Here is a 111,004-nt window from a genome sequence, read left to right as displayed (position 1 = left end):
ATATATAGCGGTTTGCTGCCTATTACCTAATGGCTGGGCCGGTCCTGTTCCTACAACTTAATTTATTTTTATTTTATTCTATAATTTTTCTTAAATTTTCTATTTTACATTTTAGAATATTCATTTAAACAACCTTAAAATATCAATGACTTCCCTTCTTCTCTTTCCATGGTTCACTTTGCAAAATATAAATCCCTGCATGTTAGTAGGAGCAGTCCAGCGCATTTTGCCGCCTGAAGCAAAAGATGTTGTTCAATGTCTGTATAAACAATTTGGATGAAGGAATTGAAGGGATACTCATCAAATTTGCAGATGACACCAAACTGGGAAGGGTAGCAGTGCATAGAAGACAGAATCAGAATTCAAAATGACCTTTCCAGATTGCAGAACTGGGCCCAAGCTAATAAAATGGTTTTCAATAGGGATAAATGTCAGGTTCCGCACTTAGGCAGGAAGAACCAGATGCACAAATATAAGATGGGGAACACCTGGCTTACTAGAAGCACATGTGAAAAGGGTCTCTAGGGGTTTTGGTGGACACACTGAAAGGAAATTTCCAAAAGGCAGTTTTTCTGCCTTTATCTATGGGTATTCTCATTGCCTCCATCACCACCCCGCAACTACTGGAAGGCTGTATCCAGGCTTCCTGAACCTCAGCCTTCCAGATGTTTTGAGACTACAATTCCCATCATCCCTGACCACTGGTCCTGCAAGCTAGGGATCATGGGAGTTGTAGGTCAAAAACATGGAAGGCCGAGGTTGAGGAAGCCTGCTGTAGTCCTCCTCTAGAAAGAAAATGTAATTGACTAGACATAAAAATGGTTAGCATTCAAGGGTGTGTACCAATGTTTCCACTTGACTAAATTAAAACATGATATACAGGCTGCTGGCAGGGTGGTAGAGGATATAAACATCACCTGTGATGTAACCCAACACAAAAAAGCCACTAGCATGTCACACGCTGTTTCTAACATGTAACATACTGAAGACTAGGAATCGTATCTAATGATGACTTTGGGCTAGCAGAAGCGTGTCTGCTTGCATAAGTTAAACATCCGGTTGCTACTAACCACAATTCCTCCTACCCCCCAAAAGCTTTCCCTGCAGGCTGGGTAGAAAATGGGTATGGCCCACAAATTGTAGGGAGGGTTGGTGAAAATGGGTTGTCTCACCTTGTTAGCAGAAGCACTTCTAGCACAAAGGTACCATTGACTGCAACCCAGTAACTCAAATTGACCTTATGTCTAAGGATCTATCCCTACTTAAATGGGAGTGAGCTCCAATGAATCCATTGGGACTAACTACTGAGGCGTGTATAGGATTGTGCAGCAAGTGTAATAATGTAAATGTTGACAACTTCCAGAGGGTTCACTGTTTGTAGGTGGAAAAGCTTCTTCATGAGGCTGGCAAATTCCCACTTAGTACCACTAAATCCAGTGTCTTCTGTGGTGACCACTTCCAGGACCGTCTGATTAACATTTCAGGAAGCTGCCTCATACACTGGTCCACCTAGGCCTGCATGTTTGGATGATGGGGGCTTTCAATAGTTTCATGTAGAAGCAGTTCCCAGCCCTATATCAGAGACTGAACCTAGGAAAATGTGCATGCAAAAAATCCATGTGCTCTACCATTGTGTTATGGCAGGCATGTCCAACAGGTACATCACAATCTACTGGTAGATCGCAGGGGTGTCCCATGTAGATCACAGAATGAAGTTTAGTGATCGCCTTTGGTCAACCCGCCCCTAACTCCTGCAATGGCAATGGGTAGATCACAGCTGGTCTTTTTATACTGTGAGTAAATCACAGTCTCTTGAGAGTTGGACGTGCCTGTGTTATGGCACTCCTATATAAGAATCACCTTTTCTTTCCAAACTTAAAAATTAAATCTTGGTCAAGGTATACCTGGAATCTTTGATCTCTTAGTCACAGTTGTGTCAACCCTGTGCTAACATAAATAAATAAAACTATTGGGTCACAGTAACCTGATTTCTGACCCATATACTGTATAAATTTATTCAGTTTGCATTAACAACAACAATAATCCCAGACACATATTGACATGCTGTAACCTTTTATTGTTAACTTTAATTATCTTTTAAATTGTTTTAATTTTTTGGTTTTAACTGGTTTTCATTGATAATTTTAATATTTCTTGTAAACTGTTTAAAGGTTTTTATGACAGTCAAGCAGTATACAAATCTTTAAACTGTGGGGAAATACAAAAGACCTATGTGGAGTATGGAAGCCCAACTACCACCTGTAACTAGATATTCTCTTCAGAGCTGCAGACGCCTTTTCTTCTGCACCTAATTTTTCACCAGGCACAATCACCTCAGTATAAAGGGCTAGATAGTATAAACTTCCTCTTTCAGAAACAAAAGCAGATATTTTTCAGGATATTGTGCCAAGTGCAATAGTTTATAAATGTATTGACATTTTTTTGAATATTCAGAAGGAACCTAGGTCACTATTTATATGACATTTCAATGCCAAAAAAAGTCTTATGCCATGCTTGTTGAATTAACATTTGTTAAGAATGCAATGGGAACATAGCTCAGCATTCTGAAACTGGCCAGAACTTTTATGATTCCCCAGCATTAAATGGTTAGTATAAATGCTTCTACCCCAAAGTGTGTTTTGGCAGGGGGGTATGTAACTCTATCAGTTCTAGATTTTAGATCCATGATTAAAGTTTACACTCCTTCAAACTTCTCCAAATTGAAGTTCTCTTGTTTCTGGCTTGCCATTGCTTTCATTAAAATATCTAGAGAAAGTAGTTTGCTCTTCCTTTCCTCTGGCTTTGGTTTGTGTTTCGCAGATTGCTCCTGCTGAACTTTGTACCTTTAGCAAGCTAATAATATAAACTACTAGCTTTGAGTCACATTGCTAGGAATGTTCTTGGCAGGCCAAAGTAGTACTGAAATTTGCTGTTTGAATTGCATCTTCATTGCACTTGTGTATTTCGATGAAAGGTTGTTATAGTGTACTTTTTTTGGAGCCTTGTATTAAATACTTCTTCACAAACCAAAAGCTTTAGTTCTGAACCTACTCTTAACCAGAATTTTATTGAAACAAGCCAGCTTCGTAAGTCAGTAAACAAAAGTTAAGACTAACCACAGTTTGTCTAGCTTCAGACAATTACAGTTTGCCAAAAATGGAAGGGAAAGTTTCTGACCTTGCAGCCATACTGGGTGCTGCAGGCTCTCATGTTACATCCAAATGCAGCTAGAACAGGGGTCAGCAACCTTTTTCAGCTGTGGGCCGGTCCACCGTCCCTCAGACCATGTGGTAGGAATATTTTTTTGGGGGGAAATGAACGAATTCCTATGCCCCACAAATAACTCAGAGATGCATTTTAAATAAAAGCACACATTCTACTCATGTAAAAACACCAGGCAGGCCCCACAAATAAACCAGAGGTGCATTTTAAATAACAGCACACATTCTACTCATGTAAAAACACACAGATTCCAGGACCATCCATGGGCTAGATTGAGAAGGCAATTGGGCCACATCCGGCCCACGGGCCTTAGGTTGCCTACCCCTGAGCAAGAATAAAGGCTTGTAAAATGAATCCTGCAGATTTTCCTCAGTATAGTATGCTACTCAGTTAAGTTTTCTTTATAGCAAAATGACATGACACACACACAGCTTTGACTCTTTAATTCTTCTCCCCTACTTTACACAAATACAGTTCTTTTTTTCTTTTTCTTTTACAAATTTTCACGCTAAAGAAATCCCTTATTTCCCGGAAGAAAATATATCACAGAACACTTTTCAAGTAATTTCATTCAGTAGTTTCTAGTGCTTGTGTGTTCAGAACTTGAGAACAACTCAGCATTAAAAGTTCACATTCTTTCATAAAAGACAAAATACATTTGACAAAAAAACCTCTATAAAATCCAAGATTAAAAAATGGAACACCCATTTTGTAGGTTTCGATCCAACTAAAGTTGGTTGTGACCAAGACCTATTAAAATTAATAGGGCAGACAGCTCCACTGTTTTCATTGGGTCAGTTATAATTAACATTAGCAGCATGGGAACAGATTATTTTTCACAAATTACTTCATTTTAAAATATATATATATATAGAAAAGATTAAGGGAATTTTTTTTCCTATTAATGTCAAATAGGCAAGTACAGACAAATAAATTAGAATCTTTTTCTATTCAAGTCAAATGTGAAAGTACAAATAAATTATTAAAAATCAAGTGGGAAACAACCCTTGCAGAGCCTCAAAGCAATTCCATAAGCCTAAAACACAGAAACAATGGTAAAAGTATTCATTAGTCATATTATTTAGTTCTGAAACAGTACAGAAGAAACAGGTTTGATAGTCAAATGCTCCGCACACTAAATGCAAATATTTCTCTTGTTCAGGCCAATAATACATATTAAGACACCTTTACTTCACAGAATGGCTATGTGTCTAAAACACTTGATTAGAGATCAAAAATAATTTTAAAAATTTATAGTGTTCTTGGATAATTGGGGGGCAGCGTGGTTTCATTGCTTTGGCAGATGGATTTGATGCACCCTAGAATTCCAACATGTAAACAACTTAACTTTGTCAGTTAAAACTTTAAGGGAGATATGCAACCAAGTAATCCTCAGAGTAGATCCAATGAGGTCAGTGTGCTTAATGTACACAGTAGTGGATCTAGTCTGAATAGGACTCGGTCGGATACCATCTATAGTTTTAAGGCACTTGAGAATCTGTTGTATAAATGGATTCAGATGCATCTAATTCACATTAAAGTAATCCTTAAACACTGAGATTAATAATCTGACATGCTATAATTGTTGGTAGAGGCAAAAGTAAACTCCACTGGAATCTGGGGTGAGCTGAGAGGCAGTTTGGGGGTCAATGCTGGAGCTGGTAGGAAGTGGCTGGTGAGTAAACAGCTGGATGGGTGCCACTTTTGCTGCTCAATACAAAAAGGACCTAAGTACGCAGACCTTGAAGGCAAAACTTGCCCACCAAAAGTCCATTTCCCTAAAGGAGACCAGACACAAGGAGTTTAATAAAGGCAGGCAATTTGGACTCATTGATGTCAATGCACAGGCATCAAGAAATGGTGAGCCTCCACTGCTGGAGGAGACAGGTGAAGGGTACTTACTAAGGAGCAGCACAAAATCAAGCCCAAAATCAAGTGTTTCAGCTAAGTCTCATGCCTTCCCTGCCTTCCTTTCAAAATCAACAAATATACTGGTGCTTAACAAGCCAAAGGAGATGGTAACAAAAGGAGCAAGTGTGGAAATGCAGTTAACAAGGTCAAAGATGAAGAACCAGTTGCAAGAATCAGTCAGACCACCAGCTAGACCACCGCATTCAGTGATGGTACCTAGCAAGGGCTCCACTCTGCAAACAGCTCAGCATAACCAGAGGCAGATCTACGTAGACAAACCCCCCAAAGAGAGGAAAGGGGCGCAGCCTACAACTTCCACCACTGCCGCTGGAAGAGTTACAGGAGCCACAGCTGCTGTATCCCGGCCTGCTGTGAATGCAGGTCTTCCGCTGCAGAAAAGCAAAACAAGTAACAGAAAACAGCAGCAGAGAGGGGTCAAAAATGCAAAGGCAGCAGTGTTGTGTGGCATGAAAGAGAACCATTCAGTGGAGCCTCTTAAAGAAGGTGTGATCACCCAAATCCCTTTGGATACAGCCACAGAGCTAGGAAAAGATAACCTTCCAGCCCCTATCATCCTGGCTCTTGCACCACAAAGGAGAGAGCGCTCATTTGCCCCTGAGAATTTTGTGTTCAAGCCTCCGGAGGGTTTGACCACCTACAAAGTCAAGCCAATGTCAGATGTGTTCCTGCCGCCCAATCTTTGCTGGAGCCCTGCAAAAGACCACTAGCAAAGTCCCTGGAGAAGGTGCTCTGGAAGTTTTGCCACAGGGCTGTGGGCTTAAACAGAAGGTCTCTAGCCCAGGAATGACAAAGGCAGTTCTTCAGGAACATCCACCTGTACTTGAATTTCCAGGTGCTTAACACAGAATGTGTAACTAAAGAAACAATGGATGCTACTCCCTTTGAAAAGCAGATCAATCCACAGAAAGTGGACCTGCCAGCAAGTGATTCATCTGACCCAGCAGGAGAGCCACAACAAAACTGAATCACTCAGGTCCTTCCCAGGTTCTCTTCTCGATGACTTCTCCTGCGATGGTGCAGTGCTTGAGTTCCAGCCCAGAATGGATGGCAGCCTTTTCATCACTCTGAGGAACCAGGCGGAGAAATTTGTGGCCAACCCAAGCAACGACCTCATTGTTTTCTCTCCCCTTACTTAATCAGAAGGGGCAAAATACGTTTGATTTTTATTTACAAACCGGGGTGGGGGGGGGAGTGGACAGAAAGAAAAATTACTGTGGTTTTTGTATGTTAAGTACTATTGAATGTTTAATAAAGCTTGGTCTGTGTCTTCTGGGGGGGGGGAGAGTAAGTGCCACTGTTTTAATGGGGCTTACTCCCAAGTAAGCACGCAGAGGATTGCTGTGTAAGGCTGAAAAATCTGAATATACTTACTAAGTGGTAAGCCTCAGTGAATAGTGAGACTTAATTGAACATACATAAGGTTCATTAATTAATTGAACACACACAGGACTGAACTACAGAAGCAGAAACTGAATATCTACTGAAGGGAATACTCCACTATAACAGCAGCATAAGATTGCAAACAAAACCCATACATTTTTAAGGCATTTCCCTTCTGTCCATAAAGTGGCTCTGAGGAGATGCCAAATGCTGGTAAGACCAAAGTTTGACCTACTTTTTACCCCATGCAATAGTTACGGGTGTTCACCTCTATCAGTTTAAGAGCAGCATCCACAATCCCCTCAAGAGGAAAAACTCACGTAGAGGTACCACTCCGAGGCCAGTTGCCAAAATTGCAATTTTCGCTTTCAAAGTTGTATGCAAAAGATCCTTAAAGATTAAGGATGCAAAGGTGACAGAGGGAAGAAGTGCTATATAAAAAATTAGTGTCTTCTACAGAAGTGTAGACCAGCTTGACGCTCCGACTGTATGCTTTGAACAGCTTTGTAACAACAAAAGGGCTCTCACAATACAGATGAACTGAACCAGGTCGAAAGCTTCTCTCTTAAAGGTCTGTCTTGTCTTCATACCGACACATACATGCTGCTCTTTGACTGTCAAGGTATGGCTTGCATCCTAAATGTATGACTGCGTCAAACACTAGTTGAACTGTTGATTCACACGCTGCAAGGAGGAAAAAGCAAATCAATTTTTAAATTCTTGTACTGAGGCCCAGTTGTCACTATAAAGAAACAAAGCATCCACGTAACCTAGACCCAACGCAAGGTATGCAGCTTATTCTGCTGATTGACATAAGATGAAATTTCAATTTATTGAACAACCAACTTATACTTGTCACTTCCATCACCATCATTGCTCAGAGTAAGACCACCACCATGGGAATTGAGTTGGATGTAGAAATACGATCCATGTAGAGGTACCAGCTCCACACGTGCTTGAGATAATGACATGTAGTCAGCTATAATGTGAGTGAGCCCTATATCTGGGCAAGTTTAAGGTTTGGTGGGCATCAGGTTCATAGCAATACACAGGCAATTCAGCTCCTGCAATAAGACAGAAGTTGCTTGTATTTTGCACTGCGCTGATCACAAATACAGCCTACAAGATTTGGCTAACTCATAAGTGTGTCTGTGGCCTGTCTACACTGTGTCAAAAGTAGAATTAGCCCCAGAAAAAGAAAATATTGTGACCTTCTTTGCACCAAACTTGCAGAAATCAAAACTGCAATGGAGGCTTAAAATTAAGAACTGGCAGATAATAAACCATCAAGAGAAGCTTTTTATTCATTCATCATATAGTAAATCTAATGTTCACTCTCCACACTGCTATAGCAATTCAGTGGAACTGATACATGCTAATGGCTTTGCTTAGGTAGAACATCTGCTAGGAGGACATGTCTTTTTCACATTCTACTGTAAGGGGAGGAATGTTCAGTGGTGACACAACATAGAACAGCATTTGCAAACAGGATACCCTCCAGAGGTTTCGGACCACAGTACAAAACCTATTCCAGTCCAGGACTACACTCCAAAACCTATTGACCCAGCCAAAACCTATCCCAAAACATCATCTTACAGAGCTGCAACAAGGAGAGAAGAATTCGCCCAAACTGGGCAGCATAATCATGCATTGCTCAATGCAACATTTCCAGTATCAGGCAAATCCTTCCACTTTTGTGCAATGATGAACACAATCCATATTTCATCATCTGTTAGAAAGTGCTCTTCTTTAGTAGCTGCACCCAGGCACTGGGAAAACTGAACAGAGTTAAGTCACGTTACTTTGTGCCTCCTGGTTTTATTATTTCTAATAAAACACTACCTACAGTTATATGTAAGCTCTGTAAATATCCGTTACAGCTGCGTTATTCCAGACAAGCTTACCTTGTACGCTCTCTGGTATTCCCAGTGTCTTCTGTACATCTCTACAGATCTTAGAGAGGCAATATTGAAACTCCTCGTCGCAATCGTGTTTTTTGTTGCCACAGGTATCGTAACACCTGTCATGTTGATTGCAGCATTTTGTCATTGAAGGAATGCCAATGTCAAACTGAGAAACAAGTTCTAATAGTTAGCATTCCTTGAGAACACTTGTGAGACTTGTTATTATTATTTTTCATGTACTAGAAGATGAAATTGTGTCTCCTGAGGGAAACTCATGTATTTTGTGGTTTTTATATTGTAATTTTATATTGTGAATCACCCTGAGATCTGCAGATGAAGGCTGGTATATAAATTTTAACAACAACTCAGAACCAGCTAGAAGAGGGATGAATTTATGCTCCAAAAATATATCAAGAAGTTAATAAAACAGATCAAGTCTTAAAGGAGAATTTTAATAAACTAAATAAAGAAAGGCCCACAGGAAATTTAAGATGGAAATTGGAAAAGGATTTTCATCAGAGAAACCAAATTATAAAAGTTTCTCTAAAGCAGTCATGGGAGCAAAGATATTGTTGGATTTGAGCTCCCATCAGCCTCAGCCAGCATGGCCAATGGTTAGTGATGGTGGCAGATGTAGTCTAAAACATCTGGAGGATCACACATCTTAAAGTAACTAGGAAAAGGGGACCCTAGTTACTCAGTCTGGAGAAACTAAACATGGCACTTTGTTGTTCTAGCTAAGCATATATTCCAGAGGAGCAGAAACCTAGAATTTGCACATTCAGAAACAAACTGATAATCACATAGGGGTCAGAGAGGACTTTTTGACCATATTGGCTGATAATCTTGTAATGTGGTTTCTTGTAGCAAAATTTACTAGCTTTTGCCATACAGGATAGTTCTATTATCAGATTCTAAATGCATCCTGCACCCCGCCTAATACCCTAAGCAAGAAAGAAAAGAAAAGAAAAGAAAGAAGAGTTGATCTCTCTACAGGACTAAGAGACAGCCTTTGCACAACAGGAGCATTTAGGCTGCCAGAGTAAGGGGTAGATGTCTTGACATGTGAGATGACAATGCAGGAGAAACAATTCCACAGTGCTTCTTCATGCAGTACATGGTTAAACTATGGAATTCGGATTCATGGGAGGCACTGATCCATGATCAACCTAGATGGCTTTAAAAGAGGACTGGACAAAGCCATGGAGGGGAACGCTACTGATGATGGCAGTAATGCTTCAGAATACCAGTTACTGGAAAACACAGCAGTGAAGAGTGCTGTTGCGTTCAAACCTTGCTTGTGCGTTTCCCACAAGCATCTGGTTGGGCCACTGTGAGAATAGGATGCTAAACTAAATGGGTCATTGGCAAGGCCCAGCAGGATGGGATTCAGCTGGTGGAGTTGGCTGAATGCGGACAAGGTGCTGGCAGCTTAGACGCCTAACTACCGGTACATTTTCTCTAGACTTCTGCGCCTCTTGGCTTACTGAATCTAGCAGAGAGGGTTTGACTAGTTGGCTGCAGAGTGTGGTTAATGTTTCAGTGCACAAACAGGTGGTCCCTGCAGCCTTGAAAGAGGCGGTGGTGTCACTACTTATAAGGAACCAGCTGTGGACCCCTTGGACTGGAATAACTACTGACCAATCACAAATAACCCCTTTCTGGGGAAGGTAGTGGAGAGAGTAGTGGTGGAACAGCTGAAAACCTTATTGTATAACATAATCCCAATGTGGGTTCGGGCCTGGCCATGTAACTTTTTGTGCTAAAGCACCTGCACAAAGCATTTTTGTTTATCAAAGCCTATCTAGACACAGATGTTGACTAGTTCAATCTTTTTCCTGTTAATTTTAATTATCTTTAAATGTTTAAAATAATAAATAATAATAATAATAAATTTTATTTATATCCCGCCCTCCCCAGCCGAAGCTGGGCTCAGGGCGGCTAACAACAATAAAACAATACAAAAGTACAACACAAACAACACTCTAAAATCATTCATTATAAATTAATTAATTTATAAATTAAAATCATTATAAACTGTTTTTATTGATATTATCTGTAAATCATTTAGAAGTTTTACTACAATCAAGTGGAATAAAATTTAATAAATAATAATAATAATAATAATAATAATAACAATAACTAGCCACGGTCTCAGAATGAAGGTTCTTATATTTTAGACCTATAGTTCTGAGGCTGCGAAGACTCCTCTTGGGATACTGAGATATTTAGTTTTTTAAATTTTACAAAAGCGATTTTGAGAGAATAATCACAACACTTTGTGCAAAAACAGTAGCCTACTATTTACATAAACTAGTTGCACATTTACTATTTATATATTACAGTCTCTCCATATAAATGTGAGTGTTTTCATAAATTTAATATAGGTTAATCCAGTTACATTGCCATTTAAGCATCTTTCCTTCTTTTCATCCAAACACAGATGTAGCTAGTGAGCAGGAGGAAGTACTTGATAAGAAGATACTTACGTGAACTCCAAAAAGAGGAGAACCGCAGCCGTTGGGTGGCGAAGGCTTATAGCCATAGCGAGGTAAAGGCTTATATCCTGTAAAATATAAAGAATTCTGAATACTCAACATGTTTCATTTCTACCTGATTAGATGCCTCAAGGCAAGAGCCCGCGAATAATATCCAACTGGTACAGAATTCAATAAAATAACCCAGTATAAGCTGTTATATACAGTTGTGTTTGGAGACTTTAGCGTAAGGAAAATTAATTTATTACTACATTTAGATTCCACCTTTCCTCCAAGGATTTCAAGGGGAGTCCACATTTTATCTTCACAAAAACCCAGTGTTGGTTAGGCTGAGATGTGGTGACTGACTCAAGGTCACCCAGGGAGGATCATGGCTGAGTGAGGAAGTGAATCCTCACCTTCCAGGTCCTAGCCCAACTCTAACCACTACACCATTAACTTGGAACTATTCTGTACTAAGGGGGCAATCCTATGTTCCCTGGGAGGGCAGCTGAGTGGGGTGGGGAGGGACAGGATGATGGAGATCTTTCTCCCTGTGGGTGGAGAGGGAGTTCTGCTGCTGCAACAGTTCCTAGGGCAACAGAAGAAAGCTCTGCTGCTCTTACTGGTCCACCACACCCAGACATACCATATTTTTCGCTCTATAGCACGCACCCGACCATAACACGCACGTAGTTTTTAGAGGAGGAAAATCCGTAGGCATGCCACCCGTAGGCATTCCCTCCATAACAGGAGGAAAAAAGTGAGTGTTATGGTGCAAAAAATATGGTAAGCTGTTTTATGGGGATGTCAGAGGCTGTGAATCATCAGGATCCTAATTCCCCTCATGTGGCCCTCAAGAGGTTGCCCAGAAGGGAATGTGGCCCTTGAGTTGAAAAAAGCTTTCTTGCTCCTCCAGAAGTGGCATCTCCTGCATCACAGAATCTCCCTTCCCTTAGGATTATTTAAAAAGATGCATTTCTCAAAACACATAGCATATCTAACAATTTAGGGAAAAGGTATACAACCATAGTTATGAAGTTATATTTTTCAGCAACAACATTTAAAAAGTAGCTAGTTTTCCACATAGCCACCTTCTCATCTTCTCAGAGATAACTAGGGGTAAACCTCAATCAAATCGGTTTTAAAAACTGGACTCCAACTGGTTAACCTGAACTTTCAGTGCTGATGAAGGAAGAATGGATTATTTTACACAATGATTTCCAAATACTTCAATCCACAGTTTATCAAAGTGGTGCCTAAACACAGAAGGATGTATTTATAAAAGCTTAGTCTTTCTGTAATATAATCATTTGGCACCATTACAAGTTAACCTCAGATCTGACAACACATATAAGCACTCTGCTGGATTTGATCAAAGGCCCATCTAGTCCAGCATCCAAAACAAAGAGAACTTTGAGGTCATGATAAAACAACCAACAATACTAACACAGGCTTATTAAGCATCCAGGAACCAAGACAACAATGCACTAATCTTTACCGTCAACATTTTAAAAGGTCACTGTTGTTGGCTAGCATCACAAGTGAGATCCTAAGGACGCATGTAAGTATGCAAAGCTTTAAGATTGAACTGCCATAAGGTTGGCAAGCGTATTTTAAGCTGCAGCTTTTACTCCTTTACATAGAATATGCCCCATTAAAGCTCAGTAGAACTTATAGGTCTGCATCTTTCAACCAAATGGACCCAGTGTGCACCTTCTGATCTAAAGAGAGTTTATTTATAACATTTATACGCCAGTGCGGCATGATAGTTACAATGTTGGACTAGGACCTGGGAGAGCAGGGTTCGAATCCCCACTCAGCCAAGAAGCTCAATGGGTTACCACGGGCCAGTCACCATCTCTTAGCCTAACCTACCTCACAGGGTTGTTGTGAGGATGAAATGGGAAGCAGAACAATGTTCTGCCTTGAGATCATTGGAAGATAAAGGTGGTATATAATTGTAATAAATAAAAAATACCTTGCCTTCTGGAACCCAAGGAGGTACATACAGGAGATCCCTTATCTGATGCACCTTCCAAACCGTTTAGACTTGAACCTAACACTTTCAAGATTTGGTAAAAAAAAGGTAAAGGTACCCCTTACCATTAAGTCCAGTCGCGAACGACTCTGGGGTTGTGGCGGTCATCTCGCTCTATAGGCCAAGGGAGCCAGCGTTTGCCCGCAGCTTCCGGGTCATGTGGCCAGCATGACTAAGCCGCTTCTGGTGCATGGAAGTGCCATTTACCTTCCTGCCACAGCGGTACCTATTTATCTACTTGCACTTTGATGTGCTTTCAAACTGCTAGGTGGGTAGGAGCAGGGACCGGTACCAACCGGGAATTGCCGCGTTACCCTCCACCCCGCTCTCCCCACTTCTTTAGGGCACTATCGGCATTACCATCGCTGCACTTATACTGACAGAGCCCATCCTCTCCTCCCAGGAGATCCAAAGCAGCATTCAGGTAAGTGTCGATCTTGTGGACGCCGTTCCTGATGGTCTTCAGCGTCATCCTCCAGTCCGGGGTCTGGGCCTCCTGGCACTGGGCGGGCAGGGGCCGCATCCCCAGCAAGCCGCAGGTCACGAGAAGCGGCAGCAGGGCCCGGCTCATCGTCTCTCCCGGGCGCGCAGGGGCCAGAGTGCTAGAACGCCGCCCACGCGCGGCGCAACGGAGCTCCACGGATTCGGAGGGCTCGGGAGGGAGGCGCGCACGCTGCCGGGCCGGCTAGTCTCCCGTTCCTCCCGCGGGCAGCTGCATTACGCACGCACAGTCGCCGCCGCAGGCAGCCGCCTCGCCTCCACGGCGCTTACCGCTCGGAGGCCACGGAAGCGCTACCATCCCGGACAAGCCCCTCCGGTCCCTGTTTGCAGGCGCGCCGTCCGCCTCCAGCAGCCCCGCCTCAGTCGCGTCGCGTCAGGGCGCTTCGGGCGCAGAGAAGGAAAGGGGGCGCGGCTAGCGCTCTCCCCGTAGGAAAAGAGGTCGTGGCGGTTGGAGGTAGGCGGTGCGCGGTGGGCAGGCGCTTGAAGCTCTTCCAGAGGCCTTAAAGGAAAAGCGCGCATTCTTTCCCTGGATCCCACGGCTTCCACTTCGGGGGTGGGTGGGTGACGGACCTGTATTATGGGGACAAAAGTCACCTTTCCCTCCCCACTGCGGGCGCAACCGCGCGCGATAGAGAGCGCACGGATGAGCGAATGTAGTTGTTCTGCCTCCACCGCCTTGCCTGAGCTTTTTTCACGCCACGCTGTTTCTATTTTTCTTTTGGGGCTAGCTACCACAATTGGTAGAGTCTCTGGCTGAGGGGAAAGACACAGAAAAATGGTTTGGGAGGAGCTAAATCCTTATTCTGGAGGTATACATTTAATGCGCGATAAATACAACTCTGGACAGAACAGGCTTTTGCTTTTCTTTTAAATGATTTTTTGCATTTTTAAAAAAATTAAATTTTTTATACGTGTGCGTATTTAAAGTTGTCAGCCCTAAACGATAGCATTTTTAAACTACATAGTCACTGTGAAACGATTCTAGAAACTGAACTATCCCTATTTAAGTGCAATAGATGAGTATTTCACTCTTTCCCTTCCAAGAAGCTGTTGGTGACTTAAACAGCCCAATTTCCTCCCCTGTTGTTGTCTATGTTCTTCCTAACATTTTATGTCCAAAGTACTATGAACCATAAACTTGCACACACAGTCTTGCCAGTTTCTGATTTCTTTAATTCCCCCGAGCCACACAATCCTCACCACTTTCTAGGCTGAAATTTCAGCAGCCTGGAACTCATTAGATATTGTCACCAGGCTTTACAATTTATTTTTCCCTTTAATTCACAAACTTCTTACTGCATGTGCTACCTTGATTGCAATGAGCTAGTAAGTTCTAATTACCTTCACTGAATCCCCAGCCGGACACTTTGCACTGATGGCTGCCTCTGAACATGTATTGTGACCAGGGAATTGACACAGAGTCCTACAGAGAACATGTTGGGCTGGTAGGCTTGTCCTTGGGCCTCATCTCCAGGAAAGCAATGCCATTTTCGTATGTCAAAGTTCTCATGGACTATTACTCTGTTTAAAGCAAATGGTTCTATTGGGGAGAGGCTTACCACTCCAGTCAAGATTTTATAAGTATGCACATTTTCCCCCGTGCAAAGAAGAAAATGGTTTTAAAAGTGCAAGCAAATGTGTAAACTTTGGCTTAGTATAAATCTGAAACATAGTCAAATATTTCATAAGCACAGGTGTCCACTTTTAGCAGTAGTATCCTGCCCAGTTTTCTGGGGCTTTCTGAAATTAATTAGATGAGGAAAGATTATACTCATCTGAGACACAGCAATAATAGTTGAGTCCTGACTGCATATGCTAATAGATCAGTGTGGGTGGCAGACTTAAAGCAAGATTTGCTTCTGTGCACTGGTATGCTTTCAAACTGCTAGGTTGGCAGGAGCTGGGACAGAGCAATGGGAGCTCACCCCATTGTGCAGATTTGAACTGCCAACCTTGTGATCGGCAAGCCCATGAGGCTCGGTGGTTTAGACCACAGCGCCACCCGCGTTCCTTTTACCTATGCTTCTGTGTCTATATTTGAGGTGGTATAGAGCCTATATTGTATAGCCCATGTTGTGCTTTGTTTGACAATGGAGAACTGGTAGAATGTGTAGTGTAGATGGAGCCATACAGCATCAAGGCCTAAAAGGCCACTTTGTTCTGTATCTTGATGCAAGGCAAGGCCACCTCCCCACCATTCCCATTTGAGAGTTGCCCAAGCCTAAAAGTGTGCAGATGTCAAAACCCAACAGCCCCCCCCAATATAAACCATAGCTGTCAACCGTCCCTTATTTGGCGGGAAACTCCCTTATCCCAGCGCCGTGTCCCACTGCTGTCCCTTATTGATGATGTCTTAAATTTCCCGGTTTTCATGCTCTCCTGGCTTGGGAGGGAAGCAGTGGCTCGGGGTCCTCCGCTGCGAGAGCGCGCGCACGAGCTGCCACATCTCCGTCTCTCCCTTTTCCCCCTCAGGGGCGTGTTGTGAGGAGACGGGTGGCAGTGGGCGGGCAGGCAGCCCCTCTCTTGCGAGACTTCCGCCGCGCTGCCGGGCGAAGCCGGAGGCGGCTGCGGCTGAGGAGGCAGCCTGAGGGAGGAGGAAGAGAGAGGGGATGGGGAGGGACGCAGAAGGGCGGTGCTTCAGTGGCTGCCACGGCGCCGCAACCGCCTCATGCCGGGCTCGCGGGCGGCGTGGGCGAGAGTCTCTCTCCCTCCCTCTCTCCCTCCCTCTCTCTTGGGCGGGGAAGGGCCAATGGAACTCCTCGCGCCAGGACGACAGCAGCCCCGACGTGCTGCTTAGCATACCCTCCAACCAGTGCAGCATCTTAACGTAGTGATTTCCCCCTCTGCATCCCTTTCATAACTCTTTCATAACTGCAAAACAGCATGGCTCCATCAGTGACGGATTTCTGTATAAGCTAAGCAAAATCCCTTATTTTGGCTGCTGATCCCTTATTTTCGAGGCTGCTGGTCCCTTATTTTCAAATCTGTAAGTTGACAGCTATGATATAAACTCAACTGCAGTTCACTGTGGTCCATTCACCTCTAGTGGCCTCAGCTGCTTTAGCTAGCTATATTAAAGGCTTGAATCATGTTCTGCATTTGCTGGCTTCTGAAGGTTAGAATAATGATAATCTAGTTGAGGAACATTCCCCAGAGCCTTCCTGCTCATTGGAGGAGTCTGAAGTCTACTCCTCTGAGTCTGGGTGGTGACGACAGTGTTCTTGTTTTGATACCACCCTGCCATCTGAGGATCACAGGGCAGTTTACAGTACTTCCCTGGGTTTTATCATGTTGGGTGCAGGATCCAAGCATAAGTCCTCCCCTTAAATCAGGCTCTGATTTTTCTTCTGAGCTACTGCTGCATAACTAAATCCCTGAAGTTTATTGGCCCAAGGCATTTTTATTGGTCCATGCATTTTTGGAACAATAGGGAAAATAGCACCTAAACAGGACTTCAGAGTTTTAAGGATTCTGCAACTGTTTGAAATGTTTGAAAATAGTCTGTACAGTAAGATACCTGAATATTCTTTGTCCATAGCTATTGTGCCATCTTGTGTACGGTGGAGCCTGCTTAGCAAATCTCAATACAAAACCCACAATAAAAACAAACATTTCCTTGGTGGTATGCATCACTTTTATTTGAATATACAATGAGTACAAAAGAAATGCAGTAACTATTTAAAGAAGCACACATACTTTAAAATTTATTAAATGCAAAATTTCACAACTCATAACTGATGATCTTTCGCAGCATAATCCAGCCAGAGCTGAGCACTTCTAACTTTCACAGATGAGAGATGGGAAATCAGTAGCCTTCCACATGTTAATGGACTACAAATCCCATCAGTCTTCGCTGCTGGCCATGCTGGCTGGGGCTAATGGGAACTGGAGCCTGAAACATCTGGAGGGCCAAAGGTTCCTTCCCCATCCCTGCCACAGTTTTCAGCAAGCTTAAAGCTACAACTGCACACATATTTACTTGGGAGTAAGTTACATCTTCTGAGTAAACTTGATCATGCCATGCATTTCTCTCATTGAAACCACTAGGACAATGCTTCACTTTGGCTGGATTGAGCCACAAGTTCTGCAGCCTATCTATAGTTATTGCCAAGGCAGAAAGAGGTAATATTTACATTCCAAATCACAAGTTATATCGCGAAATGAGATTCAGTCCAGTGTGACGGCCAATCCAACTGAAATAATGTGCCACTTTTGTATAAACCCCAGGGTGTCCTTTTTCGCCACAATTTTCACCCCAGCTCACAACACCCCAAACATACCCCACATTATTAGAGTCAAAACAAACTAAGGGTCCTCCTGAGTCACCTTTACAGGAATCCACAGAGCCATCATGCGTTCCTGAAAAGAGAAAAACAAAGCAAGTTGTTACAGATGCCCTCACCCACAACAAAGACAATTATGGGTGCATGTTCATTCCCAAAGTATTCTATTGATACTGGATACAGTCAAAATAGAGTAGAAAAACCAAAGTGTGTGTATGACTATGGCTTTGTGGTGTTGTTTTATCTTGTCTATAGCTCAGGCATTTGTTTTTTGCCCATTTGGGACAATTAATCAATTCCCCCATATCCAGAGCCTGAGTTCATTGAGCCTGATCCTTGTCAAAGACTGACATAATTATTCAGTGAACTGGTGTTATTCTGGATAATATCTTTAAATGCTGGAGATTTAGGGAGCAATCCAAACTCCTACTAGTCCAGTGGAGTCACATGGAGCAATGGGGCCATGGCTGCATCCACAGCCCTGCCATGCATGACAATCAAGGCAGAAGGGAGCAGGCAGATAAACATTCCCTCCTGTTAACTTCTTAGAAGAAGAAGAAGAAGAAGAAGAGGAGTTTGGATTTGATATCCCGCTTTATCACTACCCGAAGGAGTCTCAAAGCGGCTAACATTCTCCTTTCCCTTCCTCCCCCACAACAAACACTCTGTGAGGTGAGTGGGGCTGAGAGACTTCAAAGAAGTGTGACTAGCCCAAGGTCACCCAGCAGCTGCATGTGGAGAAGCGGGGAATCGAACCCAGTTCACCAGATTACGAGTCTAATACTCATGTGGGGAGCTATATGTGTGTTTGTTTTGTCTCAGGCACTGATATGTGTTGACCCGTCTCTGCTTACTTAATACAGTCTCATGAGTTTGCATCCAGATGGTTGTCAAAAATGATACAGTTCATATTCACCTGCGCATTCCATGCCTTCAAAGTACCGGTTCCCATAGATTTCAGAGCAGTTTTCCATTAGATAAATGTAGCCCCACTTAAGGCCAAATTGCCTTGAAAACTCTAAAGAAGAAATAAATAACAGTTGGTGTTTCATTTTACCATTTATTAATTGTTCACAATTCAGTACTTTCATTCACCGTCCATAAACTTATCCCATTTCAACCGTGGTCAGGTTAATCTGATTTTTTAAGTATCTGATGAGACTCTTATGCAGTGCAGGACAAAACAACTTGCATTTTTTTTAAAAAGTGAAAAATTTCACATAAATTTTAAAAAGTGAAAAAATTCACATAAATTTCATTCAAGTCACTGAATGAAGGAGTTGTGAAGACTTGGCCAACATGGACTGCTGAACCAGTTAGCAACAGTTATCTCTAAAGAGCTCACGCTGTGCTAGCTGAAACTTGAAGAGACTCCCAAATCCATCTGCGGATTTCACCCATGAGAATTTCACAGGCGTTTTCTTTCCCCTTTGATAATGTTGGAATGCAATTTCTTATGCCTTGATGGAGGATGGGGGGGGGGAGAAGAGGGGGAGACAAGTTCAGCAGTATACTAGCTGAGACCAACAGGAAATGCTAGTGAAACAGCTTTTAATGAGCTGTTATAAAGAAGAGTTGAAAGGAAGTGCTTTTGTAGCTTTGCAAATTATGAGGCCAGAAGAGATGAGGAAATTGTAACAATAATTTAAAAAAGTAATTAGCCTATTCCATTTACCTTCATTGAGTCCCCAGCCAGACACTTTGCACTGGTGGCCACCTTTGAACATGTATTTTGACCAAGGGACACAGACTGGCGCAGAGTCCACAGGGTAACATGTTGGGCTGCTCGTGTCCTTGGGTTTCATCTCCATCAAAGCGATGTCATTTTCATATGTTTTGGTGTTGTACTTCTCGTGAACTATTACTTTAACTACTTGAAAAGCTTCTACTACACCTTCCTGTAGTACTGTGTTCAGCATTCCAGTCCACACCTGATAAGTATGTGCACGGTTCTCTCTGCAAAGAAGAAACGTGTTTCAAAGAGTACAAGCAGAAACACAAACTTTGGATTATGAAAAATTTCCCAGCTAATTAATCAAGTAGTCAAATGGATTATATACACAAGCGCCCACTTTTAGCAATAGGCTCCTGCACAGTTTTCCGTGCCTTTATGAAATCCATTAGATGAGAAAAGCTGAGATGCATCTGAGATACAGCAAAAATAGCTGAGGCCTGGCTACATGTTTATTTATTTATTTATTATTGCATTCATTTTAAGATTTATTTTTTTAAAACCACTTAATTATTTGCATTTCTTAAAAAAAAATCCGCAGAAAATGGGACAATCAAACAATTAAAAAATCACAATAAAACCAAAATGCCAGCTGGAACAAGAAAGTCTTCAGTCATGAACCTGAGGTTCAACAGAGAGTGTGTCTCTCTAATTTCAGTTGCGAGGGAGTTCAACAGGCTTGAGCTCACTCTGCTGAATGTACAGCTTCTACTAGTTATGAGCTGTGTGTCTGAGCCATGGGGGACAACCAACAGAGATTCCCCCAAAGATCTCAAAGAATTTCGGGGGGGGCATATTTTTTATTATTTACATGATGGGGGGGACTGTCCCTCCTTCGCCCCCCCCCCCCCGGCTACACCTATGTCAATCAAGTCAATATAGAACTGCTAGATGGTTGTAACATAAGTGGAGCTGCAGACATCCAAGACCCTAAAAGTTCATTTTGTTCTGTCTCTTGCTGCAAGGCAGTTCCCACTTGAGAGTCGCCAAATCCACTTACCTAACACAGTGTGCAGCTGTCAAAACCCAACAGCCCCCAATATAAACGCCACCGCAGTTCACTGTTGTCCGTTCATCTTTAATGGCCACTTGCCAAGGAAATTCATCCTGCAAATACATGAGGGGTGATGTTACACTTTTCTAGACCAGTTCTACTACTAATATTACCTGTGTCTATGTATGTGGTCTCCAGATGGAACTGGAAGTAGGAGCAAAAATCAACGTTTGTTGACAAAGTAGATATTTATTTCAGAACCTACTGTTTCTACTCTACCTTCTTCAGGAAAAGTCAGAGAAACAAAGGTTCAGCATTTTGATGTGCTGCTTCTTCTTTTCCTGTTGGATAAAGAAGTAGCTCTTTCATCTATTCCAATTTTTTGGTTCGTATTTCTAGTTGGATTTTTAAAAATAATATTTGATGTACTAAAATGTCCTATAGCAAAAAAATCCAAGATAGGCCCTTTACTGGAATGTTTCACTTATTTCAACTGTACTGCCGATTCAGATTCCCTAGCTTATGATTGGAGGGAGGGAAGGTTGAGAAGTAGGAAAGGGGAGAAAATATATTGCTGTGCAATAATTTAAAAGACTGAAAATTAACTCTTCGATTTCCTACTTTATACTCAAAAAGCTTATGCTTCACCATAGATTTCTAGATTGTTTTATCCATTGTCACCGTTCCTGCAGGTCTAAAAAATGCATTAAAAACACAGACTTGATATTACTCAACAGACTCAACATTACAGTGCTACCTCGGGTTAAGTACTTAATTCGTTCCGCAAGTCCGTTCTTAACCTGAAACTGTTCTTAACCTGAAGCACCACTTTAGCTAATGGGGCCTCCTGCTGCTGCCGCACTGCCAGAGCACGATTTCTGTCCTCATCCTGAAGCAAAGTTCTTAACCTGAGGTACTATTTCTGGGTTAGCGGGTCTGTAACCTGAAGCGTATGTAACCCGAGGTACCACTGTATAGTGCCTGTATTGTTAGCTACACCTGATTTTCCTTTTACCTTTCCTGCAGTGTATCCACCTACGATTCGCTTCCGACGAGTAGCCGTGTGGTTTGCAATGCCGCACTGTAATTGGGGTAACAATGTTTTGATCTTTCTTCTTTCTTTAACAAAAGAGATAAGCAGTGTCATGCTTGCAACTCGCTCACTTGCATTCGTTGAAAGAAACTACTTTGTGGTTTGTTTTTTTATGACTTCTTTGGGCATTTAGATTACATACGTGCATTGATGATAATTGAACAAAGGAGTCGGGTGCACTGGCAAACCGCACCTCCTTCGGAACATCACATCCCCTGTTCTTCCAGTCCTTCACAAGATGGATTGTGAACTTCTGAACTGGGGAGCTGCCCCTTCTCGTGGAGGCCGCCTGTGCAATCTAGAACCCCCACATATTAGGGATAATTGCTTGCAAAAATGCACATTTTAGAGGAGGCGCACCCAAAAATGTGTATAAATGTTTATACCTACTTTTCCTTTGTTTTAAAAAATTGCAAACTATTGCAGAAATTGGGTGTACTGAAGATTGGAAAAATGAGAAACCAAAACTGGCAGATTCACCTAAGCCTACATAATACTTCTCTTTAAGCATATATCCTCCAACATCTTGGGGACCAGAACCAGGATGCTTTTTTTTTTGTCTCATGAGACCAAAAACCAAGCGGCTTTCATTCCGGCTCTCTGGCACAAGTCTACTGACTCTCGCCAGAGTGCCAGACCAAAGAATGGGACATTCCAGGATCCAATCAGAAGTCGGGATTGGCTGTTGTAATTCTGGGATATCCCGCTTAAATCAGGACTGTTGAGTGAATGTAAGCAACTTTTTAAAAGGTTTCCATTCAGGGAGTTGGTGCGTGGCACTTTCCTGAGAAAAGAATCAAGACTCAGGGGTTTCAAGGCCAGCTTTTTCATTTGATTGTTGTTTTCAAAGGTGGAAAGGGGGTTGTTAAGCACCGTACTCCTGTGTACCCTTGAAAGCTTCATCCTCTGTTCATATATTCATGTGCTTTACACAGCTGTTCATGTGAGCAGCTTCCAGTACATTTCTGACAGCGCACTGTCAAAAGTGCCCCAGAAGAGGTGATAAACCAGCATGGTGAAAATCATTAGAAGCTCAGCAAGAAGCATGATTTGACACAAGCAGCTTCCCCATGAAGTAGTTTCCCATTTTCAAGAGCGATTAGTGAATGCATGTAATAAGTTCCATTGAGCAAAGCAGACTTCACTTATGATTAAGCATGCATAGGACTCGACTGCTGAATCAGTCCAAGCAATTGTCATATTGTCTATTGATGATGATATAGTGTATTTACCTTCATCCATAGACTGTTCAGCGACTTCTGTTCCTTCTGAAATAAAATAACTACTTTAAATTATTGTAACTGAAAACCTAGTTTCAGATCCCTAAACCTATGAACATTTTGAACTGATCCCCGCAGCTGAGCCTTCACAGCTCTTTGATCTATACAGCAATTGCAAGTGAAAATGTTTATTTTCATGCTGCAAAGAACTTAGTGATGTCCATGAAATAATATCAAAACACAAAATGTTACCTCTTGCATTTTGTTGAGCTCTTCTATTGCCTATTTAAAACATACACACATATTATATATAAGTAGGGTGTACACAGGGAAAAAAAACATACACCAATGCACACTATGCTATGAATTTGCTGTATATTGGGGTTTGAGAATCTAGATGTTGGACGTCCAATAACGCCTGCATCAGACTTGACCATTGGCTATGCTAGTATAACCTTCCAGGTTTAGCCTTGCAGGGGTGAAGTTCTTGAAGAGTTCTTGAAGAGAGCTGGGAAGCCAAATAAGATTATAGGGTAGATCACCCTGTACAACTTAAATTGCATTTTCTTATATGCATGAGTAATTAGCATGGGGTTGCAGAGTCCGTTCTCGCAGAGCTGCAATTTGTAAGTTGCCAATTGCCGTTGTCCTCTCATTGTGGGACTAAAGCTGATTGCAGAGAGCAACTCGGAAGCCTTCTGCACCTTGGTAGACAAGAGCAGCCTCTACCAACCTTGGGTTTCCCGATGTTGTTAAACTACAACTCTCATCAGCCCCAGCCAACATGGCCTAATGGTCAAGGATGATGAGCACTGTAGTACAGCAACATTTGAGGACCCAAGTTTGAGAATAGACAGAGGAACATTTAAATGGGCTGATCACAAAATTTGCAAGCAATAATATATACATTTTCTCTTCTGACTCAGAGAGACCATTGGTTGCATTGTTCTTTTTTCAAATACTATAGTTTCAAATAGTGCGTTTATTTATTTGTGGGGAAACTGTTGTATTGCTCTGTATAACTGTGGTTCCATGAATGGGCTGTTTTTTTCTGGGCTATTGCTGCCCAATAAGCTGAATTATAAAGAACAGGTCACTCCTGAGAGAACCCTGGGAGAAACATAAGAAGAGAGTTATAAAATAATATATATATAATAATTACCCGTGTTTTCATTTTCTTCAGCTCTTTTCTTATCACCTATTTAAAACATGCACATATACATAAAATAAGTAAGGTGAACACAGAAAAAAACCAATCCACCAACAAGCAATGAATTAGACTGGCTTCCATTACATTAAGGGTCTATAGTCCTGCAGATGTTGTTAAACTCCACCTCTAAATTGGAAGGATTGCAGGGAGTGGCTCAAAACTACATATGAACCTTGCTCAGTAATACGGATGACTAAGGGCCAAAGTAGACATTGGGAATCCCTATTAGCTTTCCTCCTAAGGCTAATAGCAGTTGTGCTGATGGGGTGATTTCTTTCTCTTTGTCCTTCACTTGCTATTAATTTTTCTAGCATCATGTTTAATATGGACCTAGGCTCCATTCACTCCTTTTGCTCTGCAGGGTGAAGTGACTAGACAAGCATGATATGTAGACCAGAAACATGCTCACTTTTTGATGAATTTTAAATGAAATTGTTAATAGTTGGATGGATAGTGCTGCATTGCAGTGATCGTATAACTTCTATTGTGTTTTATATAGATATAGATATAGATATATACACACTTTTCTACCATGATACCCAAGGTGGTTTACATTTTTAAAAAATGTGATTAAATTATGATTCATTACGATTATCACATTATTATGATTATGTCCTATTGCTGTGGACTGCTTTGTGCACAAATCTATTTGTGGAAAATGCAGAATATTGAACGGGGATGATTGCCTTTGTTGAGAAAATGCATAGATATGCTTGCAAACTGCTTCTGCTTCTACTATGAGAATGAGAAGGGTTTGGTTTTCAATTACCGTAGTACAAATCAACCTGCGATATCCACCTGGGAAGGTGACATGTGTTTTTAGCTTACTGTTAATTTTAATTATATTTTGAACTTTTAAAAATAGCTGTTTTCAGCTGCCTTTTATTGACAATACCGCTATTTATGTTTCGTTTCGTTTTTGTAAATTGTTTAGGGGTTCTTTTTACAATAGAGAGGTATATATTTTTGTTAAATAAACAGAAAGCTTTGCCTTTATGAGCCCCATTGAAATGAATGATGCTCATTTTCTTAAGCTGTTTTCTGTGTTTTTAGCTACAACAACCTCTTTGGATGGGGCAGGCTGTACATCTAAGATGAACAAAAATGCAGCTGCAAATTATATATCAGTAAGTGGAGCACAAACTTCAAATCAAGTAAGCTACTAGGTTACAGAAAGCATCCCTCCCCCCTTTCAAGCTGCAATGTTGTACTGTGAGTTGTGCGGGAGCACTCCGTTTAGGTTTTGATATTGCTCGTCTGTTAATGAGGGACAAGTGGACATGAAGGATGGGCTGTGTAATGGTCTCAGATATCACCACAATTTGAGCTAGCTAGAATGTTCTAAGCTTATCCAAACCCATTACATAGTATGTGGGTGGGGGGGGGATTATTGTCCAAATGCAGCCACAAATAAATAGAAAGGTATACTCTTACACTGTGAGTGAGTCTCATCTTCTCCTGTTAAACAGTCCACTTCGTTGTTACAGACGTATTTTCTTGGAATACACACATCTGAATGACAGTGGAAGCTTTTCCCCCTACATGCTATCGGAAAGAGATCAGTCAGAATATAAAACACAAAATGGTACATCAATAGCACAGTGGTTTAAGGCCTAAGCACAAAGAATTGTAGAGTTGGAAGGGACCATGAGGGCCATCTAATAACCCAACCCCCTGCAATGCAGGAATCTTTTTGCACAACCCTGAGATTAAGAGTCTCATGCTCTACCGATTGAACTATTCAGTTATTTTTAAAAATTCAGCAATGTAACTTTGAAATATTCCAGCTTTTCTAATCCTTTGTGTGTGTATAAAGTTGAATGCTATTCTCTCCTTTTTGGGAGCAATGAAAACACCCCCACCCCATATGTTCATAATACTGTTTTTACTTCTATCCATTGATTTACTTCTGATCCATTGATTTTGATTGGTGAAGCTTTAGTTTGCTTTGTTATAAGCCACCTTGGGGAATTTTGAGTTAAAGTTGGTATATAAATCTAACTGATACCTAACATGACTGAAGAAATATGACTTGAAACTTTTAACCTTTTGCTCTTAAGCAGAGTTTAGAGCAATGATATTTACAAGCATTTGTTTGACAAACATATAGCTTTAAAGCATCTTTCAGAACCATTTGTGTGTATATGACTGATAATACACACACACAAAAAGAATGATTACATAGTATAGAGCATACCTTTGCAACATACTTCATCACTTAAGTCTCCACAGTCATTGACGCCATTGCATGTCTTAAAGGGAGGGATGCATTTTCTATTGACACAACGGAATTCTTTTGGCAAACATTCTGTCAAGTGGGATGAGAAACAAATAATGTTTTGGTTAGATATTCTACAGCAGAAAAGGAAATACTGTATAGAAATCCATAGGATTGTTTTCTGGGATGGGTGCACAGTAGCTGAAGGCATGAAACTATTGTGTTCAGCATAATTATCTGCCTCTGGTTTAATTATTAAGAGCATTTCTATGTTTCCTTTCCATCAGTGACAAATCCAAGACAGCAAACAAAAAGATGAATTCAGCATAGCATTCACAAGGATTTAAAAAACAAAAAAGAGATTTAAAACTGTATGTTGTGGGGAGGGGAACAGGATCATAGCGGTCAACATTTCCCTTTTTTAAAGGTAAATTCCCTTATTCCAAATAGGATTTCCCTTTAAAAAGGGGAAAAGTTGACAGCTATGAACAGGATCTGGCTGGCCCTGGGGGACGGGGTTCACTTCGAAAGTTGAGTGGGACTTGTCACCTGACTTTATTCATGATGATTATTATTTAGTCACTTTCCTTGCAACAGTGACCCAAAGCAACTAACGTTAAAACTAGCTAAAACAAACACAACCAATAAGAACCTAAAAACACAGCAGCATGTCTTCAGGTAACCCAACTGACTGTGCACACTGACTGCATAGTCTCAAAGAATCCACAGTGTAGTTTGACTAAATATGCAGCAACAGCAGCAGTAATTAAGAGGCAACCTTTCTATCATACTGACTGAGTGACTGAATTATACAATGCCTTTCTGCCAAGGCTCCCAAGCTGGTTTACATTTTTTTTTTTAAGTAGAGCATGAGACTATTTCAGGGTTGCAGGTTCAAGCCCCACATTGTGCAAAAGATTCCTGCATTGCAGGGGGCTGGACTAGATGACCCTTGTGGTCCCTTGCAACACTATGGTTCTAAGATTCTATTCTATGAAATGGTGTAAGATATAAAGCAAAAGTGTCCTGCCATGCCAAAAGTCTCTTCTGGGCCTGATGGCATAGGATTCCTGGCCTGGGCTTTGTTGCCTCAGGGTGTTAGAATTCCTGCTCCATGATTGCAGTCATGGGATTTTTGTCTATCACATGACAGTATATGTTTTGACTCCACAAAGTGAGAAGTGATGGAGACAGGATGTTTGTGTTACTGTGTTCCGTGAAGTGGGACTATTGTCCTTTGTTCTTTTTCTCTTTGCTGTCTGATGCTAGAGAGAGAGGGAGCCATGTTGCAGTGATCCGTGTGTGTTTATATGTAAATAAAGTAGATTAGCCAAAATGCTGAGTTACTGAGGTCTGTCACGCACATGATGTGCAAACTCTGCGGATCCCTAAGTGTGCCGGTGTCGGTTGGCATCGGTCGCTGTGATGTTTGAGCTAAAGAAAGCTTATGAAGCTCCCGAGAGATCAGCCAGCAGGAAAAGAACATGCCAGTCGGGCATGTGTCTCTGCCAGGGTCCTACTCGAGTGTAGACTGAACTCCTGACACAGGGTACCCTAGTTTTTCTTAAGCCACCCCAGGGAAAGTGAGAGAGGGACTGCACCAACAGATCATTTAAAGCCATATACTAATACTGTAATAAACTCAGGTGCTGAGTTACAACAGCTATGTAGCCACAAGAGAGGTATCAACATGCTGAAACCCTGTGATATGTTCAGTGACCACAGAATGCGGAGCTATCTGTTGCAAGGGGAGTTAATGCCAGTGGAAGGGTGAGGAGAGGAGAAATGGAATGGAATGGAGTCTCCTGTAAGTGTAGCATGTCTAGCACACTGAACAGGAATATTTCATATTGCAGTGTTTTGTTCTAGATCCCACTTGTCATCTCTACCATCTAATTATCAAGCTAGAAATGGCTTACTACGGACAATTTCCCCCCCAATAAAACTTATTTTACCAACCTCTGTGTGCTGTATGACACACCACTTTTGCCACTTTCTCATTAGTTTTATTCACTCTAGTTAAAGTACATTCCGCTAGGCTGGTCTCTATTCCTCTGCATCTTGCCTTAAGGCACTCCAATGAATCGGAGTCTTCTTCTGGGTCAACGGTGTCTGTACGATCAGCCCCTCTGAGCAATGCAAGAAAGAAGAAGAGAAGTAATCATTGGCCCTGGACCACACATATTACTCATATAGGACTTACCCGATGGGAAAAAGAAAAAAACATATTTGCAACAGTCTTTAAACCAGCCCACCTTGTGTGCCAGGAGCCAAAACAACTCCAGAAAGGGAAGAGTAGAGATATAAAATGAAGTCATGGAAAAAACAGAACTTTGGGGAGAAACTGGAAAAGATTCAATCTCTTCCCCCCCACCCTTTAGAAATTGAAAGTCCCTTTGTTACTTTTGGAATATAAAATGCATTCTTTATAACTTCATTTGCTATAAAATTATCATGTTTTATATATTAAAAGTGTGTGTGTGTTTTACAAATAGAGCTGCTGAACTGTAAGGAGCCTAGCATCTCTTTGGTTTTGCCAGTTTATGGGGAGCAGCTCAAAACACTGCAAGACAGAAAAGACAACAGCAGGCTAGATGGGCAAATAATATGACCTTCCTTAAGGTTCAGTAGTGTTCAGTAGTGCTCTGTGTACTCTTCCCAAGTGCTGCTACTTCAAAGAAGAAGAAGAAGAAGAAGAAGAAGAAGAAGAAGAAGAAGAAGAAGAAGAGTTTGGATTTGATATCCTGCTTTATCACTACCCTAAGGAGTCTCAAAGCAGCTAACATTCTCCTTTCCCCTCCTCCCCCACAACAAACACTCTGTGAGGTGAGTGGGGCTGAGAGACTTCAGAGAAGTGTGACTAGCCCAAGGTCACCCAGCAGCTGCATGTGGAGGAGCGGGGAAGCGAACCCGGTTCACCAGATTACAAGTCTACCACTCTTAACCACTACACCACCACTACTTCAAACTGCATACTCTTGAGTACCTCCTGGGGGAAAAAGCACTGGCTGTATGAACTATGGCCCTGACCTCATAATCCACAGATGGGAATTAGGACCCTCTCAGATGTTGCTGGACTCCAGCTCCCATCAGCTTCAAACCACCATGCCCAGTGGTCAGGGAACCATGACCCAGGGCTCTGCCTCCCCATCCTCAGGGAAAATTGTTACGAATTCAGAGCTGGGAGAAGTATGTGCCCTCTGAGCCCACCTTGGGCATCCCTATCTCCTTGGGAATTCCAGCACCAGAGGAGCACCTGATGCCATCTTGAAGAAGCCACATTACCCTCTTCAGACTCTAGCTGAGAAAGCAAAACAGAACCATAGCCAAAGTAAACTAAGTAAACAGCCAGGGCCCCTTTAAGAGAAAGGACTCCATTAATCAGGGCTGAAAGGAGCTGCTCAAAAGAAGCTGCCATCCTATTTAACAAACATAGCCACAACGTAACTTGCTGTTTTTAACTATATTAATTCTTTATACATCATATAAACATAACTCTTTTCATATTATCTAATTGAGTAGAAGCAATTAAGGGCCAACGTTTAGAACAGGAAATACAAATGGATCAGTTCTTATATACGTAATGTCCAAATAGAAGCTTTTGTGTTCCACGTATGTACAAATGAATCAGTTTTTTAAAACGTAAAGTCCAAATAAAAGCTTTCTGTGTTCCACGTATGTCTTAGCGAATACAAGTGTCAAACGTAACAACTTTAATGAGCAGTACTTGCAAAAGATGAACTTTTCTTTGTAATGTTCCACATCTGCCTTTGCAAAGTATGGTTGTTGTATGCAGCTGCTGTATGCAGGTATCAGACAAAGGGTACAAAAGATCTTAACGTGCCTTTGCAAAATATAGTTGTTGTATGCCGGTGTCAGACGAAAGAACTTAAACATGACAAGGATTCGCGGAATAATACCTTGTTTCACCCTGCCGGGCATACTCATATTTTGTGTATCCGAGACATGGAACAAGTGACATGCCGGATACCGCATACGTAACTATCGGTTTGACAGTGTTGTGTAAGCCATCCTATTTAAGGCTTGGTCTGGATTTGCTCATTGCTGGAGCAACATCCAGCCTGCACTGGCTGACATCCCAGCTAGGTGCTGCTTGGAGCTATCCCCCTTGGCTGTTTGTTTTTTGGCCTTTGCTTTGCTGAACCTTCCTTATCTGGACTTACTGGCATTGCTTGACCTGACTTTGCTTCCTGGATTTGGAAATGGTGCTAGCAGCTAGCAATACACTACCTGGTGTCTCTGGGCTCTTTACTCAGCACATGCTAAAATCCTCCCTTGCACCCAGCTGAGCCCCTTGCATGGGAAAGAACACAGGCATGATGGGACTTCGAGTCCAACAACACCTGCAGAGCCACAGATTCCCCATCCCAGCTCAAATCCATCATAAAGATAGATCCCACTACAGTGGTACCTTGGGTTACATACGCTTCAGGTTACAGACTCTGCTAACCCAGAAATAGTGCTTCAGGTTAAGAACTTTGCTTCAGGGTAAGAACAGAAATCGGGCTCCGGCGGCGCAACAGCAGCAGGATGCCCCATTAGCTAAAGTGGTGCTTCAGGTTAAGAACAGTTTCAGGTTAAGAACGGACCTCCGGAACGAATTACCGTATTTTTTGCTCTATAAGACTCACTTTTTCCCTCCTAAAGAGTAAGGGGAAATGTGTGTGCGTCTTATGGAGCGAATGCAGGCTGTGCAGCTATCACAGAAGCCAGAACAGCAAGAGGGATTGCTGCTTTCACTGCGCAGCGATGCCTCTTGCTGTTCTGGCTTCTGAGATACAGAATATTTTTTTTCTTGTTTTCCTCTTCCAAAAACTAGGTGTGTCTTGTTGTCTGGTGCGTCTTATAGAGCGAAAAATACGGTAAGTACTTAACCTGAGGTACCACTGTAATGTAGAGTTTTTCTTAAGATTTATTTAAGTAACATTTTATACATATAAGCAGCTCTCCATTCCACCCCAGAATCTTACTCTGGAAAACCAAGATGTCTGCAGGCCACATTTGCTTCATTCATACCCCAAGGAGATCCACACACAGGTGTCTTTGGGGATTGATTCACTTCAACTTGGATAATTCCTGCTGATGTTGCATTTTCAGGCTTCAACGAAACTTGAAAAGTCTCTAGAAAGCAAAGCAAAATCTGCTAATGTTTAGGTCTGTAAGGTTTGCAAAAGACAGCAATGTGGACAAAACTCACTTTGTTGTATGCAAGGCGCCATGTGTATAGTTCAGCTGGCATTGTTTGTCTGAAGGGTGGAGTTAAAATAAGTGAAAGGATAAATTAACCTTGAATGGGAAGGCGGGTACCGTATTATTTAATCAAATGGCACATTCTTTGTCAATTTGGTTCCTCTCTGGGATGCCAAATTTGAATTTCTACAACAATTCACACAAACGCATACCATGAAATGGCTGGATGTTTTATAAAGAAACAAAAAGCCCAGGGTTTTTCCCCCATTTACAGGGCATTGTTTATTTTAAAAAGCCTGGAATGTCACTAAGCCAGTCTTTGAGCAGTGGACTCTGAGCGGAAAGCAAGCGAGACTCTCTGCCGCTTTTTGTGCATATGACTAGTAAATGCAGTGGAGGGAGAGTGATAAGGCATGACAGAAACAAAATACTCTGTGCTTTTGGAATGACAAATGTGCAACATTTTACAGGTAGGCCTAGAGTGTCAAGAGCTGTTATACGAATCTAGGATTGTTCTGCCTGTGTATTTGGCTGCATATACATAACACACATTTAAATTATTATATTGAAATTATTCATTGTTTTTCTTTTTTACAAAAATAACTCAAAAGACACTTAACAACAGTAAATAACTGTTGGGGTGGGGGTAGAAGGGGGCTAATGTGGTGGTGATTTGGTTAAAATCAGGTGCTCCAACTTTTGCAAGTGGAAGCACTATGTGCTAAGGCAAAGCCACAGTTGGAAAGCACCAAAACTGTGTAAGTATAACAGAATTACAGGCAGACATCAATGTCTGCACATGTCTGCACCCCACCCTTAAAGCTTGATCTTTCTCAGGATCAACAATCAATTCAGAAGAAGAAAATGAAACATATTACCTTGAGAGCTGCATCTTCCTCTGTTCATAAATCTGCTCTTTTTACGTTGACATTCCAAGCTCTTTAGCTGACAGTAATTTAAAGTCCTCTTCTCAGTAGAACATACCAAGGTTCCGTTTTTGGGGCATTGGTAAGGTAGCTTACAGAAACAGGAGCCATCCACACACCTCTGCCATGGCTGGCAAAACACTTTCTCGCAAGAATTCTGAGTGTAGCCATTGTTTACACATTCTTCTATCAGATATGTATTGTCCTAAAAAACAAATACTATTCAGTAACAGAAGTTGATTTGTTATTTTCACACTTCCTTCAGATGCATGCTAAGTACATAAAAATAAAATAAACACAAGCCTTAAAGTATTACCAATAAAACATGTTTCTTACAATGCCAACCATTAAAAAAAAAAAAATCCTTACCTTTTGTTGAAAAATTCCAAGTGGTAAGAATGAAATAAACACGAGAGTGGATAATGATTTCATGGTGAAGAGTTTCTGTCCGTATTTAGAATATTTTCTTTCCCTAAAATTTCCCCAGTCTCAGATTTTTGCTCTGTGTTTAATTTTTAACCATTAGCAAATATTTAAAAAGCTGGTTCTGAAATAACTACGAGAGCATCCATGTGCATGGATGGTTCTCAGCTCTTAGACAAGATCCTGCTTAAACCTCAGTGTTCACTGCAATGTTCACTGCAAAAACGATAAGAGAAGCAAACAGGTAAAAAGACTGGTAGATCCCTGAAGGAATGTGCTCTCCTGTGCATAACTCTCACACAACTTTCTTAATACTTTCACTTATTTATGTAGCTGCTTTATAGTTGCCTGCTTTCTGGAACAAAAGATAATGGATGATTTGCATATTTAACTGACAGGAGACTAAGATTTCAAGGTTGTGTTTGGCCAGTTGCTCAATGCCTTGGCAAACGGATGAAAAAAGTATTTGTGCACTAAGCTCTGGGAGTGCCAGTTTCCGGGAATGGCTAATCAACTAGCCCTTAAAAATCAACAAACAGTGGGGCTGTACAGTTCAAAAATCCTTCTATTTAATAATAGCAAGGGAAGGTTTGTGTTTTACCGTATTTTTCGACCTATAAGACGCACTTTTCCCCCTCCAAAAATGAAGGGAAAATGTGTGTGCGTCTTATGGGGCGAATGCAGGCTCCTTGGCTTCAGCGATAGCAACGCGAAGCCTCCGAAGCCTGCGCTCCGGAGGCTTTGCGTTGCTTCCGCTGTCGCCAGGAGAGTCTGCTCTTTGAGGCTGGCAGTGGGGGAAAGCAGCGCCTCCTCCATCGCCAGCCCCAGAGGATGGGGGGCAGCGGGAAGGCAAGCAACGCCTTCCGGCTACTCTCCGACCCGGCTTTGAGGCTGGCGGTGGGGAAAGCAGTGCTTCCCCCATCGCCAGCCCCAGAGATTGGGGGGCAGCGGGAAGGCGAGCAACGCCTTCCCGCTACTCTCCAACCCTCCTGTGGGCTTTTGCGTGAGATGGGGGAATTCCCCCACCTCCCGCAAAAGCAGGCAAAAGCCGTGCGCTCTTTAAAGGGGCTCCGCGGCTTCTGCTTGCTTTTCTAGGAGGTGGGGGAATTCCCCCACCTCGTAGAAAAGCCCGTAGGAGCCACGTAGCCTTTGAAGAGTGCGCCGCTCTTGGGGGCTTTTCCCTGAGGAGGGAGAAGGGACTGACTGGCCGAGTCCGTCCCTTCTCCCTCCTGTGGGCTTTTGCGGGAGATGGGGGAATTCCCCCACCTCCCGTAAAAGCCGTGCACTCTTTAAAGGGGCTCCGCGGCTTCTGCTGGCTTTTCTAGGAGGTGGGGGAATTCCCCCACCTCGTAGAAAAGCCCGCAGGAGCCGCACACCCTTTGAAGAGCGCGCCGCTCTTGGGGGCCGTTTCAGTCCCTTCTCCCTCCTGGTCGAAAAGCCCGTAGGAGTCGCGCACGGCTCCTGCGGGCTTTTGCGGGAGGTGGGGGAATTCCGCCACCTCCCGCAAAAGCAGGGAGAAGGTCTTGGAGTAGCGCACAGGCTGCGTGCAGCCTGCCCGCTGCTCCCAGAGCTGCGGGGGGGGGGGGAATCATATTTGTTTCCTTGATTTCCCCCCCCGAAAACTAGGTGCGTCCAATAGGGCGAAAAATACGGTAGTTTTTCTTCTTAGGAACATACCGTACTCAGTCCATTGGTCCATCTGCCTGTAGCGGCAACCTCTTCACACAAGCCTTCCCACCAGGGGCCACCTCCAACTTTAAGTTACAGCACACAGTTCCTGCCCCATCCCTTCATCTGTACTGATACTTGGGGGACCACACCATAAAACAGTTGTAGGGGGAGTAGAGCAACAAATGTTCTTTGTCAGGGCTTTTTTTCAGCTGGAACTCACCAGAACTGAGTTCCTGCACCTGAGGGTGGGCACCATTGCCATTTTAAGAGAACAAGGTTCATGGTGAGTTCCGGCACATTAAGACATACAAGAAAATGGCTTATCTCCAGGAATTTTGTCATGGGTTTAGGGACCCTGGAGGTCTGCATGTCTACATTCTGTAACTTCTCTTGGTGTACGCCAATAGTTATTTGGAAAGAACAGTTCTGTTTTGGCCATGCCTGCTTAGAAATAAGCACCACTCAGTTCAATAGGGATTAATCTCAAATCAGTGTACAGAAGACTTTGGGCTTTGTGTGATTAAAATACACATATTTCTTTCACTTTAAAAACACTGTAGCTGATTTCTCAGTAATTCTTATCACTGATGATTAGGAAACAAGGAAGTAAACAGAAAATTAGCCCTGCAGGTATTTCCCGCACTTTGCCTGATTTAGTAATGTATGCGACGTATAAAAACTTTTCTGTTGTTTCCGTCCAACAAATTCCCAGTAATCAAATGCAGTGTCAAGGAAGCTTCTTAATAACTAGCATTCAAAACGCTAGTTTGGCAACAATTTTTGCATGTAAAATTCAAAATAAAGTGAATAAGCATGTTTAGATATTTCCATAAGAATGCCCACAGCTACAATAGACATTTTTATTCTTACTGTTATAATAATTTGATTTATTATATGATACATACGTAAACACCAAAAGATTGAGGGAAAATTCTATCAAAAAAATTTTTTCCCCTGGAACCTGATTCATCAGATGTTTTGGACTACGACTCCTATCAGCCCCAACCGGCTCTGATCAAGGATACAGACATACATTTTGTCCGCAGCAGTTGACAAAAAACTTCACATTGGAAGTTTCGCGTCCCACCGTTGTAGCAACACAAACGTATTGCGACACCAGCTTCCATCAGGTGCATGCAAACAACACAGTAATGTGGAAACAAGCGAATTACGAAAACAGACACGGCCTTCATTTTTTCCGCAATATGATTTATTACAAGGTGCGGCTTCTGCTGCCGCCAGTGACGTCCGAACTGTGCAAAATACTGCAAATTTTATAAAATACTGCAATTTTCTCTGTGTGTGTGTGTTTCTGCTGCACACTAACACACACTCCGTGAGATAATCCGTAAGGTAATAATATTCCACGAGACAACCTGCGCCTTGCGGAGCTCCGGGCGCCCGTCAATTCGCCTGCCTCGCTTCGCCGATGGGCTCGCCGTTCCTCGGAGAAACAAAGCGTCTCTATGGTTGGCTACGCGTCGTAAAACGGAAGCGCGTGATTTTACGGCGGGCCTGCGATTGGCCGGATCGCCGGCAAGCGTGGAAGGAGAAGGAGGGCCGCCGGAAGTGGCATGAGAGCGTGAGTCCTTGCCGGAAGAGAGGTGCGGCCACGTGGGGAGGAAGAGCGGAGTGTGCTGCGCTTAGGTGGGAGATCCTGTTAGAGTCGGAAGGGACCCTGAGGGTCATCTAGCCCGACCCCCTGCAATGCTGCTTGCAGGGGCTTGCCTCGCCTTGCAGGCGCCTGGAGCCCGTGTGGGCTGGGAGGAGGGGGGCGGGGTCGTGGTTGCTGCTTCAGCCTTGCTGTGCTTCTCTGCAAAACCCCGGGTTGGGCGCCTGCTTCTGAACCTCCTGGCCGTTTATGCAGCGGGGCTGTGTTGGGAAATACGTGGCTCTTAGCTTGGGATGTGGAACGCACTTACTTGCGAGTAAACCCCATTGAACTCGGTGAGGCTTACTCCTAAGGCGATGCGTGCTATTAAAATGACCCACTTCCTCATATGCTGGTTTTTGCCGTTGAAGGCTGCTGCCGCGTCGCCGGAGCAAAATTTCTGTTCTCATCCTGAAGCAAAGTTCTTAACCTGAAGCACTATTTCTGGGTTAGCGGAGTCTGTAACCTGAAGCGTATGTAAGCGTATGTAACCTGAGGTACCACTGTACTGAAGAGTAAATAACACTTCAGTATAAGTGTAGTGTAATATTTAAGTTGAAAGCGGTGTAAGGAAGATAGTGGTGGGTGAAGAAATAGCTGTTCCCCTTCTCCCTTTCTTTTAAATAAAAAACAGTACTTGCTATATGTCCTTTCACAACACTGACAATTCTATGATGATTTGAGTATTTAGGTAAGGTTTTGGTTCACTTTCATGGGCCAAATGATAAAGTAGTACCATTTTAAATAACTATGGTTCAAATTAAAGGTTGCTTCACTCCTTGAATAGTACTTAATTTCTTAATTTCACCTTTTGTTGGAATAAAGTTGTGTTGTATAACGGAATTGAAATGTAGGGAGTCTTATTCATTTACCAGGTGTCTTAGACCAGGGGGTGGCAAAGTTTACCTTACCAGGGCCAGTTCACTCCAGCGGAGATCCCTCTGTGGGCTGGAGCACCCACGCCCACGATTTTCTGCATCTGCGCAGACACAATTTCCGGCACCACAGAAGTGAGTCCCTGTGCCGTGCTGCGCCGGTTTAGCGCAGCGTGCAGGGAATTAAGTGGGCTGCTTGGTTCAGGGGTGGCTCGTGGGACGGTTAAATGACCCCCATGGGCCACTTGTGGCCCATGGGCCTTAGGTTGCTGACCCCTGTCTTAGACTCATGGTTGCCCTTGGCAGACTGGTACCTTCCTACTCCCTCATTTAGCTCATGAATGTGGTAGACTTGCTGTCTAAAACTACCAGTACAGTGGTACCTTGGAAGTCGAACGGAATCTGTTCTGGAAGTCTTTTCAACATCCAAAACGTTCGGAAATCAAGGCACGGCTTCTGATTGTCTGCAGGAAGCTACTGCAGCCAATTAGACATTTGGGTTCCAAAGAACGTTCACAAACCGGAGCACTCACTTCTGGGTTTGCAGCATTCAGGAGTCAAAATGTTTGAGTTTCAAGGTGTTCATCAACCAAGGTACAACTATCTGTTTGATTCATATACTGTGGTACCTAGGTTTTTGAGCGTCGCAGAAGCCGAACGTTTCGGATGCCAAAAACCTGGAAGGAAATACTTTTGTTTTCGAACACGCCTTGGAAGTGGAATGGCTTCCGCTGTGTGTTTTTCAATTTTCTCCATTGAATTTGCAGCCAGCCCCTTTGTGCCTCAGCTTTTGAACATTTCGGAAGTCAAACTGTCTTCTGGAACGGATTACGTTCGAGAACCAAGGTACCACTGTATTACAACTGCTGTGTGGAAGAGCTAAGAAATCAAATATATCTGTGCATCTAGTTTTTGGATAGTTGGTGCAACTGAAATGTGAAAACAGAATGTTTTTTTATGGGAGAAAAGAATCTCTTGTTACAGGAATTTTATGATGATTAAGTGACTGTTTGATTTTGATAACCTAAAAAACCCAAACTCAAAACCTAACATCTTATGCCTTCAACGTAACTGATCTTTTGAAAAGTATTTTGGATGATGTAGATTCATGCATGATAGCGCTAGTGAATGCATGCAGTGAAATGATTGTCACAAGTCTAGAGTGATTCAAGCGCTACAGAGATATATAGGAGTGCTACTGATTTTCATGAATTCTTTACTGAACAGAAGAGAGTCATGTCGTATCGAGGAAGAGGCGGTGGTGGAAGCTTCAATCGTGGCGGTGGCAGCTTCAATAGAGGTGGCGGCAGCGGCGGCTTCAGTCGAGGTGGCGGTGGCTTCAATAGAGGTGGACGGGGTGGTGGAAGAGGTGGATTTGGCCGTGGAGGTGGTGGACGAGGAGGCTTCAACAGATCATATGACCAAGGACCTCCAGAAAGTGTAGTCAGTAAGTTACAGTCATTTCTTAATGTACATGAAACAAAACGTTTAGATCCCGATTTTGAATTCTTGATCTCAATATGTTTCCTTTTTTTATTTACAGTCCTGGGAGAGTTTATGCACCCCTGTGAAGATGACATTGTTTGCAAATGTGTGACTCAGGAGAGCAAAGTACCTTATTTCAATGCACCCGTCTATTTAGAAAATAAGGAACAGATTGGGAAAGTGGATGAAATCTTTGGGCAGCTCAGAGACTTTGTATCCTTTAGTTGTGTACTTTTGAATGTTTGCAGAAGATAAATTACTAGCATTTCCTCTCTCTTTAATTTTCTAGTGTTCCATAATCTAGAACCTAATTTCAGTATATCTTTTAAGATTAATCTCAGCCTTGTATTTTAACCATTTACCTGGTTTTCTGTAGTTCATTCAAGCAAATGGGCTGTTGGAGAAGGGGTGAAATGCAACCCCACACATTACCTTCGCACCCACAATAGAAACTTTTTTGTGTGGCTAGCCTGTGTTTTTACTCACGCAAGGGGCTTGTACAGAGATGGAATTGTATGTCTGCCATCACTTCCTATGAGTATAAAGCAGGCATAATTCTCTCAGCTGATTTACAAAGTTAGTTTGTTGGGATCCCCATTTGGTATCTCTCTCTGTGGGGGAAGACAAAGCTTAATGTCCACATAGGGATGTGTGTAAGAGCATCTCCACCCCCATCGTTCAGTTTGGACACTGAGATCCAGCTCCAAGGGTCTTCTGGCAGTTCCCTCACTGCAAAAAGCAAAGCTACAGGGAACCAGGCAGAGGACCTTCTCAGCAGTACTGCCCTTCCTGTGGAATGCTCTTCCATCAGATGTCAAAGAGATAATTTCTAATATAAATGACAAAAAAACCTGTAATAAGACTCAAACATTGCTTGGGCACTTTTCATCCATATGAAAAGAATTGGACATGCATTTAATGTAATCTTTCCTAAACAAGTCAAATAGTATTTTTCAGTCAAATTGTCGGAAAACATGAAAGCTGCTTCCTTCAAAAAGTTGCAAAAGGTAAAGTACCTATTACCCAGTGTTTCAAAATTCTGAACTTGGATAAGGTGCATGAAAGCTCTCATACCATGGGGTGTTATTTAAGCTTACCTTCTAAATGCATGTGCAGTAAGTATTAATGGTATGTAAGTAGTCATTGAGTGACACTCAAAATGATGTCACGCGCAGAAGCAGCGACCCGTGCAGACGCGGGTTGCGTTCTGCTCATGTTGCAAATGGGGCTCTGGAATGGATCCCGTTTGCAACCAGAGGTACCACTGTATTTATTTCTTTGGTTTTAAATAGAAGTAAAACTATATACGTATGTAATATCAGTGTTCAATTGCTATTTAATTATTGTTTTTTCCCTATGGTGTGACAGGTTCTTATTCTTATATGTAAGCTTCCTTGAGTCCTGTCAGAGAAAAAGGCAGGAAATAAATAAATATCATTGTGATGCTGTGAAACTTGATATGTCTAGCATTTGTTTCAGTGGGACTTGGTGATGACTTTACATGGATCAAGAAAGCAGTGAAACATAGGGTTACAGCAACACCTAGTTCTAATATTAGCTGTTAAATTTAAAGTAAACTTGTTTACTCTAACTTTTAAGTTATATACACATGTAAGAAAGGTTTTGGACAAAACCTAACCTCGGCCTTTCCCCCCCTCCCCCACAGTTTTATATCGATCCAGCAAAATTGCTCCCTCTTCAGAGATTTTTGCCAAGGCCTCCAGGTGAAAAAGGACCTCCGAGAGGTGGAAGAGGAGGCCGTGGTGGAAGAGGAGGTGGCAGAGGTGGTGGTGGCAGAGGGGGAGGTAGTTATTGTTGTCTGCATGCATGAAATAAGGTGGTAGACATCTCTCTCTCTCTCTCTCTCTCTCTCTCTCCCCCCCCCCCAAAAAAAGTTGGAAAATCCAGGTCTGGAAGCAAGATGTTCCTGATGGTTTTGGAAGTTGTACTACCTCATTGCTGTCATAAAATATACCTATGTTTTATTGTGCTTTTAATTATTTTTTATTGTGCTTTTAATATTCTTTTGGGAGCCGCCCAAAGTGGCTGGGGGAAACCCAGCCAGAAGGGCCGGGTATTAGTATTATTAATTAAGTAATTAATTAATTACCTTCTGCTTTTATTTTCCAGGTGGTTTCAGGGGTGGCAGAGGTGGTGGAGGGTTCAGAGGAGGACGAGGTGGTGGAGGTGGCCGAGGATTTAGAGGTAAGTATAATGGCAACATTACGGAGTTAATTACTGTTTCTGGTAATATATCCATGCAATATTCAGCTACCTTTCTTTTACTGTGACTTAAGTAATTGTTTTAAACCTGTTTCAGAAAATTTAGGGTTCCTTGGAAATTTATCAAGAGCTCCTGATCCTTACTGGATGATAGGTTTTCTTAATAGCTTGTTCACAAGTACCCATTCCCCCCCTGCAATGTGCAACCAAAGGAGAGCATTGGATGTGCTCTGTGGTGCATGTTCAATTCTTGCACAGGGCACTGGTGATGCTCCAAGGATCTGGTAAGGGGTCCAGTGAAATTCTGTACAACATACAGCATACCCCCTTAGTGAATGAACAGAGGAGTCCTCTGCAATGTGGACAGTGTTTGTTGATGGTAAAAAGCTTTAAAACTACCAGGAGTAGAGTCAAGGCCATCGGTATCATGCATTATTATTATTATATTATTGAATTGATATCCAGCTCTTCCTCCCCAAGGAGCCCAGGGTGGCAAACAATTCCAAAACAGAAGCAAAGCAAAAATGTTTTAAACCGATTACAGCATTCCAAAAACAATTACAATTGTAAATGTCTAAAAGCAGTTACACCTAGAAACATACTTGATCCAATGATCTTGAGGTTGGCAGCAACAGTATTCTTCAGCCACCAAATCCCCGGGTCAACAGAATGTTTTCAATTTTGCCCTGAAAGTTTATAATGATGGAGACAGGTGAGGTGCAGAAGTCCAGCTGCTCTAAGAGGACATGCTGTTGTTTGGGTAGGCACTCCAAGCTGAGCATATTCTCTCACCTGAATTTGTCAAGGCACTAACAGTTAAGTAATATTTAGGAAGATGCCCATTTTGATGTTCCCACATGTAGGATGTTTCTATGTTGGGGCATTGTAACAGCGATAGGAGTCTCACAAGTGTTTGCTGTGGATCACAACAGTGTTGTTACCACTGTTGGTAGTAATCCTGTGCAAAGGCACTTACAGTAGTGATGAGGAACACTTTGGAGCCCCATTTCATGTTACTTTTCTGGGAGATCCTCACATGTGAAGCTGGCCTTGGATAGAATACCCAGCCAAACTTCTACCAGTAAATGGTAGAATGTTATCTATAGTGCTTCAGTGGAATGTTAAAACCAGAAATGCAGATGTCTTTAATATTGCAGGCACTACAAAAACAACCTACCCGTTTGTTATGAAAACTTGTTGCATTTTTCCAGGCTAGATGGGAATGATGATCTGATTTGTGTTTTTCTTTCAAATTAGGCAGAGGACGTTAAGTGAAGATGTTCTGGGAAATTCTAAGTTAATGGTTTCATCTTCAGAATATAATGAGAGATCTTTTTTATGAACTTGAATGTCGTAAAATGGACTTTTAATACGTTATTGTCTAAAGGAACGAAGTACTCCCACATGTGTCCCTGGATTTCTACTGAGATGAACCAATTGCAGATCTACAAATACTTCTCTTGAAATCCCCTTGGACCTCTTGTGCTCTTGACATTAAACAGAATGTTGTTTTTAAACACTTTTTATGAGCTATATTTTTTTAGTCAAAAACTCATCTTGAAGTTGGGAAACCAGTGACTTCCTAAACAATAACTTAGAAGATGGTCTGCTCAATATATTTTTTATTTTTTATTATCCGTCTTTGTATTTTGGTTTTTGTCAATCTTCAAATAGTGTTTCATGGATTCATACAAAATTGTATCAAAACAACTTGAATATGCTTTCGCAGTTATATTTAACTTGGCTGTCTAATGAATGATATGTCTAAATGACAAAAGTTTTCTTGTTTTTTAAAAATAAAATTGGTAATAACTTAGGTTTGAGCTCAAAAGTATAATTGATGGGCATTTGTGCTAAATTCATTTTTCCATTCACACATCACAGTAAACCATAGGTAAGGTACCCCTGCCTGTACGGGCCAGTCGTGTCCGACTCTAGGGTTGTGCGCCCATCTCACTTAAGAGGCCAGGGGCCAGCGCTGTCCGGAGACACTTCCGGGTCACGTGGCCAGCGTGACGAAGCTGCTCTGGCGAGCCGGCACCAACGCAGCACACGGAAACGCCGTTTACCTTCCCACTACAAAGCGGTACCTATTTATCTACGTGCACGTAAGGGTGCTTTCGAACTGCTAGGTGGGCAGGAGCTGGGACCGAAAGACGGGAGCTCACCCCGCCGCGGGGATTCGAACCGCCGACCATGCGATTGGCAGGCCCTACGCGCTGAGGTTTTACCCACAGTGCCACCCGCGTCCATAGTTAATGGTTTATTGTGTACACATCTAAGATGGCCTTTTAGTTACGATCCCTTGCTTGGTGTTATGTCCAAACCAGGCATCATGGTTTGTTTCACTCCCAGCAAACCATAATATGTAGCCATGGTTTGTTCCTGGGTTACTGATTATGATTTGTTTGGGAGTGAAACAAACCAAGATATCTGGTTTGAATGTACCATAATAACATGGAACCAGCAGGGAGGAAAGAAACTGGCATTATTTCACTCATACACAGCTATCCAAAATATGTGGGTGGCCTCTTGGCTGCTTGTGCCATCAGGTCCCAGTCTGTGTGTGTCACATCAAGTGCTCTCACCTGGATGTTTTTATTAATGCCATTCCACCAATGAAACTTCGAAGAGTTTCAGCTAGGAGTCTTTTCCAGCCATACCTGGAGTTGCTGAGGATTGAATCTTGGGCCTCAACTCAGCCATTGAGCTACAGTCCTGATATAGATAATGGACTCCATGGACAAATAATCAAAGTTGATGTAAAGTTGATACTCTTAAAGCAGATACATTACAGGTATTTCGAGTTGGGATTTCAAATCAGGATGTGAATCTTCAACCTCTTCTTGCAAATACAGTGGTACCTCGGTTTAAGAACAGTCCTGTTTATGAACTATTTGGTTTACGAACACCGCAAAACCGGAAGTAGTGTCCTGATTTGCGAACTTTACCTCAGTCTAAGAATGGAATCCGAACGGTGGAAGGGCAGTGGCGGCGGGAGGCCTCATTAGGGAAAGTGCGCCTCCGTTTAAGAACGGTTTCGGTTTAAGAACAGACTTCTGAAATGGATTAAGTTCGTAAACCGAGATACCACTGTAGATTGAGATGTGTTTTGCCCTGTCTTTTGCAATAGGGTTTTTTTATAGTTACTGTTTTGCTTAATTGCTTTTTAAAACTTGGTTCAGAATTCTCAGATGCAAACATACACATGATGAACAATCAACTCCTGCCGGGTTTTTTGAAACATTAAAAGAAAGAAAATGTGAAGTCCAAAGTGTGGGGCCTATGTAGCCGCTAATCTCTTTAGTAATAAGGCCATGAACCGTAAGGATCTTGTTAAAAATGCACTTGCAGCTCTGTGCTGTTCTTTGTTGAGCTAACAAGCCTTCCCCTTTCATAGTTTGGGAATGTAAACCCCTTTGCTCTTGAGTGGAAATCCATTTGGGAGCTTTTCAGCAGGGAAAAACTTTTATAGTCAGTTTTGCAGGACGAGGATCTGCCTACAAAAGCTGGGGATGTGTGTTTGTTTCGAATGGCCATTTACAGGATAACCCTGGAGGGTGTTTTTCCAATTTTCTTTCCCCTGCAATGTTTTTGAATGATTCTGCTAACTTTTCGGAAGGTGAAAATGAACCTCATTCGGCCTTTTCACAGACTGAACACAACATAGTTGCAGCTTATTTGATAACAGCAGGTATGAATGTTGATGGAATTTGTGGCAGGGGGATGAAAAACCAGGATTTAAGACTTGGAATAGAGGCATTCTGTGTTATTCAAGTGCAAAAAAAAGCTGTTAATTGGTTTTTGTCCAGCATTTTCTAAAGATAGGGAAGATTTGGAACAATCAAATGTGAAATGATAAAACTGATCTTAAACAAGTATCAAACATGGACATTAAGGGTGCAATTCCCTATATGCATATATGTGGAGTGGATGTGACTCAGATGGTACATGTTAATTTGCAAAAGAAATGTAATTTATTTAGATTTGTAAAATGATGTGTTTGTCACTGTTTTGGGAGCCATTTATCATAAAGATAGAAGGTTGGACCTGGACGCAGTCTTGCTTAGAGTGGGCTAACTGAAACCATGGCTAACTTTAAGTCCCAATGGCCTCTGTTTGACTACTGAACATTAATGGCTTTGTCTCCAATCTGTCGCTTTGAGGAATAAAAAGTATGCAGGGATATTGGCTCTCAGCCCTATGTTTACCTACTTCTCCATATGAAGTTCTTTGTTTGCTAGTTCTAGGCTGGAATGGTCTGGGAGCTCAGAGAGTTCACCCATTTTGCATTCCTCTCTGCCTTGTTCTTGGTTTTGGGGTCCTCTGCTGCAGCCACAAGTGGCAGCCAGTGAATGATTAAGCAATACAGCCTCAAAACTATCCTCAAGAAGCAAGTGCTTGTTATTTCAAAAGCTCTAACTCCATTTCCCATAGCAGTGGTTATGGAATATATTTTAAAAACAACATTGTGCATGGATTGGTCATAATTGATTTCCACCTAATATAATCTTATGTACATTTTATGGGAGATGTTGAATTGCTCGTGAGGAAAAAAGCTCCAACTATAGGTCCTTGTTCCAGCTATATGTTTTGTTGAAGACTTGTATCTATATTGGATACTCAGAAATAATATTTGGTCCCTAGATGTGCTCTAGGTCAGTAAAGGAGGTGGCTAGTGTGAGCAAGAATTCTCTTTAAAGATTGAGTAGCTTATTATGACATATACAACAAGCATTGTCATGCTTCTAAAGGAGCCTGTTGCATAGTCTCAAAAAGGCTAGAGCATCTCTATTTTGGCTGAAGCAGTGGCTGTACTGGGAGATATGGAGAGCTATTTTATGCAGCAAAGCAACGGAGGAGGTCATAGATGCAAAGGCTGCCTTCTGTCATCAATATAAGATTCCACATTCTGTGAGTAGGTGGTGGTTTTACTGTAGGTCGGGTATATTGCACTTTTTTCAATTAAATAATTTTTTAGAAAAGTTTTTTTAAAAATTCAAATTCTTACAGTGCTATATTTTTTAATGGATGCAGTTGGATCATAAATGCTTTCACCCATTTTGCTTAAAGGTGTGACTGTCGGCCAGTCTTATCATGATAAATTGAGTCACAGTTTTCTTAGATGCAAATCTTTTCCTTCTAAGGGAAGACTCACTGAGCAGCATTGTCAATGTGACAGCGTATAACAAATGCGATACCACCTGAGAGTTAATCTTACTGCCAGAGTGCTCAAATTTTAGTCACTATTACTTTTATAGTCACAAACTGAACAAATGACAAAATTCTACAACTTTTCTGTTTAAATGCACTTTTTGCAATTGGAATGCTGAACATGTTCTGTTATCTTCTGGGCTTGTGTCTTATGTTACTTTGTGTAGGAGTAGAATATATATAGATACACTAAGTACCCACTGATGGTCTGACACCTTATAATAAATAGTAGCGTATATGCTGATGAAGAAGTAATGTTTTATTGTTGCTCTATTTGCTTCAGACTGTATTGCCTTAGACGAAAAAGCTTCAATAAAGCAAGGAGCTGTTTTCTGAAGTGCAGCTCTTTGATGCAAATTAGATGTCACCAACCTTTTTGGACCTGTGGGCACATAGTGATGCTTTGTTGATTCTTACTGCTGAAAACAGGGCTTGGTGATCATAGAATTGTTGAGACGGAAGGGACCTAAGAGTCATCTAGTCCAACCCCTGCAATGCAGGAATCTTTTTGCCCAACATAGGGCTCGAATCCACGACCCTGCGATCAAGCTTCTCATGCTCTACCGACTGAGCTATCCCACTGATGAACTTGTTAAACTCTTTGATTGTGTTCCTAAAGGGTATAGATTCAGTGATGGGATGGTTCCTGCTCATTGGTTTGTACACAGGACCATGATTTATTTTGACTGCTTTGGATAAGCTGCAGGATCCAAATGCTTTTTGAAGGCAGCCCTATATAGAACATACTACAGTAACCCAGTCTTGAGGAAAGCAGGACATATGTTGGGTACAATATTGCTGAATGCATGAATAATTCTGAGTTGGAAAGGGTTGAGGTAAAGAAAACTATCCATCCATTTTCAAAACAAACAAGAGCTTTGTATACAAGCATGCAACACAACATTATAAGACTATATTAACATTAGCATACATTTCCAAGTTTTATAGAAATGTTTTTAAAAAATGCCTTGCTGAGTTATGGATACCCTTAATAAATTAGCCATAATAGAGTTGTTGTTTTTCAGAATGCTAATGTTAATTATTTGCTATTGTTTAGTTTCCCTTTTTGGTCTTTTAACAGGAGTCGTAAGTCTTCTGAGTAACATAGTGGTCCTAGGCATCTTTGTTAAGTATAAGGAACTTCGAACAGCAACCAATGCCATTATTATTAACCTGGCTTTCACTGACATTGGAGTGAGTGGGATTGGCTACCCCATGTCCGCAGCTTCGGATCTGCATGGAAGCTGGAAATTCGGCTATGCAGGCTGCCAGGTACTTGGAAGTTAGAAATTAAAGACCAAAGCATGTTTGTGTTTATCCCTGTTCCAGCTGAAGTGCACATAAGGCCTTTGGTTGATTTGATTGACATCCTATGCCCTTTTAAAATGTGGGGTTTGGGGGGGAGGGGGTGACTGGGTTGTTTTTTCGATTATATATTTGGTGGTTTTATATTTTTATTTTGTTCTGTGAACTGCCCTGAGACCTCCAGGTATAAGAGGGCAGTATTGATTGATTGATTTGAATGCATGTAAACAAGTGAGATGCATCTAGGTCATTCCTACAATTGTTCATGTTCCATTCTGAGCACAAACAGTGATGCAGTCCTAACAGCCACTCCATATGTTACAGCAGAGGCACAGTTATTATGGAATAAGACATCCCTATTTTCAATGGAAAAATGTTGGAGGGTATGCATGCTCCCAAAGAGCGAATAGCTGATAAAATAGGCTCTAGAGAATTTAGTGAACAAAAGTTTATGTCACAATAAATCTGTTAGCTTTTCAGATAGCACAAAGCTGTTTGGTATCTGCTACCCACAGAGCCTAGGACTTGCCGATCAGAAGGTTGGCGGTTCGAATCCCCGTGACGGGGTGAGCTCCCATTGCTTGGTCCCTGCTCCTGCCAACCTAGCAGTTCGAAAGCACGTCAAAGTGCAAGTAGTTACGTAAATAGGTACCGCTCTGGCGGGAAGGTAAACGGCGTTTCCGTGCGCTGCTCTGGTTCACCAGAAGTGGCTTAGTCATGCTAAGTTAGGGGTCCCTTTACCTTTACCCCTTTGCAAGCTGGAAATGAGGCATTTCAGAATTGTAAATTAAAACACATACTAAATTGGGCTTGCCACTAGATGGCTGCCTAGAGTAGAACGTCTGACTCCTAGCACTGTCTAGCTATTCATAACATTTTTCAGCTGTGAAAACTATTAGGGGCGACAAATGGGCAGAAGACCTGGTGGATAAGGGACCCAGCACAGGGGCAAAACACTTCATTGCCACAGGCCCCACAGTGCCTCCAGCTAAAAGGATCAGGGAGTAGGTGAAAATAAAGAACTCTGTTGGAGAGCTACTGCCAGCTGGAACAGGAAACAGAGCTTGAGATGATGCCTTAGGCCAGAGGTTTTCAAACTTTTTGAGTCCACAGCTCTCTTGACCAAATATGTTCTTTCTGTAGCACCCCTGTGGAGCTCAGGAGCCCAGTCATGTCACCCCTTGCCTGCCGAACTGGCAGCCTCTCATCCTTTTTCAAACACCCTCCCTTGTGGAGTGTTCCCTTAGCCTCCTCTCCTCTCCCATCTCCTTGGGAGTCCTCCAGGCAGCCATTGCAGCCCCTGCCCCCCATCTCTGAAGCTCCTTTGCTCCTGGCAACCAGCATCCCCTGGCCAGCCACAGAGGCACCAATTGTCTGGGGAGCTTGTAACCAAGGCTGCTGCAACAAACAGCTGTGCAAGCCTTTGGGAGGCAGAGACGCAAGAGGGCAACAGAGGAGGGAAGCAAGGAAGGAAGGAAGGAAGGAAGGGGGGAAAAGAGGCCAGTGTTGCCTGTGGCACACTAGTTGTAAACCCACTGAGGCTGTGAAATATACTTGGAGTCGAGTGTGGATTTCATGCTCTTTATTCAGGTCATAGTAGTGAGGAATGAAAGTTTCCCCAAAATATCTGCTTTATATACATTATTTACACAATGGGTCACACGTGATTGGCTAATTCTGGGATTCTCCTGTAGGCCAATCAGGTTGCGGATTCACTTCCACCTGGACCTGGATTGGGTGGTTCCTGTGGACCAATCATACTGCTGCATTGTTCTAGGACCAATCAGACTGCTGCATTGTTCTAGGACCAATCAGACTGCTGCATTCTGAATCCTATTGTTCTAGGACCAATCAGACTGCTGCTTTTTTGGATCCTATTCAACTCAGTACATAACGGGCTGAGTCAGACCAGTATTCTTCTCAGTATTATCAGACCAGTATTCTTCTCAGTATTATCTATGCTGGAATTGTAACAGAGAAATGTTAGATTAGTAAAAATATATAGAGGAAATGGCAATTCATTTACCAGAAAAAATAAAACAGCAAAAAAAGTATATAGATAGCACCATCCACCTATAAAAAGTCACAGAATAAATCTTCAACCTAGTCTACTCTGTTGGAGAGGATGTCGGCAAATGGGGGCTTATCTCAATATGTGGTGGAGCTGCAAGAAGGTTCAATCCTTTGGGGAACTAATTATGAATGAAGTATATGTTGTTACAGGTCAAACAGTACCCTTTGGTCCCCAAATAGCATGGTTCAGCTTGTTTGCTGATGATTTAAAAGATCTAATGTAGACACTGGAAACTTGCTTGGAAAGTGTATGGAACATTTCCCTTATGGAAAAGTTATCAAAGCAACTTAAATCTCTAAAAAACATGAGACCCAAATACAATTTTTGAGGAAATTATATGTATTATATGTTTATGGCTCTCTCTGGAACAACTTGTTAAGATATGAACAGATAACAATGCTCAGCTAGCCAAAATCCAACACGGGAACTTCAGTGTTACATTTTTTAAAGCTAAACTTGATATTATTTGGGGTTGATATATGCAACAATGCATAATAACTGCAAAAATAACAGTAACAAGGATCAGAGTTCAAAACCTTTGAAAACAATGACGATTATTCCTTGAAAATGATTATATAATCTCTCCAATTTCAGATCTATGCTGCTTTAAATATCTTTTTTGGAATGGCAAGTATTGGTTTGCTTACTGTTGTTGCAATTGACCGTTACCTGACAATCTGCAAGCCACATATAGGTATGTTATATTCTTGCACAAACAAAAATATAGTCTGTTGCAACTATTGTATAAAACACAGTATAGGTTTAGGTTATATTTTATTGCCTAAACTCATGAACTGGTTTTTTCATGTAGACTTTTTGTTATAGATGCTTGAGTTGATTGTCGCTTACGCACAGCAGGACCAGTTGAGCAAATAAATGCTACAGAGTTTTGCCATTTAAAGCACCAGCAGTTCTGTTTGCTTTCTTAGTGCTCTTTGGAAACTTTGTTACCCACACAGAGTTAACCAAGTCATATTTTAATAAGGTTTATGAGATCCCGCACTTGAAAAATTGAAAGGGGTGAAGACGAAAGCAGACAATCTTGGTGACCAGTCTGCATGGGTGTGTGGGTGTTTGGGTGTGTGTAGAGGGAGATTCAACTGTCATAAAACAAGATATAGGTGTTGGTCTGCTGTAGTCAAAACAAAATAAAAAGAATCCTTCCAGTAGCACCTTAGAGACCAACTAAGTTTGTTATTGGTATGAGCTTTCGTGTGCATGCACACTATGTGTGTATCTGAAGAAGTGTGCATGCACACGAAAGCTCATACCAATAACAAACTTAGTTGGTCTCTAAGGTGCTACTGGAAGGATTTTTAAAAATTTTGTTTTGCCATAAAACAACATAGGCTGCAGTGCAGCCACAAGGCTCAGAGCACTGATAATCTGGGAGCAGGGGAACTAAACGATGGTTTTGTGGGCAAAAACACCATTTTAATATTTTACTTACGTATCTTGCATTGGAGATCCAGCACTGAGCAAGTTGGAATAGATTACCTTTCAGGTCTCTACTAACTCTAAAATCCTATGATTAGGCACATAATGAAGCTACCTTGCTGAACCTAATCCTATGCATGCTGCCCTGAATTCCATCATGGGAGAAAGGTGTGATATAAATGAAAATAAAGTACAGGGGTAATCCAGTTAGTGAAAGGTTCATGGTAGGTGTGGGGAACCTGTGACTCTCCAAATGCTGCTGGAGTGCATCTCCCATTATCCCTGAACATTGGCCATTCAGGCTGGGGCAGATGGGGCTTAGCAGACCAACAGCATCTTGTGGGCGGTGATAGGTTTCCTACCCCTGGTTTTGGGGGGTGGTGTTTTGTCATCTCTTGTCTTTTGGGGGCCAACTTTTGATTGTAAAAAGTGTGTTGATGGAGGGGAAAATAAATGCTTCCATTTCATTAACTATATGAAGCCAATATATAATTTGGGTATTAATATGTCTGAAGGCTTTCTTATGTAGATCTACAATAAGTGTAGATTGATTTTGTTTATACAGTTTTGTTATCATTCAAACACCGTGTTTACTTCAGTGTAAAATGTTATAAGTGACCAGGGAGAATAAACAGAGGTATCACTGTTTTGTCTCCATAGGTAGTAGACTTACTGCTAACAACTACACAGTTCTGATTCTTGCTGCCTGGATCAATGCAGTCTTTTGGGCCTCGATGCCGATTGTGGGCTGGGCAAGCTACGCCCCAGATCCAACTGGAGCTACCTGTACAGTGAACTGGAGGAAAAACGATGCGTATGTTTTGACTTGTCGGGTAGTACGTGTGTGTGTTTGTTCGTAAATTTGTACTGGGCTTGTGTCAGTGCAGCCTTACCATAAAAAGTGGCAACTATTGAGACGTTGGTGGGGAGGAAAGAGCTTCTAAAGAGGGCAAGAAAGGTTTCCAAACTATGTTTTCTCCTCCAAGAGTATAAAACATGGGTTTTTAAAAATATATTGTATTGATTTTATATTTAAATTATTTTTTATTATTTCTCTTTATATCTTATATAAAAGCAAGGGTTTTTTATTTTATTAAAAAGCCATATTTAAAGTCTTCATAGTGGACTGTGAATAGATTGGAGTTAGAGACTCAAGAGAGTCTGACTCCCTTACTGTTGACAAGTAAACAAACCTTTGTGGGCAGTTGTGAAGGTCACAATCCTTTTTTATATTTACTCAGAAGCAAGTGCTATTGGGTTCAATGGGAAATACTCCCTATTAAGTGGGTAATAGGCTGTGTGTCTAAACTCAGCCAAAATGGAGCCATTATTGATGGGTACAGTATAAAAAAACACTTTTAGAACATGTTGCACAGTACATAAAATGTTTCACTCTAATCTTACAGTTAAACCAGGATGAAAGGTGGTGTTTTCTAGTCATCTTCTTTGGGGTTTTTTCCACTTTCAGATCCTTTGTTTCTTTCACAATGTCTGTGATTGCTGTTAACTTTGTCATCCCGTTATCGGTCATGTTTTACTGCTACTTCAATGTTTCGCGAACTATGAAGCGGTACGCCAGAAGCAGTTGCCTAGAGAGCATCAACATAGATTGGTCTGATCAAGTAGATGTAACAAAGGTATGGTCATTCTGACAGAGCTCCCTTTTCTGTTTCAGTGGGGAGGAAATCAGTTTCTTTTGCCCGTTGAGGTGCTGAAACAAATCATCAGCTCATAAGATGCTGCCATAGACTGTATCAGACTATAGGTCCATCAAGTTCATTGGATTGGTTGGTTGTGGTTCCCCAGGGTTTTAGAAAGGGTGCTTCCCAGCCATACGTTCTGCATGAAAAGCAGTTACTCTACCACTGAGCTACATATGTTCATGCCAAACACAAAAACTAGGGCACTGTTACCCAAACTTGGGTCTCCTGCTGCTTTAGGGCTACAATTCCCACCATCCCTGACCATTGGTCTTGCTAGTTAGGGATGATAGTAGTCCAAAAACACTGCACTAGGGGTTGCCGCCCCTGCTCATATCGCTTGACAACTCTGCCACCCCTCGCCATCCACCTTGCCAAACCAAATTCCTTCCTTTACACCTCACAAAACCAAATATCTTCACGGCTCCTTCAAGCCTCCCTCCTCCCACGTCCTCACATCTGTGTCCCTCCATCCCTACTTTATTCCAACCTTAGATGGGCTTGTAACAAAAAAGGGGGACTGGACAGAATGAAGGTCTGAGGTAACGATCAAAGAGATGCTAGAACAGAACTGAAAATATTTTGGGACATCACACTTTGTTCATTTTCCTTTACAGATGTCCGTTGTCATGATTTTAATGTTCCTGGTGGCGTGGTCACCATATTCTATCGTGTGTTTATGGTCTTCATTTGGGGATCCCAGGAAAATTTCTCCTGCCATGGCAATTATAGCACCATTGTTTGCCAAGTCCTCCACATTCTATAATCCCTGTATTTATGTCATCGCGAACAAAAAGTAAGTGGTTCACTTCTACCACAACTTAAGAGGTGGAGATTCTGTGGGGAGAGAATGTGTTATAGTTGTAAATGTGAGAGTTCCGGTGTGATGCAGTGGTTAGACTGCTGGACTTGGATGGTGAAGCCCTTGAGCCATTCACTTCTTGGAGGTGAAATTCTTGGAATTCGAGGGATTGGCACGGAATTCATGCATCCAACACTGAAAGGATTTCTCCCTCTTTCAGGTTTCGAAGGGCCATCTTTGCGATGGTCAGATGTCAAACACGGCAGGAGATCACAATCAACCATGTCTTCTTGCCAATGAGTGCGTCTCAAAGCACAATTACCTAAGGATGCTGATGGAAAGCATTGCCTCTATGTTTACTTGCTTGCCGAATCCCTGGAAAGAAGCAAGTCTGATCTGTTTTGCGGATAGTTGTGTTACAAGGCTTTTGCTTACTTTCAAGTCATTTGACTCCATAGCTGGATCCTGTGGTAGCTATGATGGTAACAAGCACCATATATTTTATTCCCCGAGATCTACCAGGGTCCTGGCTGGCCCAGGCTTTATGGTTGCTGACCCCTGGTGCCAAGCTATCTGCTGCAGCATTGTATTAGCAAAAGGACCCTTGTGGTTCATTGTACAAGCACAATATTTCATAGGCGTGTGCCCTTAGTATCTATAATAAAACATCAATAAAAGCCAAGACTTCAGAGATTAGTGTTTTTGACTGGTTTATATCCTTTCCCACAATTATTAGTCAGTTTTGTACCTGTTAGGTTGAGGGAGGAGGGGATGGTACATTTTCATCAAGAATATAAACCATATTACAGTAACAAGTATATTTTTAAACAGCCAATATTCCTGTTTCTTTTCTTAAAAGCAAAGAAATGTCACCAGAAAAACAGTAGTGAGCAATACACCTTCTCTTCCCAGTTATTGTATGTTTCAAAGTGATTTTTACTAAAACTATTCTCAAAGAAAGTAATTAGATCTGATAGCTAATCTGTGCTCTTTTAAAAAAGCAAATATGTGATTGTTTTTAATGAAGAGCAAAGGACAAACAGTTAAGTTTTTAATCAAAAGGAAGCCACTTTTCAAGATTATTGCACTCAGATTATTGGTACCATCTGCTACTAATTGTAAGTATATTTCATTAAATGATTATCAGTTCCTTTATGCTTCATGGGTCTCCATCTGTGTACATCTAATTTTATTCAGCTGTTAATTTAAAATAATTGGTCTTTTACATTAGCACCCAGTCAAAAAGCATTTTTGCCCCCATTCTGTGCTTCCCAATTTGGTGTTTTATTTTTGCTGCGTAATATAGGTGTGCTTCACAGTTATTCAAAGCACAGAGCATTTTTTAAAAAATTAAAAGGTAGTGTTTTACTTGCAATGGCTGTCTAAACTGTGAATTACTCTGGTGACATTTCCCCACTTTAATTTCAGTTTTTCATTTGATATTTAAAGAGTCCCTCTTTAGGATGGTTGCAATTTAAAGGTAATATATTCCTCCTTTGACACAATAAGGAGCGAGCTGTTTCAACTGATCCTTTGCAGAATACATTTGAAGGTTAAGTAACTGCAGCTCTTGGTTAATCCAAGGTAATCTGCTCTTACTAAATGGATGCCTATGTTCACAGCCGTGGCACACAGAGGGAGTGCCTAGGAATAAAAGATTTTAGGTTTTGGGTATATCAATTGTCCTGGAAGGAAGTCATGTATCTGATTGCTGCTGTCTGCATTGTGATGAGCTTTTTGGAAGAGGTCGATAGTTTCTGCCCATCTCAGTGCACTTGCATCTATCATGGCAGAGGGGATGACACTGGAACAAGGTAGGCTTTTCTTTTCTGTTTGTTCAAAAGAAAATGCTACTCAGTACAACCACGGGAAAGCAGCCGATGAAATTTCAAAAAAAATAATCCAATGCTACTAGTGATTGGTGTAAATGCTACAGTGGTTCATGTGCTTTGCAAGTTATTTCTGTAGCAAATTAATATACCAGGGGAGAAATTAGAATTCCCCCCCCACCCCGCTTTGCACTCTTATAGTAAGCTATGTGCATAGGCAGGGTAGTTGGCCGCAAAGTCTGATCTAATTGGATTGCAGTAAAGGGGGCTGAAACTGCAGGGGGGAAATGTCAATGCAAGCCTATGCATGTCTACTCAGAAGTAACCCCCACTATACTCATTGTGGCTTTACTGGTAAGTGAGCGAGTATAGAACTGTTTCCTTCATTGCTTGGTACAAATGCCCCTAGAATCTACATCCTTCTGCAATGCCGGTATTTTGAAAATAGTTTTAAAGAACATCTAGTCAGTGCACATCACTTTTTTACAGTTATTCATTCCGTAGGGAAGCCAGATTTGAAACAAAGAAGATACTGATATCCAGGTCCAGAATTCTATGAGAGCAATCATGCCCACAAATTTTCAGCTTTGCTCCATTCCAAGCAGATAATTGGTGGAATAGAGAAGGATGGTACACTGAGCCAAGAGAAGGTTGAGGGACTTGATTGTAGGCCAGAAACTATTTGTGCAACCCAGGCTTCAGGATGCAGTGGATTCTGTGGCCCCACAGTAACCATTTGCAAATATGGTGGGGCAATCCATTGACAGAAGCCTGTTTCCTCGGTGGGGTTTGGGGTCCTCAGCAACACCACTGGAGTGAAGCCAAGGTCTGGAAACTTCAATACAATTTGTAATGATAGATTCAAAACATGTATTTTATTCTCAGTCTGGAAAAGAAAACAATGTTCATCTAGTTGTATTGTACCTTATGTGGGACAAACAAAGGACATAAAAGCAATACAAACATCTGCAGTTTGTATTACATTGTTTGCTAAATAGTTGACTTCAAATTGGTTTTATCTGTTTTTTTATCATGAGTGGCTTTGAGACTTTGATTTGCTTAAAGTGACTAAACAAATGTTAAGAACTGATGGAAATAATGGAATGGTGCAGCATAAGGTAAAACACAAATGAAAGTGAAAATCCAACTGTCTAGAATTTCTAAAATGAGATCTTTAATATGATAGGCTTAGCCTTTTTGGACCCTGCCTCAGCAGCTTCATGGAATTTTCAGATATATATATATATATATATATTCTAAAGCCAGATATAATGGTTAGCTAGAAAAGGGGTTTGGTTTTAGGACTTGTGCAGTTCTTTTTTTCTTGCACAGATATGCTGCAATCTTATACCGGTTTCAGTGGGAGTAGATACGCTTTGAACTGCACTGCCTTATCTTCCCAAATGCCATCGAGTGGGGGAAGGGAACAAAATGTCAGCTCAATTAGATGAAGTGGTTTTGAAAATCCTTCCTTCAGAAAATAAATTCAGAAGCATTCCAGATGCTTTTTGAGTCTAGATATGTTATAAATTGTGCTTGAAGGTTCTTTGGCTCTGGTGCTCCACATTCAAGCTTTCGTTTTCACCATTTGTTCTTACATAATCCTATTGAGAACTCATTAGTGTTTCTCTGGTCGGAGAGTCATGGAATTAGTGGTCAGTTAGAAAAGGGGTTTGTCTTTAGGAACTGTGCAGTTCTTCTTCTCTTGCACAAATATGCTGCAATCTTATAGCAGCTTAATAAGAATAGTTACTGTAAATCATGTATGCTGTCAGCCATCTGGCGTCGTCTGTGCCCCTGTTCCTTCTTGAATCGTGCTTACCCTCTCCTTGTGGTCTCTGGTAGGTGATACCACAAATGGCAGAAGGCCCAAGGTGCTGGGCCTTGTTGAAATCCTGAGTAATATGCTTATGGCCCCAGTAGTAGAGGCTATAACTTGGTTTTCAAAACCAGTTTATTTTGGATGGCTTTCTCTTGAAGGACACATAGCACGTCTGATTACATTTTATCACCATTATTATGAAGTGTATCATGCTGTTTTCCTGTGTGGTGTTTTAGGCTGCTTTGAATGATCAAATTTTTATTGAAATGTGATGTTAGGTTTTATTGTTGTTTTAAATGTAAACTGCCTTGTGAGGGCTTTTGTCCTGAAAGGCGGCCAAGGGATAGATAGAAAATAAAAAATGAGGGGCTAAACCAGTTCCTAAATGGTACTATTGTACCGTCAGACGGCAGGTGAGGGGAGGACATGGTTAAGCAGAGGAGTAGGGTGAGGGACGGTGTCATCTGCCCTCCTCTCAGCTCTGACTTTTTCTTATACCTGAGGAGAGTAGCTGATGCTCAAGTAAATCTGCCTGAAACATCAAGCCAGGTGAGTGTCTGAGACTGTTGTGCCCACCTAGTTTGGAGGAAGTGTGTCATGGGCACTTTGTATATGTACCTCAGAAGGACCACAACACCCGCTGAAGGCAATCGGTTTGGTGTGCAACCAGTGGGGACGAAGAGCGGTTGCCGCCATCTGTTTTCAGTCTCCAGTTCCTGTCATTCCCCAGCCAGTGTTGTTCAGCACCATGTGGGCTTCCTCTGGTGTAGGCTACATCCTCCTCTGCTCACTTAACATCAACCTGCAATTAAAGAGCGGACTTGACATGAGGGTTTGAAGGGTTAATACAGGCTTCCTCAACCTCGGCCCTCCAGATGTTTTTGGCCCACAACTCCCATGATCCCTAGCTAGCAGGACCCAGTGGTCAGGGATGATGGGAATTGTAGTCTCAAAACATCTGGAGGGCCGAGGTTGAGGAAGCCTGGGTCATCATAACCCCCTTTATACTGTGCTATTGACTGGGTTAGGCTGCAATCCAAGCCCTTGGCTAGCAGCAATGGGGCTTAACAGTGGTGTAACCACTGTCACATGCCAGGGCAGAAGATGGGTGAGGAAGAGGAAAATGCCTGTCTGCAACACAGGTTGGCAAAGCGAAAAGGCCCATCTTGGGCCCATTGCCATCATGTGACTGTGCTATGGCCCTATTGACACTGTACATTTCAGGTAGTATCATGCCACTTTAAACAGCCATGGCTTCCCTCAAAGAATCCTGGGAACTGTAGTTTGTTAGGAGTTGTTAGGAGACCCCTGTTGCCCTCAAAGAGCTATAATTCCCAGAGTTCCATGGGATTGTTTGTTAAACTACTATGGGACTTGTAGCTGTGAGGGAAATAGGGTTCTTTGAAAAATTCATTAAAAACAATTCATTATCGCCTCTCTTTCTTTTTGTTTGACCTTAGGTCTGTGCTGTGCAATGATCCTGATATGTTTGAGATACCTGTAAACGTTCCAGTGGATACAGTGAAACTCCGGATAGAAAAGACTGTCATACGAAAGATCCCGACTGAAGCCTTCTACTACCTGGTGGATCTCAAATACCTGTGGCTTACCTACAACTCTATAGCAAACATTGACACGAGCAGCTTCTATAATTTAAAACTATTGCATGAATTGCGCCTGGATGGGAATTTGCTGTCGAGTTTCCCTTGGGAATCTTTGGCTGAGATGCCTAACCTCCGAACACTTGACTTACACAACAACCTAATGACCAGCATTCCTGCTGAGGCCGGCAAATATCTGAGGAATCTCACTTACCTGGACATATCTAGCAACAAATTAACCTCTCTGCCATCAGACATCTTGGATATCTTGCTTCCTTTTTCTGAAACAGGATTGCCCAGAAACACAGATCCCAGGAATGCAGACTCCATAATACAGAGGGTCATATTAGGTAAGCCGGCAAATATCGTGAAATTCCTTCTTTGAACTGTGCCAGCTGGCATGAATCTTGAATGAGTCCCTGGGCCATTGAAAAATAGTTCTGGCCATACATTTCTTGCACTGCTGTTTCCCTAAATTTTAGTTTGGCATTTTAGCATGAAAGGAATGTGAGAACAGCAAGATCTGGAACTTGGTTAGAATAGTTTGATCAGTGCTGTCTATTGTGTTGATTGGAGCACCCACAATTCCTATGGTCTGCTTTGCTGACTAGCGGGAAGCACTGCCACTGCTTGTGTGCCTTGTGAGCTTTTGATGTGCTGACCAGAACCCACTGCAGATGTGCATTACTGTGACATGTTTGCTTTAAGTCATTGGCTTTGGTATTATAACCACACATGTGGGTTCTGCAACAAAATCTAGTAGTGTCATGTGATTCTGCTCAGGATACCCTTTTCCAGGACATTCCATTCAATTCCCAACCCCAGTTTTCTGTTTTCTTCAAGAGGCAGTCAGTATTCCATGTCCATTGAGCTCCTCACAGAGCAGCTTTGGAGTGGGCTCCCTAGTTTTCCACCCCTCTAAAGATTGTACTTTTGCCCATGTGTTCTACAAATATGCATATTAATATGGGGGCAACTCTTGAGGTTTCACAAAGCCTGCTGTTACATCTCTCCTGTGCACTGATGGGCTGTTCAAGTAGCACACACAAATATGTGCCAGGACAAATATGCACCATTGTCCATATTCAGAGAATGAGTTTGCTAACTTTATATGTTATATAGGAGTGTTTCCTAATCCTGCAAGAATTGCATACCTCTGCTGAGACTTTAGTCTTACCTGAATACCCCTTCTAAGACAAATATAATTTGGGGGTAGTATTAATAATACGATTTAACTATGATAAAGTAAAATAAAAATATTCTGCTGTGCACCCTTTAAGACCCTTTCATGTATCCCCTGGGATGCATGCACTACGCTTTGGGAAACACGGTTTTTTGGGTTGTCCAAATTCCAAAGTTATCCTTGCGGGCGACTTTGCTAGACAACTTAGGTAGTACAAATCGCTGTGCAGCAGAGGGTGCTGTTCCTTTTATAGTTGGAACTGAGCACCAGTTTCTGAATGCGCCACTCTGAAGGTTATGCTGTACACATGACTTTTAAATCACTTCTCATTTCTCCTGCGGATTGATTCTTCTCTTGCACTGTCTTCTCATAAATCATTGCTGCTGATCCTGATTCAATATCAGGTGCCTCCTCACAAATTATCTTGTTTTGCATGCAGAATTGGCAGTGCCAAAAGCCAACAAAACAAAAGTCTTGCATCTCCAATTCTAAAATAAAACTCAGTATTGTAAATTCTGGGAGGCATTTAAGGTTCCTTGCACTGTTTCTGCACAAGGGAGCTGGTGCACAACTGCCCTGAATTAGGGATTCATTTATTGAATCAGCTGCAATAGAGATTCATGCCTAGAATGTTGTTTTTGTCTCTCCTTTTCCCCATCTTTCTTTCTCCTGTTCGGAAGTGCCTATTCTTTCTGAATTTTTCTGCTGGGCCCTTTCTCAATGTTCAGATCTGCACGAGTTTTTTTTTTAATTATTATTCTTATTCTTTATAATCACACTTTCCTCCAGGCTCATTGAATAACTTACAAAAAAATCATTCAGTTGAAAATCTAACTATAACATACATCAAAATCACCCTCCTATTAGTTATGCATTACAGTATATTCTTTTGTCCCTACTCATTTATCCTAATTTTCCCCCCTCCCTCCCTCCCCTATAACCCCTCCCCCCAATTGTTCTCTCTTCAAATCTTTAACCATGTGCACAGATTATTCATTCTAATTTGGATGCTTGGGTTGGCTTCCCGTCTGCACAGATTTAAATATATTTACTGGTGCCTTCTACTCTAATGATAGCATCAAAGTTTGGAATTAAGTGAACATAGGAAGCTGCCTTCTACTGAGTCAGACTATTGGTCCATCAGTATCGTCTACACTGACTGGCAGCAGCTCTCCAGGATGTCAGGCGAGGTTCTCTCCTGAGATGACATGGATTGAACTGGAGACCACCTGCATGCAAAGAAGAAGCTTTAGCACTTAGCTATTACGCTTCCCAAAGGGCTTGTAAGGACAAACTTAAGAGTTTGCAATTCCAGTTGTCACTACTGACAGATTCATCTGAGTGTGAGGAAAAAGGGGAGCAGGCAGCAAAATGAGGCACACAGATTGGTGGGGGACATTGATTGGTTAGTGAGATGTACCTGGACTCCTCCTTTTTTCATTGGAGTGTAATGTGGTTCAATTTTTGGAGTGGGCTAAAAGGAGAAAGTACAATGGGAAGATATTTCAAAATATTTCAAGCAGTTGGCCCATTGCTACCTGTCCTCTTTACTTCCATGACTTCCACCTTGACAGAAACATTTCAGGGTGTGGAGAAGGGAGAGGGAGGGAGGGAGATGTCCCCATCTTATAGTGTTGGGAGAGACCACTGATCCTAGAGAGTCACTGTCAGTCATTGCAGACAGTACTGAACTAGATGGATCAAAGGCCCGGCTTGGTATAACTTAAGCCCCCCCCCCCATGTTGTCAGACATAACTTCAGCTGCTTAAAGAATGAGAAGCAGGATGAGGCCAAAACAACAGCACCAGATAGACTGGCACTGTAGGATTATTGCTAAGACATTGCCTCTAATGTCTACTGGAGGCTGCTCTGTTAGGGCAAATGGGGCACAACCCACCAACCTGAGCCTTGAGTCCTCAAAGCCCACTTTCCTACTGACAACCACTCTAGGGCCTGGCACTGCCTGTTGACTTCCTCCTCCCGAGTCTCAGAGTTGACCCTGTAGAAACTCAGGAGGGAGGAGGATGGGGACAAGGCTAGAATTAGCTTGCTCTGCCTTTCATTGTCTCTACCTGCTGTTGGGCTCCCTGCCCTTTGTCCCAGCTGTGCAATGGTCTGACTCAGTATAAGGCAGCTTCCTACGCTCCTATCCCTGCCAAGAACTTGCCCATGTAACTGATGCCTGCAGAAAGCAGGCTTCACCTCTTCTGCCCATCAGCTTCCTGCATTGGCTGTGTAAGCAAGTTGCCTGCAGAAGCTGGCGGTTGGTATTTTCCTCATGCTTGTGGATCTCTGGAAGGCATTCAGTTGGCCACTATAGAAAACCAGACCCTCTGCCACTGAGCTATGGCCCTTCCCTGTCATTTCTTATGAAATATTGTGTTTCTTCCAAGCTAGCTTTGATTTGAATTGAGAAAACGAACTGCCTAGCTGTGTTTTAAGCTGGCAATATGTACACTGTTTGGATGCAGAATAAATGGGGGTATGTACATAAACCTAGTCTAACTGCTGAGTTGCATTGCTAGCAAGACTATGAGCATACTGTTCTTCTGTTTTCAGGCTTGCAAGACAACCCATGGTATTGTGACTGTCGGATTTCCAAGCTAATTGAATTTTCTAAAATTGTGGATACCGCCATTTTGCTTCTGGACCCTTTTGTCGCTTGCAGTGGACCTGAGAGCCTGGCTGGGATTTTGTTCCAAAGAGCAGAGCTGGAACAGTGCTTGAAACCATCCGTCATGACTTCGGCCACAAAGATCACCTCGCCCCTGGGAAGCAACGTCCTACTGCGCTGTGATGCAACTGGCTATCCCACCCCACAACTCACCTGGGTTAGGTCAGACAATGTGCCGGTGAACTATACAGGTATTGAGTCTCAAGCAAAAGGGAGACTAGAGGTCATTTTACCTTGAGTTGACAGTGACCTGTGAGATCATTGAGAACCAAAATAGGGGTGTAGTCATCAAGAGTGGTGGGCTGGAGTGACCCAAGTTCAAATGCCCACTCTGCCATGAAGCTCACTAGGTAGTCTTGGCCAGCCACTATAGCCCTCTTTGTGCATTACTCATGTGTAGAGAGGAAGTGTGGTGAAATGGATGGCAGGGATATGAATGACGCTTCTCCTGCTGCCCTCTCCTCCCTTATGTTGAACACCACCCCAGTCTCCAAGCGGTGTGAAATTCCAGGGGTTCCAGGCACTTACCCAGAGTCTGTGTTTCCTTTTAGAAATGTATTAGATCTTTTGTAATGGATGCTGCTGGTCTGAGAGGCAGAACAAGAAATCAGTTTTTATAGATCATTGTACGTAGGGCTGACTTGGATCTTGTGCCATTCAACCAATTTCACATACCTGAAACAGATTCACAGTCCACCCTTGCATATATTTGTTTAGAATCAAGTCCTACAGAGTCCAGTGGATTTTGGATTAAAATATGATATACTGCAGGAGAAATGTTTCTTCTAAGATGGTGTCTGATTAATCAGATTTAAAGGTTTTTAATGGGTTGACCTTAATCAACTGATTGATCTTAATCAGTGAAATGTTGTAGCCCTATGAAAAAAGTTTGAAATGTATGTTGTAACACCACAAAAAGCACACTAAGGTAGTATGAATGCTGCTGCTTCGTGTTCAGGTTATCATACTCACCTGCATTGAATTGTTTTCCAGTTATTCAAGAAAGTCCCGGTGAAGGTGTAAGATGGTCCATCATCAGCTTGACTGGCATTTCCTACAAGGATGCAGGTGACTACAGATGCAAGGCCAAAAATTTGGCTGGAATGTCAGAAGCTGCTGTTACAGTCACTGTTGTTGGCGTTGTCACCACAACTGTTTCTCCACAAAAGTACGGGAAAAAGACTGGAGCAGACCAGCAAAACACCACCCAGGAAGAGGTCAAACAAGAATCCTTGAATGCAACCACCGCTTCTTCTTCGACATTGCCTACAAGCACTTCTCCTCCTACAACAGTGGCTACCAGTGAAAGGCCTACAACTGACAGAAGCAGTGACAAAAAACCACCCAAGTCAATGCCAGATGGAAAAAAGAACTCCAAATCAAATACAAACGGAGGCAAGAAACAACCAGGTGATGTTAGCAAGAAGGATGATGGGACATCCCTCAGCGCAGCAGCAGGAGCTGAAAAAAACGGTGCAGTAAAAAACCTAAGAGTAATTCCTGAAACTGACGAAAGAGTGACCTTAACATGGAAAACTGCCAATGTCACAAGCAACTCTTCTTTGACTGTGTTGTACTCAAAGTATGGGGAGAAAGACATGCTGCCCCTGAGCACTGACCCCTCGAAAAACAAAGTCACCATAGATGGTTTGGAACCCAGCACACAATATATGGCCTGTGTTGTTCCCAAAGGGACCCCACCTACAAAGGACCAATGCATCATTTTCTCCACTGATGGAATTACCATGGAAGATGATTATCCGATTCCCATTTTGCTGGTAGCTGGTGGGGTGGCCTGTGCCGTTGTCTTACCATTGATATTTTTCTTACTGTATAAAGTCTTAATGCTTCACAGGAAACCAAAACCTGTCAGGGAAGATGACCTTGAAAAAGAGACTTACGTCAAATTTGAAACCCTTTCCCTCAAACCACGTTCCGTGGTGGCAGGTGGGGAGCTTTGGGCTCGGCGGAACACCGATGAGTCAGAAAGACTACTGCTGTGTTCTAGGTCAAGTATGGATTCTCAGATGACCTTCAAAAGTGAAGGCTCAAGGTCAGAGTACCTCTGCTGACTCTGGGTGTTCTGCGGACCATCTGAAGATCCCTACTGGGGAATAGGGGAGTGACTGCAGCCTTGTTTCAGATGCTGGATCAGTGCCAGTTATAAAATGTGAGGATTAAGGACAGCGGCATTGAATAGAAATCAGAATCGTCTTTGGTGGGACATATAGGGGGGGAATGCCTCTTTGAAAAGTGACATTTTTGAACTTTTGTATTATTTTTGAAGCATTCTGCCTATTTATATTCTGTCTTTTTATCAATTTGCTCTTGTTCAAATGAAAGATTTTGTGTAAAACATGTACCACCAGCCTGTCCATTGCTATCTATGTTTCTTGTTTTTATATAAACTAACTTTAGATTAATAGGTATTAAAAAATACATTTTTCATATGCAGTTAAAATGTTAGATTTCCATGCTTGGACATTTGACAGATAAAAGGGCCACAATCCAGCACAACTCATTGAAATAAGTGTGGATTTGTTGGTTTAATTCTACTTTTTGAATTGTGGGCGAGATGTCTGGTGATAAAAACGTGGTTTGTGTTGTAGAACACAGTTGAACATTAAATAATGCCTTGTTTTGATATGCTGTTTGATATGCAGGTTGGATCCAGACTAAGTGACCTACTTAGGTCCCATTCATTTCAAGGGAATGTAAGGATAACTAACTTACTGTGGATCCAACCCACTTAGTCAAAATTCATGGCTTTTTTTTCCTTGTGAGAAATTATGCATCAGCTGTATATGATGGATACATTTGGGAGAAGTTTTATCTGCATTCTGAATTTAAGGAAAGGATGAATATATAGAATTTTGTAAGACACAAGTGTTATGTTATACAGAAGTGCATAATAGCCTCCCCAAAATAGGGCTCTCCAGATGTTTTGTACTACAACTCTCATTTCTGCCTGCCTGCCAACACATTCATGTTGGTTGGAGATGATGAGAGTTGATGTTCCAAAAATCTGGAGGGACTTGGTTGGTGGCAGCTAGTGTAGAAGATAGCTACAGTAATATATTCCTAATTTACACTGTAATCCACGTTAGACATAAGTGCTAAAGATAAAAGAGGAAATCAAGTTAAATTTGATCAAACAAATTTTGATCCAGATGTCTAAAGGCACATAGCAGGGCATGTTTGTTTTGTTTGTTTATTTATTTAAGGGGTTTCTCCTTCCGTTCTGGAAGAGACGGAATATTTTGCAATATTTTAAAATACAAATCCATTCCATAAAACCTTTTAAAACACAGCCAGCAATGATAAATCAACATTAAAACCACCAGTAGAAAACAATAATCATTCAGCAATACCATAGTAGTTAACTACCCTCTTTCATGCCCCACCCCAATCAAAACTGTTTGAGAAAAGAGATGGGAAATTGGCTTCTGGTTGCAGAGCCACTGCTGAGAAGGCCCTGTTAAGTGTGCTAACCAGTTTAAAGCCTTTACTGACAGGCACGGAAATAGGCCTTCTGAGGTAGATATTTCGATATAGGCAAGACTAGCTCTCCCTCACAAAGAGTCAGACACGACTAAACAACTAAACAACAACAGTTCTCCCTCATTGCTTTCCCTCAGCACCTGCAATTCAACTGTGGACTGTGGAAGGTCCATTTCAGCTGTCATGACTTATAGCAGTTGGCAGACCATTATTACCCCATGATTTTTGTTTAATCCTGAATAATAATAATAATAATAATAATAATAATAATAATAATAATAAAATATAGGTTTTCAAGGCCAGGGATACCTTGGCAATGCAAAACATTTTCCCTTCTCTTTCTAATGTTCAGATATCAGTGCCACTCCAGATTTATGTTAAGCAACATTATCTGCATAAGAGAGTAGCAGGCTGAGGGAAACTCCAGGGTTGGCAGAAGTACAAACATCTTTAGAAACTCCTATTGGGGATGACAGAAAAATAGCTCAATGAAGACAGAGCATGTTCAGTTTCCATATCAACTAGTTCCCCCTGAATACATACTTTACAGACTTTGGGACCCAATTTTATCAGTAGCATAGCTTGGTATGCTGTTGAAGGCTTATCCACATGTCTGTAGTTAAAGGCCTTTAGAACTGTTAACTTGAAAGTGGTGTTGTACTGCTTACAATTGCTGCAACTAAAACCTTGTTGAAAGGGTCCACTTCCAGGGACCCAGGAACTCCAGGATATTCTAGAAGTGTTGGTTGCAGCACTGATCAAGGAAAAGCAGCGTTGAAGAAGTTGGTTAACAAATCATCCTGACTTTGGGCATGGTTTCCAAAGAGGTTCTCCTTCCTTGGGATCTAATTTTAGGTGGGAGAAAAAGGTTTTCTAATAAAACTCTAGCTTCATAAGGACAGATCACTTTGGGGGTGCATTGAGAATTATATCTATCTGATCAAGTCAAAATAATAATAGATATTATTAAAAAAACAAAGTTGCATCCAATGAATAAACAGAAAGCAAAATATCTCAAAAATAAGATGCATTCCCCATAAATGTTATCTGGAAGATTTTCAGGTAGGTTTTTTAAAAAAATAAATAAATTCCTGTTTCGTCAATTCAAATTAAGCATTGACTGCAAATGGAAAAGGCATTCAAAGACTTCATAGTTGAGTTTGATGGAATGATATATCATCCTGTTTCTTTTCATATTGACCTCAAAGCATCTCACTTATTTTCCACAGATGCAACTGAATCTGGCCTAATTTGGAACAAAACTACCTCACTTCCTGATTAGAAATAAAGCCATAATTTAAATATATGTTTTACTTACAATTGCTTTTAATTATGCCCAGCATTGAGTTACCTAGTTTATGCCAAGTTTCACCCTTTTTCACTTGAACTTTTTGTAGTAAAGGTACTGTTCACAATGAGCTAATGTTAGGAGAATGTGGGTCTCAGACTGTCTTGAAATAAACAAGACTTGGCCATTGCTAGTGCACTATATCTTATACTGGATTTGTTTGCTTCGCAAGGTGAAACACTTCCTCCACAGTGCATTTTATACCTCAACTTTCTCATCCCAGTTGTGGAGAATCATCTGTCACATCCACACATGTAAAACCTCAGCACCTAGGACTTGCCGATCGCATGGTCGGCGGTTCGAATCCCCGTGGCGGGGTGCACTCCCATTGCTCGGTCCCAGCGCCTGCCAACCTAGCAGTTCGAAAGCACCCCCAGGTGCAAGTAGATAAATAGGGACCGCTTTATAGCGGGAAGGTAAACGGCGTTCCATGTGCTGCTCTGGTGCCGCTTCGCCGGAGCAGCTTCGTCACGCTGGCCACATGACCTGGAAGTGTCTGCGGACAGCGCTGGCTCCCGGCCTCTAGAGTGAGAGGAGCGCACAACCCTAGAGTCTGTCAAGACTGGCCCGTACGGGCAGGGGTACCTTTACCTTTAATTCATATTGCTTCACCCAGAGAATCCTGGGAATTGCTGTTTCCCTCTCACAGCTACAATTCCCAGCACTTTTAACAAGCTACAGTTCACAGGATACTTTGAGGGCGGTGGGGGGGGGGGAGGGAGCCATGACTGTTAAAGCAGTATAAATCCCCTAAATGTTTGGTGCGGAAGTGAGTTAGAAGGAACTACTGGGTAGGGATTGGTGGATATGTCAATTTCAGTTTCTGACCGTCAGTTTTTCCAATCTTACGTTCTCCATATTTTCACACCAGTTTGCATTTTTTAAAAGAAAACCCCCCACAAAAAGTCCTATTGAAAATTCACCTGCATTTTAGTGTGAATTTCCCTTAATATACACATTTTTGTATGCCAATTTGCCTGATATTTTTGGAAGGAATTTCCCCCTCATTTAATGCATTTTTTTAATACTACGTTTTCAATAATATATGCATTTTAATGCACACTTTACCCTAGTATATGCATTTTCGTACGAACTACTTAGGTAGAGAATTGCTTTGCAAAAGGCAAAGAAGTTAAATTTCATCTGATGACTGTGTTTTGGTTTGTGTATTATTTCAGAAAGTGCAAATGGGGTAATTTCACTTTTAAATGTAAACTGAATCAAATCTCCTCCTCTGCCCCATCCCTGTCTCCAAGGTTCCTTCAGGAAATCTGCTGCTACTCCATCCCTGTTAGGTCGACAACCCAGAGCTCTGCTTAAAAGCCTCTAACAAAGGACAACTCACTACCTTTCCAAAGCAGTCTGTTTCACTGTCAAACAGTGGTCTTCCTGGATTAGTTGAAATTTCCACTCCTGTAATTTGAACTGTCTGAGTGAGGTCCTACTCTCAGGAGCAGTAAAATCAAATTTATTCTATCATCAAAGTCATAGCCACTAGATATTTGAAGGTGGCTGGTGTTAAGTTGTGGGTGAACATATCAGATGACACAGCGATTCTTCAAACAGCTCTTGTTTATTCACAGGCCAGGACAGAACTGAACTGAAGGGTTCGGTCAGCCTGCTTATATAGAGCTCCAGTACAATGTAAGTGTAACAATTTTCTAAAACTATCCAATCACTGAATGTCACTTTCGATCCCTTATTTGCATAACTATCTGCAGTATCCCCCTGTTGGCCCAGGGTGAGAACTTTAGTACATTACAGCTTGTGATATCACCTCTTAACAGTATAATCTCTGGGTGAAGCACAGTTCACTCCTAAAGTAACTGTAATAGTTTCTAGTCTGTTTTAATAACACACCTTATCTTAGCTGTGTAATGTTACTGCCCAGAACCTGACTTATTTATTTAGATCATCTATGCCAGGGGTTATCAACCATTTTGAGTCAGTGGACATATTTGGAATTTTGAGAAAGCGCTATGGGTCACAAAATTGCTGCTGTGGGGGATTGCTACTACATTTTAAAAAGAAGACGAAAAGAAAGGACCACAAAACCATTTACATTCATGGCTCTGCTGACTTTTGCCTCTGGACACACCCAGCTTGGGCTGCAAAAGGTTTCCTATCTCTGCAATAATGGATGGAATGGATTACGTAAACAGGAGATTTAGTCTGCATAGATGTATAAACAACAATGAAACAGCTTCGTGCCATTGCTGTTAGTGGCACAGTTTCTAATCTGCTATTTCATGCTATTTCTTCGTTTCCAAGAGTGCACGCTTATCAGTTTCTGTCAGTTAAGGTCAACAAAGCCAGTGTTCCTAGGAATGGCTCCATGTACAGCTGTGGCATCTCCTGGGTGCTGCCAGGATTGCCAGCTGCTGTGTTGTGCAATTCCAGACTGCAGTCCTAGGCCCATCTCCCTGCAAGTTAGCCCTACTGAACTCAATGGGACTTGTATCATGCTGCTAATCATATAATAATATACTTCACATTTCACAAGGAGTTGCCTGAAGGGTCCCAACTAACTAATCTACTAAAATACTTCTTTAGAGATGAGCAAATCAGGAAGCACAGAATTATTGCTGTTGTTGTTATATTTTATTATTTATATGCTGCCCATTTGACCAGGTTTTCCCAGCTACTCTGAGTGGCTCCCAACAAAATATTAAAAACACAGTAAAACACCAACTATTTAAAACTTGCCTGTACAGGGCTGCCTTCAGATGTCTTCTAAAAGTCGAATAGTTGTTTATCTCCTTGACATCTGATGGGAGGGCATTCTACCAGTCAGGCGCCACTACTGAGAAGACCCTCTGCCTGGCGGCTCCTCGCAGTGAGGGAACCGTCAGAAGGCCCTTGGAGCTGGACCACAGTGTCTGGGCTGGACAATGGGGGTGGAGGTGCTCCTTCAAGAGTTCAAGTCATGTTTAGGTGTCATGCTGAACCCATTCTGCAATATTTGGAAACAAAGGCCTGGAAGTTAACAAGGAGCTGTGTCTATTCAAGAGCAAATTAATTTTAGAGGACCAAAGAGATTGAGATTTCAATGTTAGCAAAGAGGCACTGACAAGATAGCAGCTTGTCTGATCAAGCTAAAGGGCCATAGGTGTCTGACAGCGCTAAGCAGGGGTGGAGAATCTCAAGCCTGGGGACCAAATGCGTTTCTCCCAACCTACTCATTTGGGCTTCAGGACTTTCCCAAGTCTGCAAACTACCCCATAGGTGGCATCATCCTTGAGTATTTTTGCATGACTGGAATGTGTCCTTGAACTGTGATAATGACTCTTGCTTGCCTGGTTGGAAAATGGAGGGTGTGTGTGTGTGTAAGAGTAAGAGTACCATCCATTTGCATCTGGTCTGGATGTTTCCCCATGAGAGGAATCTTTCAGGCCTAAAAAAGGTCCCCAAGCCTGTTGTGAGAAAGAAGCCCTGGTTCCAAGTGACAGAAGAAGAAGAAGAAGAAGAAGAAGAAGAAGAAGAAGAAGAAGAGGAGGAGGAGGAGGGAGGAGGAGGAGGAGGAGGAGAATTTGGATTTGATATCCCTCTTTATCACTACCCTAAGGAGTCTCAAAGCGGCCAACAATCTCCTTTCCCTTCCTCCCCCACAACAAACACTCTGTGAGGTGAGTGGGGCTGAGAGACTTCAAAGAAGTATGACTAGCCCAAGGTCACCCAGCAGCTGCATGTGGAGGAGCGGAGATGCAAACCCGGTTCACCAGATTACGAGTCCACCACTCTTAACCACTACACCACGGTGGCTCTCATCTTGGGCCCATCTTGGGCACAATTTTGCTGCGGTTTGCCTACCAAACTATTGGACGTCCCTCCAGGCCCAGAGTCAGCATGCAGCATTCTTGGCCAAATACTGGAGGCTGCATATCCCCCAACATTTTGAGAGGGCAAAGCAGGACATCCCCTGCCACACTATCTTGCCCACCTGATCTCTGTGCTCCTTCTCCCATGCCTGATCTGAGTGGAGATTTGAACCCTAGGCTCCCAGGTCCTTGTCCAACACTCTAAATCACTACGCCATGTTGCTGCTTCCCCTCTCTTTTCCCTTTTCCTTCAAACAGGCAATTAACTGGGAGCGATTGTCTAGCTATGCATTGCCTAACTTCCCTGGACCATGGAGCTGGCTACAGTTCTATTTGCAAACACAAGCTTCACTCAAGTGGCACTAACAATACAAGAAAGAGGGGGTGGGCAAGAAGCTGTAGGAAGAGAAGGACCGTCATTCTAGCGTGCATACAAAAATGGGATCGATTTTTTGGGGACTACAGTGCCTCTGCTTACGTATTACTTTAAAAATTAGTGCCTTTGTATATCCATATAAACCTGCAACAAATTCGTTGTCTTGGTATTGAATTTTGCAGTAGCACATTTTTTATTTTTTATTTTTTTTAAAGCCGTGTTAATTTTGTAACAAGAGGGTTAGGCATTTCATACTTCACTTCCAAAAAAAAAAAAAAAAAAAGGCAGAAGAAGAAGTGTGTGCATGAGCAAAGAAGAGATCACCCTGGAATTTCTTTGAGGGTGAGAGCTGGAGTCAGCCAGCCCCTCCGCTCTCCCTAGTGTCAAGTTTAGCCAGACCACAGAATTGAGCTGGGAGGTGATGTGTCTCTGCTGTGTTTGATGCACCTTGGGAATGAGGACACCTGCTTCTTTTTTGTCTTGAAGATGCCTGAAGTTGAGCAGTCTCGCCTGTCCTACTGCCACTGAAAAAGTGGGTCAAGACTATGTTGCTCACAGATCTTTTGCTTGTGGCTTTTAAAATCAGTTTGGTCAGTCTGTCAGCTGAGAAGCTCTGGAGCTGTCCCAGAGGATACCAAATGCAGAAGGAAAATTCCTCTTGTGTAGGTGAGTGAATTGGTCCCTCCCCCCTTCCAAACTTCAGGTCAGTTAAGAGGCTTAGCAGTGCGGGGCTTTTTTGTTCAACGCTAATTTCTTAAAAAGAAACCATGTTTATGTGCCTTTATTCTTTGAAGTCTCTGCTATGTTTGCTGTGCATTTTTAGAAGAAATAGCTAGGACTACAACCTTGATAAGTTTCCAGTGGAACAGTAACAGGTGCTTTGAGACGTCTGCCAAAAAACGTGTCAGAAAAAATAACAAAACAAAAGCATGCAGGAGAAATATTTGGGTGAGGGGGGGTGTGGGTTTGGAGACGTTAGTATTGATACATTTAATGGAAGTTAGGTTCATATGTGCCTTGGAGTAACTAATTTGCAGCAATTGTTTCTTGAGTGACTCAAAAAACTTTTATTGATTTTCTTTCTACCACTTTAAGAGTTCTTGCTTCCCCATAAGAACACTGGGAACAGTAATTTGCCAATGAGTATTATCTGTGAAAGATGCCTATCGCCCTCTCACAGAGCTACCATTTCCAAGGAATGTAAGTCTGTAGTGTAAATATAATAGTTATTGGCTGCAATCATACGCATGCTTACTTGGGAGTAAATCCCATTAACTCAGCAGGATTTGCCTCTGAGATATCTTTATTGAGAAGTGTTTCAAAACCCATGAAAGCTAAAACCATAGCAATAAGAGCTCTCATCAGATGGATCAAATAGTTGAAAGGTGTGTTGCTTCTCCATCACTGGGTTTTTTTTTTTTAAGGCCTATTTACTAGCAATCCTTTGATTTCCTTAAGCTGAAGGTGAATTCACATGACCATTTTATCCACTACAAGTTTAATTTTTGCAGTTCAAGACCCTGTGAAGACACTGATCTTGGGAATAATTCTACATTTAGTTCAAATCCACAAAAGGCAGGATTTAACAGTCAGGATTGGGAGTCCATTATAGATGTTGCATGAGGTCCTTTTGTATATTGCTCACACTGTTTGTTTGTTCATGAAATTTCCATTTTGCTTAATGTAAAAAGGCATAAGAGATAATAATGGGGAAACTCAGTGTAAATTCATATAGAAGTGCAACATTAACAATCAAATAAAACTTTAAAAAAGCTGACTAAAAACAGAATGAAACTATGTACCATAGATAAAACTTAGCATTGCTCAAAAAGAAAAAAGGACCACCAATCAGAAAATTGTGAATCAGAGTCCAGCATCTGGGTAAACAATAGTGTTGTGAAGCTGGGGTTAGGTTGTATGCCTGAGTCCCTTCCAATTCCTGAATCCAGCAAGGATTCAATTGCTGGAATAGCCCGGTCAATTTCTTGGTAATAGTCTATGTACAGGTAGGTCATTAAGGCAACAAAGGAAGAGACTCTGGCCAGATATCAAATGGGTGTGCCACCTCCCCCAACTGGCTGGTAGTTAGAAGTACAAAAGCCAGGACTGAGCTAGAAGCAGGTGGCAGGCAGAAGCCTGTGAGGGAGAGACATGCTTGGTTTCTGCTGGAATTCAAGGCTGTGGCTATGGGAGAAGCAACACCTCTTGGGGTGTGAGCCTCTTCATCGTAGTAAAGTTGTATATGTGTGTAAATAAACCATATATCATAAAGACATCACAGTATCTGAGGTCCCTCATACCTCACCTCCAAAAGACTGAGGCTGCATAAACATTATACATTTAAAGCACATTTGAAGCACATTTCCACCTCACAAAGAATTCTGGGCACCATAGAGTACCTCTCACAGAGTTAAAATTCCCGGCAACCCCTAAGAAACTACGTACAGTGCCCAAAATCCTTTGGAGAGGGAGGAAATGTGCTTCAAACAATGCTTCAAATAGTGTTTGCACAGCCTCAGTCTTTTGGAGGTGAGGTAACATGCATCTGCGTTAACACGAAGTATATTTTTTCCTCAGCATATGATTTGAAATTGAAACGAAGAGTAGGAGAGAGGGGGTGGGAAGAAACTTGTAGCAGCACAGCAGATAACACTCAGCAGCAGCATGTAGCAACCTAAATTTGGAATAGCTGAATATCGCTATCATACTAGAAGATTCTGTATAGGCCTTGGCATTAGGGAGGAAATAAACAAGGGCAGACTCTGGCTCACTTCACAATACACCAATGTGGACTCTGCCTCCCTGACAGGCATACTAATGCTTCTTCACCTTCTCTAACTGGGTCTTTTTTTCGGACTCTTGGTAAATGAGGTTGCTTGTGTATAAAGATGCTAAGGACTGGCTACTAGCATTGCAATGACATGATTCATCGTTTTTGCTCCTTCTTAAGACCCTCTGCTGAGATGGCATAAAGAGGCCTTTGAGCTGGGAGCAGAACCTCATTCTTCCATTCTGCGCTGCCTGCCAGAGCATTGTAGGAAACTTTTGTTCTCCCTAAGAGGATTTATTTAACACAGGGAAAGTTCTCATTACGGGGAAATTGTTGCCAGGGTATCCAGAGCAGCTGCAGGAAGATGGCAGCTACTTCACTATTTTGATGGGTGTGGGGTAAAAACAGGCAGCTGATGATGATTAAGACTTGGTTGCACTTGATATTGTGGGACGTACGTTAAGAAACAGCATCTTCTCTACAAAAAGATAGATGTTTCCGCTGCTGGTTAAAACGGGCAAACCTAGAGTTGCCAAATGGAATAAACAAAAACACCACCCCCTCTATTGTGGAATTGGCATGTTTTTCAGTCTGCAGAATTATGTGGAACTGGATAAATTCTTGGGGTGGGCTTCGCCCAAGGTATTGGATGTCTAGTCTGTACAGTGCAGCACCCTGCATTGGCCAGAATTGCCTGATTTGTTAGCAAAGGAATAAAGACAAGTTGTGGCTAAAGGGAAGAAATCACTTGCGACATCATAGAATCGTAACATTCTAGAGTTGTCCCAAAGGACCATCACAGATATATGACACCATCCTATCATCTCACCACATTGGCTTTTGATCTACAAGCAGGGCCAGCAGGTGATGATGGTATGGGGAAAACTTTTGCTGTTTCTTTTACATGCAATTCTCTAGCTAGTTAACATGCAAAACATCTAGTTCAGCCTTTCTCAACCTGTGGATCCCCAGATGTTGTTGAACTACAACTCCCATCACCCCTAGCTAGCAAGGCCAGAGCTCAGGGATGATGGGAGTTGTAGTCCAACAACATCTGGGGACCAACAGGTTGAGAACCGCTGATCTAGTTGGAGCCTGCAGAACTTGGATGTCTGTGCTTGAATCTTAGCTGCTGTTTGGATTGAATTCCAGGGGTCTGATTTTTTATTTGTGATTGTCTGAATACCAAAATCTGTAGGATAAAGATGGAAATGCATTGACAGTCAAGCACATGTTTAAAATGAGATACATGAGACTTTATTGAATAGAGCCTACTGAGCTCCAGATGTAGAGCAAACTAAATAGAGTACCTATTTTATTTAACAAAAGCCAGTGCCCAAATCCAGTTCTATTTGTGCTTTATAATATGTGACTAGTGGACCTGAATGAGGATGTGACATCAGATGTATCTATCAAGTTTAATGGTGACAGCACACATTTTCAATTCAAGGTGCATTCAGATCACATGGCTTTCCATTTCTGTAAGAGCTGGATGAGGACCAAATTATCAACACAAATAAATACAGGGAGAGTGGAGATAGTATGCCCTCAAAAAGTACCTGAACATTATTTTAGGCTGATCATCAACTCTCATTCCTTGCTTTCTTTACCAGGTGTCATGAACAGCTAAATCTAAGACAATAACTCATACTACTTTATTTACAGGAATCAAAAATTAGCAATTGGTAGTTGACATATTCCAGTACTTGAACAATTAGAAACATGTTTGGATTGTGGTTTACCGTTGTGTTCTAACCTATAAATGATTACTTTATAGATATTGATGAATGTATATTTTGCTCTAGGAGGCTTAGTTTGGTCAGAGTTGAGTATACACTTCCAGAGTTAATGCAAAATACAGTACATTACTTCCGGTAAATGAGGCACCATAGCCCCTAGAGGGCCATGGAAATTTGTGTCCCGGGCTTTTAAGACTCATCTACCCATGTACTGATGGGACGTGGGTGGCGCTGTGGGTTAAACCACAGAGCCTAGGGCTTGAAGGTCGGCGGTTCGAATCCCCGCAACGGGGTGAGCTCCCATTGCTTGGTCCCTGCTCCTGCCAACCTAGCAGTTCGAAAGCACGTCAGAGTGCGAGTAGATAAATAGGTACCGCTGCAGCGGGAAGGTAAACAGTGTTTCCATGTGCTGCTCTGGTTCGCCAGAAGCGGCTTAGTCATGCTGGCCACATGACCCGGAAGCTGTATGCCGGCTCCCTCGGCCAATAAAGCGAGATGAGCGCCGCAACCCCAGAGTCATTCACGACTGGACCTAATGGTCAGGGGTACCTTTACCTTTACCAATGTACTATCTGGAACCAAAGGGGTGCAGTGGTTGCCAGATGTGACCCCCCAGCTCTCTTATTCCCACTAATAAAACATATGCAAGGAGAGATATTTTTAAGTGGGTAATTATTACATAGTGGTCTCTTGAGTCACCCCAAATTCATGGATCAGCCAAGTGCATGGTAGGAATTTTCTTAATGGGATATCACTTTGGTTTTTAGTGTCCTGTTGAAAATAGCTTTTGATGGTGATAACTTGCAAAGGTGATATATTGATCCTCTCAAATTGATTGAGAAACTGCTGACTTGTTTCAACTAAGGCGTAATGGTTTTAGCTGACCAGTGTTTCTGTCTCTAGGATTCACACGGAAAAAAATAGCATACATGTATTTATGCATTTTATATATTTATACTCCTTTCCCCATATACTCAAAGGTGCCTTATGGCAACGTTTTAGGACAATAACTAAATAATAAAAACAGATTTTAGAATATCAGCAAAAACAACAGCAAAAATACTTTTGCCATCATAGCTATTTGCTCCTCCAAAGTCCTGTAGGACTAGCCTACCCCAGTGTGAAATTCCATGTCTCAGACAGCTTAGTAACAAAATGTATGTTAATGTTTGGTCAAGGGAGTAACTGGAAAAAGTGCAAGCCGTACAGCTGTCAGATTCCTGAGATAAATCAACTTTGTTGCAGTTCAGCCTTCATTTACCATGTACGCAAAGCAAGTCTACATAGTTTCATATTCTCCCAGTGCAAACAGCAGAAAGCAACATCACTTCAAATGCAGGAGCAACTCTGAATGTTCCAAATAACACCGCCCCCCCAATAAACCACACTTCGTGATGTTTTCTCTTGAGTAGCCAAAAACCAGGACTACCCATTGAATAAATCTATAAGCCAGTCTAATATTTATTAAAAGTGTTATTAGATAACTCAAAATCAAAACCTTAGATTCATGGAGATAGTTTTGAGCACAAAAAACTCAAATGACCAGCCGCAATGATGTGCTTAAAGCTCAGATACGTAAAGCAAAACTACAGTTAACTTGAATTTTAGGGTGAAGGCAAAAGAAACAAGTCCCTGAAAGCTATTTCCTTTCCTTTCCTCACCTCTCCATGCAAACACCTATTTTGAAGACATCTGAAGGCAGCACTATATAGGGAAGTTTTTAAATGTTTGATGTTTTACTGTGGTTTTATAATTTGTTGGAAGCTGCCCAGAGTGGCTGGGGCAACATACCTATGTACCCCCAAAATCTGTTCCAGAGGGTTGAGGTACTCCTTGGATAAAATTTTGGGAACACACAGGGAACAGGTGGAGGTGAAAGAGAGAAAGAGGAAGTCCTGATGTCTGAGTAGAAGTCACTAAAATTCTATAACATCCAAAATTCTCTACTTTATTGTATTTAACTCTCTCTCTCGCCTTTTTAGATCCTGCACCATTCCTAGTTTTCAGCCAAGGAAATGCAATCTTTAGAATAGACACTGAGGGAACCAATCACAAAAGACTGGTGGCTGATGCTAGTTTATCAACATTAATAGATTTTCATTATGAAGAAGATTGCCTTTACTGGGTGGACACTGAAGAAGGTCTTATCCGGCGAGTATACCTGAATGGTTCAAATCAACAGGTAATGGAATGTAATCATCAAAATTCTGAAAACCTCTGCATCTCCCTGGAGCATGCTGATACCTCCATCTGTTTCTCTATTATTATTATTTATTAAATTTGTACACTGCCCTCCATAGATGTTAGTGCAGTTCACAACATAAAATTACAATATAAAAAATACATTTTAGCTGCTGCCCTCTCAGCACTCACCAACTAAATTCACTATTAGTAGGAGTGATGGCCGGTCTATTATTAATGATCATAACTAGAGTGATCACTCACCCAACTTTACAGAGAGTAGTCCTCTAATTGAAGGACTGGCAGAGGACCACCCTCCTTTACAATGAGTCCTGTCTTGGAAGTGTAAACCAAGCCCAGTTTAAAGATAAGGAAGGGAAGAAGAAGGAAGAGAAAGGGCCTTGAAGTTACAGCAGCCTTGAGCAGACACACACAGTTAGTGAGATGTATTGTAGCTCTATATAAACTAGAGTAATTATTTCTAAATTTGCATCTATACTTATAAATTACAATTTTAATGCAAAGCTGTTTCCTCTTTGTTGCATTTCCTTATGTTTGTTTGCTTGTTTGTTGTGTGTATATTTTTAAAATTATGTCTCCCTCCCCTCTCCTTACTTTAAGCTAAAAGTGTTTTGTGCATTTACATGTAGTGTGAAATAATATCTTGAGTAAGATATCTGGTTAGCCACTCAACCAAACTAGACATGATGTTAAATTAGTCATTAATTTTATTGTTTCTCTACTCCTCTGAGGATGAGCAGAGGTTTAAACATCTCCACATAGCAGTCATAATGACAATTCCCCCCACAGATGCTAGGAGAAAGCTGCTATTTGTCAGGCAGACAAAACCAAGGCTAAAATGTCCAAGCAAGGAAAGTCTCATGATAGAAAAAATAGCATAGCTGCTTACAAATTTAACAGGCCTTTTCTTGCTTTTCTGGTAAACACATAAATGTATATCCTGAAGTGGTAATCTCAGGCGGCTTTCATCCTGAATTGTTTGATCAAGGTTCATTAATTCCAATACTCTGTATGGTATTCTGATTCAACCAGTGATCTGGTGTCTTAGTATAATGACAATTGGGTGACAATTTTCCCCCCCCCCCCATTACAGACAATTTACCACATAGAAAAAGATGTTTCTGGATTTGCAGTGGATTGGATAAACCACAACTTTTACTTCGCTCACTACCAGAAGGCCACAATTGAGGCAGTTGACATGGATGGAAACCATTCCCAAATCATCATAAATGATGGACACCATCCCACAAGTATTGTGGTTGATCCAAACAGAAGGTAACTGAGATTGTCTTTATGGTTTATAGTGACACAGTGATGAAACAAAAAGCTTTAGATGAAATGTAGACTGAAGGATCCTCTGTGGTTTGGAGGACTGGGAAAGGGTCATGTACTTTGATATTCCTTCTCCTCTTCTCTCTCCTTTCTCCTCTTATGTATCAGTTTAATGAGTAATTTCCTGGCATGATTGAACCTAGGTTCTTCTTATGTCTGAATTGGTAAATTTTGGTGAGTTATGATTGCAAATGAATTAAGTGAGAGATTTATGATCTGCTGCTCTTGAAGTAATTTTAATAACATTAATTACAATAACTGATTTTATCAACAGGTTTTTATTTTGGTCCTCTGAAGGAACCACTGACAGCATCTACAGAGCAGTTCTGAATGGGAAAGACATGTGGAGACTTCTGAGGAGCACAGGAAAAATCAGAAGTATCTCACTAGATCTTATTGATCTGAAGCTCTTCTGGATCCAATATGATGCCAGTGATGAAGTTTCACATATTGCAAGCTGTGACTACAATGCTAGTTCTGTTCATTTGCACAAATACATAGTACGGTAAGTTAATGAATATAACTTATATATATGCTAGTGAATATATAATGCCAAAGTGTAAAATAAATTACCCCAATCTAGCCAGGAGACATATGGGGGCTACCCCATACATTTAAAGTACATCCAACATGCTTTTAAACCACATGACTTCCTGCAAAGCATTCTGGGAATTGTAGTTTTCCCTTCACAGAGCTACAATTACCAGAAATGTTAACAAACTACAGTTCCCTGGATTCTTTGGGGAATTCATGTGCTTTAAATGTGTCTGAATGTGTTTTAAATGTATAGTAAGGATCTGCCCTGTTATCTCTGAATTGCTGCCTAACTGGCTAGATACAGTGATAGCCAAACTTGGCCCTCCAGCTGTTTTGGGACTACAACTCCCATCATCCCTAGCTAACAGGGCCAGTAGTCAGGGATGATAGGAACTGTAGTCCCAAAACAGCTGGAGGGCTGAGTTTGGCCATTAATGGGCTAGAATGTCCATGACTTAATGAACTTTCAGCAATTTAATGAACAGGTGCAACTATTTGCTTTATTTTCCCATAGAAACCAACTTTCTGACATATTCCTCTTTGCTGACCACATGTACTATTCCGACTCAACCGCTGGTAGTATTTGGAGAGCCAATAAATATACAGGAAAAGATATAGTTGCCATTAACCTGCAGCTGTCACTTCTCTCACCTGCTGAAATACTGGTAGTGCACCCATTAAAACAGCTCAGCATAAGGATGGGTTCTAAAACATTTGGTAAGTTTCCATCTAATTTGATTATCAAATATTTAAGGAATTTAAGCTTAACTCATGTTGCATAATTGTTCTGCTTGGTCATTCGGATCACATCTCAAATTATCTTGTACCACCCTGCTTTTGCTGCTGTCATGATATTCAAGGAATACACTGTCATGATAATTCCTGTTCACATTTTCCAACCAAACCTTTCAAATGCCTTAACAATGCTGCAACTGAATGTTTCTATATCTAGAAATTCCTTTCATCTCTCTCCCTGTTCAGCATTGCTTAGCTAAGCATACTCATCATGTAGGTATAAAAACTGCAATATTAATATCACATTCTCCAGCACCTCATTTTAAAAAGAAGATTGCATGTTTGTGTAAAACAAGCACTCACACTCACACACATGCACACATACACTTGTATTCCCCTTCCCTTGATATTGGCACAAAATAGCTCTTACAACTTACTTTTGTTTCCATTTCCAATAATGTGATAAACATGAATATACCTCATTCTCTTCCTTTTTTACTTTTATTCATCTGAAGTTTTTCCTCCTCTAAGAATAAGTCATAATAATACCCATTGTTCTTCACAGACATATTGTATAATAATCAACCACTGGAAATCCATTTGGAACAAATGTTTGCATGTTAACGTGTCCCAAATTTTGTAGTTTTTCAAACCGCCCTTCATTATAAATTCCTTATTTTAAAAATAGTGTCACTGAGGATACTTCTGGATTAATTTATTGAGGGAGTATAAAATGGCTGTGAATAAAGGATACTTCTTCCCCACAAACCCACCAATATATAAGATTGAAATTCAAACAATGGTTTACTTTAAGCAATAGGAATAAAACTGGAAGAACGCCAAAGGAACTTGGCTTGATGAATGTGTTCCTGACCATGCTTCCCTTCCCTTCAGCCTAATTCCCAAATCTGTCAGATGACACTCTATGCTTGTGTACTGCTTTCACTGCCAGTGTTGCCTGAAAGTCTGAATGCCGCAGTGTACATGCATAGCCATTGTACATGCATAGTCTGCCCATCTATGGACCATTCATATGCAGGACCTTTACAAACCGGAGGAGAGAGAAGGGAATGTTTGGGCAATTGCAAAGCTTATGACACTTCAAGAAATATGTAAAACCTGTCCACCTGTATCCTTGGGGACCATTGCTCTTTTGGATATGGTAGACAGTGAGTTCGTTGCAGTTTATCCTTGGAACACTGCTAATCAGTTGTGTGCACTCAGCCAAATAAAGATGATTGTGGGCTGGTGCTGAGGTGCCGTCCTGTTGCGGAGGATGATGCAAGCAGTCAACCTAAGCTTAGCAAGCATCATTGCATAATATCACCTCAGTCAGCCTGTGCTCTTATTGACTGGAGGCCTGCCAGTGTATTTGCATGTGTGTAAGCTGGGGAACAATGGGATGCGGGTGGCGCTGTGGGTAAAACCTCAGCACCTAGGACTTGCCGATTGCATGGTCAGTGGTTCAAATCCCCGCAGCGGGGTGCGCTCCCGTCGTTCGGTCCCAGCGCCTGCCAACCTAGCAGTTTGAAAGCACCCCCGGGTGCAAGTAGATAAATAGGGACCGCTTACCAGTGGGAAGGTAAACAGCATTCTGTGTGCTGCGCTGGCTCGCCAGATGCAGCTTGTCACGCTGGCCACGTGACCCGGAAGTGTCTGCGGACAGTGCTGGCTCCCGGCCTATAGAGTGAGATGAGCGCACAACCCTAGAGTCTGTCAAGACTGGCCCGTACGGGCAGGGGTACCTTTACCTTTACCTAAGCTGGGGAACAGGCAATCAACACTGTAAGTGACATGGGTCACGATGGCTGACAAGAGTGGCAGAGGATTCTGGGAAAGTAAATTGTGCATCCAAATGAAGGTACATAGTAAGGTGCAATTTATTGACTCATGTGTATGCTCCTAGTTGCCTTTTCTCATGACCTTTTTGGCTACCATAGTATAAAGCTGTTGAGATGAGATGCAATTTCCCTTCTCTCCCACCTTAATAATTAGTTCGCTTTTAAAACGAGCTCTTCGTTGACTCCGGAATCTTCCTTTTACGGCAGGATAGACCGGAGCATAGGAATTTGAAATGGATGTAATATAGGCCTCCCCCACTCCCCCACCAATGACTTCTTATAAAACATTGAGGGGGTGGAAAGAAGCTTAAGTAGCCCAATCCAGATGAAGCCTTTGGACTTTGCATGTGCGTTGTTTAGCTTATCCAGCCCAAGGACCTGGATTGAGGGAAGGCTAATTAGCCTAAAGTACAAATGAGATTTATAAGGGGATCTTACAACAAGGGAAACCTGAAAATGAAATCATGTGAGCATTAATTCAATGCTCTGCAGAGGCTAAGTCAATGTGCGCTGGAGTTAAAAGTGCACAATCTAACATTGTTTCCTTTTTCTTTTTTTAAAAGAAATAGATGTTGCTGTGCTTTTCACGTACAATACAGAAACTGTTTTAGCTGTCAAATGCTTGCTAAGGTCAAATTTGGGTTATTAGTTGCAAGCTCTTTTCCTTCCACTAGATTAGTGTTCTGCTTCCAACAGGTCAAACCAGGATGCCTCCTACTGTTTTACCTGCCCTTCCCTCGGCGTTCTGACTTATCTTTACCAGGACTCTTTCATGGCACTGCACAGAAGTACGTTGGCTTCAAAACCATTGCAATGCGTTTGTGCAATGTCATAGCTCTATTCATAAACAGTGCACCTTTATGAAGTAACAATTGTATACAGTGACAAAGCGGCATTTGAAGATGAACCCACTTACAGCCATGTTCTGTACAATGTTACTATCAAAAGAACCCAAGGCTTCCTTTACTTGAGTGTGAGTGTGTCTGTCTATCTATCTATCTATCATCTATCTATCTATCTATCTATCTATCTATCTATCTATCTATCTATCATCTATCTATCTATCTATCTAATCTATCTATCTATCTATCTAATCTGCCTACCTATGCCTTAGATAGGTCATTTATCTGTATATGTCTGCACACACACACACACACATACACACAAAATTCATTCATGCATAAACACACCTAATTTTCTCTGCTCAATTTTTTTTTACACACAGGCCTTTTTTGTAGATATATTTGCATCCAGCTCAGTTTCTAATTTCCCTAATTTCTAATTGAGACACAGATGGAGCATTGAAATTCAGATTTGTTCTTCAAGTGAATCTATTCTCCAGGAGGACAGTATTGTAGCAAATGTCCTTGTGGAATTGGGTTATGCTGCAAATCATCAGAAGGGCAGGTTCGGTGAGATGGGCAGTGTGGTAGAGTAGACAGAGGTTTGGGGATGGGGGCTTGGGCAAGGAGTAAGGGGAAGGCGGGTTCTGGGGGAAGGGTTGGGGGGAAGGGATTGTTGAGGGAAGCCACCAGGGACATCAGCCCCTAATATATAAATAAAAACTGGGTGCATTTTGAGTCACTCTTTATCTTGATATAATCCTCTTTTCCAGAAAGAAGGCCATGTCTTTCAACTCGAAAAAGCTGCAAAACAAGTACCTGCAAGCGAGACCCCAAGAGCAGTCGTTGTAAATGTATGAGTGGGTTTACCTTAAGCAAAACAAAGCAATATTGTGAAGGTAATGAAGGATAACTGCTTGTGATTGAATGATGTGGGTAGGCAGGTATGCTTGTTACTCTCTATAAACAGATGCACTAAATTAGAAAAATAGATGGTGTTTCTCCACCATATATATTTTTGGAACAGAGAGACAAAAATGTCAGACCACATGGCAGCTCTTTTGAAATCTTTCTGTCTGGTTCACGATGCTGGACTAATTTGAGGTGGGGGGCAAGGAGGCCCTTTGTGAAATGCACAAGCCCCAGCTCCTGACTCCATTTTTTTTGCCAAATCATGACTCCCTTCACTTTTTAGATACAGTAACTAATGAGGCTGTCCCTTGTAATTAAAGTGCTGGTTTGTTCAGAGTGAAGCAGGGGATTCATGAGACATAATACACTCTATACTGATCAGCACTTAACACTGGACATAGAAATAAAAAGAGTGCTGGTTTTTTGTAGAATGAGTTGTCCCAAGCATAGGCATGTGTGAACCAAGACAGATGATGGTGTTGGGTCCCTTAGCCTGAGGTGCATGGTTTCATGGCCACCAAGCTAAGTACAGAGCTAGGTACAGATAAGTGATAAAATGTTTGGTTGTGATCATGCTATGGGCTCCTCCAGACATGCTTTTTATTGCACATTCATTGTGATTTGTGTGCACGATGCTATTGGGATGGTCATACACAATCACACTTTCAATAGTATTTGCATGGTTACATGGGATCCTGCTTTTAATACTGTTTCGGGGGTGGGTGGAGTTTTGGGGCAGTCATACTGTTTCATTTCCAAATAGGGCATATCATGTAACTTCCTGCTGAAACCCCATAATTTTTCATACCACAAATATTCTGGTGTTTTTTTTTGTTCCAGTTTTGTTGTGCTATAGCTCTTCTGGACAGCACATTAAAAACTGCCTTATATTGAGTTGGGTGCCTTGGTTCATCTAGCTCAGTTTTCTCTCCCAATAGTTGCAGGAAGTTTCCAGCGTAGTATTGTATCATTACTATTTATTGAATTTGCATCCTGCATCTTATCTGAAGATCTCAAGGCAGTTTACAGCATAAAAACACAAAATACATAATAAAAACAAAAACAAAAGAAGCCAATAACCCTTACCTCCCAAAAGTAGCATAGCTGCCTTCTCTTACTCAAGACATCCAAATATGAATATTGGGCACCTGCAGATGACCTGCTTGCTGATTTTTATTTTTTTGCAGTGAGATTAGAAGGCATGGACTATTGAATGAGCATTCACTCTGATTTGTTTGTGTAGAGGTTAGGTAATGTTACATCAAAGCAAGTTTTATCATACGCATTCTAGGTCATTTCTCCATTACTTTCCTTTTCACAGAAGTCTGATCTTTGTGGGGGGTGGGTTTGTTGTGCAGGAACTCCAAATCAGCTTTAATTGTGTTACCTGCATTTGCATGTCACCCCCCAAATTGTGACAGCCCATAATATCATTAATGATGTTCTCTCAATTTTTTTTATTAACCCCCCTTGAGTTTTTATAATTGTTCTTTCCTCCCCATCAGATGTCAATGAATGTGCATTTTGGAACCATGGATGTACTTTAGGTTGTGTCAATGTCCCAGGCTCCTATTATTGTACATGTCCAAGAAATTTTGTTCTACTGTCTGACAAGAAAACTTGCCACGGTAGGTAGCTGTCAGACACAAATACACAAATGTTTGCTCCTGCCTTCTGAAAGTCCTCTTCTTATAGCAGTGGAAGTTTACCAGCACAGCCACGCTAATCTGACAATTTTGTTACACAGGGAAATAGGAAGTTGTCTTATGTTGAGCCAGAACTTTGGTCCATTTGGCTTAGTCTTGTCTCCAATGATTGGCAGTAGCTCTCTAGGATTCTAGGCTGTGCTTTCCCCAACCCTACCCTGGAGAAGCTGTGGAGTGAACCTGGGTACTCTGAATGCAAAACCCAGAGGGGTTTAACGATCAACCCCTCTTCCCAAGGAATTCTGGGAACTGTAGCCCTGTTAGGGGAATAGGAGTCTCTTAACACTGCTCTGCGGCCTTAACAAACTAAACTTCCCAGGATTCTTTGGGGGAAGGCACAAGTGGTATGATACTGCTTCAAATGTATTGTTATGAGTTTGTGGGTCCCAGAGTTCTAATCCCTATAATCCTAGCAAGTGTTAAAATGTAGATCAAGCTAGCTTCCTCATAGGTGGTTGCCTGGGGAATGGGCCATTAAGGGAGCAAAAGAGAGGGGTGAGGGGCTCCTCCTCCAGCTTGCAGATATTAAGAAGGACAAAAGCCAGAATTTAGAGTTGAAAAGTATGCATTATTACTATCAGCCTATTATTTCCAAATTCTAAAATCTTATTCAGCAAAATGAGAAACGTGTGCATTGTGAGATTAAAAAACAACAGCCATGAATGGTCTGAACAGATGGGGACAAATGAGATTTTCCTCCAGATCAAACATCGTTGTTGGATCATGGAGTCCTCCACTTTATCCTGTGTTCAGCTTTCATGTTGCTGACATCACTGTACTTGGGTAGGGCTGGTCTTCTTCCTTCATTCACACAAATGTTGCTTATATGCAGCAATTGCTCTGTGTCCCAGGTGCACCATACAGTATAGCTCAAAAGGCAGGTGATATGATACACACAAGCAATGCTGGAAGAAGACAAATAAATTGCTTCCATTTATCTGGACATTGCACAATTCCTTTCCCCGCATCCTCCTGGTCCATTAGACACTCTAACTTCAATAGCCAGTCTTTTCCACCCCTACTTACAGCAGTGCCAGTCCTTGCTCCAAAAACCCCAGAGGCTAAACTATGATCTTGGAGGCAAGATGCATTATTTTGGTTATAGAGACCTGCGTAGCTTAATTCTCAAAGCAGAGGTACTGTGTATTAAATCATACACTCAGAGACAGTCTTGCCATATGTTAAAAGAGCTGAGGCTTCAGGAGCCAGGGTGGCTGAAATTTATCCCTTCCTTGAAATTCCTGCAAACCATTATTTCCATTGTTCAATCTGTTCCCCCTTTAACTATTATTTCCTTTGTTTTAAACTTACTGTAGAACTAATTCCCTGTCCAAGCAGTTACATTCATTGCAGCCATGGTTGCGGGCAGACAGTGATGGGGCCTGTTTGCTTCTGCCCTGAGGGATCAGTTCTCCAAGCAGATGGAAGAACATGCACAGGTAAGCATGTGGAGAGTGAGCCACCTGCCTGGGAGGCGAGTGTGTTTGTGTGTACTCACCACCACTCTTGCACTGTCCAGATTGGTATCCTAGGAATAAGAAACCCATTTTTATTAGCAGCTAAATCATGTAACAGGTAAGCTTCAAGTTGGACTTCAACCCAAATGTTTTGACTGAGATAACTGCTGCCCAGCCTGCTACAAGATTTTCATCATCTACAGTAGCAACCCTGTGAAATGGGAAAACAGAAGGCAGGGAAAGGGTTAAAGCCCCCCCAACTCATCATGAGACACGGATTTAAAAGTAAAAGATGCAATAAAACATGAAGCATCCTCTTGACAAGTTTCAGGATCATTGGGTTTCACTGCTTCATTATCCAAAGCCATTTCATATTGCGGTGTGTGAATGACTTTCATTTGGTGTGTCATTAAATGAGGTTTGGGTGCTTAATATCTGCTAGAATTCATTGCTTTTTTTGGCAGAGATTCTTCTGTCTGTCATGAACAGGGTTTAACAAAAAATACTGTTTTCCCTGGTGTATGTGTGATATTCATCCATTTTACTGCAAATGTTTTATGGAGCTTAGGGATGAAACCTTTTCCTTAAGTCTTTGTCCAGCCATAACATTAATTGTTTAGGGCTGAACTAAATGTTACACACAACTGTATGTTTTAAAATCTTTCTTCTGGTGGTGGAGAGGGTTAAGGTTTGGGAAGGGGTGATTTTAAGTGTAGAAGCAGCAGTGTTTTTAAGCCTTTATGTATCCACTACTTTTCAGTGACAACACTGCCCCACCATGATGTCTGCTTCTTCTCTACTCAAAATCTCTTCTCCCAAAGCTGTTTTTCCTTAAAAGAAGCAGATTTCAAACCATATGTTTGCATGTGACATGCAGATTGGCTAGTAGAGGTTCTTGCTTAGTGGACACAGAGGAACTGCAGCAAAACGTTGCAGTGTTTCAACCTTCCTAAAGTAAGCACTCCTGTTTAGGGTTCTAGTCTTCCAATCCCGCCCCCTCCCCACTCATCATTTTTCTTTTCCAACTGTCACTCCACATTCAAAGGGCAGCGCTTGCAGCACTTCATAGACCGTGGGCAGACCCGAGAATGTGGCCTTTCAAGTGTTGTAAACAATCACTATCTTCTGAGTTTAAGACTCTGCATACACGTTAACTTTAAATAACACCTCTTCCCTCAAAGAATTCTAGTTTGCTAAGGCCTTCTGGGAATTGTAAGTTTGTGAGGGGTAAACTACAGTGTCCAGAATTCTTTGAGGGAAAATAATGTGCTTCAAATGAGCTTTAAACATATAGTGTGTACACAGGTGATGCATGAGTAAACCTTCTTATACTGAGATTATATTACTAAATTAGAGTGGTGAGCAGCTACGGCAAATCTTTCTGAAGTTATCTAGACATCGTGACAAGTGTCCAGACTTGCTAACTGTTGGAGACAGCCAACCATGAGGAATGAACTTCCTTTTTTGGAGTTTGGAAGAACCTCCTTGCCTTGAAGCTCCAGTGAGAGACAATATGGTAGAGACCTTAGTCCTTACCTTCCTTGGAAGCAAACACTCACTATTTTCAAAAGAACAGTCATGTTTTAGAAAGTTTAATAATATTTAGAAGGTTTAGTAACAGTTAATAAGGCTTCATTAGGGTGGGTGGTGATGTTTAATGTAAGCCTTGTTGTAATAGAGTTTTAGTGTTCAATTTTTTCCCATGGTCTCTTAAAGGTTGTTCATCTCCTGATAATGGTGGTTGCAGCCACATTTGTGTTTCTCTGAGTCCATTAACTTGGGCATGTGATTGCTTTCCTGGCTATATTCTCCAGGAGGACAAAAGACACTGTACTGCTGCAGGTTAGTAGCACAACAGTTGGTTTCATTACAAGCAAACATGATTTCAGTAGTGAAAAAACTCTGGAAGTGTACTGATCACGCTCTTGTCTGACATCACTCTTTCTCCTTAAGTTGAGCTAAGAGAAAACCATTTCAACCTCTGAAGTTGGTTGTGCACAGTGTTGATTGGCTGACAGCTGTGATGTCATAATTCCTTTGCTCCTCTCCCTCTGAAGCAATTTTCAAATAATAATAATAATAATAATAATAATAATAATAATAATAATAATAATAATAATAATTTTATTATTTGTACCACACCCATCTGACTGGGTTTCCCCAGCTACTCAGGGTGGCTTCCAACATATATAAAAACATAATAATATATTACACATTAAAAAGCTTCTCTATACAGGACTGCCTTCAGATGTCTTCTATCGATTATATCTGCCTATGTTGTTTCAATGCACAAGTGGCTCTTTACAAAAATAAAAATGTACAGCTCAGATAAAAGCATGGTGGAGAGATAAGACTGACAGCTCAGGTTTCCTTTGAGTTTGACCTTACAGAGAGAGTTTCTCTAATTTTCCCTAATTGCCTCTAAAGTTTCTCTTTCTTCCCTGCATTGTTGCTTTTTTCTCTTTTCCATATGGAAAAAGAAGCATATGCCATACCATTCAAGTGTCACATTCTGTTTTTCTGTAGACTTCATTTAAAAAAAAAAACTTTTTAGGGGAAAAATGGTCTGCAACAGCCTTTTTCCTTAGTGTGTAAAAGGCAAAAGTAACTCTGTAATCCTCAAGGTTTCTTCTCTAAAGATTATTATGGGACTAGAAGAGCTAACATGCTATGAAATTTGTCACAAACAGGGCCGAAGCCATTTCTGTTGTTTGCACAGAGCCGAGAGATCCGCCGTATTGGTTTTGATGGAACAGATTACTCAAATTTACTCGAGTGGCAGATGGGAATAGTCTTAGCTCTTGACTATGACCCTGTTGAAAATAAGGTAAGGCATTTGCAAACTAGAGGATTTTGAAGTGTTGCAAGGACACTTGGCTTTTGCTTCTTTGCATTTTAACCTCTTGGTTACTGGTTCTCCTTGATGTGCATTAGTTTAGATTAGATTCATTTAATATATTTAAAAATATCTCTAAGCTTGGTACAGAAAACTGAAGCAAAATCAAACAACTTAAACAGAACCTTGTTGCACGCCACCCTGTTCTCTGAGTGGTACAAGATTCATGGTGTTCCAGGCACTTACGCAAGGTCTGTGTTTCCTTTTGGGAATGAGGCACAACACAAACAATGGCAATATTACAAAAATACACAGTTACATATAAAAATGTTACATTAATACAAAGCTACTAGTATGTATAAATCAGTATCAATTCAGTTTGCTTCCGACATACCCTGTCAGCTTCCGGCTTCTCACCCAGGGTCCAACAAACTCACAGCTCACCCACAAAAATCTCACAATGAAAAGAGTTCTTGGAAACAGCTGACGACCTGCTATCTTTTCAGATAATGTATTTGGATACAGTTGCCTTGTGCTTATTTCTTAAGATCCTTAAGAATCCATCAATGGTTAAATGGAATTCCTCATTTCTTTTTTCTTTTTATTTCTTTTTTAATTAAGTTTTTTAAAAAAATTTATACATATAAAACAAAACCATGTCAAACATTAAAATACAGAGTTCTTTCGAACGCTTAGACCTTCCCTCCCTCCATGGGTTCCATCTTGAAGATTAAATTTATTGCATTTTTAACCTTATCTCTCTATTATATAACCATAATTACCATAAAAAAATTCACATTACAGGTGTCTTTACATCTCCGCCAAAGATTTTAACCATTTACAGTGGTCTTTTAAATAAATTACAAATTTACTCCAGTCTTTAGAAAATACTTGCTCTTCCTGGTTTCGGATCTTCCCCATCAGTTTTGCCATTTCCGCATACTCCATCAGTGTCACCTGTCATTCTTCTTTTGTTGGTACTTCTCCTTCTTTCCATTTCTGGGCTAGTAGCATTCTTGGTGCCGTCGTTGCATTCATAAAAAGTTTTTTTTTAATCTTCTCTTGGGAACTCTTCACCTATTATACCTAGTACAAAGACTTCTGGTTTTTTGACAAATGTATTTTTAAATATTTTCTTTAGCTCATTATATATCGTTTACCAGAAAGTTTTTTTACCAATGTACATGTCCACCACATATGATAGAAAGTGCCCTCTTTCTCTTTATATTTCCTTTATGTTTTATCGTACAACAAATAAGCATGCCACCCAAATCTATTATCATGATCCTCCAAATCTAGTTAATCTGTATTTTTTAACAAGATCCATTCCTGCAACCAGCAGAGACAGGTCGCTTCATAATATAACTTCAAATCTGGCAAAGAGAAGCCTCCTCTCTCTTTAGAATCAGTTAGTAATTTATATTTTATTCTTGGAATAAAAAAACCAGGAATTCCTCATTTGCAATCTGTAGTTTGACTTTCTCAATGCATTAACATGACTTATCTTTCATACTTGGCATTTCCAAATTTGTTTCCAAAGATATCAGCAACCATACCCACTGTTTTCAGTGTTCAGGGATGAAGGCCAATGTGTATGTAGCCAAAACAGTACCAACAATGCACGAGAGAGGCAGGAGCAGCCTCGAAGGAACCCCATGGTTTGCAGAACTTAAAACAAAAAGAAAAACCGCTGCCCTTTAGAAAACTAAAGGGGGGCCCCTCAGAAATACCCAAGAAAGACTGAGAATGAGCAGTAGCCATGGAATGACTGACAGTTGCCAGGTGGGAAAACTGAGTGGAAGAGAGCGTGGAATTGAGTATTTTGGAGCAGGGGGTAACTAACTGACTGGAGCACTGAACAGGAGCAGTACATTCTGAAACCATTTTTTGCAGGTCCTTAGTTAAAGCCTATCAGATTTCAGAATTATTTTATAGATTACTGATTGTTTCTCCTATTGCAAGTTGCTTGGCTGAAAGAGAAGCACAGGTTATTGAAGAGATGGTATATAGGGCAGTCAGGATTTACTTGCTAAGCATGCTCAGGCTGCAGAAGTCATTCTGGTTGAAGGATAAGTGCCTGCTTATTTGATCTGTAATCATGGGCTACAATTTGTAATTACTCATTTATTCCCCCCCCTCCAAGAAATTTCATTGCTGATGGTAAAGCCACTAGCTAAGGAAATCCTGCTCTCTAATAAGATGAGCAATAATCAGCTATAAACCTTCTGTTTTTCTCATTACAGATTTATTTTGCTCACACAGCCTTGAAGTGGATAGAGAGAACTAATCTGGATGGCTCAGATCGTGAAAATGTTATCCGTGAAGCAACGGAGAAACCTGAAGGACTCGCCATTGACTGGATTAACCGCAAATTGTATTGGACTGACTGGGGGTAGGTTTCTCTCTCACACATATTACAGCAAACTTAATGCTGGCGTAAGACATTGTGGGAAATGAAGGACTGGCAAAAGACTGGCGTAATTGAAATGTTGTTATCAAAGATGCCAGTGTGCTCTTGTGTGCTTAAGTCATAACAGAAAGGTTTAGCAAATGGAAAATGCCATTGATGCCCAATGTCGAAGGGTCAGACAGACCTTTTTGCTGAACATTATTCTGCGTAGAAGTGGTCATGGAAGGCAGTGTCTGCATGAAGATCCATACCTTTTGGGGCAATAAAATCAATGGTGGATCAATGTCCCCTGCGTGTAAATTCTCTTAAGCCTCTTTTCTCTGAAACTTCTACAGAAATTTCTCAGCTTTGGGGCACCATAAAGGAAGGGAACAATTTTTTAGTTAAATGAGGAAATCCCACACCCAATGGAGTGGGTGTGGGAGAAGCTGCACCCTTTTTGAGCCAAGGCCAAAGAATTACGATGTCATGCCATGCCATGATGTCATGTCATTTGCATTCAGTGATACTTCTGTGGTGCTTAAAGGGAAGTGTGCAACATGTTTTAAGGAGATGTGTGCTATGTATCAGCAAATTATGATGCGGGCTAATAATATTATCCCCATGTTATTGATGGGGGTGAGTAAGGCTTGCTTAAGACAAACAATGGCTTTTTGGGACTGATATGTGGTTTTTAAACAGGGCAATCTGATGCATAGCTCATGCTCTTAAAAAAGGTAAAGGACCCCTGACAGTTAAGTTCAGTCGCAGATGACTCTGGGGTTGTGGCGCTCATCTTACTTTACAGGCCAAGGGAGCTGGCGTTTGTCCGCAGACAGTTTGTGCTAAACCGGTTCTTAATCCTGATATAATCTGTTATAATTACTGTTGCAATTATATGCAGTAACATTAACAGAATGGCTGGTTGCATAGCAAAATACAATAGAAACTCCCTTACCTAGGCAGCTTATGACTCATGTAAGAGGGACAAAGCAAAACTGAGAAGGAGAAATCAGGAAGGAAGATAGGAGCGATGGAGCGGGACAAAACTGGATGGAAATATAGATGGTAACATGAATTGACTGTAGCCACAAACGAAAAGAGCAACAATTTATTTTTTTGGTAATAAATTACTGTAGTAACTAATCTATCTGCCTGTGTACGCAGGAAGTCCCAAATTGAAAGTAGCAATCTGAATGGAATGCAGAGGAAAATAATTATCTGGGAAGACGTGTCTCAGCCTCGGGGAATTGCTGTCCATCCATTCACTGAGTAAGAAGTGAAACTTTCTTTGAAACTGACAGCAGGAGGTGTACAGACTAAAGAATAAAGCCAGTAGTGCAATTAGATTATTTTAGATTTTGGGCTTCATTGTCTTCTTTAGACTGCAATCCTAGCTCCATTTACCTAGGAGCAGGTCTTATTGAATTCAGTGAGACTTCTGAGAAGAGGTGGTTAAGACTGCAGCCTTACACGCTCGTTAGATGGGAATGTTTAAAACTTTATTTAAAGAAAATGTGGTTAGCCAGCCCTGCTGTGTTGGGTGGGGCTGGGGGGTTGATATTATGATCATTCTGCTGAGTGGGGTTCTGGACTTCTGCCCCCAAATCCTGCCCAGAATGCACCACTGAACAAAGTATGTGAAACTATTATTTAGATTCCTGTTTTGGCATGAATGCCTTTATGGAGTGTGTGTACAAAGCTAAGCCACTCAAAACAGGGATCATTTCTTTCTTTCTTTCTAAGTATTTATAACCTGCTCTTGTCTGAGTGTTTTGATCCCAGAGAGGCATAGGAGCCAACTCCTAGGGGCTATGGGGGCTTTGAGCCCCCCAATAAAATATTTGAGGGGGCTGAGCACAAACTTTGTTCACAAAGTTGATGAGCATTCCCATTCAAATGGCAGTTTTGCACTGCGTCATGTGATTGATTATGTGGGGCGGGGCTTATCTGGGCCCCCACAATATTTTATTCAAGTTGGCATCCCTGCAGAGGGGGATGAAATAAAAATAGGCATTAAAATAATTCAAAGGGTCTTTTATCCTAGAGCATCTGTCTAGAATGACACCTGAGGTTGTGGTGGTCTAATACAGGGAATCACGTGCACATGGGAGATAAGGGAGTCAATTTTTCCAGTAAGGCAACATCAAACTGAAGCATATTGACATACACAGCTTGTAGGATAATTGTGGGTTTATGGCAATCACTTGTCAACTGTTAGTGTACACAGGAGTCAGACCAATTGGTCTATCTGGGTCAGCACTGCCTACATTGACTTGCAGGATTTCAGGCCATAGACATTCCCTGTTCTACCTAGAGATACTGGGGATTCAACCAGGGAATCTTCTGCATGCAAAACAAATGCTAAACCACAGTGTGCAGTGGCATGGCAACGTTGAATTAACCACGTAGGGGTGGGTTTGTCTACCTCAGTTAAACCCAAAGGCTTTCCTCACAGCTGTCATGTGCTGAACTCATCACGAGAAAAGCATAATTGACAGTTTTGATCTGTGGAACTGGCACAGTTATAGGTACTACATAATATTCATTCCACACTTGTAAGAAATAAATATTTTCGTGTTGCAGCACCTCTCCTTTGGAACTCCCTCATCTCAGGCAGCCATTTTCACTGTACGCTTTTTGGCAACTGCTTAAAACATTTTTCTTCAATCAAGCCTATCCAGACATGTAGAAGTCAACAATTCTATGATTCTGGTTTTGGCTTATTGTAGACTATAATCATTATTTCATTTTAAAAAATAATTCGTATTTTAGCCCTGTCATTTATTGACAATGCTAATGTTTGCAAATATAGCCACCAAGCAGTTTACAAAAAAAACAACCAGTCAAATTATATAAATTCTGTAAAAATAAAATAAAATAAAAATAATTCTCTTGCTGACCACTGTGGCTTGAAATGTGCTTGTTGAAGTTGTCATGTGACTTTTGTTTTGTCTTGTCACAGCTCAAGGATCAGGGAGAGAATTTAACATACAAAATAATAATCTACCTGTATAATTGCTTACATTTATATCATCCACAACAATAAATCCTGTAATGTATATAATGTTTTAAGTATTTTCTCTCTCTCTTTACTGCAAGGTGAAAGTAATTTTTTTAAAAAATAAATAAATCTCTTTTTCTTCAATAAAGGCAACTATTTTGGACAGACCTAGTGATTAATCCACGGATTGAAAGGTCTTCCTTACAAGGCTTTGATCGTCTCATTATAGTAGATTCCGATTTGCTTTGGCCCAGTGGAATAACGATTGACTACTTTGCTGACAAGCTATACTGGTGTGATTCCAAAAAGGCTGCTATTGAGACTTCAAATCTGGATGGTTCTGAACGGCAAATTATCACACAGAATGATGTAGGTGAGGCTTTGGGATTGACAGTTTTCTGACCATAGATGCAAGAGTTTCAGTGCATTGGTATGCTGCACATATCGAAATATCAGTGAAAGGCCACCTTTTGTGTTAACCAGTGCCTTGTGAATTCTACAGATTGATGCCAGTTGAAAAAGGAGTAAATGCTTAACCCAGTTTCAGGAAACCTGCATATTTATTCTATGCTTTTACTGAAGTTATCAGTCTATATTGTGAACTGCTTTGAGCAAACTGGGGTGGGGTGGGTGAAAACATACATATATTCAAAGATAGCTATAGAAATAAGCTGCAGCTTTGCAAAGGGAAAAGAGAAATGTGTAATAATATGAGAGGGGAACAGCTTTTCTTTTTTAAAATGGAAAGGTCTATAAGAGACAACTAAAAATATACAGTAACTAGTTCTCTGCTGAAAGTTCATGGCATTTTGATCTTTTTTGCCAGAAGCATTGCCATTTCAGACAGAAACCTCTTTCTTGCAGTTTGTTTATCAGCCTACAGCCATTGTTTCCCTGATTTGTTTCCTTGTTTCAGTGCAACTTGAAAAAAACTTCTTCACTGCATTATCCCAGCCTCTTGGGGAAACAAAGCCGTTTCACTGTTCTCACTTGAGTTGGGAATAAGGGAATATGTCCCTATTCCTCTGTCAGCTGAATTGAGGATCACTGGCTTGCTATGCTGTGTCAGTGCTTGTATGACAAGACTTTCTGAGCTGGCACAGCTTTCCATTTCTGTGCAGGTAGTCAGCTACTCATGACTAATTGGGCAGTATGTGGATGAGCTTATGCATAGGAACACACATCCAGATGTACATTCCACTGGAAGTGGATAACAAATGTATACTATCCACATTCAGATTTGCATCTGTGGATCTGCCATCTGTGATACATTGCAATTTTACACCCTTTTGGAAAGAGATGTGAAAAATCTTGGAAAACTGGGCATGTTCTTTCAGGGAAGAAAATGTACAGCCCCATTTTGGCTCAGCAGTACCATTAATATGCAGATTTATTAGAGCAAGGATTCTTGCTGCACTGCTACTGCCATCTACTGTTGCTCTTGGTGTCGTGATCTGTGAATAATGAGACTCATCAACTGCAAGAACAGCATGGCTTTGCATTCCTTGTTTTGCTGCCCTTGTTATGAGGGGCTGAAAATATATCATAAAATTATAGCTCCTGATTTGGACAAGGAAGGGTTTTTGTTGTCCCTCGTAAATTGGCATGGAATTAGGTCATATGAAAACAACAACAACTGAGTTAAAGAATTAAGTCTAAAATATGACTGATATAAAATTATAGGGCTGGAAAAGGGATACAAAATCATTTGCCCTATCCACTACCAAAAGCTCAGTTCTCTGTCCAGTTTACCTCTAGCTGCTACTGCAATTAACTTTGGCCATCTCAACCACAGTATGCCAGAAAGCAGAAATGCAAAAGCAAGGTAAAGGTAAAGGGACCCCTGACCATGAGGTCCAGTCGTGGCCGACTCTGGGGTTGCGGTGCTCATCTCACTTTATTGGCCGAGGGAGCCGGCGTACAGCTTCCGGGTCATGTGGCCAGCATGACTAAGCCGCTTCTGGCAAACCAGAGCAGTGCACGGAAACACCGTTTACCTTCCCGCTGGAGCGGTACTTATTTATCTACTTGCACTTTGACGTGCTTTCGAACTCCTCGGTTGGCAAGAGCTGCGACCGAGCAACGGGAGCTCACCCCGTTGCGGGGATTCAAACCGCCGACCTTCCAATTGGCAAGCCCTAGGCTCTGTGGTTTAACCCACAGCGCCACCCGTGCCCCTAAAAGCAAGGTAACAGCAGCCAAAAAAAATGCCACAGAGAAGAAAGAGCAGCTAACCTCCTATCCGCTGTGCATAATGCAACAAGCAGCAGTTTTGAACTCCAGAAAAGTTACTTTGAACAATGGAACAAGCCATCAGCATGTTTGTGACATCTCTTTCCTTGGAGACTTTTAAGCACTGAATAAGTTCTTGGTGGTGGATCAGGGCTCGGCAATGTGTCATACCATGCCCTCTCATGGCAGCCATTTTCTTTACAAGCCCCCCACCCATGTCTGCCATTTTGAGATTGGCATCCAGAGCACGTTCTCAAAATTCCAAACATACTCAGTGGTCTCAAAAGGTTGCTAACCCCTGCTGAATGTGCTTCCTCAGGAAAAGAGGTTTTCCTGGGTGACCTGTGGGTTTTGTCCTATCTATGACAGCCTATGATCTATATACAATGTTAAGTATAATGTGAGGAATAGATGCTTGTGTGCATATTCATTGATGTTTTCTTCAGTATGTTGGTGCAATGGGATTATAAAGAGCATACATATCTATATTTTTTAGGCCATCCATTTGACATAACAGTGTTTGAGGATCACATTTGGATCTCTGACTGGGCAAGGCCTTCGTTGCTGAGAATGGACAAGAAGACTGGCCTAAATAGGGTCCGACTTGGAGGGAGCATGTTGAGACCCTCGTCATTGATTGTCATTCACCCCTTAGCAAAACCAGGTATATTTCAAGGGTTAGGCAGCTGTTTTCCTATTAGCTCCAGCTAACAGGGCCTGTTAGGTAGGTTGACTGAATGAGCAGCAGAGCGGTGGGCTAGGTATTATTTGGCGAATGCTGTAGATAGTGAAGAAAGAAACAAACCCCTGGTGGCAAATGAGCTAGAGACCAACAACCCATGTGTGAAGTATCTTATCAGTTGAATGTTGTTGCTATTACTCTGAATTTTGTGACTGTCACAGGAATCCCGTGTGAAATAAATAGGTGTTATTTCACAACATGCAGATCCCTGCAGCTATTACTGACCCGTTTGGTCCCAGAAACAAGCTGCATTTGCTTTCTTTTACAAATTGGAAAGCTGCATATATGACAGTGATATTTGCTAATCACCAGTCAGCTATGCAAAAAATCCAATGCATTGACTTGGCATGCATGAAAGGACTTTTGAAGATGGCCCCTTCCCCCTGCAGCCTCTGAAAATTAACTTTATACAGTTGGAGGACTCTGCAGAATATGGAGGAGGGGAATGTAGGGAAAGGGGAAAGAATGAATCAGCAAAAACTGTCTTTTCTCAACTTCTCTTCTATAAGCATCATCACCATCACCAACAAATTTATCCACCCTTCAACATGAAGTTCTAGGGAAGGTTATAACAATTAAAAATTGAAGAATTAAAAACAGTACTATCACAGGATTAGGGAGGGTCCTGAAAACACAAATCTCAGGTGTTAAGAGCAATTTGGGGACTGCCACAGAGAATGCCCTCTTCTGGGTCACCCTCCCAAACTTCTGAGGGAGGTGGAACTACCCAAAGGGCCCTCTCTGCTGATTTTAACACCTGAGAAAGTCTATAGGGAAAGAGACAGCCCTTCAGATATTTGGGACCTTGGTCATTTAGGACTTTAAACACTAATGTGAGCACATTCAATTAGGCTTGGAAACAAACTAGAAGTTGGATGCCACCCTAGACCTAAACTTCAAAATGCTTTGAGTCTTCTTGTTATTGTTTCAGGTTGCAGAGTCACATCCAAGGCAGGAGTGCTGACTAACAAGACATTATTAGCTCTGAAAACACCCCACCAGCATCCTCTGAGGCACAGTTCATACGGAGATAGCAGTGGAGATGCACAACAGATGAAACCGATGCTGGCTGCTGAAATCGTGGTGTCTAGTAAAGATTGCAATTCCCTGTTTCATAACTCCAGGAAGTGGTTGATTCATCCAGCATTGGGCAATGTGCTTTCAGACAGATATGCCCTGAATAGGCTTACCAACAACTATTGATATTAAAAGGCAGGGGGTCCCAGGGCATGGGTGCTGCTATCAAACACAAAAATAATTCGTTGCAAGTATATTTGAGGACATGTTTCTGCATAGCAAGAAAATGGAGGAAATCCAGGGTCAGTGGTGGAGAATGTCCTAGTAGGGCATATCATTTTAGGGGGGTGAACTTTTTGCAAATTTCTTCAGTGAGAAGTGTATTGAAAGGTTGGCTCTAATTAATTTGTCCTGAATAATGACCTATTCTGAGCACATGTACTATGAACAATGAAAGTGAGCATGCTTTGTTTTGTGCCACAGACCGGGACAATTGCATATGGTTGGGATGTGATATCAACGCCCAGTGCATTTTGAATGAAGACGGCACTACTTGTCAATGCCAGGCAGGGTTCGTCATGGAAGGCCAACTGTGCTATGGTAATTTTAGTGTCACATGTTTATTTTATTTTATCATTTTATTTTATTCATGTGGATATTTGTATGCAAGTTTTAAGGACTATTTGGCCCTCCCAAGGAGATGTACATCTTTACCTCCTCCCACATATAGAGTTGAATCCCACTAAGAGAAGACCCATTTAAATCAATGGGCTTAGGGTAAAAAGGTAAAGGGACCCCTGACCATTAGGTCCGGTCGTGGCCAACTCTGGGGTTGCAGCGCTCACCTCGCTTTATTGGCTGAGGGAGCCGGCATACAGCTTCCGGGTCATGTGGCCAGCATGACTAAGCCGCTTCTGGTGAACCAGAGCAGTGCACGGAAACGCCGTTTACCTTCCTGCCAGAGTGGTATCTATTTATCTACTTGCACTTTGACGTGCTTTCGAACTGCTAGGTTGGCAGGAGCAGGGACTGAGCAACGGGAGCTCACCCTGTCACGGGGATTCGAACCGCCGACCTTCTGATTGGCAAGTCCTAGGCTCTGTGGTTTAACCCACAGCGCCACCCGTGTCCCTGGGCTTAGGGTAGTCAAGTCCATTGATTTCAATGGGTCCATGCTGAGTATGACTTAGTTGGATGCGACCCACAATATACAATAAAGCAAATATCAGTGGTCAGGGATCATGAGAGTCTTAGTTCAAAAATGAATGGGGACCCAAGGCTGAGAAAGCTTGATCTAGACTTAAAAACAGTTACATTTTTTTAATACAGTCAAACAGTGTTTTCAATCTAGTTCTTACCAAAAAAAACCACACAAAACAAAACACCAAAAACCCTTTCCATTCCTTCTTGTAGCTTTTAACCTTGTTTCTGTTGTAGATGTTGATGAGTGTGCTTTTGACATGGACACATGCGATCGGAACTTGTCGACGTGTATCAATACCGAAGGCAGCTACTTTTGTGAGTGCCTTGTGGGATATACGGGAGACCGGCTTCGCTGCTCTGGTGAGTGGATGGGAGGCTGTTCCTGCTTGTCCTCTAAACTCTTGCACTTGGGATGATTTGCTGATATTCTGCAAAGGGATTTTTGTGGCAGGTTTCTGAACGACAGCCCAAATTGAACATGAGCTATTTTTCTTAGGGTTGTAGTGATGCAACTTTACCTGTTGATTTTGCATTCTAAGTATTCCCCTTTTGTGGTACAGTCTAGCCCAGGGATAGTCAACCTTTTTATACCTACCGCCCACTAATGCATCTTTCTTGATGGTAAAATTTCCTTACTGCCCACCAGTGCTCGATGGAAGGAGGATTCAGCTTGTGCTGTAGAACCCTCTACCGCCCACCTAGAAACCTGAATCACCTACTAGTGGGTGGGAGGGACCAGGCTGACAACCCCTGCTCTAGCCTGTACCACCAGGCAGCTCTGCCACAAGCCTTGATTTTCAACCTCTAAGCTTGTGTGTTAGGGCTCCGATGATGCTCTCCTTTTGAGCACTTCCTGTTCTTCATGATGTGCAGCCTCAACACTTCATCTACATGTAAAGCCTTCAGTTGCCACCTTGTCAACTGGATGTTTTCTTCTCCTTTTGTTAGGCAGATCTAATGGAAGGAGGGTGGGGGTGGGGAATGACTCAACAGAGATTTATTGGAAATCATTAACATGCATATAAACGAAAGCAAAGTATTGAGTCAGTCATAATACTCAGCAAATAATTTTATGTTGGTTTAATAGTCATGAGATTCAGAGTGCTGACATTTACAGTCTGAATACATTTAAATCCATGTTCACAATTAAGGCCAGACTCACTGATCCCCACAACTAGGTCTGACATTATTCTATCACTATGCTGTATACCGCTTTTATTCTCCCAGTTTCTCAGTATTTTGTTCTCATTTCATTTGTAGCATGTGTGCTGCCTTTCTGCGTGACTACTCACAGAAGAAATGACAAACTACACCACAATATATCACATTGTCATCTTAGAAGACTTTGAAATATAATTAAAAAAAAACAATTAAAACAATTCAAGAATCCATTTTGCATATAGTAGTATGAGATAATGAAAAAAATGTTTTTATTTCTCACATTTCTATCTTTCTTTTATCTTGAAAGCTTAGGTCTATTTACTGGTCCTTAGAACTTCTCTTCCGTGACATCGCAACTACCCTGCATTATAGTGTAAATCACCAGCTTGTCCAAACCAGTTCTCTCTTTTTTTCTTAAAAAAACAAAACAAAAACAATTGTGGAATACTGTGTTTCAGAACCTGCCATGTCTCCTACCACTGCAACATGTGATGAGTCCACCGTATCTGAGCAAGAAAGTTCTGCTGGCTGCCCTCCATCTTACTGTCTCCATGAGGGAGTTTGTGTTTATTTTTTTGATCTCCAAGCTTTTGCATGCAAGTAAGTGGAGAACTCTAGTGCTGCTAGGGCAGCCCAAGACATTTTGTTGCCCCCACCCTGCAAGTATCATAGGCCAGTCGAGTTACTCTGAAAATCCCACAAGCACCTCTCTTTCTCCATGGCAGTAAAAATACAACCACAATAACACATTAAATAACTAACAATTTGCTGCCCTTTCATGACATCCCAAATTGGCTACCTGAGGCCTCTCACTCTGCCTAATGGCAGGGCCGGCCCTGCTGTGGGTTTTCTACTTGTTGCAGTGGGAATTCTTTCGTCCATAACATATAATATTTTGGTTGGGGCTCAGTGGAATAACATCTAGGTTAAACACTGTTGCTGAACATGTTAATAATATACTAGTGTTTAGCAGAGGCATAGGGGACCATAATTTGAGCTCATAACAATCAGCCATTGGGCACATTCACCAAACCTCATGGAGAATAAGCACATCATTCTTCTGTGAAGAGGAAATTGTGATCAGCCAAGCAGTAGGAAGAAGGGAGGTTTGCTTTTCACTCTTTTTTCATGTACAGAATTCAGCAGAGATATTGACCAAGAGAGGCACACAATTCCCTCTTCATGAAATGATTATATGTACATTCTCCATGAGAAACCCCCCTCCCAAGTTAATCATCTTAACGATGTCAAGATGTGTGATATCACCAACAACAGTTAAGAATTTAATTCACTTCCAGTAATTTCTGAATTTCCTTTCCTTCTGACCTCCCTGTTTACAATTCACCCCTGCTCCTATGCTTGCAACTCAGGATGACACTTCATGCATCTCATTAAATGGAAATATTCTGCTATAATAAATATGTTAGTCAATTTTTTGAAAATAAATTCACACTAGGTGGCAGTGTTTCACCATTCTTCACCAACACATGCACACTCTTGGTCCCACAGAAAACATAGCAGGAAATGCGCGTGCGTGCACACTCTCACACACACTCTTCTGCCATATGTTTCAAGTAGACAAAACTACATAGTTTCTGACTTACTTTGGGAAGCATACATGAGATATAAAGTTATTAATATTGCTCATGTTATGCCATTCTTACAGAGCAGATGACATGATTAGTGTTTAGATATCAGCATATATATGATCCTAGCCTAGTGATATAAACTATCTTGTAAAGCTAACTTAATTCTTCAGATGTGTGTGGTGGTACCGCTAGATGGAAAGCATGAAGAATTTACAGAGCTCAACAAAAGTGAGGGTGCTTCTAGATGGGAGTTTAATATTACAAATGGGTAGTTCTGATATTGGAGACGGATCATTGGCAACAGCTACAGGGACGCGGGTGGTGCTGTGGCCTAAACTACAGAGCCTAGGGCTTGCCGATCAGAAGGTCGGTGGTTTGAATCCCCGTGACGGGGTGAGCTCCCGTTGCTCGGTCCCTGCTCCTGCCAACCTAGCAGTTCAAAAGCACGAAGTGCAAGTACATAATTAGGTACCGCTCCAGCGGGAAGGTAAATGGCATTTCCGTGCGCTGCTCTAGTTCGCCAGAAAGTGGCTTAGTCATGCTGGCCACATGACCCAGAAGCTGTATGCCGGCTCCCTCAGCCAATAAGGTGAGATGAGCACCGCAACCCCAGAGTCGTCCGTGACTGGACCTAATGGTCAGGGGTCCTTTACCTTTACCTTTACCCTAAAACCGCTTCTGCTGCAAGGAAGGCAACTGTGAGCAAGCAGCAGCCTGCAGCGGGGAAGAGATGTGGCAAAAAATGTGTAAGCATGAGGAGCGCCTTTCCACAATCAGCATCCCTCTGCAAACACCCTTAGTGTTTATGATTTGTTCATGGTTTGTGTTGGGCTTCTCTGCACAGTATAGTTTGGAGTAAAATTGGCTCCAGAGGGTGTCTTTGCTCAGCAGGAAATAGCTCGTTTTAATTTCCTTACTGGTGGTTTCAAGAGAACCTCATTTTAAAAGTGCTCAACTGGTTGTAGTCGACCCCTCCTGGATTCATTAGCAAAGCCCACATTGATTTCGACTGCTTTAGATTACCCTAATCCAAGGTTTCTGAAATGGCTGAATTTGGTGGAATTAAACCATGATGGTGATCTTTGCAGTATTCTCCTTTACTGGCTGCTGTGTCTCCTCGTTTGACAGCTGTCCAAAAGGCTACCTGGGAGAGCGCTGCCAGTTCAGTGACTTGGAGTGGTGGGAGCAGCAGCAAGTGATGCAAAGAAACAACCAGAACATGGTCACTGCAGCTTGCTTGGCCATGTTGCTCCTGGCCCTCCTCCTTGGTGTTGCCGCTGTCTACTGCTACAGGTAAAACTATCTGCACAGCCTGCCACAGTGCCCCTCCAGACAACCTCTTTATTGAGCATTCACCCTGATTTGCTTGCACAAAGCTTACACAGAAGTTAGGTTATATCCAGTCTTTACCAAGCATCGGTTCTGATTTGTTTGTGGCCACCTCCACCAGCTCCATCTAGCATAGCCGGTGGCCCAGGGTGATGGGAGTTGTAGACCAATAACACCTCATGGCAGGGATATCACTATTAAGTGAACAATAGGCTGCGATAATGCAATAAGGCTGGTGAAGTATCACAGCACAACTAATAATGTTGAATGCTGTCTGGGGGGGTCCATTAAAAGTCCACCACTAATGCACTATTATTGCCTCAATGACATACATACACCCAAAAAATGCACCAGTTCAGAGTGGCCCTGAGTCACCCAGTGCATTATTCTAATGCAAAGTATATGCAATATTTTAGACTACGTACATGTTGCTTTCATACATAGTGCTGCTTTTGTGCCTCATAGATTCTGTGGCCTGGTTTTAGAGTTCAATAGTGAAAACTGATCGCTGGTTGTTCTGCTTTCGCCACTTCCCAACAACCTGAGTGATATACTTGGAATCATTACATGACACTGAGGCTCCTAAATTTGTTAGTGAACTAGCACTAAAAATGTCATTTTAACAACACTGGAAATATTGTTGAGAATATATATATATACAGTATATATAAATTTGGGTGCCTTGATTCATGCACTCTTATTTCTTCTTTCTCCTTCTGCAACCTGTTCTCACTTAGAAACAAAAATAAAAAGTCATTGTTTTGCCCTGATTTACTTTCCTCCTTTACCAAATGGTTTTGATCAATATAACTGTTTATCTTGAAAGCAAGTTTTCAATTACATGCTCGGCTGGGTTTGTACTACAGCTATTAGTAGCCTAACTAGATCAAAATGAAACCACTGATCTAAATCCCCCTTTAACTGGAGTCCAGAAACCAATATTTGGATTGGGATTGCTATTTCATTTTTGCTCATACTCTGCTGTATTTTAAGACCTATCGATTAAGTTCCATGAGCAGGTCAGTAAAAGTCCTTCCCTTCATCCATAAAACATAAACTCATCTTGCCCCTTAATGTGAGGCTTGCAGGAATAAAAAATGAGCTGCTGGGATAAGACTTTTTAAAGACCAAGACCTACAAACATACACACACACTCCCCGCCAACTTCCGTGTATTTACCTATTCAGAACATTTACAGGAGGGTACTGCAACCAACGGTTGCCATGTGGAATGCTCTTGTTCAGACATGCCATCTTTAAGGATACTCCTGATTCCAGGTTCCCCAGAAATAATTAGCCAGCATTCTGTGGGCAGTGCGCATGTTCAGTCCTCATTGGGGTGCCCTAGCTTGTTTTCTTCTTCTAAAAAAAATGTATTTCTAAAAAAATGGTTTATACTAAGCCTGCTAAAGCTCCATCTTTGTGGTCATGGTGCTCTTCAAGGATGCACATTCAAAAAATTAACTCAGTAGGCTTTGGAAGGATGAGCCTCTGTGTCAGTGTAATCCATAGCTAGCTAAATGGTGCTACACTCAGGTGGTTGTTTATGGGGGAGAGTGTGCTGAATTCAAGAGTCCAGCCTCCCAAATTTTATATCCCACAATTCGGCCAGCATTTGGGGATATGGACAGCATTCCCCAGAGATTCATATGGAAGGGTATGGCATTTGAAGGTGGAAGAAAATTAGTGGCAGGCTTCTGGCAGGGGGACGACCACTGCAGAGAGCAACCACTTTTGCATCTAATTGAAGGTTGAATTGTGTCCCAGCTTGTGGTGCCCTACAGATGCCGCTGCACTACAGCTCCCATCATCTCTGAACTGGGGCTGATGGGAGTTGTAGTCCGCCAACATCTGGAGGGCCATCCCATTGGCTACCCTGCAGTATTGAGTGCCGACTCATCAGCTGAAGAGCAATGCTAGACTACGTTGGTTCTTGGTAGTGATGAAACGAAGCTCAGCTGCCAAAACAAATGGAGTGTTTGAGCTGTGTTGTGTGGCCAGTATCCCTTTCCCCTGAGGGCGTTTTATTTCCTTGGCTCCTTCCTCTTTTTCAGTAGACACAGGAGGCTTTTCAAGAAGGAGCCATACATAGAATCAACACAAGATACTAGCGGCAGCAGTGCTGACAGCAGGAACACGAAGCTCCCCAGCAACGAGCCGCTGGTAATTCTATATTAACATGTGGAGTGGTGAGAGAAGGAGAAAGGATCAAAGGGCATTAGGGATCCACTTGAGATTATCCATCAAATAATTCACATCTTAAATATATTAAATAACTGCTGGGGTCATCAAGTGCTTAGCTATGAACCCCAGTCCCTCTTACCTCATTGTTATGTTATCCTTCTAAGTTCACAGCTGCCTGGGTGCGTTGCAGGCAGGAGACAGTGTTATTGTTAGCTCAGCACACAACAGTTGGAGGGGATGTGTTCTAAATTAAGGAATACCGATGTGATGACATGCCTGATTCTCACAGCAGAGATGTAAACGGGTTTCGTTTCTTAGAGACCGAGCCTGCAATCCTCAAACCAGTTAGGCATGCTTGCTCGCCACCCAGGTCCAGGAGTCCGAAGCATGCTCAAGTTGGTACCAAATTGCCGCTCACAGATCCTGCGTGCTACCTAGGGATGTTTGGTTTGGAAGGGATGAAATGCCTCTGCACCAGAAGCAGCTTTGAATTTATTTCGGCAGCTGAGGAGTGAAACAAAGAGAATGATAAATGATCTGATGAGATCACCTCATGTTCCTTGTTAACTTTTACATGGAGGCCAGTTTTATACCACCCTGACAGAATAAAGGTGCCTTAATGCTGCATTTTGCACCAAAGGTTTTATTTTACAACCTGCGTTATTTGAGGCAATAGGCGAAAAACCTAATTTGTCATCTCATCTAGAACTTCTAGAACCAGAATGATGTATTAGAATTGCAACCACCTTGTTCACGTCAAGCTGTTTGTCATCGCTGAATAAGGCTGCCCCTTGCAGTGGTTCCTGCCGCAGTTAATCTTGGCTAGTAATATAATTGTCATTGAGTATGAGGGTTAATTAAACATCTAAACAGTGGACTGAGTCAATAAAATCAAATCTAACTTAATCTGCTGTGATGTATTTTTCACTGTTGATTTTCTCTCTGCTGCGTTGCTTTACTTGATAGTGAAATTATTAGCAGCAGTTGGTAGGATCCAAATTCTGTTAGTCTAGCCTCATCATTGGGTCAGTAGGAAGATCTTCAGGTATACAATAAAATGGATAAGAAGTAGATATATATATATTTTTGGTAGAAGAGTATTCATATTTAAGTTTTTGTGGCTATGCCCTGAAGTAAGTCCATGAAATAATAATAATAATTTAAAAAAACTGGAAACCTGGAGAACCTGTGACTCTCCATATGCTGGATGGCTGAATAAGTAGCAGTCCATATGTTGCCGCACTCAAACTTCCATCATCTCTAGCCAGCTTGGCCAGGGAGGATAGGGATTGTAGTCCAACATCTGGAGAGCTCTTATCTCTGCCATATTGAAATGAATGAGTCCCCTTCATTTCAATAAAGCTTGCAATAAAGTTTCCATTGAAATTAGGCTGTATTTTAATATTTTAATGTTTTAATGTTGTTATTTAACTTTGTTTTTAAGTTGTATTTCAATTAACTTGTTTTTATATCGGGTGTTAGCCGCCCTGAGCTCGGTCTTGGCTGGGGAGGGCGGGGTATAATATTATTATTATTATTATTATTATTATTATTATTATTATTATTATTATTATTAGCCTATACAAACTCACATGTGCACATTGCCTGTTTTGTAGTTCATTGTAATGGCATGCGATGACAACAGTGAAGGCAGAACCACTGATGGAACAGACTGTGATACGAAAGATCTTGATTATTTCTGCCTTTCAGAACCCTGTGAGTAGATTTTCTTTATCTTTGGGGAATGTCTTTACCTCGAAAGTATAGCAAAAGGAAAGATAAGCAAAGCTATTCAGGTCAGATTCTTCAGTTGTCTGCGTAGTTTGAGTACCATCACAATCCTTACTTGGAACTACAAGAGAAGCGACTTCTGAGAAATGGCTGCCTTAAAAGTAGGGATGGCTGAATCTGTCAATTTCAGCTCCTTTCAATTTCTCATCTTCACTTCAGTTCTTCACTTTTCCATGTGACTTTGCATTAAAAACCAAAGAACTTGAGTCTACTGCCACTGCTCACTCTACTTGTCAACCCCACCTATCCCTTTCCCCTTCCACCCATCTGCCCAACCTGCTCTCTTTACACCTCACCCACCCCCTTGCCTATCCTCTCCAGCTCACCCAAAGCCCCACTCTTCTGGCACCATCCCTTACATGTTAAGTATAATTGCACAATGAAATGGAGAATGCCTGTGTGTTGCTAAGGGTTTAACACTGGAGAATTCCGTTGGAGTATACTAAGCTAGAAGAGGGCTCTCTGAGCTTCTAGCTGAGTTGATAATTAACATTTGATGTTCTCTACTAGCAGTCATGCGAGTGTTTAACCTTGAAACATGCAATTTCAATTGCAAATCTCCATTTTGAAAGGTTTTTTGTTCTCAGGCACAGAGAGAGAAGGATGTGATAAGATGCCTCTCCAGCAGCTGCATACCCTTAGGCTGGATGCAGACTAATGCAAGCTATGGGAGAGACAGTGTTTTGGCCTTTGCTCTGATCCTAATTATGTTATTTATATATCTAAGAAGAAGAGCCTATGCTTGAATATGTATATCCTTTATACAGCTTTCTGGGTGCATTATTGATGGCTTTTGCACCTGTTTTGAAGAAGTTCTGGTTAGTAAAGCTTTGAATAATATTTATGGGTCTGGACAATTTTTATTCCAAAAGGATTCCGTTTTTATGCATCCAGTTGCTTCAAGTTGTACAATATTAATATCTGCAATACTGCATCACACTGGCTCTCAGAACTGCCATTCCTGTTTATTTCTGAAGCCATTTGCACACTTGTTGGATACATAAGAAAAACTGGATCAGACTGAAGGCCCATCTACTCCTATATTCTGTTGCCCACAGTGGCCAATCGGATGTCTATGGGAAGCCCACAAGCAGGATATGAGCACACTAGCCTTCTCCTGAAGTTTTTTACACCAAGAATAACTGTTCTCTTTTTTCTTCTTGTCCAGCTTGAGCAATGGAAGTGTGGTCTACCAACGTTGGCAAAGGAAGCAACAGATCAGGCTTCTCTCTTAGAATCAGTCTCCAGCTACCTGAAAACCTTTGCCTTGTAAATCAGAAAATGACTTTCAGCTTCTTCGGTGGAATGCCAGCCCTAAACACCGCCAAAAGTGATCCTCTCTCCACATCCTCATACATAAGGATGGGCAAATTTGTCAAGTTTTCCAGTTTGGTTCTCCACATCAGTTTGCAAAAAGAAAAGAAAAAAGTTGTCATCAGTATTTTTGTATGAATTTCTTCCACTACACACATCTTTGTATGCAGTTTTGACTAATATATCTTTTTTTTTTTTTGCAAATTACTGCTTATATGACATCTTTGTGCATTATATTTGCTAATATATACTTTACCCCAGCCATTTATACATTTCTGTAGACACCACTTGGCTGGAGATCTACATCAGAAAATTCTCAGAAATGTGGCTTTCAAAGGCTGGCTGTGTATCAGTTCCTGTATTCTTTCAGAAAGCGTGAATTAGGTAGGTTCACCTTTAAATGTGAGTTCTGTTTCTCCCCCATCCGTACTCACACAGCCAGTTAATGAAAGCAGATTCAATAACCTTTCAGCTACACCTTGTTATGTAACTGGAATGTGTGATCTTTCAAAAGAACTATTTTATGAAAATTAATTTGCATGTATGTATAACAAAGGTGACAATATTATCCCCCCAACCCTGTCCTCAAAAGTACTTTTCTATATATGAAGTTGGCCAGCATTTTTAATGCAGGGAAAATAGTTTTCTGGAAAGGAAAATAATGCAACTTTGGAAGGATTTCCAAAGAGGTTGGAAGATTGCATTTGAAGATGGGATATTCACATATTACATGCCCCAACTCCAAAACAACAATCCTGGATGAAGTATTAGGGCTGGATTGCAGG

The 111,004-nt window shown here is 41.7% G+C and overlaps 6 protein-coding genes and 1 pseudogene across 14 annotated transcripts; 5 read left to right on the top strand and 2 right to left on the bottom strand.

The window, feature by feature from the left end:
• Positions 1–4,823: 4,823 nt before the first annotated feature.
• Positions 4,824–6,438, top strand: LOC128421259 (disks large-associated protein 5-like; annotated as a pseudogene).
• Positions 6,439–6,861: 423 nt separating this feature from the next.
• Positions 6,862–13,858, bottom strand: PLA2G12A (phospholipase A2 group XIIA). Its single transcript, XM_053403816.1, has 4 exons — positions 13,317–13,858; positions 10,928–11,004; positions 8,439–8,604; positions 6,862–7,218 (listed from the first exon to the last, which is right to left on the bottom strand). Exons 1-4 carry the CDS (start codon positions 13,525–13,527, stop codon positions 7,100–7,102), a joined length of 573 nt encoding a protein of 190 aa, XP_053259791.1. The 5' UTR covers positions 13,528–13,858; the 3' UTR covers positions 6,862–7,099.
• A 3,219-nt stretch (positions 13,859–17,077) lies between these two features.
• Positions 17,078–33,351, bottom strand: CFI (complement factor I). Of its 2 annotated transcripts, XM_053403808.1 has the most exons (14): positions 32,714–33,351; positions 32,297–32,549; positions 31,199–31,349; positions 28,167–28,336; positions 26,187–26,297; positions 25,424–25,534; positions 23,942–23,977; positions 23,032–23,061; positions 22,792–22,827; positions 21,482–21,585; positions 20,473–20,579; positions 19,416–19,696; positions 18,657–18,758; positions 17,078–17,816 (listed from the first exon to the last, which is right to left on the bottom strand). In XM_053403808.1, exons 1-14 carry the CDS (start codon positions 32,774–32,776, stop codon positions 17,599–17,601), a joined length of 1,773 nt encoding a protein of 590 aa, XP_053259783.1. In that variant the 5' UTR covers positions 32,777–33,351; the 3' UTR covers positions 17,078–17,598. The 2 variants fall into 2 exon arrangements, with proteins under 2 accessions (XP_053259783.1, XP_053259784.1); XM_053403809.1 differs by lacking the exon at positions 23,032–23,061.
• A 2,627-nt stretch (positions 33,352–35,978) lies between these two features.
• Positions 35,979–42,488, top strand: GAR1 (GAR1 ribonucleoprotein). Of its 3 annotated transcripts, none has more exons than XM_053403815.1 (7): positions 35,979–36,085; positions 38,192–38,411; positions 38,508–38,662; positions 39,397–39,456; positions 40,116–40,239; positions 40,580–40,654; positions 41,930–42,488. In XM_053403815.1, exons 2-7 carry the CDS (start codon positions 38,201–38,203, stop codon positions 41,941–41,943), a joined length of 639 nt encoding a protein of 212 aa, XP_053259790.1. In that variant the 5' UTR covers positions 35,979–36,085; positions 38,192–38,200; the 3' UTR covers positions 41,944–42,488. The 3 variants fall into 3 exon arrangements, with proteins under 3 accessions (XP_053259790.1, XP_053259787.1, XP_053259789.1); XM_053403812.1 differs by having other exon boundaries at positions 40,116–40,254; XM_053403814.1 differs by lacking the exon at positions 35,979–36,085 and adding an exon at positions 36,303–36,385 and having other exon boundaries at positions 40,116–40,254.
• Positions 42,489–43,003: 515 nt separating this feature from the next.
• On the top strand, positions 43,004–53,893 carry RRH (retinal pigment epithelium-derived rhodopsin homolog). 2 transcript variants are annotated; one of them, XM_053403811.1, is made up of 7 exons: positions 43,004–44,366; positions 46,968–47,158; positions 49,860–49,959; positions 51,363–51,516; positions 52,171–52,339; positions 53,020–53,198; positions 53,425–53,633. In XM_053403811.1, the coding sequence occupies exons 1-7, from the start codon at positions 44,261–44,263 to the stop codon at positions 53,528–53,530; spliced, it is 1,005 nt and encodes a 334-aa protein (XP_053259786.1). In that variant the 5' UTR covers positions 43,004–44,260; the 3' UTR covers positions 53,531–53,633. The 2 variants fall into 2 exon arrangements, with proteins under 2 accessions (XP_053259786.1, XP_053259785.1); XM_053403810.1 differs by lacking the exon at positions 53,020–53,198 and having other exon boundaries at positions 53,425–53,893.
• A 94-nt stretch (positions 53,894–53,987) lies between these two features.
• On the top strand, positions 53,988–64,957 carry LRIT3 (leucine rich repeat, Ig-like and transmembrane domains 3). Of its 2 annotated transcripts, none has more exons than XM_053403807.1 (4): positions 53,988–55,018; positions 58,316–58,806; positions 62,199–62,504; positions 63,307–64,957. In XM_053403807.1, the coding sequence occupies exons 1-4, from the start codon at positions 54,807–54,809 to the stop codon at positions 64,383–64,385; spliced, it is 2,088 nt and encodes a 695-aa protein (XP_053259782.1). In that variant the 5' UTR covers positions 53,988–54,806; the 3' UTR covers positions 64,386–64,957. The 2 variants fall into 2 exon arrangements, with proteins under 2 accessions (XP_053259782.1, XP_053259781.1); XM_053403806.1 differs by lacking the exon at positions 53,988–55,018 and adding an exon at positions 56,920–57,404.
• A 6,457-nt stretch (positions 64,958–71,414) lies between these two features.
• EGF (epidermal growth factor) lies at positions 71,415–110,467 on the top strand. 4 transcript variants are annotated; one of them, XM_053403802.1, is made up of 22 exons: positions 71,415–72,022; positions 77,848–78,047; positions 79,161–79,342; positions 79,674–79,904; positions 80,451–80,653; positions 84,128–84,253; positions 85,772–85,894; positions 87,289–87,411; positions 89,146–89,271; positions 90,120–90,256; positions 92,509–92,657; positions 93,822–93,926; positions 95,808–96,031; positions 98,387–98,554; positions 99,564–99,722; positions 100,133–100,249; positions 101,087–101,212; positions 102,472–102,613; positions 104,731–104,895; positions 106,988–107,093; positions 108,731–108,830; positions 110,074–110,467. In XM_053403802.1, the coding sequence occupies exons 1-22, from the start codon at positions 71,902–71,904 to the stop codon at positions 110,076–110,078; spliced, it is 3,138 nt and encodes a 1,045-aa protein (XP_053259777.1). In that variant the 5' UTR covers positions 71,415–71,901; the 3' UTR covers positions 110,079–110,467. The 4 variants fall into 4 exon arrangements, with proteins under 4 accessions (XP_053259777.1, XP_053259780.1, XP_053259776.1 ...); XM_053403801.1 differs by having other exon boundaries at positions 71,417–72,022; positions 106,985–107,093; XM_053403805.1 differs by lacking the exon at positions 89,146–89,271 and having other exon boundaries at positions 71,416–72,022; positions 106,985–107,093.
• Positions 110,468–111,004: the final 537 nt, after the last annotated feature.

Source organism: Podarcis raffonei, chromosome 9, assembly GCF_027172205.1.
Source record: "Podarcis raffonei isolate rPodRaf1 chromosome 9, rPodRaf1.pri, whole genome shotgun sequence".
Taxonomy (NCBI): domain Eukaryota; kingdom Metazoa; phylum Chordata; class Lepidosauria; order Squamata; family Lacertidae; genus Podarcis; species Podarcis raffonei.
This window is presented reverse-complemented; position numbering and strand designations above follow the sequence as displayed.

Coding starts and splice junctions, on each gene's coding strand:
- PLA2G12A (XM_053403816.1), bottom strand. CDS start 13,527: ATGAGCCGGGCCCTGCTGCCGCTTCTCGTGACCTGCGGCTTGCTGGGG. Junction 11,005..13,316: donor TCAGTATAAGTGCAGCGATG/GTAATGCCGATA, acceptor TATATTTTACAG/GATATAAGCCTTTACCTCGC. Junction 8,605..10,927: donor CTCCTCTTTTTGGAGTTCAC/GTAAGTATCTTC, acceptor CTTGTTTCTCAG/TTTGACATTGGCATTCCTTC.
- CFI (XM_053403808.1), bottom strand. CDS start 32,776: ATGAAATCATTATCCACTCTCGTGTTTATTTCATTCTTACCACTTGGA. Junction 21,586..22,791: donor TGAACAGTCTATGGATGAAG/GTAAATACACTA, acceptor CTTTTGTTAAAG/AAAGAAGAAAGATCAAAACA. Junction 19,697..20,472: donor ACAGCTGCACACTGTGTTAG/GTAAGTGGATTT, acceptor TCTTCTTTGCAG/AGAGAACCGTGCACATACTT.
- GAR1 (XM_053403812.1), top strand. CDS start 38,201: ATGTCGTATCGAGGAAGAGGCGGTGGTGGAAGCTTCAATCGTGGCGGT. Junction 39,457..40,115: donor CCTTCAAAAAGTTGCAAAAG/GTAAAGTACCTA, acceptor CCTCCCCCACAG/TTTTATATCGATCCAGCAAA. Junction 40,255..40,579: donor TGGTGGTGGCAGAGGGGGAG/GTAGTTATTGTT, acceptor TTTATTTTCCAG/GTGGTTTCAGGGGTGGCAGA.
- RRH (XM_053403810.1), top strand. CDS start 44,261: ATGTTTTTGAATGATTCTGCTAACTTTTCGGAAGGTGAAAATGAACCT. Junction 47,159..49,859: donor TCGGCTATGCAGGCTGCCAG/GTACTTGGAAGT, acceptor CTCCAATTTCAG/ATCTATGCTGCTTTAAATAT. Junction 52,340..53,424: donor ATCAAGTAGATGTAACAAAG/GTATGGTCATTC, acceptor TCCCTCTTTCAG/GTTTCGAAGGGCCATCTTTG.
- LRIT3 (XM_053403807.1), top strand. CDS start 54,807: ATGGATGCCTATGTTCACAGCCGTGGCACACAGAGGGAGTGCCTAGGA. Junction 58,807..62,198: donor AATACAGAGGGTCATATTAG/GTAAGCCGGCAA, acceptor TTCTGTTTTCAG/GCTTGCAAGACAACCCATGG. Junction 62,505..63,306: donor TGTGCCGGTGAACTATACAG/GTATTGAGTCTC, acceptor ATTGTTTTCCAG/TTATTCAAGAAAGTCCCGGT.
- EGF (XM_053403801.1), top strand. CDS start 71,902: ATGTTGCTCACAGATCTTTTGCTTGTGGCTTTTAAAATCAGTTTGGTC. Junction 87,412..89,145: donor AGATGGAAGAACATGCACAG/GTAAGCATGTGG, acceptor GGTCTCTTAAAG/GTTGTTCATCTCCTGATAAT. Junction 98,555..99,563: donor TCACCCCTTAGCAAAACCAG/GTATATTTCAAG, acceptor TTATTGTTTCAG/GTTGCAGAGTCACATCCAAG.